Source organism: Telopea speciosissima, chromosome 11 (assembly GCF_018873765.1).
Source record: "Telopea speciosissima isolate NSW1024214 ecotype Mountain lineage chromosome 11, Tspe_v1, whole genome shotgun sequence".
Lineage (NCBI taxonomy): Eukaryota > Viridiplantae > Streptophyta > Magnoliopsida > Proteales > Proteaceae > Telopea > Telopea speciosissima.
This window is the reverse complement of record NC_057926.1, coordinates 39,880,020-39,996,265: the sequence shown is the minus strand read 5'-3', so window position 1 is coordinate 39,996,265 and position 116,246 is coordinate 39,880,020. Positions and strand designations below refer to the sequence as shown.

Here is a 116,246-nt window from a genome sequence, read left to right as displayed (position 1 = left end):
GCGATTCGAGTCCACAATGGCTAGATGACATTCTCTTCATACCAAATCATAATTAGGTAGTTACCCTTGCTGGTGAATTACACAAGATTGCCATGTCTTCTTCTATGTGGATCTTATATCTTGTGCTCTCAATTGCTATATGATAAATCATTATGGTGGATGCACCAAACTTCATTTTGTATAAATTTCTTCATTTAATGTTGTAATATTACATTTGAAATTATCTTTTTAGACTCAAAATTTCAAAAAGTGATATTAAACTTTCCCTCTAACTTTTGATTTGCATTTTTTGTGTTGCACTTTTGTGTGTAAGAAGCTATATGGAACTCAAGAATAGTCCCACATTGGTTTTGGGAGAGTAACTTGAGTAGCATATATATAGGATTTATTTCTTAAGGGTGTGAGTCCCTTGGAGAGATAGTCACCCTTCTCTTACGTGTATGGGGGTTCCCATAAAATTGAGTGGTAGTATAACTATTTGGTATCCTTCTCTAAAAGCCATTGCCCCTTGAAGGCTACAGTTAAACTAATTAAACCTCCATTAACGACTAAAACAACACAGTCCTCATTGTTAAGAACATTAAAGGGTAAATAATGGGTGACAGGAGACTAAATAACCATTTTCATACATAGTGTGGGTGCTTTAAAATAATGGTATACCTCAGAGGGTGGCGTTGATAATTTCCCTTCTTTTAAATGTATTTAAGTTAAACCATTATTCATATCTAAGCTTTCTTACATAGACATGTAAATAAATTTAGTTGAGTAACTCATTTGTCTACGCTATTAGATTCTTCATTATATTCTTAGATAATCTTAATAATAAAAAAATGTCCACCATCACCTTATTTTCTAATCCTTATGAATGGGATCATTTTTTTAATTGGTATTTTGCAAGTTAACTTATGTACAAAAAATCGAGTCATAGAAAAATCAAATGGAAGTATATATATATCTAAATCCTAAAATTGGAAAATATAAAATTCTAAAGAGTTAAACTAAAATTTTAGAATGTTTTGAGAAAATTTTGAATAAATTATTGGGGTTGCGTTCTCAGTCTGGGAGTATGGCCATTGCACCAGCGTAGGGCCAATGAGAATGCACAGGAAAGCATCAACCGGGGAGGAATTTCCACCTTTCATGAGGGGTGGGACGATCATTTCACCCCCTAATGTGTGAGGAGCAGTTGGAGCAATGATCCTGGACAAAGTCCTATTTCCTTAAATTATTTTTGGGAAAGAGATTGCTACTTAATTGGGCCTTTGGAGCCTGCACACGCGTGCTGACCAATGAGAGCGCATGTGCAAGCATCGCTTGGGGTGGGATTTCTGCCTTTCCATGGGGGTAACACAGTACTTTCGTGCACTTTTGTGTCTAGACATAGAAGGAACATGAGCCACACGACCAAATAGCATTCTTTCCCCATTATTTTTTATTAAACAGTCAAAACCAAAAATATTAGAACAGTTTCTACAAAGGTTCTAAAAGATTTAAAGTCATTCCTTAAGTTTTAAAATTTTAATTATGGATACATTAATCACATAGTTGTCCTTTGGTCTCCCTATTGGGTAACCATGACTCAAAATTATAGCCTAATTTATTATGTTAGTTGCTTATTTGCATGATAGTCAAACTATAATAGATTAAGAGAACCAACATCATCATACATTTTTAGAAGAAGACCAACTCAGATCTTAGCAAATTCCCTTGATGCCCTTGTGGATAAAAACTGAAAAAAGAAAACTCCATGCCAGTCATGGGTAGCCAAGAAATTTCACCCTCTCACAATAGCCTTATTTCATGATCTTTTAGTTTAAACCTCTCACTTTCCCTCTCTTTTCTAAGTTTCTTTGCCGAAGGAGTGGATGGGGAGAAAGAAAATAATATACCATAGATGTGGATTTTAGAGTTCCCTCACTAGTAGTAACAAAGAAAATTGGAAATTCCTTTATATTTAGTGTTTTTAGTTTATGAAATGCTAAGTTGTGGTTTTTTTTTTTTTTTTTAAGCAAGGAGATGATAATTACACCTTTTTTTTTTTCTTTGAGAAGAGAGTTTTTAAAGAAGGTGTTGAGTCAAAGGATGCCATGAGTACAAATTTGAATATTACTAATTTTCATGTTTTGGTGATATTTTTTTTGTGTATGAAAAAGCTATAATGCTTTTCCTAGTGCTTTAATGAGTATATACGGTCCAAGCATTGAGAAGTCTTTGAACCTGCGCATAAAACTGGAAAATTTTCAAACTTAGGAAACGCTATCATGGATTGGTAGAGCTCAAATTGGAAAATCAAGTCAAACCATCTATGAGAATACAAGCAACTCGAACTAGAAACAGAAGATTTATTTTAGTTTGTTTGAATGTATCATTTGTGTTTTATTTCATCTTGTAATTTCTAGATAATCCTAGGATGTAATGGATCCAAGTGCTCAAGTTCAACCAATCACCTATAGACTTGATCTATAAAACCTAAGATAGGTGGCTCATATTATACATTGACCAAGTCAAATTAGACATAAATGGTCAACATTGATTATGAATCTTAACTTGGCCCTTATTATAATCTGAATGGACCTTATTTTGATTTACTTGGCAAGGTATGAGAACCTATTGAAAAATATGTCCAAGCGATGTGCTCTAATAAATGTGAAAAATGTCATTTATTGAACTGGTGGCCAATCGATTTTGAGTAGAGAAGACGACCGGCATGCTTAAGAGCGGACGATGGGTACATGATTAGTTGTTTACTGAGACCACCCTTATGCAGACCGATGTAAGGTCGGTCGACCAGCATATCATCTGAACAATGTCCGAGAGGTATTCTTCGCAGTCTATATGGTGGCGGCCTATCAGTTCTAGAAAGTGATCGATCGAAGTTCCAAAAATAGATCCGTTTGAAATCATAATAACTAGTTTTTTACTATTGGAATATAGTTAGGGGTGTCAATGGGTCGGGTTGGGCCGGGCCTGCCTAAACCCTGACCCTGACCCTAGAGGCCTTAACCTAAACCCTGACCCTGACCCAACCATGGCAGGGCCAAGAAACCCTCAACCCTGACCCGACCCTGTCAGGGTCGGGTTGGCCCTGATTGACCCTGACCCTGACCCTGATTTTTGTGTTTTAATCCCATGAAATTAATACTTGAAGCTAGATCAAGTAATGGGTTTCTAAGTTCCAACAACAATAATCCGAAAAGAAGAATAGAAGAAAAAATAGACATGGAAAAGAATCAGAAACTCAGATAATTTAATAAATTCAGCAAACCAAATCAAATCAAAATGGTATGAAACTTCAATCAATGGGTTTGCAGAGTAGGATAAAATTTTGATAACAAAACAGTAGTTTTCTGAGAAATCCTACTGTACAAAATTGAATTAATTGACCAATAGAAAAAGAAATTTATAGAGACTCAAAATGGAATCACAAAATATAGAAGCTGTTGATATGCAAATTAAGAGATAAGAGCAGGTCTTATCAAATGCAATAGAACTTGAGTCTAAGAAAAGAGTTGAAAATTGATTAGAAGATTCATAGAGAAAAAAATAACTTTAGAGAGAAAAAAATTAGAGACTATTGAAGAAATGAGTTTAACTCTAAATAGCGAAAAGAGATAAGCTAAACAAATCTGAAAATTGAAAGAACAAGATATAGCCATAGGTAGTTGAGTTGAATTGATCTGACTTCGATTCTTTGTTAGCAATATAGGTATAAGAATAGATAGGAAAGGAGACAGATACGCAAGGGGGTTCTATAAACCGCCTTCAAAGCTGCAGATGTTCAACGAGTTCAGACTTCAGACTTCAAAGCTCCTTCAAGTTCAACGATTCTTTCCTTTTGTTTTTCGATGTGGGGATAATTTGCGAAATCGCAAAGTGGGAAGGCCGAAGGGAAAGAGAAGGGGTTTAGGCTGTTTAGGGTTCGACTCTCATTTTCATTTGGATTTGGAAAAGATTTGCAAGAAATGAAGATGAAGGGAAAGAGATGGGGTTTCGGCCTTTAGGGTTCTCTTGTTCGAGAAGGAACGAGCTTATGAGAATCGTGTTTGGAGAAGAATTGTAGCAAACAGAGCATGAAGGGAAAGAGATGGGGTTTGGAGAAGATTTGAAGCAAACGGCGGATGAAGTTAAAGAGAAGGGGTTGAGCATTTGTGAAATGTGAATCGATTTAGGGTTTTGAGTGTTTTGAGGTGTTTTGAGGTGTTTTTTTTTTATTGTCCATTTTTTAGTGTTATTATAATATAAATATCCATATATATATATATACTTATAATTAAAATACAGGGTCGGGCCGGGCCGGGCCGGACTAAGCCCGGGATCTAAACCCTGACCCGACCCGACCCTGCCAGGGCCAGGCTATAACTAAACCCAAACCCGCCCTCAGGGTTGAAAAATTAGGGTCGGGTCCGGGCCGGGCTCAGGGCGGGTTCGGGCCAGCCGGGCTTTATTGACACCCCTAAATATAGTCTATAAATAGTGGAAATGTTTTATTTTTAATAAAGACTTTGGTATGTGGAAACTCTGTCAGACCAACATCATTAAATATTCCACCACCTATGTGCTTCAACTTGCAAATCTAATGAGCTATTGAGAAAAAGAGATTGAGATTTAGAGAATGTAAACTTGCAAATCTATTCATGTGAATCATTTTTTAGTGATTTTAATGGTGAAGGGTATTGAGACCTTGAACCTTGGTTGAATGTTTTTCTACTTTACAAGGAGAGTGTACTGAGTGTTTCTCCCACTCGACAAAGAGAGTGTGGTTGATCTTAGGGAGATCTATGTGCGGGTGATTCTCATACCCTGTAAGGAGATTATGTTAATGGAATTCCAAATCAGCAGGGGTTTTGGGAGAGAACGTAGAACGGTATTGAGGCCATCCTGAACCACTACAAATCTTGTGTGTGCTATATTTTTTTCTCTTCATTTTCTTTGTTTATTTTATTTTGGTTTATTAATAACAATTGGAGGTTTGAGATACCTTGCTACAGAGGGTTTTAAAAGAAATTTTGAAGTTGGGATTTTATTTCTCACTTTTCAATTTACCCCTTTCTTGGGTTGCCTATTTGATCCTATAGAAAGATAAAAAATGCAAGTTGTTAACTACATTCGTGACCCACAAAGTGAAATATTTAGCAATAAACAATACGATGCAAAGTATCTTGCAAAATTAGCAATAATAATAGGCAAAGCCACGAGAAACATATTAATTAATCAATTTCTAGCAAACATATATAAGATAACACATTGAAAAGATTCTGAAATATACTGAAGTTCATAAAGTGAAACTATTGGATTCGAGTCGATTGAGCTAGAAAATATTTCAAATGGCTTGAAGTCTAGAAATATAGTGTAGACGCTGAAATTTATCACCTCTTGGCGATGATGACAATTGGACGTGGACAGACATCAACATCGTTCTCAAGAAGAGCTCGTCTTACCACCCTAACCATAAAAACACCCTAAACTGACCATGGGAGACTTACCACTTCATAAGAACCCTCAAATTTGGCCCCTTGGGACTCGGTGTCTACTGCAATTGTGTGTGCGACACTGCGGCTACGAACCACACACTTACGGCCTCGTGGTTGTACGTGGTACGAGGCTAGGCCATGGAGGAGAAAGTACACCTCTCCAAGGACAGAGGTGCCCCAATTTCCTTTATCAATGCTTTTGTGATTTTTGAGGTTCTCTTCGACCCATCCTAGTATTCTGCTTCTTCCCACTATAAGATTCATGTCAGAGTCCCTTTGTTTGTATTTTTTGAGTGATCTTAACCTTCCTTCGGTGTCTTAAAGCCCCTGAAGCCCTTCTAAGTTTGTTTAAAGTGGCACCCTTCAAGAGAGAGACGCTGGTCGTTCGTCCACCTCCACTTGAACCAAGAGGTATTTTACGTTCTTTCTTTGGAGATAAGGGGTTCCTCACTTTTTGTGTTCCACATCATGGATCGAGCTCACTTCACGGGTCGTAGGCCCACATCCTAAGTGGCAACTCCTTTTTATATAATATATATTCGGTTGCCAAAAAAACGGACCAGAAGAGAAGGAAAATCCCGTGACCATACCTACACATAGTAAAAAATCTACTAACTAAAAAAGATTATAAGTCAAATTATTAGATTTATTTGGACTAACAAAATTGTTAAAAGAGCATGCTAAATCTGTTTATGCATATCCATTTAATTAAGATGTAAACATCTTGTACACCTCCTGTTGTTTGTTGAACTTTCATGTAGCCTCTAGATTTTTAAAATCTTACTTACAGACGGAATATCCATTTCGTTAGAATGAACAAGTTAAGTGATGATATCAGCCGGTCATAAATTTATAAATAGTCAAAATACCCTTATCTCCGTGAAGGCAGCCATTGCCGCCATTGCCACTAGCCATTACAGGTATCTTCTGCTTCCCAGATCCCATGCCATTTCCTTTCTCAGATTTCTCTGCTTCAGGGAGATTCAGAGACGGAGAAAGAGAAAAAAATGGTTTTTTTTATTGGAAATCTCGGGTGTTCTTGTCGATGATCGTGAGCTAATGGAAGGAGGTTTGTGAGCAATAAGCCAGAAATCAGATCTGACTCTTGTACCGCCAAGCTCTGTTGCAGGTTTCCCGATTGAGATCCCAGCTTGTTGTTTGCAAGAACTACCACCTGAGTTTAATAGGGCTTGGGATTGCAACTCTGCAATTGAAACTTCAGGCCAAACTAAGGCCTGTCGTAGGAGTTCTCTTGATCTGAGTTGTACGTTCTCCTTATCGTTGGGTGTTGTTCGTGACTGAAGGTTGAAGAAGAAAGTCTCTTTTCCATGATTCTTAACCCTTTTACTTTATTCTTTAGTTTTTCCATTCTGCCCTCTCCTTCTACAGTTCTTAACCCCTTCACTTAGAAGGGCAGAATTGTCTTTTAAAATATAATCTTTGTACTTTATTAAAGATGTACAAAGACTATTTTGGTCTTTTACTTTGTTATACTAACACCTAATTAACACCGTGAGGTTTAACTTATGAGGGGTGTACAAGATGTTTACTCAATTACTTACCAAAAAAAAGATAAGTAACCAACGAATATGTAGTTATAAAGATTTTTCGGTGAATATCAAATTTATTCAACGAAGCGCAAATAGAATACAAACACCTAGAGAGAGGGAGGGAGGGCTTTACCAGGCAAGCAATAGGCCACTAGGAGGGGGGACAATAGGCCAACATTGTGGTGTTTGTGGGAGTGGTGGAGGCGACTATGACGGTGATTTAATTTCACTGGAGGTGGTGTTTTATTTTAAACATGAAATTACTGCTATGCCTACCAAATTAACCATGTAGTTGTTAAAAAACAACTCCCCCCATATTTCTCAGTTTTATTTGATGGTAACAAACAAATTTCTATTAAAACAAAGAAATAGAGAAACCAAAGTGTTATCATGCAAGGCCTTATGCCCACCTATTCGGCTCCTCTCCTTGTAGAGCATCACCCAATGAGTGTCCAATGAGGCATCCAACAATTGGGTTGTGCCACACACATTCCTACGCCATTGGATGCTTCATTAAGCACTCATTGGATGATGCCCTCCAAGGAGAGGAGCCCAATCCTAGAAAAAAAAAAGTTTAATTCATTACTGTTAGAAAAACAACGCATCTAAATGACGATTTTATAGAAGACATGAAAAGGGAAAGAGAGATCACACGCACACGCACACACACACAAAAGATTTACGTGATTCACCCCTTGAAAGAAGGCTACATCCACGGCCCCTAGAGACCCACCCGAAGAATTACCACAATATGTAGCAAAACCCTAACCTAGAAAGTACAAAACTACCTCTAGAGACCCACCCACCCGGTCTGGTCAGACCTGAACAAACATAAGGCGAAATGCATATCAAATCGACGATCTCAACGAACTCTATAGGTGGCGTTAACGCATGCACTTTTTGGCCATTCTGAGATGAAACAACCCACTGAAGAATCACCACAAAACTTACTTTTTGGACTGAGATCGGGCTCCACCAATAACAATTCCTACATGATCTTCGAATTTTTCTTAGATCAACTTTTTTTTTGGGGGGGGCGGAAAAGGGGGGGGGGGGAAGGGGGGTGAACCCGGAATACAAGAAGAAAGATCTACACAAAGAACCCCCTTTGGGAGCTAGGAGAGAGACAGAACCGGCTCCAAACCAAAAAGATCCAAAAACAAGATGAATGGAGCCGAATTTCAAGACCCCAAGCATTTACTTTCTAATTTTTCTAATTGAAAAATCAAAGTTTTACTACTACAAGTATAATTGCAGAGTTAAGAGAGGGCATGCACCAGTCTCCCGATCCCTAAAACCATGATCGGAATATTAAAAAAGGGGGGAGGGGGGCGGAATAAGGTAAATATATAAGAATCTAACCAAATACGACCAAGGATTGAAAGCTTTAAAGATCTATTTTGTAATTCAAATTAACTAAAAAAAATTAATAAAGAAGCTACAATATTGGTTCCTCAGATCATCTCCGGCCCCGGTTCTGGTTCAACGTTGAGATCCAGAGACACAGAAACCACGTGACTCTCCTCCTCCACTGCTTCACCATCTATCTTCTTCGTTTTCTTTCCCTTAACGTTAACATCCATTACTTCCTCAAAATCCTCCCACCGGAACGATGGAGTCCAACTCCCTCCTTTCTTCTTCGCTGTTTCCTCTCCTTCACTCCCTTTTCTCTTCCCACCAAAATACCTAACCACTTCATGTACTCTTCTAATTATCGTATAAAACTCCTCCACCTCCTCCTCCGTCGCCGTCTCCGTCTCGGCCTCCGTCTCCACCTCAGTTGCCACCTGCTCCTCCGCTCTCAGATCTCCTTCATGATCTTCCTTTACTTTCGTTCTCCTTCCATCGACTTCTCCGTAATCCGAACGTTTCCTCTTCTCCATTTCCATCTCCATCTCCATCTCCATCTCTCTCCTAAGAATGCGTGTTGGAATTTGGGAACTAACGAGGTTACCATGATATTCTCATATATATAATATACACTTTAGACTAGGCTGGATGGGTTTCGCCGCTGCGTGATGGTGATGACGTCATCCAAACAAATCTTGATGATGTCATCTACTGACGTTACACTCTGCCACTCTGGTCGATTGCGGTCACTGTGATTGCATCGTGGATGTTTCGTGTTGACTGACGAAGAGAACGGCGAATTCGTCAATTTTTTTAATTGGGTTTTATTTAGAGTTGAGAGTGGAGAGTTGAGAGTTGAGAGTTGAGAGTTGAATAAGTACATTTTCTTCTATTCTTTTTTACTTTGATTGTCTCACATAGATATATGATTCATGGATCATATTCCATAAAATAATATATATAAATCAATAGAAAATATAAAAAAAAAATCATATTATCTTAATGTATAAAATTATAAAAAAAAAATAATAAAATCCAATAAAGTAACTTAAAATGATAGAAGAACACAAAGATATATTTTAGATATTTTATTATCATCGAATTGCTAAACGAATCGAATAATAATCAGTCGGATAAGGGGATTATTATATTCGTATTCAATTAGTTTTGGATGGATTTGGATTCTCTTAAACAGATATGAACGTAGAACAAATACGAATTTTTGAATATTTGTTGACATCTCTAGTTTTATTGTGGGGAGAGGTCGGGGTGTCAATTGATCAGGTTCTTTAACGGTTCCTATCTTAAAGGGACAGAATCAAAACCAGACCAATCGGTTCTAAACCTAAGATCAATGACCATTAACTAATAGGTGGGCCGATTCTGGTTCCTAAACAATTCCAAGTAATCCAAATATTCAATAATATTATTATAAGATATTAATTTCATTTAAATGAAATATTTAACTCCACTATCATTTTTTTTCCCACATTACCTCTTGTTTTGTATTCAATTAATAAGTATAAACACCACTCGCATAAGTTAGGCCTCATAAGTTTTTTGTTTTTGGTAAATAGGCCTCATAAGTTAGTATTATATTAAAGTATGTTTGTAAGTTAGTATTTCGAAATGAACGTTTAAATTAACAGTCAAATCTTCAGTAAAATAACATATATGACAAGTGGTACCAATAAAGAATGAAAGACTAAAAGAATAAGGGGTTTGACCTGAGCTCTTATGGCTCTATATATTATATAATTCTTAAGACTTAGAAGGGTTTGACCTTATACCATTTTGGTTCCAACGGTTTTTAATTGGTCTATTAGTTTTAATATCGTTGGAAGATCAATAACTTAATTGGTAGATCCAGAACCTGACCAATAAGTTATTAGGTGGATCGATTTCAATTCCTAATGGTTTAGTTTCGGTCCGATTTCTGATTCCAGTCCAAAATTGACTCCCTTAGGAAGAGGTGATCCATACAAGCATAGCTTTAGGCCTTGTTGTTGCATTTGGTGGGGGAGTGAGTTTGCTAATTTTATGTTTTATGAGGGGAATATTGAATTTATGTTTTTGTAATTTTGGATTGATTTTGTGGTCCAATAGGTTGAATGCTTATTTAAGAGCCAATAATCAAAAAAGTAAAAAGAATATCTGTACGAATCGAACGAGATTTACAAAATCAGAAAAGATAGACCCCCGTACTCGATATCACGAGAATCACGTTACGAGAATTAATTTGTCCAGACGAATAAAGGAGAGAGGGAGGTGTTCCACGTGGCCACGTGGGTAGCAAACCATAGTGGCCATGTCAATGGCTTGCTATGACCAAAGGGTTTGAGTATATTAGGTTCTTTGTATGGGAATCATTCTTGTACGTAGGGATGCAAGTTTGGTTATGTCGGCCCGAACCCACCATGGCCCGTCTTTTGCCTGAATGGAGTTTGGGTTGAGATACTCTGACCCTGAGGATGGGTTAGGGCTAGAAATATTTGGCCTTGAGTTAGGGTTGGGTCGGACCAGGGTTGAGGCCTTGGGCTAAGTCCACCCCGGTCTTATTTTAAGTTATACTATAAAATATGAGAAAAATATCTGATGGTGTTTCCTACACCCTCTCACAGGGCACCGTGAGATGACGCCTCGGCCCCCTGGGTAGATTCCCCGCCCAGATGCTTGTGTAGAGATCATGCGACCAAGTAGAGATCTCTTGCCCATAAAATTGATAATTTTTTTCTTGGCCCTGTCCAACCCATGCATCTCCCTTCTTCTTTCCCATGATCAGGGCCAATTAGGGTCAGCTCGGTCCAACCCTGAAGGCGGGTCAGGGTTAGATTTTTGAGATCTTGAGTCAGGGCCGGGCTTGGGCCCAGCTAAGGTGACTCAGGAAGTGTGGCCTTGAGTCATAGGCCACACTCCTGGACAGAAAACTACTTCCCAAAAAACATATATCCACCATACGTTGTCGTGGGAAGGTGATGGTGTAATCGTAGGTGTCCACTCGAATAGGCCTAGGTGACCATCTCCATTATGGAAGCCCTCAAGAGAAGTTGCATGACATATTTAAAAATCTCTTATATAGGGTGGAGAGATAGACTCATGGGAGTGCTGGTATAGGCCACACTCTCGGACAAAATTCTTTTTCCCATTTTTTTTTCTTCTTCCATTAGACATTTTCATTTAAGAAGAAGTTTTTTTTTTGGTTGAAATTTGAGAAGCTTAATAGTTACTATTTTGTTCATAGGTAGAGGTTGGATACGTACTTGACCAAGGATTGAGCTCCTCTCCAGAGAGCCCAGCATGCCCAGGGGCATCTAGCCGTTGGGCTCTGTCGCACACATCTCTAGGCGTGCACCGAGATGTGTACGGCACAGCCCAACCCTTGGATGCCCACTGGACGTTAAGCTTCCCGGAGAGGAGTCGGATCCCTGAGTCCAACTCACATTCACATACGTGAGCGCCCGAGAACAGATCATAGCCGTCAAGATGGAATCCACCCTATGAGACCCACATGAGGATGGATTCCATCTTGACTGTTGTGAGCCTTTCTCGTACGTGAACGTGAGCCCAACTCCTTGACCAATGGATAGAGTGGGATGGGAGGGGAAGAGTGCCTCTTTTCCATTTGTTAATAGAAACAATATAGTTAATAAAAGAGTTTAGTTTCTATTTTGTTGATGAGAAAGTATTCGTAAGTTTCTAAAGTGTTTAAATTACATTTTAAGTTGATTAAAACAAAAACTAAAGTAGATGACTTGTTGGGCAATCTATTGATTCCCTTATAAGTAATGGCATAAGTCAAGGCCCATATCCAATTTATTTTTTAATAGTTAAAATCTAGAATTGGACATGAGCGCACCCAAAGTTGATTCTGGGTTTGACCCAAACCCAATTATGTGTTGGACTCGATTAGCCAAAAACACTATTTAACCTTTTGGGAGCCGTTGGACTACAGAAGATCCCTGTTAAAAAAACAAAACCCCCACAATTTATCAAATTGTTCAAGGATTTCATTAAAATCTCCAATAATGATGAAAGGACAAGAGATGAAACATAGTAGAAGTATAAAAATGGATTATCAACGATCAGTAAGGAGGGATGTAGAACGCAGAGCATAGAAACACACAAAACACCAAGATGAGAGGATAAATTTTCCAATCATATACAACGTAAAGAATTTAACGTGGTTTGACATGATGCCTATATCTACTCGAAAGAACCAAGAATTTTCCACTAAACCTGAAAAACTCTCTACATCACTCTTCACTTTACAAAGTGATCTTCCCTTTGCTTGTGTTTAGGCCACGGAAACAATACATAAGAAACCCAAAAACCCTAATCCTCACACAATTACAATTTTGCTCTGTATATATAATGGACCCAAAACCTAACTTAATTATAAATATAAGTCCAATAATAATTATGTAGGTCCACATAATACAAGATAAATCCAACCCTAATGTGAAACTCAAACCGTTTTGATATAATTATGAAGATATTATAATGAAGAATAATTTCTTCACAGCCCACTAAGGAAGGACTTTGTGTACTGCACTCCATCTGTCATGATTCATGAGGCAGGTTATATGAGATCGAACTTGAGGTCCTCTCTCCCATGTCAATTCTCAGTCCAAAGGTAGTTGGTCATGTTTTAAAATTTAGTTTCAAAATTCCAATAAATATAGCTTTTGAAAAATGATTAAAACTTGAAGAAAAAACAACACCATCCGGTCGTGCAACGCATGTTACCCCTATATTTAGACACATGGGAACATGTAATGATTGTCGCACCCTTTAAAAAGATGAAAATGACCAGAGGTGCGATAGTCATTTTACGTTCTGTGTTTGGGTAAAGGAGCAGCGTGCACTACACGATCGAGTGAAATTCTCTTTCCCAAAACATAAATACAAGAGAAAACTCTAAAATATGAACAAGTTAGACCTATGTCCTATCTTTCTATGGTTGGACTCACCCCAGTTACAGAACACACTACTTGGGTGGGGTCTACCCCCCTTTTATTAGAAGCACTTGGGAACCATACCGGGCAATGGAACCGCAGGTGATAAAAAATCCAATTAAATGGATTACTTGAAAAGGCCTTTTTTGTTTTATTTATCGGCCTTTAACTCTTCAAAGGCAAGCATAATCTAATGTGTCTTGTAATCCGCCCGTCCCCCCACCCCACTTTTCACATATACATATACTAACTATGGCCTACCTAAGTTTGGTCTTACTGCCTTACAAAGTTTTCAAAACTGGACCAGCATTGATTTGAAAAGGGCCTAATTTTGGTTCCATCCCCTTTATGATAAACCAAACATAAAAAATTAAATAAAGTTTTTAAAACTCGACCAGCATTGATTTGAAAAGGGCCTGATTTTGGTTCCATCCTCTTTATGATAAACCAAACCTAAAAAATTAAAAAGAAATCTATATCTATAAATATTTGAAAAATTATGGGGTAAGAGATCACTACTTAGTTGTTTAGCATCTGCACTAGTGCGGGGACCTATGAGAGTGCACACAGAGGAATCAAAAGGCACCCACTTACCCAGCCTGTGTCTGTCTTTCTCCCATTCATTATGGAAATGACACCCTGCTCTCCCCATCCCACCCCATCCTCCCCATTGGCACAACTGCTAGCTTACCTGGAGTTGGTGGCATATCCAACCCTCTCATAAATATATGGGAAAAAGTTAAGTACATTGTCGACATAACATAAGCTAGCACATGTTGTGCCTATCTCTCTCTTCCACCCTTGAAATGACTCTCCTACCCCTTCTACACCTCCATTGGTTCCCTCTAGCTTACAACATACCGACTCCCCTATCTAACACATCTTTTTTTAAAATGATTTCTGGTTTTTGTTTTGGTTAGTTCTATGTATTAATTGAACCAAAATGGATGGTTCTGGTCTAACTCCATTTGCCCATCCGATTCGTGGTCTAGTTTCTAAAACTATGAGCAGCACATATTGTACTTAACATTCATGGACCATTAAGAACCCACCATTCGCCTACATCTGCCCTGACTGACCCTGTGACCCATGCCCACTTAAACCAAGAACTGTGTTTAATAAAATCCAATTTCAAAATATATTCTAAATCTAGAATCTATTCCAAGAATACATAACAGACACATCCTGCTTTCCCTTCAAACAACTAAGTTCTGTCTTCTTTACATGCAAAACATAGAAGCCCTCTAAACTCAAACTCTGAACTCCGTGGATAAGAAAATCCCCAATGCTTAAACATGTCCCTTTTGTTATGTGCCTAACGGGGCTCGATCTAGTGTATGTGTGTTAGATTGGATCAGCCTAGTATGAGATAGATTAATAAACTTAATTTAACGTGTTACATCAGCTCAGGAGCTTTTGACATATCGATCTAACACATCCATATCTTTCCCTTCAAACAACTAAGTTCGGTCTTTTGTACATGCAAAACATGAAAGCCCTCTAAACTCCGAACTCTGAACTCCATGGATAAACAAATCCCCAATGCCTAAACAACATGTTTGTTCTATTATGTGTCTAACGGGGCTCGACCTAGTGTATGAGTACTAGACTGGATCAACCTAGCTATGAGATAGGTTAATGAATTTAATTTAACGCGTTCCATCAGTTCTGGAGCTTTTGATGGAACGATCAAGTACCTGGCACCTAACACCTACCCTTTAGACTCTAGCCAAGGGAATGGATAGGGTATCAAAGAGTTGCACACTTGGGCTGACTTGTGCAATTGAGCCATCCATAACTGGACTCTTTTTGACCTTTTCCTCCCACCATATGGCAAGGATAATGCTAGAAATTGTTTCTAACAGTAAAAAGATAACAAAAGTTAAGTAGTTTATTTCACTAATAGATGCAAAAAGTTTCTCAATCACCATCAATCTAGAATTATTTGTGCTTTCTTTTGTCAATAATGGCTTTTGATTTTATTTCCATTATGTGATCTTTAAGCCACAAATTGAATCATAAGCAAAAGGGTTATGTGGCAAACACTTGGATATGTATTGGAAAACAACCTAACCTATCATGCCTATAATTTCCTCCTGCAGAAAAGCTTGCAAGTCTCTGCACGAAACTGGGTTTTACTTGGGTCAATATGGGCCCAAATCCAACCCTAGACTAGGCCGTTTATGAGATTTTACCACTAAAGCTATGTTTGGATGCCAAGAAAAGAAAAGAAAATGGGATTGTTTAGTATGAGATTCTACCAATAAGGCTATGCTGGTCGGCCCCTTGATGTCAAGGGGTTCGAGTCCAAAATCATGATGGGCTGTGGGTTCCTTTAACTCAGGCCTTGTTTGCCAACAATGAAGAAAGGCCGCCAACCCATTTCCACCCCTAGTTAATTTTCCTCCCTCCTTCCTATTTTACTTTAGGCTATGTTTGGAAGCCATGAAAAGAAAAAAAGCCATCAGATTTGTTTTTTGGGTTCAAAATTTCAAATAAAAAAAAAAAATTGGTATTGAACTCCAAGATCTCCTTCTTTCTCATTTGCTCCTTCACATTGTTCCCTGCACAAAAATCCCTCATATGACCATACCAGATTCAAAGGAAAAGAAAAGGCTGGATTTACAATTCCAATGAGGAAAAAAATGAACCAATTAAGAAGAAAAGCTCTCATTCGGTCATTCCACAATTCAGGTGTAATTTATTGTTTTCTCATGTTTTATCCAACTTTTCCAATTCTCTAAATGTTAAACAAAAATAAGAATTTAATTAAGTTCCATGTTGACTCGTGTATTTATTGACATAAATTTAAAACTTTCAATTTCAAATCTGCTAGGTGCTTGTCTAAAACACTATTACCATTCGCAACTAACAGGAACAAGTAACGGAGTGAGTTTACTTGTTAATTATTTTGGAAAGTAAGAGTGGTACACGTAAATATGCAAAACTTACAAGTGTTTAAATAATTACTTGATACCTCAGGGGAGGTACGTGTAAAGTTCCCCTTTTTTTTTTTTTTTTTTCAAATTTCTTTCATATTGTGGCACATATTCAATTTTTGGAATGGTTCTACATTCCCTAAGCTTTATATGGTTCTCCTCATATCTCTCTCTTATTTTTCTATCGAATTATTTTTGATAATGCCAAAGGGAGAAAAATATATAAGTTTGAGCTAAAAAGGATTGTTTCATAAACAAAAGTATTGATTTTGAATTAAAAAAGTTTATTTTTGTAAAGAGTCTTTGAAAAATTCAGGTGCTTTCATTTTGAGATTTTTTTTATTTTTATTTTTAGTTTAAAAAAATTATATTTTAAGGGGAGAATAACTAAATTAGATCTTTTAAATATAAAGAGGGGAGAAGCAACTTTTATTCTTTACTTGGCTTATTGAGTTTTACTGGTTTGTGCTTGATATTGCTTAATTTGTTTATGCAAAGGTAAAAAAGGAATTATTTCTTTGAATCTTTAGGGGGTGACAAGTAAAAATGGTTTCTATTCTAAGGAGGTGTCGTATTATTAACACTGCTAGGTCATGGTTCTAGTGCCTAGGCACAAGAGTGTACAAAATTACCGTTTAGCCCCTAGTGAAATAAAAATTTTCATATATGCAGATGCTTTTGCGTGCATTCTCATTGGCACTCACACTAGTGTAGGAGCTACACGACTCATCAACGATCTATTGTCCTTAATATAAGTAAATAATGAGAAAAAGAACCCTGCCCTGCAATGTGGCGTTTGTGCCAGACACAAAGGGAGACGAAATGATCACCCCATCCCTTATGAATGTAAAAATTATTGTTCTTGTTGATGCGTTTGAGCATGATTCCAAAATTGATTATCGTGGTTAACATCATTGTTGGTAATGTTATTAGATGAAATCGATATGGACTTACTGTTTTCATCCGTACTATGATTGACCCTGCATTGCGACGACGGTTACAAAGAGGCTTTTTATTTGTCATACACTTGTCTATTGTGCTGATTGACACCACACTCCATCGACAACGTGAGATCAGTTCTCGTGGTTAATGTCATTGAAAGAGATCTGAATTCATATATTGTGCTGATCGATGCTACATTCCATGGATGATGTGAGATCAATTGTGGTGATTAATGTCATTGAAAGTGATTTGAACTCGTCTATTATGTTGATTGACTCCACGTTCCATGGATGATGTGAGATCAATTGTGATGGTTAACTTCATTAGAAGGAATCTATACTTGATGTTTTTTCATCGATACACTGAGTCACCGCGCGTTATGAGGCCGAGAACCCTCTACATTCACCGGACACAACGGTGGTTACAGAGAGCGGCGGGGTCGGCTATAAAACAAACTCATTAACAAAGCTGTTTCTTTTATTTGTCATACACTTGTCTACTGTGACAAGCTGACATGTCAATCGATCGTATGGAACAACCGCGAAAATAGGCGGGCTTTGGCGGGAAGACTAACGAGTGGGTTCCACGTAACTCGTAAGGCATCTTTGGCGGGAAATGAGTCGGTTGTCTCGGACCAGTTGCGACTTGCGAGTTCCATTGGTAATCCAACGTGTCAGCTTGGAAGAACACATGCGTGTTTTATATATAGGTATATATCATGTATGTGTCCATGGGGGTCATCATGTTGTAGCATGCATGGCCATGATGATAAATATCACTTGTAAAGTGCTGCTGGTACTCACCCACCCACTTGGTGAACGGATTAGTTGAGATAAGGATGAGCTTTCCCTCCAAAAGCTATGCTGGCGTGGAAGAATATGGACCGCAGGATCTTTAAGACCCCATTTATTGGAGGGGAAAATGGGGGAGAATGGGGTGGGACCTTAGTTAGTAAATACGCGTATTATATGCGTACCTGAATTTTTAAATATATAATACTCCATCCCCGTATTTTTATAAAAAAATGCATTTTTTAATCGTTCAAGTATTATACTTATATAATACGCATATTATACATTTAAAAAAAAAAAAAAATACCCAAAAGATTAGAATTTAGGGGAACGATTTCACTTTTCCTTTCGTCCCTTTCGATTTGCGTTGAACATCCAACCGCAGGCAACACTGTTGCCGCAACAGTAGCCACCCTCCATCTCCAATCATCCTCCCCATCTCCGTTCAACAAAGCGGCACTTAAGTCTTGTACTCTCCTCTTGTTTCTCTGGTCTTTGAACTTTGATGGTGGTAGTGAAGCAAATGAATCTGGTGTGATATTGGCGGGAACGGCTCAATCTCTATTCTATTTTATTCTTGTTTTTCTGTCTTTTGTAGCTAATGTGTACAGTGGAGATCCATATCTGAAACTCTCCCTCTTGTCTTATGTTGGTTAATTAGTGGGAACTCATCCCCCTTCACAAGAACACATCTGGTTAAAAATATATGGTCATCTCATTGTAGATAGAAAGAAATGTAATGTTGGAAGAATGATTTAATGATAAGATAATCAACTTGCTCATCTCATTTTCAGACAATCTACATTCATTTATTGTAGATTATTGATATTTTGGTATATTAAATGATAATCTTAGAGATGTTATATAGCATATTATATTATTGTGTTTATTTTAGTTCATAAAATCATGATATTATTTTGTTTATTAGGTGATGAATGCATGTTATATAATGAATATATGTCCATTTTTTTTAAAAGTATTATTGCCATCTATGCCGTATTATATCTGTATTAAATGCGTACCGTATTATTACAGTATGCGTTTTATGAAGTCGGATTTTTGAAAAATATTATTACCGTCTAGTCCGTTTAATTGCCGTACGTATCCGTTCCCGAACTTACTAACTAAGGGTGGGACTAGTCTTACAATGTTTTTTTTTTTTTGGGTAACTGTCTTACAATGTATTGAGTTGGGGAACATGAGTGAGATTTTTTATTTTTCCCCAGTAACTAAAGTCCCTTCACTAAAAAAAAGAAAGAAAAAAGCCTAAGTCCTTTGTTTTTTTTTTTTTTTGTATATTTTTGATTAACATAAGGGTTGAATTTTTAAGTGTTACGTCAACAAACAAAGTATTTAATGTTGCTCTACTAGTGTCTGGAGAACATATTTATGCGAGGTCCATCTAATTGCTTTCCAGTAAGAGTGTCAAAACCTAGTTCGAACCATTAAAATCGATCGAAAAACCCGAGATCGAACCGAACCGATCCTTATTGGATTGGGGTATGACGAGACCGATTGAAAATCAGAATGCACTGGACCAACCGATAAGAAACAAAAAATCGAACCGAATGAAACCGATAAAAAAATAATGAGTATCAGATTATGAATAATTGAATTGATTTTAATATTAGTGAGCAAAATAATGGTTGTAAGAGAAATTGTTACAAATCAATGAGTATGAGGTTATGAAAATAGGAAAATTGATTTGTAACAATGTTTCTTCCATTGATCTCCTTTTTAAATGTGGGACTAATGAAATATTTTATGTAGTTGAAAAGAGAGAGAAGAAAATAGGCACAAACCGAACCCAACTTGTTTTAAAAAACCTGGTACCGAACCGTATCCAAACCGCTATCAATCCGGTATCATAAATTGAAACCGACCTGAAACCAAACCGCACCGAAACCAAAATCGAGCTGAAACCAAAAAATCCTTGTTGGTTCGGTTTCGATTTCCCTAAAAATCATACTGAAACCAAAAAATTCGAACCAAACCGACCGATTGACACCCCAAGTCACCAGGATTGAACAACTAGATGGGCCTTTCTGTTTGCTGCAGTTTTCGCTACACAAGCGTAATTAGAGCCAAGGCCATCGGCAAAACAGAACAAGACACGGCCATAGTAGTCATGATTGACACCACCAATTCCTGTCGGGCTCGGATTAGCTCTATTAGCACCATCAACATTTATCTTCATCACTCCCTGAAGAGGAATCCCTTTCACCATGTCTTCTCAATTCCCGCCGGGCTCGGATTAACAGTTATATTGCATTGCCGGTTGGATTTGCAAGGAATCCTTTTCACCATGTCTTCTCAAATCTATCTACCCAATTTTATCGTGATTTATGCCACTGTTTTGTTATTCGTCATCGATTTTCTCCCTCTAGAATAGGATGTCTGCACCATTTTCCTTAACCAGAGTAACAAATAAACGACCTTGTCATTGTTTATGAGTATCGTGCATGACACCTATTTGAATGACCAGATATAGTATGCTAGATTTACAGATTATGATTACAATATGTTAATAGCACCAGTTTTTATAGCATAGCATGATTTTTATATTCATGAGCATGATATGAATTGTATTCCTTCTCATAGAGCTAGTTAGCTCACATCATAATTAAAACTATTTTTACAGAGCATGCACACATAGTGTGTCAGTGTGCAGATTGTATCCGGAGATCTAGAGGGAAGGGTGTCCGACCTTCCAAGTAGATGATGAGAGATAGATTAGAGATCATTTTTTATGTATATATATTTTGAGATGTATATATGATAGATAGTATTTTGATGTAGATACACAAATATAGATTTAGAACTGAAATGATAGGTAGATTTTTATCATATGAGATGGCTGATGTCAGCGTTTACAAATGTTTATAGTTATTCCGTTGCGATATTCTGATGTCTCTCATATTATCTGATGTATGTTCATAGATTTCACATTTAAAAGTAACTGAAAAATGAATTTAACCGATATTTAATAGTGGCCCATGAGGGTCTGCATCCATACCTTTAACCCGAATTTAGGGGCGCTACAATTAGGGTTACTTACTAAGATATGCATACATGACACTCTTCTCCAATAGGTGATCGTCAATTTCATGCACAGGATCAAGACCTCCCATCAAATAACTGCACCGCCTACAATGTCCACAAAGATGCATGCATAAAATGCATAAAAAGATACTGAGGGGGGGGGGGGGGAAGAGGGGAAGAAAGGGAACATAGAGTATCAACAAAATCAGAGCAGATGATATTCAAGAACTCCCTCCATAGGCGAGGATCAGCTCGTGAGAGGGGAATCTTCACGTGAGCGTACGTGAGCGACTCACAGCCATTTAGATGGAATCTATTTTGTGAGAATATTCCATTTGAACGGCTGTGAATCGTTCACGTACACTCACATACGTGAAGATTCACCGGACTCGATCAGCTCGCCGGAGTAGTTCGTTGTTGCAACCGAAGCCGCTTAGAACTTACGCTAGCTCAGGTTATCAGTCATACTCAAGCTATCTCTGCTAGTTTGATTCTTGATTTCTCTCTTGTCCTCTTTGATAGGGAAATTAGTGTTAAATCTAATTGCCAGTGATTTTTTGATATATTAGCCATCACCTTTTATTTTGTCTGGAACCATAGGAACTAGATATTATTTCGCTGAAGTAAACTTAATCCTTTTTATTTTATTTTATCAGAGAAAACATTTCGAAATGGGTTTGTGATCTTAAAATGTTGTCCCTCACTGATCTTCAACCCCCTTATCCTTTATCTCAAGATAATACTGTAGTGTATTCCTTGGTGCAACGATAAGGTCGTTCTATTGTGATCAAGTGGTCATGGGTTCAAGTCTGGAAACAGTTTTTCCCTGAAAGCAAGGGTAAGGCTGCCTACATTATGACTCTCTCTAGACTTGTGCCTTGAATACACCCTTTTAGTGTATTCCTTCATGTACAGATTAAAAATATTTTGGGGTTTAGGGGGGATGGCTAATACTGCATGGTTGATTGACCTTAAATTTAAGATATTATAATAGGTCTCATAAGATCATTCTTTTTGTGAACTGGATGAAACTTACTCGAACCACATCCAAGAACTTATGACAATATACAATTCTTCCAAATGGGGCCTTTTACCCTTGTATCCTTAATTATGCCATGAAGGTGTGGGGAGGGCAAGAGAGTTATTCAAAAAATTGGTTCGAGTCAATAGTCGAATCAAAATAATAATAATTGATACATATAAGATTGGGACACCAATGAATGGGTGCTATGAGGCTTATAAAAAATATTTTACTGCTTTGATTCTTTACAGAGTTAAAGGAGTTGGAGACTTATGATACATATAAGATTGGCTCACCAATGAGTAGGCATCACGTGGCAAGGACTTAAGCCCGAAGCCACTTAAGCAAGCCCACATACGATCAATTCGAGGCCATAAGAAAGCCGTTTAGACCAGATTCCTCACACCAAACTCGTGACCAAAGCTTTCAACGTGGCCAACCAACTTGGGACTCTCCAAAATGTCAGCCAGAAGAAGAGACAAATTCTGTTCAATGGTTCCCTCTCAGATCTCCCGCCCAAACTCAAAAGTACGTGTTCAGCATGAGTTCAAGACTACATGAACTCAAGACATTACTTCATCATCCTATAAATAGAAGTATAGAACTGTAATACTCGAAGTATGCAAGTGAAATCATACAATCTTATTAAGTCTACTGCTCTCTTGTTCTACTGTTGTTTCCTTGAGATATGCCTTAGGCATCAGAGAGTACCCCCGAAGCTCACTCCGATTAACTCTTTTGCCTTAATAATAGAATCAACCTGGCCTCTTATTTGGTAGCTCTTTTGCCTTAATAATAGAATCAACCTGGCCTCTTATTTGGTTCAATACTCATCAAGGACTGCACTCTTCCATTGGATAAATTTTGGGCAATTTCTGAGAACATTTTTTTTTTGTGAACCGTTTGATTCGATTCAGCAGTTTTATTTTTTTTTCTTTTAAAGTTTATTTTTTATTAGTTTGAGTTTTCCTTAAGCCACGGTAAATGGATTCTCATTCACCATAGGGTTTCAAATGCGTGCAAGAGGGTTTCGAGAGGGTATTTTGAGAAACATACTAAAACCATCTAAAAACTATGATCCAAACCTTTCTAATTCAAACCATCTAAAAACTATGATCCAAACCTTTCTAATTCATTATCTAGGGATTTTTTATAAAAAAAAAAAGAAAAAGAAATCAAACCTTTTATTGGGTAGTTCTTTTGTGTGTGTGCTTGTGTGTGGAGAGCAGCGTTTTAGTGCATGTTATTGGCATTGGTATTAATCGTTGTTGTATTGATATCAAATCGTATAAGGTCCCAATCAGACCAAAATTCAAAAAACATTTCTTTATTGAAGGATACTACCAATCCATATCGGTATTGTATCAATACCAATCATGGCCGATACGACTGATCGAACCTAAACAGGTGGTGTGGGGGTGGGGAGGAGGGGGGAAGGAGGGAGGCTAACAAAAGAAAGATATACATCGTAGTTTGGCCCTGTTGGCCCAAGCCCGCCCTGAGCCCGAATAGGGCTGGGGCTGGATTTTTCAACCCTGGGGTTGGGTTAGGGTTGAATTTTTCAGGTCCTGGGTCAGGGTCGGACTGGGCTAGGGTTGAGGCATCATATCGGGCTAAGCCCAGCCCGGCCCGATCCTGTGTCAGGTTATGCTTTACAATTTAATATTTTCATTTTGCACAATTTTTTTAGTTATCTAATTATGTATTGGTTTACCAAAAAAAATATGCTAATTTATCTATTAAACAAAAATATTTATAATTTTAATTGGACTAAATTTTTTAACCCAAAAAAGGTCTAATAGTCAATAGAGTATAAAACAAACCAATACCCAATGGCATGTGTCTCATTTTTTGAATGCGTAGGATGACGTAAACTACAAAAAAGCAGGGCAAGTCAGGGCCAACCAAGTCCTACTAAATTTCAGAGTCAGTTAGGACCAACCCGGCCCAGCCCGGCCTGATTAGGGTCAATCAGGGCTGGGCTACTAAATTTCAGAGTCAATCGGGGCCAACCCGGCTCGATCAGGGTCAATTAGGTCCAACCAGGCTCAATTAGGGTCAATTAGGGCCAGGATGGGCTAGACCGACAGGGTTGGGCCTGGGCTAAGATATCTCAGCCCAACCTAGGGCCGGGTTGGGCTTGGGTTGAGCTAAGAGGACTCAGGGTTGGGCTAGTTTTTTTAAAAACCCAGTCCAACCCGGCCCTGTTTCATCCCTATCGTCAATACAATAAACCTCTATATCTACGATATCTAGAACCTAACGAGCCTACAATTGTACTAGGGATTTTTTTTGGGTAAACAAATCTTTACTGATAAAAATGTGTAGTACGCATGGATTCCGTTTTGCATGCACCTAGAAGCCATGGAGTGGAAATAAGCCAAATAATTGTCAAGGTCAACCAAGTCCTACAAAATTTCAGAGTTAAACAGGGCCAACCCGGCCCAGCCCGGCCCGATCAAAGTCAATAAGGGCCGGGTTGGGCTGGGCTACTAAATTTCAAAGTCAATCAAGGCCAACCCGGCTCGATCAGGGTCAATTAGGGCCAGTGAGTTGGGATGAGCCCGGCAAGGTTGGGCTGGGAGATGTTATCCGGGATATAATTAAATATCATTTCTTCTCGTGACGTGTAGATACCATTGCCATGTATCTTTGGTGACTGTTCTCCATGATGGTCAAACCTAGCTACAAAATCGTTGACCACGACGGGTTTGCCTGTGGAGGAAAGATTCCTCAACCGCCGGGGAAAGTTCGTTGACGGCGACTTCGTCGATTACCCTCCAAGTACCAGCCAGGGAAGCGAGGAGTTCGGAGAGAGCATCCTGGACCGTCACCTCGATTGGATATTTCGTTCGGTGATGAGCTTAGCATTGCCGTGGCGAGAAGTTTCGGGTCATGGGTAATAAACCATGACAGGGGAAAAGTAAGTTCTAGCCTCAAGTCTTATTAATTATTCTTTCCTTGGTAACCTCGGTGCGGGTCCGGCTTGAACCGCTCGAGCTATTTCATGAGAGAAGGGAATAATTTAAGTTCGGGTCCCACGTGCCTTTAGGAAGTACATTGGGGACCTAGACCCATCTCATATGAACCCATCTAAGAATGGGCTTTTCCCTAATTAAGGTTGTGGGCAGGCCCATATAACCTATTGAACCAATGATGGGTTATTCCATCCACTTACTCGCATAGGACTAATGGGTTGACCCATTAGGCCTCATGACCATTTGACTAAGGGTACCCATAGACCCATTTATTATAAAAGAGAGGAGGAGGGGAGAGAACATTACTTCTCCTTCAACATCCTCTTCTACCCTAAATCGTGGAGGAGAGAAAGAGGAGAGAAAGAGGAGAGAAAGAGAAAGAGGAAGGAGAGAGAGGCTTGGAGGAAGGTGGAGACCCCATCTCTTGGCGAAAATCGTGGAGCTCTCATCTTGGGGGTAGGTAAACTTCTTCCTTCTTCTATTTTGGATTTCAAAAAGGGGTTGGGTAATGGGAGAGATTGACCTAGATCTCTCTTGGAACCTAGGGAGTAGATGGAGCTTTAAAGCCAAGCTATGGTGGAGTTAGTTCACTCCATTATGAGCTCTAATGTGAGGTTCTCATTGCCATTTGGGAGATTTAAGGTTGGACCCTAAGGAGGCATTCCCATCCTCACCGCCTGAGCTAACCCCGTCGCACATTTTTAGATTATGTGCGTGACGGATATCTCGCAGACTTGGAGTTCACTCGGTACGATGAGCGTGAGGAGGAACCGAGGCCGGTTGAGAACATGGCGACGGTGTCCTGGATGATTGTTACTGTCAGGAGGATATTCGGACTCGATCCTTTGATCACTTTGAGGCTAAGGCCTATGGTGAAATACTTATCGTAATACCATTTTTGATAGTTATTGATGATCATTGGAAATGTAACTAATTAGTATTTATCATCTAGCTTTGAACACTGTAACTATTCGATTTATACGCTCATACCCGATATCTCACGCGCTCGCCTAGCACCTTATATGACCCAACCTAGGGCTTGGGTTGAGCTAAGAGGACTCAAGGTTGGGCTAGGGTTTTAAAAAACCCTGCCCAACCCAGCCCTATTTCACCCCTATCGTCAATACAATAAACCTCTATATCTACGATATCTAGAACCTAATGAGCCTATATTTCTAATAGGGATTTTTTTTGGGTAAGCAAATCTTTACTGATAAAAATGTGTAGTACGCATGGATTCCAAATTGCATGCACCTAGAAACCATGGAGTGGAAATAAGCCAAATAGTCCTACACGTCAAGGATCGGACCCCCCTAGCCTCCCTTGGAATAAACACAAAAGTACATGATTCTAAATAAGATGCAAAATGTGCAATATCTAGAATAATAAAAGTCACTACAATTGGCGGGTCGGTGTGTTCGACGAAAAGTGTAGAGATCAGTACTTTGTTGTCAACACTAAGATGGTCCCAACTATCTTCAATCACCTAAAGGATCCCTAATCGAATCACCATTGCGTTTTGAGGAGCTATAGTTGTCATATATTTGTAGCATCATTACTTAACAATTCTCGTAACAACTTTGGATAAGGTTGAATTTTGCCCAATTGTTCCTAAATCGATAATGCTGCTTGATAACCAAGTGCTTGATGGTTACTATAACTCATTATATTAAGAGGTGTAACCGCTTGAAGACAATCACTACCAATAGGAGTTCTTGAAACCGAAGAGATGTGACCGCCTAACATTTGTAGTGAATGGTGAGCGTTATGTGGTGCAACGGCTTGATGGATGGATGAAACTGAAAACATTTGTTGGAGAGGGAAGTTATCTTAATTGAGGAGAATAATATGTTGTCCATTTGAAGAATTTGAGGAGTAACCGCTTGATGATTAATAAGTGTCATATGTTGTTGAAACTGAAGACATTCATTGTCACGAGGAGTCTCACTCAATATGGAGATATTATTGCTGACCACATGTAGGGGTTGAGGGGCCTTATAGAGGTGTAGCCGATTGATGATGACTATTAGCATTTAGAGCCAAATCGGTCTTAAGGAAAGATTGCCACGTGGACTATCAGAAATTGAAGACCCACCCTGTTGACGACCATCCTTTCTGACACCGATGGTTGTGGTCAACGATGGCGTAGCAGTCACATTTGAGGCTGCAGTTTGAGAGTTTTCATATAGAAGAGTAGTTGATGATTAATAAGTGTCATATATGATTGAAACTGAAGACATTCATTGTCACGAGGAGTTTCAGTCATTATGGAGATGTTACTGTTGACCACACCTAGGGGTTGAGGGGCCTTTAGAGGTGTAACCGATTGATGATGATTATTAGCTTTTAGAGCCAAAATCAATGTTAAGGAATGATTGCCACGTGGACTTTCAGATATAGAAGATCCACCCTGTTGACGACCATCCTTTCTAGCACCGATGGTTGTGGTCAACGATTGTGTAGCAGCCACATTTGAGGCTGTAGTTCGAGAGTTTCATACAGAAGAGTAGTTGATGATTAATAAGTGTCATATATGATTGAAACTGAAGACATTCATTGTCACGAGGATTTTTAGTCATTATGGAGATGTTACTGTTGACCACATGTAGGGGTTGAGGGGCCTTCAGAAGTGTAACCGATTGATGATGATTATTAGTATTTAGAGCCAAAATCAATGTTAAGGAATGATTGCCACATGGACTTTCAGAAACTGAAGACACCCTGTTGATGACCATCCTTTCTGGCACCGGTGGCTGTGGTCAATGGCGGCGCAGTAGCCACATTTTCAGTCATTATGGAGATGTTACTATTGACCACATGTAGGAGTTGAGTGGCCTTTAGAGGTGTAACCGATTGATGATGATTATTAGCATTAGAGCCAAAATCAATGTTAAGGAATGATTGCCACATGGACTTTTAGAAACTAAAGACACCCTGTTGATGACCATCCTTTCTGGCACCGGTGGTTGTGGTCAATGGTAGCAGCCACATTTGAGGTTGCAGTTCGAGAGTTTTCAGATAGAAGAATAGTTGATGATTAATAAGTGCCATATATGGTTGAAACTGAAGACATTCATTGTATGAGGAGTTTTAGTAATTATGGAGATGAACTGTTGACCACATGTAGGGGTTGAGGGGCCTTTAGAGGTGTAACCGATTGATGATGATTATTAGCATTTAGAGCCAAAATCAATCTTAAGGAAAGAATGCCACTTGGACTTTCAGAATGTGAAGACACACCTTGTTGATGATCATCCTTTTTGGCATCGATGGCTGTGGCCAATGGCCGCGTAGCAACCACATTTGAGGCTGCAATTCGAGAGTTTTCATACAGAAGAATAGTTGATGATTAATAAGTGCCATATATGGTTGAAACTGAAGGCATTCATTGTACGAGGAGTTTTAGTCATTATGGAGATGTTACTGCTAATCACATGTAGGGGTTGAGGGGCCTTCAGAGGTGTAACCGATTGATGATGATTATTAGAATTTAGAGCCAAAATCAATGTTAAAGAAAGATTGCCACGTGGACTTTTAGAAATTGAAGACACACCCTGTTGATGACCATCCTTTCTGGCAGCGGTGGTTGTGGTCAATGGCGGTGTAGTAGCCACATTGAGGCTGCAGTTAGAGAGATTTCATATAGAAGAATAGTTGATGATTAATAAGTGCCATATGAAACTAAAGACATTCTTTGTCACGAGGAGTTTCAATCATTATGGAGATGTTACTGTTGACCACATGTAGGGGTTGAGGGGCCTTTAGAGGTGTAACCGATTGATGATGATTATTAGCATTTAGAGCCAAAATCAATCTTAAGGAAAGATTTCCATGTGGACTTTCAGAAACTAAAGACACACCACACCTTGTTGATGACCATCATTTCTGGCACCGGTGGTTGTGGTCAATGGTGGTGTAGCAGCCACATTCTAGGTTGCAGTTTGAGAGTTCTTATACAGAAGAGTAGTTACATTTTCCAAACTGCAAGAATCAGGAACAAAACCATGCAGATATGAGCCATATTTACCGGTATTGGTTGATGATGATGAGATTTGGGCTTCATGGCCAAGCCGACCACACTTGCATCTGAGATACTGCATTCACATACCCTCTTGAAAATCTTGCATATGCATCACCTTGTTGGTGAGCACCACTTTGAGTGCTCAACGGATTGCAAGTTTAAGAGATAGTAACTCACTAGGAACGCTATGAAATTGTGTCCATATATCAATTATTTGAAATCCCAAACTCTAATCATCACCTGCTTCCGGCCATCTTAGAATCCTCCACCTCTCCTTGTGCATTTCATACTGAAACCACTAGAACATTATACCAAGCTACTATATTATCTACAAATTCATCCCCAACCACGATCTCGTCTTTTGAGGGATTCTTCTCGCATAAGCTCCATATTTTGACAGAAATCATATTCCTCCACTCTCTCAAGTCCATTTGAATTTGAGCTCCCTGAGCACGTCTCCATGAATGCTCACTTTGCCAGCAAAGTGGAAAATCTCTTTAACTTCTTCGGATTGGTGAAACCACTTCATTTGTTCTTTCTTCATTTCCTTCTTCATGTCACTGAGGATCGAATTATTGATCTGCCAAACTGTTTTCAATAAATCCTCCTTGAAAGAGCGGGAATATTCCTTTCTCGACTCCCTCTCATGTGATTAAAAAAACCAAAATGAATAATGGCATTTTGGTAAATATTGGAAAGTGCAAAACTAGATAAGAGAACACATTATACCAATCGCTTATTTTGATCTCATTCTTTTCTAGGGATGCCGATCTTACTCTAAAAAATCCTAGAATTAAAAAAACAAAAAACAAAATTAAAAGGAGAGGGATGGGTATGCTAGCGTTATACCATAAGCTAGCACCCTATGTATCTATCTCTCTCTTCTCCTTTTGAAATGATTTTCTTACCCCTCAAAGAGAGGAAGAGAGAGATAGACACATAGAGTGCTTAAGGTATAACGCTAGCATACCCAGACTTTTCCCTTAAAAAAAATCAATCCCGCTAAGACTAGGAAAAGCAACAAGATTACTTAGTTTTAGGTTTCAGTTTACAAAACTACCAAAAATCATATCCTTCTTTTTTTTTTTAATAATTTTTTAAGGGAAAAAGGACTCTCTCAGGGAGTGTAGCTCTTGCGTGTAGACATATGATGACACGAAATGACCTTCCCGCTCCCCCATGAAAAACAGAAATCCCACCCTAATTGATATTTTCTATCGTTTTCCCATTGGCCCTACATTAAACATTTACCTGACTTCCTCCCACCTCACCCTCCCACCTCCCCCTCTCCAATCACCTACTCCATCGTCGACGATGAAATAACATCGTCCTCTCTACCCCTAGTCCCACCCCTGGTCTAAATGTTGAGAGTTTTTGATGTGTTTTTTTTTTTGGAGAATGTTTTTTGTGCCAGGGTGCAGGCTACCCCCAGACACATGGGGGTGGGCAAAATGACCACCCTGCCCCCTGAATGACAGGTCCATGTGTCTGGGCGTAGGCTGCGCTGCGGCACAAAGAACATCAGCCCCCTTTTATTTTATTTTATTTTTTTTGTTTTCCTGGGACAAGTTTGAGAATTGTGTCATTGATAGGTAATAATAGCAAGCTCAACTGTACTTGAGAATTGGACCGGTAAAACATGAAGGAACCGTCTCATAGGGATTTGGGCTGGTTTAAAAACTACACTCTCCAGAAGCCCAGCCAATCACCTCTCTTCCTAGGAGAACAAAACTAAAACCAATGAGAACACAGTTCGGTACTTCGGTCAGACCTAATTCCTTTAGGCCACTAATAAGTAATAGGGAAGCAATTTTTTGCACAGGAGTGTGGCCTATGCTAGCACTCCCATGTGTCTATCTCTCTCCTCCTTACAACAAGGGGGCAAAGATGTCTTTTCACATGGAGAGGAGAGAGATAGACTCATGGGAGTGCTGGCATAGGCCACACTCCCGGACAGAGATCTTTTTCCCTAAGTAATAACTTGTCTTTTATTGATACAAGTTGGGCCAAGATAAGCATTGGTTTTCGGGCTAAAGCTGACTTAACACTGAACCGAATTTGGGCAATAGCCAAGCCAACACGTAACATTATTAAGGGAAAACTTCACGATTATCTAGTTTTAGATTTTAGTTTACAAAAACTATCAAACAAGTTGCGTGGAGTCTAGCACACAGGAGTGCACGAAATTACCACTTTACCCCTATGAAATAAAAAATCTTATTCATGTTGATGTTGTCCTCATTGCTCCCCTCAATGATGTAGGCCATGTAGCGAGGCAGGGATCTCTTGGTTTTTTTTACTATTTGAACTCAGGGAAAAAGATTGCTACATTGCTCTTGTATAGATTCTTTTATACCTTACTCACCTATACTAACATTTTTCTCTCTAATTTTGACTAACGGATGACTTGTTAATAGTGAAGTATTTGTTGCTGAATTACTTCCTTGGGGGTAGGAGTCTTCTATGTCTAAGTAGACCCCACCAAAAGAGGGATCAAACTCCTTTCCAACGAGCGCCATGTCCAACCGTTGGATGCCTCACTGGGCAAGGGGCTCGCTAGAGAGGAGTAGGATCCCCTAAAGAGAGTTGAACCCATGATCTTTTAATTGTGAAGTGTTGATCTTTACTCACTGAACTAACTTGGGATAAAAGTCTTCCATGTGGATAACCCTTAAAAGTCTCACCTCGGTGGCATGATTTCAAGAATTGGGATTAGGATCAGTGAATTGGTCGATTGGTATCAGAATCAGCCGATATCGATCTCGATTTTCACCGACATTAATTGTTAATGCTTGAACTAGAATCGGAATCGAAATCCGGATTATACCAATTCTTGAGCCAATTCCTGATTCCCAAATCTAAATTTTCACCTCCAAATAGTTAGAATCAATTTTAATCCGATTCGAATCAAAATCGGCTCAACCATTTTGACCATGCTTAGTTGTCAATTTCAACGAAGACTCAAGAATCAAGGTTGACTTGAAATATTTATTATTTTTTTTTAAGTAAGAGTTGCCTTGAACTTCAAGGGAAAGTAAAAAAACGTGGAGTTCACGCGCCAGCCAAATTCCTCCGCAAGAAATTACTGATTTCCACCGTGATTTTCTCTTTGAAATTGTGGAATGTTTCAAACCTTTATAACTTTTTGGGAAAATAAATAAAGGGAAATAAATTAAAAACAGTTATAATAATTCTATAAAATAGCTTTAAATCAGTGGCATTCATCGTAAATAAGCAAAGAACAAGAGTCAAAAGGAATAGCCATTGACGTTTCCTTTTCGGAAACTGTAACGAACTGTTACTACTGACTAGTGACTAGTGAGTACTGAGTACTGAGTGGTATATCATGCATGGATGAGTATGTATGGTGGAACGTCATACATCAAACATGAGATGGTCAAATTGCCATTTAACCATGCCAGCTCATCACCACTTTTTTTCCTTATTTTTTGTTTTAAATTTTATTTTCTATTTATAAGCCCTTTTAGTAAATTTGACCACTCGGGTAATGCTGAACAGCAAGAGTGACGGTCAGAGACTGTGAATCACACAGAAGAGTCGGAGAGAGAGAGAGAGTTTTAGAGAAACTGAGCCACGGAAATCCTTAAGAACATAGAGAGGGGAACAATCGAGGTAAGTAAATTTTTTAGTTTCTTTTTCTGGGTATTTTGGAAGATTTTTTTTTAATCTTCTTCTTTTGTAGTTATTTTTTATAGATTTGTTTCTGGTTTCTCTCTCTCAAGTCTTTTTCGTACTTCTGCGAAAAATCGTAAACAACTCAATACGATCTTTGTCATATTCTGAGTTATGAAATCGTAGCCATTGATTCGTAATCCTCATCTTTGTTTTTCTTTTACCTTTCTGTTCTTTTTGTCTTGTGGGTTTTCTCTTTTTATACTCGAACTGTTCTTTCTTTCAGGTTCTCTTTCTCAAATCGGAAGAGTAAAGGGAGATTTACAGAGAAAAGGTAGGTTGGAGGATTTATGTCGGCTAGTTTTGGTCTGTTGATTGGAGTTACGGAGCAGTTCTTGCTTTCATCTTCATCTTCTTCTCTATCTTCTCTGTTCTCAAGCTTTTATACATTCTTCCTCTGGAAAAAGAGGTTCCAAAAGGTTTCGATGCATTTGAGATCAAAACGGTACGTTTATACCCACTTGGGTTCTTACTGGTTTCCTTATAATGACTTTTGTTAAAAGGGTTTTAATGGGTTTTAGTATTTGTGGGTTTTGCAGGAATCGTTCAGGAATCAAATTTTTTGGGGCTTTTCATATAAAGCGTTTTATATATCTCTTCAGGGGGCTTTTAACTTGACACAGTAACTGTGAGAGTTGTGAGTGATTGAGAGATTGAGAGATTTTCTCTCTACAAAGTCTTTATTTTTTCTCTGTTTTTGTTTTGTGAGGAGAGATTTCAGAAATGCCGTTGGCCGAGAGGCGACTATTGAATCAAGTTAAGACCTTTAAGCAAGAAGGGCAGAAATCAATCCCTGCAGAGAAAACTGACACCCAGAACACAATCATGAGAAAGATCCGAATTATCTGTTCTGATCCTAATGCTACAGATTCTTCTTCTAGCGAAGATGAATTGATGATTTCTGATGGAAGGAATGGTACGACAGGACTAAAACGCCTCGTTCAAGAGATTCATCTTCCAATTTCTCCTGCATTTTCTGTTCATGAGATTGATAGCTCTTCTCAAGACAGCAACTATGACTTCAAAAACCCTAGTGCTAGAGTCACCAAAAACCCTGGGAGAAGGGTTTTAAGGAGGAACCCCAGATCCACCTCTAAGTATAAAGGGGTTCGACAGAGAAGATGGGGGAAATGGGCTGCTGAGATTCGTGATCCTATTCGAGGTGTTCGAGTCTGGTTGGGTACTTTTGAGACTGCAGAGGAAGCTGCAGAAGCTTATAAAGCTGCCTCAATGAGGTTTGAGTTACAGAGTATTAGTCTCTCGAGGAAGAACAGCAACCATGTTTCAGCTGCACAGAGGATTGAGAAGAGGGGTTCTATGTCCCAATCTCAGTCTCTATCTCAGCCCAGCATCTCAGAAGAGACTGAGAGTCTATTTTCTTATTCTTCTCCATCTTCTGTGCTTGATATATCTACTTCTGCTTCCCATGTGGTTGATTGTCCAAGCAGAACTCCTGAGCCACCACCTGTTCATCACCAACAGCAACAACAACAACAACAACAGAGACAGTTTCCTTCTCCAGATATTCTGGAGGATGAGCCATTGCCACCCATAACAGAGCAAGAGATTGACTTTGATTTTGATTCATTTATGATGGAGGGCATGGGGCAGGCAATTGGTGATTTGGATGGCTTTGATGATTTCCCATTGTTTGGGTTTGAAGATGCTCCAAAAGATTTTACAAACTTGGATTTTGATTTTGACCCTGAGATACAGGCCTGGATCGATGAATCATTGAATATAGTCTGCCCTTGAGAAATTATTATGAGTAATCCCATATAAGTTTTGCAGATATAGGACTTTTCGTAGTTTATTTATAGTTCCTGAACAAGTCACAAGGACATGAAATGAAGTTCTTGAGGTATTGATTTTGTGATTCGAGTTGTTAATTCGTTCAGAGAGAAACGAGATTTTAGGAGAAGATTGGGTAAAGATCTTGGGTTTTACTGTGCTACTGTAGCAGTCCAAGGATCAACTCTAAATAATATTGTTAATCTTATTTTTGCCTCAAATGTCTCTATTAGTTTTTAAATCTTTCTTTTTGGGTATTTCTCTGTTTTATATTTGGTCATCCTCATTTTGGATGACTTATAATCCTTACTTGTTTATGCCCGTGGCCCTGAGGGTCTGAAGCTTTAGTAACAAAGACGTGAAAAAGTTAAGGCAAGAGTTCTCTAATGGGGGAAACGTGTCTCATGCCTGTGTGGGGCCAATGGGAGCGTGCGGTGGCATCAACAGGGGGACCTTTATCTGCTCCATTTCCTCAGCAGTTCCATTTCCCAAGTTCCTCTAAGAGAGGAGTGCGAAAATGACCATCATACCTTTGCCCTAATATTCTGTCCGGGTGGGTTTCATTCCCTCTATTAGAGGAACTTGGGAAAATGGAGCGGGCAGGAAATGAAGAGGATAAAAATATGTCATTATCTCCTTTCGTAGGGGTTGGGCACCTTTCATAGGGGTAGGATTTCTTTATTTTGAAAACTGGATTTTCAGTTTGATCCGTGCCCTCTAAAGGAGGAGGTCGTCCACGTGATGAGCTTTGGTGCCGTGCCACAAGATGTGTGGCACACCCTTGCGCCGTAGAGGAGCCCAATCCGTCCATAGGGGCCGGGCTAGTAATTTGCCCCCACCTCCGTTTGTGCACACTCCCCGGACTTGGATCCTATGATGTGGCAAGGCATTTGGTGCACATTTTACGGCCTATAGCACCCCGGCACACAACCTGTGTGTTGGGATGCTGCAGGCCATGTATCACCCTACTGTGCCACAGAGGAACCCCATCCCCCACTCTCCCCCCCCCCCCCAAATTCCCTGTGGGGAGCGTGACCCTTGTCTGGGTTGAAATGATCACATAGCCGCATTAAAGATGGAAATGTCTGTCCTGTAGATGCTTTTGTGTATGTTCCCATAGGCCCTAGTCCACAGGCAAGGGTTAAGCTCTCCTGCCAGAGAACTTTGGATTAGGCTCCTCTCCTTGGAGGGATCTTGCCCAATGAGGCATCTAACAGCTGGTTGTGCTGCACACATCCTGGCACATGCCCAGTCAGCCATCGGGATGTATGCGACATAGCACAGCCTTTGGATGCCTCATTGGGCATTCATTGGGCGATGCTCTCTAAGGAGTGTAGCCCAATCCAATCTACTCCTTCACTTTATTTCCCTGTGTAGGATTTGTACTGTCCTCATAAGCTGCATTTGGTAATAATTCTACTCTCAGAAACAAATTTTTACCTGATTTTGTTCGTAGAGGGTTATTAATTATTAGGAGTGGATTGGCGTTGACAGATGCTCTAAGAAAAATGACTTTAAATATTCATCTTTATTTATTTATTAATGAAGAAAGAAAAACCAAATCTGATTCAATTACTTGCATGAACACTGTCATTGACTTCAAGCTAGCTATTGAGTGGCAACAGAATGCATAAGCCAGCCAATACAGATTTTCAAATCCACTTATGAGGCAAGAGTTAGGGGTTAAGGAATTTAAATCAAAATGAATAAAAAAAAAATCCAATTTAGTACACGAATGGATTGGAAAATTCAAGTGCAATAAGATTTCCATTCTTTATACCATCTTAGAGTGACTACAATAAAACAAAACTAGTTCAATCTAAATTCTGATGCCTCTTCCAAAGATGATCTCAAAGGTCTGGGTTATGTTATCCGCAATGATCAAGGTGTCCCCATTGCTGCAGTTTTTGCTCCGGGAGTCTTCTCCTTTGTTCTTGCAGGGGAGGCGCTCAGTGTTCGTTCTGGTTTGCTGTTGGCAATAGCGGAAGGCATTGAGAATCTGGAAGGTGAGTCAGATTGTTCAAAGCTTATCTCTCTCCTCAATGGTTCTCCTCCTCCCTTGCCCCCTATTGAGGTGGCTCCATTGGTTGAAGATATTAACAGCCTTGCCTCTTCATACTTTGCTTTTGTTACCTTTACCTTTATTCCTAGGGAGATTAACAACGTGGCTGACTCCCTGGTTCGGGTAGCCTTGTCTTGTGCGTGTGAGACATCTTGGCCTTTAACCACTCCTTGGTTATCTGAAGCTTGTAATTCAGACACCTTGCATTTTACAAGCTTTTTCAATAAATAAGTTCATACTCTACCAAAAAAAAAAGAGAGCGACTACAATAAGAAATGCCAATGCAGCACACTAACCAAGAACCACAAAGCCAATTACAAATATAGATGTTTGTTTCAAATTAGCCAAAGATATAATATAAGGAATCAACTGCATTATTACGGAATAGCTGGATTTTTACCAAGGGTATCATTAAGATTTGGATTTTTCTTTTGGTAAATATAATTTCATTCAAATAGATGCATGAGAAACACAAGGTTTGGGTACGAAGTTTCCAAAACCAAGGAATGGAATATGACCAATCTATCGTACAGGGTCCCCCAGGCTAGGGTGTAGGCAAGCCCAACAATTTCCCTAGAGAAAATGTTGTAAACACAACTTACAATACGATTCCATACATGACACATATGATGACCGACAGCCTGTCTGGCATGGTAGTCGAAACCATGTGATTAGGAATGGGCATGGTAGACAAAACCATGTGATTACCCATACTGATGATCGACAGCCTGTCTAGTCCCCACATTCTGAAATGTTGGCCTGGCAGACAAAGCCTAGCATTTTCCAACCCATTGTCGGTAGCTGTGGTGTTGGCAAGCCAGATGCGGTTGGCGGAGTCCTTGAGGAGGACCGACATGAGAGAACACGCCTCCCATCTCCGGGATCCAGTGTCGCACATCTCAATAGCGAAGGGAGCGTCCACGAGATACACATGCTACCAGTAACAAGGAAGTGAAAGCCCAACAATTTCCCTAGAGAAAAGGTTGTAAACACAACTTACAATTTGATTCCATACATGCGGCACATATCCTTGTGAGTGGGAATGGGCATGGCAAACAAAACCAAGTGATTACCCATAATGATGACCGACAACCTCCCTGGTCTCACATTCCCAAATGCTGGCCTGGCAGACAAAGCCTAGTGTTTTCCAGCCCCTTGTTGGTGATGACATTTTCCTGCCCATTGTTGGTAGCTGCGGTATTGGAGAGCTAGATGTGGTTGGCGGAGTCCTTGAGTAGGACCGACATGATCGCACACGCCTCCCATCTCCAGGATCTGGTGTCGCAAGAAAGCGTCCACGAAGATACACATGCTACCAGCAACGAGGAAGCGAAAGCCCAACAATTTCCCAAGAGAAAAGGTTGTAAACACAACTTACAATACGATTCCAAACATGGCACATATCCTTGTGATTGGGAATGGGCATGGCAGACAAAACCATGTGATTACCTATAATGATGACCGATAGCCTGTCTAGTCTCCACATTCCCAAATGTTGGCCTGGTAGACAAAGCCTAGCATTTTGCATCCCATTGTTGGTGACGACATTTTTCGGCTCATTGTCGATAGTTGTGGTATTGGTGAGCTAGATGCGGTTGGCGGAGTCCTTGAGTAGGACTGACATGAGCCCACACGTCTCCCATCTCTGGGATCCGGTGTCGCACATCTCGATAGCGAAGGGAGCCTCCAAGAAGATACACATGCTACCAGAAACAAGGAAGCGAAAGCTGAGGCAAGCGACGATGAGGTCGTGATGCACTTCCGTAAATAAAAATACGGGTACATATTCACTGTGTAACACACATTTACCATCTAATAAACAAAACAATAGCATGTAGATAATGATTTTTTCAAAAAGAAATCTCACAACTAAAATAAACACAATACAATATCCCATATTCCGATTTAACGCAGAACTTCTGGTATGCACTATGCAATACATAATATCCTCCAACCTCCTCAGATTTGAGCCTTAGATGTAGACTTGTTGGCTGTCGGTGAACTCAAATGGGAACAGAGATGGAAAAGAAGAAGAAGAATGGAGGCAGCCGCTAGGGATTTTGTGTTTTGTGAGTTGTGATCGGGAAGGGGCCCAAGGGTGAGGAATTTGGGGTTTTGTTTTGATTTTCTTTTAAATGTAACAAACCTAAGTAAAACATATAATACATGTAAAAACGTGTATAATACTGTACCCTTTAAAAAAGTGTTTTTTCTATATAAATGCATTTATAAGTTAAAATATGTTTTTCAATTAAACGTTCGGATACACAAATTATATGCGTATTTACTAACTAAGGTCGAGGGTTGTAGTGGTGCTTGCATCTAATATTGTGGGAGATGGTGGTGTCGCGAGAGAGGAGAAGAATGAGAGAATCGAGGTGAGAGAGTCAGGAGTGAGGAGGGAAAGTCATGATCATTTTTACAAAAGTGCTCACAATCGGTATGACTATGAATTTTTTGCTCTATCGAATGGGCTCATTGAGCACTTTTTAACCACAACTGCTCTTTGAGAGGATAAAAACCAGACCGACATGCCAAATGCAATTTTGCTCATAATCTGGTCCAGGTGAGCAAGAAATCAATGAAATCACTTTCGGAGAGTGCTACCAAACAAAACCTTAGTATTTATAAGAGCAAAAAGAAAAGGTTAATAATCCCATATATGATCATCTTACCTTAGCAAGGTTTTAAAATGCATAACGGGTTTCTATTCTAATCTGATTATGATCCGATTCATCTAACCAATCTTCTAATCTACTTCTTAACCATTTCATCCAACCGATCTTCTGGTATGGTTCCCAACCAATCAATGGCTTGTAAAAATTAATGGGGAGGAAACAAGTTACCTTTGAACTGCAAGCGTAGCTCCTCCATGTGATCCTAACTCTTCCACACTCGAGCAATCCAAAGAACTTGTACACGTAACCGTTTTGTTAGAGAGATCACAAATTGACAGTCTCTCATCTAGGGATTCAAAAACCATGATCCACAATCTTGAAGAACAAGAGAGAGAGAGAGAGAGAGAGAGAGAGGCTTCCCAATTAGAGTGTTTTTGGGATTCATAATCCCAACATTGCCTTATTTGATAACATACCTAATTTGAATATCTTATAATATTCATTAGTCTTATTAATGGTTATTATAACGATAAATAGATTAAATAAATTAATACCATTAACTCTCCAGAGTAGCAGATATTTGTAAATTAATTTAATCATTTGCATATTAGTCCCTCCACTAAATATTATCACATAATGGACTACAGGACGTGTAGTTATATTATTGTCAAACCCAAGTCCATCGGACATGCCTATACAAAGATTCTATGACAGTGATTGGACAAAAATATTTAATATAATAATAATACTAATAAATAATATTAGTTTTCTAAACAATTTGTGAACTCGTTATAAAACCATTATCGGATATGAATTTCTCTCAAATCATACACATTTATTATTTCTTCTCGATATTCCCCAGTAGGGTAGTGTATTCCATGTTGAGTGACTCTATCATTTACGATCAAACACACTGAATCCAGTACACAGATATATGTCAGAAAGATATCAACCATTAGTGCGCCAAAACCCATGATATATAACCGCAATGACAAGGACCTTTAAGGTCAAGGGACCAATTGAATTCTACTAACGAGAATCTCGTGTTTTATCATCTGGTAGTGACACATATAAGATTCTCGTGTGATTCTATACTATATACACACCGTATGTGCACTCACACTTGTGTCTTGGAATCGTCATTCCGAAGAAGACATGATATGACGACCATATAGATATGATCTCCAGTCCTATCCTTAGTCAAGAACAATTTTAAGTGAAAACCTTTGTTCAATCATAGCCTGTCAATCATCATGCATAATGAATTAATTTAATTATTAAATAAAAACAGGGTTTGATGGACATATTTCCAATAATAATTTCAATTCTTTTTTATGTATCCTTCTTTCAGCAACTCGTTCTTTCCAACCTATTTCTTCCCCAAGGAGATAGATACCCTATGACCTGAAACCTTAGGTACTCTACATTGGCGGCTACCAAATTTAGGGCACCCATTTGAGCTCCTTAGTAAAGGAGACAAGAGCAAAAAATACCCTCATCAGCTGAATATGAATTGTCGAGGTGGATGCCCAGCCTTGGGTCGGTAGCATAAATAGCCTCATTGAGATTGTTGAGCATCCCTCTAATGGCGAAATCCGAAGTGGAGGTCAGATCCTTCTTCGCCTTGAAATGCCATTGCTTCAACCCATCCTCCCATCCCCTCGTCTCCATCCTCTTTCTTCAAGGAAATTGAGACTAAACCAAAGCTTGAAGTTGTAGACGCATTAGAAAGAGTTGCTCTGCAGTTCAATTTCCAATTTCTACGCGAGCTGTGAAACTAAACCAAAGCCTGAAGTCGCTAAACCCTTCTCTTGTAGAAGAAATACACATAAACATAGACAAAGAGTTTCTGTAGAGGGATTTTAGTTTTGGTTTTGCACTTCGGATTGATTGGTATATAGATATATTGATTTCGTAGACAAAAAGGGAGATCTCTCTCTCTCTCTCTCTCTCTCACACACACACACACACACACACACACATATTCTGGTTTTACTCTTTCATTTGGTATGTTTCCTTAACCAATGGATAGTGAACACAAGTTATTATCTTGAGATTATTCAATATTTGTACAAGCAATATGAAGGGTGGTGGCAAAAGTGATTCGATACAACATTCATCTCAAAATTTTTATAGGCAATGATCTCAATAAACACATCTATTAAATCTATTAACAAGGATTCGTGGTTTTCTATAATTGATGGTGTGTTCCTCCTCCAAAGGAATGCAACACTCAAACACGATCTTCGTTGAATGCACCATCTCCAATGATTGCATCCCAAGTTTGAAGAAGAAGAAACTTTATTTTTTCTCTCTTCAATTCTTTTATCTAATTTGTGTTATGCAATTAGGGTTTCAGTTATAACTTCTTTTATAGACGAGCTAAGTATGGAGGTTATAATCTAACGGTTAAGATCATATCATGTAGTATGATCCTAAAGGATAGCCTTTTAGTTATCCTTAATTGCACTAAAAGACGAGACTACAAAAGGCATAACCTGTACCCCCTAGGTAATTACTTCCATTATACTTTCTCCCCCACACTACTAAAATCCACAAAATGGACTTTGCAAGCATGGAGTAAAATCACTACCATAAAACTTTATCCATTATACATCAATATAGGAGTGTCAAGACTAGTGACTAAACCCAAAAACATTTGAAACACTTTTGAAATAATATTTATTTAATATAATAATAAAATATAAAAAAAATTCAAACACTTTACAAAACAACTATCGGGCCCTTGGATGTTCTCCCTAAAATGGCAGTGGAAACCTGTAGACACTGAATTTTGTCACCCCCCCAACGATGATGACAACAAGACACGGACAGACATCGGTATCTCTCTCAAGAAAGACTCTTGTCCCTACATCTAAGCCAAATCACCCCAACATCCCTAAAATGACTTATAAGACCCTTTTACCAAATGCTGAAGGAGATACTGCTCACCTTCCCCAACAGCGATGGTGTACGGAATCACACTGCGGAGCGCTACAACGTCCGCAGGTTGACATCATCCATGGCACCGTGGATAAGTCCCCCACGGCGCCGTGGAGGACCTATCCAGCTCAGGGGGTGGGGGGACACCCCCCTATAAATAGGAGGGTCCCCCTCCCCTCATTTCAAGGATTCCAAGCCCAGGGAGACCCTCCCAGTCTGATTTTTGCCCTCTTTCAAGCCTTTGTAAGTGATTTTTGAACAATATTTTGAGTTGTGGGTAGATTCATCGATTACCCGCTTGAGAGAAGAGCGCTCACCTCCTAGTCAAGATGTTATCCGTTCGCATACGGATAACAAAAGTCTCCTTTTATAGTCATTATTCTGTCTGTATACAGAGAACAAGAATCCCTTATACAACCGTTGCTCTGCCCGAAGTCTAAGTAACGAAACCCATCTCATATAGTCCTTACTCTGTCCGACAAAAGAGAGGTAAGCCAATCGTCCATCTCCACCTGAGCCGTGGGACATCGCATATTTCGTACTTGGTACATTTTCATTTATTTCTTGTATTTCTTGACATGTATCTGTCTCTTTCCTTCTTACTATTTTTGACATAATGTAGACAATTAAAGTAACTCGCTTTAGTGTACATAGTAAATGATTTTTCTTCCTTTATCATGATTAGTGCACCATAATCTAACCTTGCATGTTAGTATGAGATGTATTAGTAAGAGAGAATATTTAAAAACAAGCATCTAGTAGAAAGATCGGTTTATCCGGACGAGGTGGGTGCCTAATACCTTCCCACTGTCGTAACCTGACTACTTACGCTGAATCTCTGACTAAACCACATGAAATCATGTAGCCATTTCCGCTAATCCCAGATGGGACTACACCCATTGGGTCCAAGGCCCTAATCCTAGGTGGCGACTCCATTTCTTTATGAAGTATGATTCCTATTCCCATGATGATATGTCGGAACGATATGCCGTTATTCATCGAAACCAATCCTTATCGCTATAAGGCTGAGGAACCCTCGTCCCGAGGACCACGGTACTTACAAAACCTTACTGAGTGTCACCCCTATTCACATTTATATCTTATGCACCGGAGTAGTCATCTTATCAATAAACATCAACCATCAAAACATTACAAATGCACAAAACATGAAGGCAACAGTAAGTGACTCTCAAATACAGGAAAAACAGTCTATCAAAAATTTTTGTTACCAAATACAACTGACAGTGAATCATTTAGGAATTTCTATGGATTAATGTTCAACACAATAATGTGCTTGTTCTGGAAACCTCTGCTACAACGAGGCACAATAAGGAGTGCTCAGCCCAGCCATGCGACCTAACGGAGATCGGGTTGGCCTGGTTTCCAATTCGGTTCGGTTCGGTTCTTGGGGTAACCTCGGCTCGGCCACGTGGCAGCTTCTGACTGGTGAGGTGATTTTATGCTGTATCAGTGCTAATATTTATATTTTCAAACCAATCCCCATTGGGGAAGTATACAATACGACAACTCTCAATAACAGAGTTGTCTAAGTCTGTCCATAGTCGAGAACAAATAACAATAATAATAAACAATTGTACATAAAAGAATAATTATAACAAGAACTGAAGAACATAGTAAAATTATAATTAATTAATTTAATCTGTTTCAATTGAATTTAATGGATTCACATAAATGTCTAAATGTTCAACACAATAGTCCGAGGATTTTCTTCATAGAAATCTATTGTGATCCATAAATGCCTCGATGTAAGACCATATGATTCAAAAAAATAAGTCTTCTATTTTTTTTATAGGTTTTAATAAATTCCAGGGTTGTTTATTGGTGCAATTTCGTGAGAAGTTTTGAGGTTTATTTTCTGTTTAAAAGAGTGCACAATTGGGCCCCTAAAATAATGAGTGACACAATCAAAGTCCAAATGTTGCTGAAGTCTAAGTGTACGTGCTTGTCATGATTGTTACTTGGGCTCTAAAATCTCTTTGCAATGTTTTTTTTGTGGGTAAATTACACATCACTCCCTAATTTTCAAACGAAACTCAGATCACCCTTGGTTTTTAAAAAAACTTGAATCACCCCCTCTACCGTAACGGTGTTAGTTATTGGTATGAAAGGACTATTTTACCTTTATACTAAAACATTAGAATTAAATTTACAATACTACCCTTTTTTTATCTTCAACATTGGTCAAGGGTAGTTTAGGGATTTAAATTTATTTAACTGACTGACATCATCACTTAACAGCATAAAACTAACGGTAGGGACTAATTTGTCATATTGGGGTCTAAATCTGGGGGTGATTTGAGTTTTTTCAAAAACTAGTGGGTGATCTGAGTTTCGTTTGAAAACCAAGGGGTGATGTGTAATTTACCCTTTTTTTGTTGTAAATTTTCGCTAAATCCCTTTGCTATGTCAATGACATGGAAATCTTTTTAACAACCACCTAAAAGGACATATGTATTTTATATGGAGAAAGAACGCTACCAGGGTGCGTGTGGTGTGCTGTTCCTACACCCAAACATAGGGGCAGGTGAAATGATCATCACGTTCCCATGAAAAAGCAGAATTTCCTGGGGCACGACAGTCATTTTGCACGCCTCTGTGTCTGGGCGCAAGGGGTAACATACCTATCGCACACCCTCGGTAGCGTTCTCTTTCCCATTTTATATTTATCAAAATCTACTTAATTTATTATTGGTGAGTTGTACCTTTTGTCCAGTAAACCAAGTGAAGTCTCGCAGTCTTATAATAAATTCAGATTAATTAAATTAAAAATGCTTTCAATGTTGGTTAATTTTCAGTTTTCTCATATGGACCATTTAGTTCTTTATATATAAATATATGGAGAGGGTTGGGTATGCCATCACAAATCACAAAGCTAGACACCGGAGAGGAAGAAGGTCTTTTCCAAAGGAAGAGGAGAGATAATGAAACATGTTGGACACCTTAGTGGCGTGCCCAGTCTTTTCCATTTATATATTTGTGCGTGCGTGGGAGCAGGTTTTATGGACCGGCTTATATCTATAGGTTGCCTATGAATGAAGCACCTATTTATACCCTAGAGCAAGTTTCACGGAATTTGGTAAGTGGTCAATCCAGACCGTTTTTAGATATCTAATTATTAGAATCATTATTTCACCAATCCACATCGCACAATTAGGTGACACATTCATAGATACTCCATGGCTCCATACCTAACAGCTTAAACAAGCGTATAGATCTTCGTTAGTAAGACTTGTCAGCTTATATTAGTTCACATTTTTGTTAAAGACAATATTTTTCATGCGCGGCCTACATGGAGTACAGTTGGATGTGCATTTAAATGATCAAAATCCCCATGCCCCCTAATAAAGATAGACTCAATGGAAGAATCTCCCGTGCACAAGTCTTATCCCCTTTTGTTAATAAGACTATCCAAAACTAAGCAAGATTGGTTCAATCATAGAATAGACCTGTCACCAATAAACTAAAGGTCTAAATGGACTGGCTCAAGTGTCTAGAAAGTTAAAATTTTTTTGGTCCATACTGTTAGTTGGCTAATTTTATTGATAGCGTTTGATATCTTTGTCACTCACAAATCGATGTGGGCAGTTCAGCTGAAATTTTGGGACAGAAGTTAGCCTTTTTATAATAATCCCTTCTATACTTCTATGGATTCCCTGCTTTGGATCGAATTTTTTTTGTATCTTCTTTTAGAAAGAGAACACCATCTGGTCGCGTAGTGCACACTACCCTTACTTCCTCACATAGAGGCACGTAAAATGACCGTTGCGCCATCCTAGAAACTTGGAAATGGTCAGGATGCGACGGTCATTTCGGACATCCCTGTGTGAGGGCACAGGGGTGACGTGCCTGGCACGACCAGCTGGTGTTCTTTCTCCCATCTTCTTATAAGTCAAGGTTTCATTAAAAGAACTATTTTGGAAACCATGAATTCTACTATTCACAAGTCTAAAACCCAAATCTCAAGGTCTGTTGTTATGATAATTAATATCTAAATCTTAATTAATACTTGAGAGGTAAAACTTGTAATTTCTCTGCTTGTCAATTAGTAAAAGGGCCATTGGACTTGGGCTTATTTTATTGTGCAACTAGGCCTCGAGGTCTGAGTCAGAGCCTACGATGTTGATCCGTTCAACTAGGTAACCACATGTCCTTTTGTTTTCATTAATACCCCTTCTCTCCTTGTAAATGGCAAAAATGGGACAGGTGGTTACCTCTCACACGTACGTGTAGAGGAATTTGGCATGAGAATGTTTTCCCATTCATAATATCTAAATCTATTTAAAACTTGAGACTTGAGAGGTAAAGCTTCTAATTTCTGTGATTGTCAATTAGACTTAGGCTTATTGAATTTTCCAAGCCCAAGCAGAGAGCTTGTTTAGGGACACCGGTCCTAGACTGATGGTTGGGACCACTAGTCGTAGTGGTGCCTAAGGTATGTTGGTCTTGAGTTCGAGACCCCTCCTCTTCTATCCGCCTATTGCAAGTCAGGTCTTTTTGGAATTAGTGTTGGTCCTTCGTGGGCCCTCCTGGCCCCTAGTGGGTCTGCTGTCCTAACTAAATTCTGGCACAAAAAAAAAGAAGCATAGAGATTGTTTAGAATTTTCTCAAACGTGTAGATAGAATTCATCCTCAAAAGCTAGTCGTTAAGGAGAGGGTGCCCAAGTACGAGTCTGGATCCTCTGTCGTACTACAAGGTGCACATTCTGCGGCGCAGTAGAGGCCACATACATTTGATGTGAGACAAAGGATGTGCACCGCACACCTTGCAGTATGACAAAGGATTTTTATTGGCCCAAGTATCTATAAATCCCCTACATTCCCCATTCATATTCGATGTGAGACTATTATTTTCGCCTTCCGCTTAGAACCAGAACATAAATTATACTTTAGATACCTAATGTTTGGAAAAAGGATACTTGAGGTACCTCAAGTTTGAAAAATGACATTTGAGGTTTCGTGTGAATTGTTTTTATTTGCAAATCAAACATATATCCAAATATACACTTCCACCTAAGGGTGTTAAACAATTCGGTTCGATTTAGTGCAAGGTTTTTTTAGGTAAAATCGAAACCATATCGTTAAATAATTGGTTTGACATGTTAAATCGAAACCATTTATAAATAGCTTTGGTTTAAACTGTTTTATGAGGCTTTTTAAATTTTTTTTTATTCAAACGGCTACTTTCCATTACAAGTCTTTTAATTTTTTATTGAAATAGGTGTATAAAATATGAATTGAATTCTTATATGATTTCTTTAAATAATTGTTTATTTATGCCATTACATATTTATTAATTATTTATTGTTACCATTAATGGTTAATTGTTGTCATTACATATTACTAGTATTTGTTTTGGTTTAAAAATTGTTTATATTTAAAAAAAAAAAAAAAAGGGAACAAAAAAAAGGCATTATTCTCATATAAATTGAGGAATTTTTATTTGAAATACATGCTTCTATTTTCTTTATCTGTGCATTGACCTTGAGTTGATATCATGAAAAATGTAGGTCTTCGAGTCATTTTTACGTCGGTGAAAGAATCAGGCCGATCAGAGTTTGGGAGAGAGAGATATGATCAGTTAAGTCCAAGGTCTTAAAAAACGTGTTTTACACATGTTTTTTTTTTTGGAAACGTTTTAAACGCATTTTTGCTAATCGTGCTCAGTACAACTCTTCTAGGATCGTTCATCTGGCTCTCTTCCGATGAAACCACATCTGTACTTTGACACTCATCTCCTCACACCCTATTCCATATATCTAAAGACAGAGAGAAAAAAAAAAAAAAATCAGTTTTACACTTATACCAAACATAAAACAATGATACATCAACACAGATCTTCTACGGCGCGCTGCCCTGTCTTGCCTGTGCTGCGCAGACACAAGGCGATGCGCATTGACCGTCTTACCCCCACTCGGGCAAGGTGCTCAGATAGGGGTAAGGCGGTCAATGCGTGCCATCTTGTGTCTGCGCAGCATGGCAGGACGGGCAGCCTGCGTCGTAGAAGATCTGGATCCATGATACATCAGGTAAAATCCAAAGAGAATAGCTCATGACAACTCACCTTCTCACTCAGATCGATCATCTTTGTCACCTCACCCAAAAAAACCTAAAATAAGCCCGCTAAAGCTTGGTTGAACAGAGGAAAGTGGGGTGGGGTTGCCGGACAGAGTGATGGTAAAGTTGAAAATACGTTTGATTTGTGAGAAAAACAATTCACAAATACCTCAAATGTCAACTTTGAAACTTGAGATACCCAAGTGTTGTGTAGAGGGGGTTGGAGCGGAGGGGTGGACTAGGGTGTCAACTGGTCGAGCTTAACCAATCTCAAGCCTTGCACTGTGACCGTTCGTTTAGTTAATTGGGTCAGGTCTAGATGGGTTCGGTCGGTCTCGGTTTATAATCGGGCTATTAGAATCAGGTCTTAACCAGGTTATGGGTTTATTTAACTCTAAACAGTATTTATCAGGCTGCAAACAGTGCAACCCTAAAATTGGTCCCTAAAAATGATCTGGAGAAAAAAATAAAAAATGATTGCCCATAAATTCACATTTCGTAACACTCATGGGTTTTAAACAGACTACCCATGCCCTCACCACTTACTGTTGGATAATCTTTTAGATTTGTGTAAAAAACAAGGATGAACCGTGGAGTTTTTTATTTCTATTTTTTTTATTAGGGGGGAGGGGATGCTGCTAGTCCCATGCAACAAATGCATGCTTGCTAATTTCTTCTGGAATGAGATTTTATTTCTGCATCAAAATAATTATTTTCGAATAAATTCAATAATAATTGATTGTATTCTCATTGAGCTTAATTGCTTATGTGCAAGGTGTGTGAGTGCGTGCACCCTTGACTTTCTTAAAAAAAAATCATTTTGTTGGTTGGTTGTCTTGGCTTTAGAAGGAATGAGTTAGATTCACTTGTACCTGGTATAATGAATGCTTGTTAGAGCTATAGTCTACTATGCATAGAACTATACAAGTAATTAATAGGAGAATCGGTCGTGCTCGTAATCGGTTGGTCCAGTCAGGACATTTGGCGGGCTGGAACCCCACACCAAGAATGACCAATTATAAATGTGTTAGATTTAAGTCCGACATGTTTAATAATCGAATTAGACGGACTCGAAGGCAGGCCTAATCTAGAATTGAAAATGCGTTTGATTTGTGAAATAAAAACAAAACAAAACAGTGCATAATATAACCTAAATTGCCACTTTTGAAACTTGAGGTGTACCCAAGTGTCCTTTTGATGAATGAAGCATGTTTTTTTTATTTTTTATTTTTGATGAAAATAGAAAACCATATTAACTAAGCAAACGGGTACATTTGGGAGACGTTAGACCATTCAACGTCTGTACAGTAGTGAAAAGTAATATTGTTAAAATTATCAGTTTCTTTAGCTAAAACAAAAAAATTTTGTATAAGATTCCAAGGTATAGGGCGAGTGTTGGTATAACTGAAAAACAGATAGAGTATTTTGTTGTATCGCCAAATGTGTTTGATAGATATTTTTTCTTTTCTGACTCTTTCCCATCCTTGTAGAGTTCCAAAAAGCTCAGCTTCCTTCGAGTCCTAAGTTGTGACGTTACCTGCATCTGTTAGAAAACTTTGTCCATCTATCAAAATGTTAATAGTCCACTTTACTAATTTAAGAGCGAGTTCAAATAATCCTGCGATCATTAAACCAGGCAGTTTCATTTTAGGGTTAGTAGGAAAAACTAAAAATGATGTAAAAGATCCACAATATGGTGAGTCCATCACGGATGGGTCCATTGTAGGTGGTGTGATATTTAGGTCAGTGGACCATTTTAATACATTCCTAATGACCAACATAAGGTCAACCTTAGAACCACACATAATAACATTATTTTTTACATTTCAAACAAAATAACATGTTATAATAAATATAGAGAAAAACCAGATTAGAGATTGTTTATCAATATCAATAGATCCATGTAAAGATGCACAAAGATGAATGAAAGATGAGTCAGATAGATGTTCAGTTCTCAGTCTACGAGGATTAGAAACCCAGATAAACATAATCTAATCACATGACAAGAAAATATGCCAAATTGATTCGTCACTAACAACCATTTGGCAAAACAAAACCAACAAAAGATGTCCTTTTGATAAATATTTGGTATTTGGGTACTCCAGATGTAATTTAACCTAACAATAGCGGCAGGAAGCAGACCAACCCCAAGGGCTGTTCGCAATTATTTTCCTTTCTGGTTTTGTGCTTCTTTCTCATTTCCTCTGATTTTCTGTGTTTTGAGTAACGACGATGGAGAGGTCACCGACAACTTCAGGTCGCAGCAAACGTGAAAGCCCTTCACTTGTAGAACAGACCCATCGTAGGAAGAGGCGAAGAATAGTCACTGTAGAATCTGAAATCCATGTTCATGAGAATAGATATGAAATCTCAAGTTCAAGCAGCAGACGTTGGGGTTCCTCGTCTCACTGTAACGATGAGAGGCAGAGGAGGAGAAGTAAAACGGAATTTGTAGACAGTTATCGCAAATGGGTTTTCTCTCCACATGATTGCTCCCGTTACAAAGGTAATTACGTGGTTCTTCTATTCTTCCTTCTTGTTTGCAATAGCTTCAATGAAGTGCAATGACCAATAATGGAGAACTAGTTACAACTTACAAGTTATCCTTCGGAAGTCTAAATTTTTTCTTATAAACTTGTCATTTATTACTGTTGCAGTGTTTATACATTGAATTATCAATGGCGAATGCACTTTAGCCTATGGTCTTTTGTAAATTAGAAGTTACTTTGCCTTTGGGTTTCAAATTTCAATGGCTTATTGCAGTTCCCCCCCCCCCCCCAAAAGACGGGGTGAGAAATTTTCTGTTTGTTTAATTGCATCATGGGATTTTTGATGAATCTGTGTAAATTATCTGATAAATAGTTTAATATGGATCTTCCTCTAATTTGCAACTGAAGAGAGATGACGGAATTAAGTTGAGTTTCTAGACTGTAGCTTGCACAATGCAGACTATACTAACGAAACGATGTCATAAGACTACTTTATGCATTTGGGTTTCTTGACTAAAGACCAAAATCTGTCTAACCTTTTGTTCTAACTTGAAATTTTCTTTCACAGACAGGGTTGTCATTGTCTCGTATAATATCTTAGGTGTTGAAAATGCATTGAAGCATCCGTATTTATATCATCAAGTCCGACCCCAATTTTTAAATTGGGACTGGAGGAAAAAGCTCATCCGCAAGGAGCTTAATCATTACAAACCTGACATTTTATGTTTTCAGGCAAGTTCAATAGGAATTATTAGGCTTTCATGTACTTTATTTGTTTGTAAATATGTTAGGTGCTTTATTTGTTCATAACTATGTTAGAGCATAGGTAGGATTAGGTTTTTTGGCATTTGAGCGTCAATGTTGGAAGACAAGTTTGGAGATATTTCAGCTGGTTCTTCAATGTGAAAATGTTTATATTGAAATCAAATAAAAAAACTATAAACTTTTGTTGGTTTTAGATGTTATCAGATCAAACGTGCTTGTCTTGTAGTATATTCGACTATGATCCTCTTTAACAGTCAATCCTTTTTCTTCAATGGTCAGTTTAAGTTCTCTTCATGTGCATACTATTCTCTACGTTTTTGTCTTGCTGTTAATAACTATTTTTCCTCAATCAGTTTTCAGTTTCAGGTCTGGATTTTTTTTTACTAACTGTGCCCTTTTATCTTCCATCGATTTCCTTTTACTTGATAGTAAAATTTTGACATAGTTTGAGCCTTGCGGCAGCACCATACCTTGCCTTGTTTCTGGGGGTTCTATTTTGCACAGCACTTGCTAATATGTTTCCACTACTTTCTAATTCTTTTCCTTAATTTATATTTTCCAGTTGCTAATCTTTTATTTGCTGCTGCTCGCTAGTTTCTAATTCTGATTTGGTAGTTTCTATTTTCCATATTCACTTTCCATGTTGGTCTCTATTTACTGAATTCATTCAGTCACTTTCTATTTTACTTTATAGTTGCTGTTTTCCTGATATTTCTAAACATGATTCATGTTTCCAGCAAGTTTCTAATTTAGTTATTCTCTCACGACTCCAAATCTGACCCTTGGATTGGCCTTCAATTTGGCTGAGACATTCCTAGCCATACCTGGTCCAATCAACCAGACTTTGGTCTTCATCGGATTACCCCTAACCAGGTTTCTGAAACATCTCTTTATTTGAGTTAATCTTGACCTATGGTTCTAGATCACTACTAGTTTTCTATGCCCAGCCTTGGGTAATTAGATAGTCGCATGATGTGCATCCTCCTCGTGTTGTGCGATGTGTGACTTCCTCTCCCTCTCACACTGCAGCATACTGACTACAAGCAATGAGAGAGAGAGAGAGAGAGAGAGAGATTTCTTCTAGGCACTCTTTTGTAAGGTCTTGTTCTGCTTTCAGTAGGGTTCCCTTTCTCACCCTTCAATAAAATCTCTTTCTTATATAGAGAAAAAAAAAAGTGACTTAATTTTCTTTTGAGATTGACATTATGTTTTCTAGATTTTTTAGAATGATGCATATTTTCTGCCAGAGGTATTACATTGCATTTGCAGTCTCATCATCAACTAATATGTCCGCAGGAGGTCGACCATTTTAGTGATTTAGCTGATCTTCTACAAAAGGATGGTTTCAAAGGTGTTTATAAGGTATTTGTAGAATCTTTTATTTCAGCACTTGAGTTAATAGCTGTATTCTAGATTAATTATGTTATGTAAAGTATAAATCAAATCAGTAAGAGCCATTTTTCCTAGGTTCGCACAGGAAAAGCAAATGATGGGTGTGCTGTATTCTGGAAAGAAGAACTGTAAGCTTTCTTGTCTCCTCACAGATTCTTTTTGTCAACTTGGATTTTGTCACTGCTATTGTTTTTATGGTTGACATGGTTTAGTCTGTAATTTGGTTCTTGTTTTCATTTTGAAATGGTTTGAAGATCCATATTCATCTCAATAATTAAATAGCCCTGCTAGGAATGGAATGGTAGATCCACTAGTAAACGAAAGAAATATTGCCTAAAAGATATAAATGGAATTTGGTGGATATTTGGGGTTGGTTTGACCATATAATGACTTGGTAACTATACTATGTTGGATTCAGAAACATCTGGAGCTTATTCTTTCTAATCAGTTGAACTTTGATTCTTTGTCTACTTGCTTGATTTGGAGCATGGGATTGTTAATAATATCTCAATTACAGATTTACACTTCTGCATCAAGAGAGCATAGAATTCCAGAAGTTTAGCCTTAGTGACAATGTTGCCCAGCTTTGTGTTTTAAAGGTATGTTGGATGGTTGATTTAGGATGACTCTTTTGTTGTGATTTTGTGCTAAAGTGCATCGAATATATGAAAAAAACTTAAAATTTTCGATTGTGTTGAATTCAAATTCACGAGAAAAATGCTTTTGGTAATCCTTTGGTTACCTAAGTCAATCACCACGTAGTAATAAGACCGGAATCTATCAAATCACAAATGGAAAATGAAAGATTAACCTAAAAAACAAGATTGGTCATAGGTGCATACTGATTGCCAACCTTTTAAAACCTATCTCACTTCTCTATAGTATTTAAAATTTTTAATCGTAACTAAATAAAATCCTAAAACGGATAATACCTTTTTTAGGAAATACAACTGATAGACTGTCTTCTCTGCATGTAATGCAATTTCGCTACCATATCAGGCACTAAAGCACTTAGATGATAAGTTTTACATCAAGCTTACTATTCTACCATGTAAAACTCCAGATGTAATGAATATCATTCCACCATTTAAAACACCATGTAATCATGTTATGCCATTTAGGGATGCAAAAGATCATCAACCTCTAGTTATCCAGCTTCACACGAAGGTTATGAGTCACAAAATGTGCACCTGAACCTAAGATGAACAAACCAACCAAGAAGGTAGCTACTAAGAAATTTAGTTTTGCTACTGGTCTTTTCTTCCACTTAGATGTGGTCCTAAGAACACCATCTGTGGGTGTACAAAGTGTACACAAATGGGGTACTTGGTTTAAGTTTGGACCTCACCATTCGTGTTAATTTGTGAAAGTTTTGAGTATTCTATTTGGTTGATTAATGTAGGATATCTCTTTATTGCAAACCTTCATTAATTCATTGGAAGTTTTACTTTCCTGGCATGGAACTAAAACTCGCGAGATCTCGGTTTTTCCCAGGGTCGAGACGAGATGGTATACGAAACAAAAAAGTGCAATAACTCGAGCGAGATCTCGAGTTCTCGGTGGGAAATCTTGGTATACAGACACTTACATATGCCAGAAACCAGGACAGACATTTATTTATGCCTAATATCATTTAAGTAAATGTTTTTGTATTTGTAAATACAAATATTAATAAGCAAATAATAATAGTTAAGATAATATTCATAAATAAGCAAATACCCCCCTATTTGAATCCAATAAAAATAGTTAAAAAATCAAATTCCAAAAGGAAAAAAAGTCAATCCCCCAGTTCAAGAACAAAAACTGGATTTTTGGCGGTAGGTGTAATTTTCAACTTTCTAATGCTGGGGTTTTTCTCAAATCTAAAAGTTCCATAAATCTTAATATGGTAAAACATTGCTAAAAACCAAAAGTGCGGTAAAATGTTCATTTGTTTTGATGTCCAAAAAAATATTTTCATTAAGAGTGATTTTGACAGCATTCGCACACTCCAAATTAAGTTTGATCAGTACATAACTCCTTCAATATAAATCAGATTTAAACAATTTTGGACTTGTTGGAAAGCAAGTTCAAATTAAGTTTTTCCCAAGGTCGAAACCTGGTCGGGTTCTGAGTTTTAGTTCCTTGTTCCTTGGTATCCCAGAATCTCACCTGCACATACATAGGGTTTTGCATGAGTGCTTAAGCTTTGGCAGATTATACGAAAGTCAGACTTCTTAGAAGTGATTTAAATGATTTTTGGATTCTTGGTCACACCCAAAGAGTCTTGTTTCTCTTTTGACATTTAGACATATGAAGTTGTACGGCTTGATGTCATCATTGTGGCTCTTGCATATGATGTACCTTGGTACACCCAATGTTTGCATTGCTTGTCAACAGTAGTCATTAAAGTTGTTTATTTGCAGTTCTGTAAAGTGTAATGATACTGTAATTTATCAGGCAGCCAATAGCTTTCTTCGTCTCATTTTTCAGCAGAAATCATTTGGTGCTACTCATTCTATTGCTTAGAGTTTTTTTTTATTGTTCTATTACTGACTGAGGACATAAATTTTTTATTGTTTTATCTCTTGGGTGTCTCAACATCATGAGAAGGTAAAAAAAAATTGCCTGCTTGGGGCATTTCTGTAGCTGGTTTAGTATTTGCTAGTCCTGGCAGAAATTTCTACTATGAAACTCATCTGTTAGTATTTTAATCCTTGGATAGAATCATGATCCTTTTTTATTCTGAACTGCATATGGGCATCTCAATTCCTTGATTGGACGACGGATGGGCATAAAATTTTTTCTTCAAGCTATATGGCAATCATCATCATCATCATTTCATAGTTTTATGATTATTATGTGTTGTTTATCTCAGGACAGGGTGATAAAACATTCTCCATTACATGAGGTTCTCAACAAATTTTTTTTCTTGTTTTGGCTCCAGATGGTTAACAGTCATTCAGATTCAAATCGATGTGCTAATTCTCAAATTCCACAGTGAGTTTACTCGACTGTATGAATATTCCAAAGTACATTATTGCGAATATAGATTATCGAGAAAATATTCATACTTCTCACAATTGAAAGAATAATTAAGTTAAAAAAACTTTTAGTGATTTCCCTGCTTTTTAGGTGTATGGATCAAAGATGTGTGGACATGCATGCATTGTCTCTTGGACTATAAAATCTGAAATACAGATAGTCTTAGGATAATTTAAGGGAAGGCAGTTTTCTGGGTTTTTTTCCCCTTGTTTTTAATTGTTGGAATCATTTGTTCATTTCTTCTCTATTCATTTATTGACAAATTCTGAACTATCATAGGAGTACACCTTCTCGGAGTATACTTGTTGTAAATATACATGTACTATACAATCCAAAGCGTGGAGATATCAAGCTGGGCCAGGTACAAAGTTTTCTTACCAGTTACGCCTCGAAAACTGAAGTTTTTGTTGTGATTCTGTGTCCAATGACTTGGGCCACGATATGGAATTTTACTGAATTGGTGAGTGATGAAGCTGTTCCTTGCACTTTTGGTTTGGGAGCTAAAGCATTAGTGCTTAAGGCAAAGATTCATTTATAGATTGTTTTTGAGTGGTACCAGTCAGATCCAGAATGGATTGGCCGATCCAGTCTGCAACTGATATTGCGTGTGTACAATTCAGATTGGGATAAGCTGATCCTTGAACCCTTGGTTGAAGGATGCTTAAAGTCTTTAAATCCTTGTGTCTGTCAAAAGATTCAAAATCATTGCTTGTGCTACTTCACCATAAATGTGGCACATTAGTGTTGCTTTCAGAGTAATACTAGAACCTGTATAGTTATTTGCACGTATGTGTGTATCGACTCGTTATAGTTTATTGATTTCATATATGATGGTTGCATGCCTGGACCATACTGCAAATAACTATACAGGTTCCGATACACACATACGTGCAAATAACTATACAGGTTCCAGTATTACTCTGAAAGCAACACTAATGCACAAGCATTGATTTTGATTTCATATATGATGGTTGCATGCCTGGACCATACTGCAAATGATTCCATAAAATAGTCACCTTTCAATTTGTTAGAATGTATGGGCCAGAATACCGTGGAGGTATTCGTATGTCGGCTATGTAATATTGTTTCTCTTTATTATAAATAAAGAGCTTGAAGGATCACATCGATTCACTCAAGCATTATTCCCCAAACTGTTTTGTTAACATGGCATCAGAGCAAACTCTGATCTAGGTTTTCAAAACCCCCCACCCTCCCATCGAATTTTTTTTTTTACTCTCCTTCCATCGTTTTTTCTCCCCACTTTCTCTTTGGTTCCCATCCTTCCCTAGGGGCAGCACTACAGAGGTGATCATGTGATCTAGTTGCTGCCCTTCTCCCTACCTCTTTCCCCTTTTTTTCATGAATTCAGACTTGCTCGATAGCTGCTGGACCTCCCTTTGCCGTATTGAAGCTTTCCAAATTTTTTTGGAGATCGGCCCCTACCATTGTTGAAGGCTGTTTTCCCTTATTGGAGCTTCATCAGCACTCTTCACAGCATCTATCCAGCCTTTCACACTCCCTACTCCCAATCGATCTCCTTCCCAGCAATTTGCCCTTTTTTCTTTCGGATCAACATCAAAATAGCTGGACATGAAGATAGTTGTACAAATTGAGAAGGAAAGGAAGAAAAGAGAGGGAGGGAGTAGGGAAGATCTCTTCAATGAAATTGTATTCCCACGCAGGTACCCACAATGGTTGCCATTTCCCTATTTTAGCAGAACCATCCAGCCAAAAGTCTCACGCACCTTACTCCAGATCTAACCAACCCCCTCCCCACCCCACCACCACCCCCGTCCCAAAAAAAAAAAAAAAACAAAAAAAAAACACATTCATGATCACTGGAGCAGGTTGTAACCCCTTCGCTTTCTGTGCATGGGTAATCACAGTCTTGTCTCGTTTTCTGTTTCCTTTGACCTGGAATTGTCAAAAATCAAAGGTGAGGAAGCTGTAGTAACATCTTCAGAGTTCAATTCAGGAATAGCATGTAATCCACAACTTCTTCCTGATTTGCAATCTGTTTGTCTGTCGGTCCGACCTCTACTAAAACTGAAAGGTTGAATCTCTGCTCCTGGGAGGACCACACCTGGCTTGGTTTCTTGACAACTTAGAATCCAAATTCATCGATGTGACTAGCAACATAAAGTTATCAGCCAGAAAAAACCTTTTCCTACTTGCTACCAATAGATTGTATTCCTCCAAACGCTATGAATTATATGATAGATTGTATGGTTGATAGTATGCTGCATGATTTTGTTAGTAAATGATATTATGAATATGTAGTATGGAATGCTAAGAGTCGCTCCTGTATTACTTTGATTGCTTTTATTATTGATACAGGTGTTACCTATTAACAGAGGATTCAAATTGGAATGTTAAAACTGCTTAAGTCATTGGGTGGGATTCGGTTTAAGCATTAAATCTTACTCTCACTGCTCAACCTTGTATTTTACCAAATAATCTGCACTCTGAATTCCACTCCAAACCCATAACCTTTCCCCCAAGTGAGGATTAAAACAAGTTGGCTTTGGGTTGAGCATTTTTCTTATTCCCCATTCTTAACCCAATCCATTGCCAGTCTTTAATTAATTCCTTCCTGTTCCTTATCCTCTCCCTTCAGTTGTTGACCCTGTTAGCATGTTCTTCACAATTTTGTAGTAATGGATGTCTCAGTCACTTACTATAGTTTCTTTTATAGTTTTTTTTTTTCAGTGCCTTTGGTTTCTTTACCCCTATGTTGTCTGAGTGTAGGGGGGGAATCATTGAGCTTACTATGTGTTAATATAGCTTGTTCCCGACGATGTTTGTAGGTGAGGTTGCTACTTGAGAGAGCACATGCTATATCACAAGAATGGGGCAACATCCCTGTTGTTATTGCCGGGGATCTAAATAGTATGCCACAGGTGGTATTTTGCAATGTTTTGATCCATAGAAAAGTTTCAGATTGAGCAATTAACTGTAAAATGTGTAATAACTTTTCAGAATTTCAGTGCCAATTAATAATTGAATTTATTCTTCCATTTGTCAGAGTCCGATATATCAGTTTCTTGCTTCATCTTCGGTGAGTTCTGGTTGTTGTATTATGTCAAACCTGTAGTTATCATCTCATCAATGTTTCCTAGGAGATACTCAGAAGTTTTCTCCTTAACGTTACCTTTGGAATTCAAAATTGAAATATAAAATGTATTATTTCTTGCAGTTGGATATCCTACTACATGACCGCCGAAAAATTTCTGGCCAGATTGAACACGAAAGAGGATCAAGACCTTTAACAGCTCAGCTTGAGGATGCACACAGGTCTGCATTATTGTTTTCTTGCACTCTTCCAGCCCATATGTTTTCTAATTAAATGGATCCATGGAGGACAAACGCAGGTCAAAAGTTGTTAATTTTCAAACATATTGTGATATTTTGTTGTATGTTGGTTCAGTGATCAAGTGCCCATCTCAAAGCTGTTGGCGTATAGATGGAGTGAAGAAGAATTACGGCTTGCTGCTGGCTGTGATGGAGTTACTCAACTTCAACACCATTTAAAACTTAGCAGTGCATATACAGGAATTCCTGTGAGATTTCTATAAGAATCTATGTATATTGCATCTTCCTTTTTATCTGCCTCTGTTCACAGACCACCAGATGGCATGCCCATGAAGTTGATTCTGAGATCTAACTGTTGTCATCTTAGCTTATAGAACCTGCCCAGTTCCATTTTTTTTTATTTTTGTCAACATCTGTCACTACATCCTATATATATTCTTTGGACAGGGAAGCTATCACACTAGGGATAATTGTGGAGAACCTTTAGCAACATCATATCACTCCAAGTTTATGGGAACTGTGGATTATATTTGGTGATCTCATAGAACCATTGAAAGCTCAACTATGATTGGTGGCATTTAGAATTACTTTATCACTGACTTTATGATCCATTCAGGCATTCTCAGGGACTTCTTCCTGTAGGAGTTGTGGAAACCTTACCAGTTAATATTTTGAGAGAAACAAGAGGCCTTCCAAGCGAGGTACTTTTCTTTCCTTAAATACAGATGCTTTGTTGAGCATTATTTTCAGTGATTAAGTGATGACTTTTCCTTGAAGGTGCATGCATCCTGCTACATAATCTAAATTCTTCTACTTGTCTATAAGCATCTTCCCAGATATACTTCAATAGTTTAATAAACTAGTTGCTGCAAAAAAAAAAGAATGATCCTAATTTATAGTTGGATCACCCAGCATTCCTCTAATAGTTTTGTAGTTGAACTTTCCTTTTCAAGCTTATATAAAAATAAAAAAGAGAGAAAGAAAGGGTTAGCAGTTGAAGTCCAGATGGCAAGCTGCACTTGATTACAACATCAGAAGTCACAGCTTATACTCAAAAAAACCAAGATTTCTTTCCTTACATGATGCCAAGCATATAGCACATGGTGGAATCTCCGACTGAGTCCTGTTCATTTTGGCCCTGAACTGGTGTCTCCCGCTTAATGAAAGATTTTACAACTGTAAAGAGAATACCTAGTTGCGACTTGCGATCATATAGATTTAGCAATTGAACCAGACCATTCTTGAGAACGGGGATGGGTGAGGATGTGATGGATCGACCCAGACTCCTATCTTCAAAGCTCTGTTGCCAAAGCAACGACTTTGCAGAAACTCAGCTAGTTACTCTACCCACATTCAGCTATAACTCTAGTTTGAAACGAGACACACCTATTGAATGCCTGTCCAAATTGTTCCTCCATAACCAGAGCTGACCTCTTTATTGTTTTACCATATGGTTGGTCATTTTTTGGCAGTCAAGATTGGACTGTCATCCAACCACGATTGATCTCTCCACCTTTCTTTTTGAAGAACATTGGTGACAGCTTCAGATGACACTTGCATATTTTACTTTTGGAAATTAGTCAGTGCTTCCTAACAAACCACCTACGTAACCTTGAGCAAATGGATACCTTGTCTTGGTGAGTGATTTGATAAATATTTTGCTACTCTTTCCCTGCATCTCTATTCTGTTAGTCCATCTAAAGTGGGCTGTATCATTGCTATAAAAAAATATTTGGGTTGAAGCTTCAAATTGCCCAGAAAACTCTAATTATTTTAAGTTGAGGATCTAACCATGGCGTATGAATATTGGAGCTTGTAATCCATTTGTCTGATGTGTGTGACTACTTTCTCTGTTTAAAAAGATAAAGATTGTCCTCTTTGAAAAAACCTAGAATTTTAGGGACTGTTATTAGTGCATTAACCTCTTGCTTGTCCAAATCCATGTCCAAAATATAGTCCACATGTAATTATGAAATACACGCAAGGTTGGTGAAAGAAGAATATTGGAGGGCAAGGATCCATGTAGCTGAACCCATTTAGCTGTGACTCTTTGACTTGCTGGGCTGTGCCTCTTTCCTCTTACTTTCCTCTTTTTTTTTTTTGGGTCATTTTTCGATGTTTCATTTCTCTTCTCATTTCCCATCCTCTTCTCCCACCTCTGCATTCCCTCTTTTTGTTTTGTTTGGATCCATATAGCTGACCCCATTAAGTTGGGATAAGGCCATGGTTCAAAATCTCGCGATATTTCGCGAAATATCGCAATTTCGTATATCTCGAGCTTACCGAGATGCGAAATCAGGTCGAAATGAAAAAATACCATATTTCGTCGATATCTCGTGAGATATCGTGAGATATCGACGATATCTCGTGAGATATCGACAAATATGGTATTTTGGCTTAAAGTGTCACGTGAAGGGGGCTTTAATACAATATTTCACAAATTTCGGTCCATATTTCGACCGAGAGCTGCATTTGCTAAGGAATTTCAGTCTTTTGCCTATTCTTCCACTCTTCCAAGCTCTCATCCAACACTCTAGCCATTGTTCAAGCACATTGTTGTCGGATTTTCGCCGGTAAACTCATCGGAGGGTCATCTAAGCTCATCATCCAAGCTTTTTTCCACTATTTAAGGTAAATTCTATTCCTCTAAAACTATTTTTTGAAAAGACTATGTACAAATTTTGTTGGATGGTGATGATATTAATATATGTTAGACACGGAGGCCGATCTATAGCCTCACAAAGGTGTCGAAATTTTTTTCCATATGTATTTTTTTTTTTTTTTCTGGTTTTAAAAATTCATTTTCCTACAATTAAAATAGGAAATAATTAGGGTAATATGACTTAGATGGTAATGAATTAAATATATGTTAGACACCAATGGCCGATCTACGGCTTCACGGTGTCGGATTTATTTTTCTGCTCTTAAATAATTATTTTAATTTTCGCACATACCACTCCATTGGCATCGGATTATGGTGCATCACAACCTTACGATGGATATAGATATGGATCATCATCATATGGGCGGTTTAGTGGGGTAGGGGACTATGACTACAGTCCAGTCCCGAGGGACATACTCGGATCATCTTTTGTAAATAACATCTTTGCATACCCTAGCGGACCTAACTACCAACCTCACCACCATACATGACCAATGCCATCGCCTCTTGCGCCGGCGCCAACATCATATCACAGTGGATCATCTTCTTCACGGATCGGATCGATTGGTAACCCTAGTTTATATCCTAGGATAGGTTACCTACAAGTATGTTGATGATTCCATTTACGTGACACTTGTGGATGACTACACTCGTTTCTTCTCCGATTCTATACCGTGGTCCACATATGTCCTTCAAGCAGAGAGCAATGGACGTCGACTCAAATGAGGCATGAGTGGGATTGATCCAGGAGGCACAAGAACTACTATTAGCGTTTAGCACTTGTAATTTGTAACTTAAGTTGTGATTTCATTGATCTATGAACTTGTGAGTTGTGACTTGCGAGTTGCGAGTCTTGTGACTTACTAACTTTGACACTTAGTGTATTGCCTTTAAGGCTTTAAGCGAGTTATTGAATATTATGGAGTTTATGAGAATCATGGCACTCATCAATGTGTATTGGCTTTAACTTGATATGTGATGAAGTTAAATACTATTATTAAATATTAACTGCCTAATCTATGTGTATTTAACTATTTATACATTAGGGTCGCGACCGTATGTCAATCAAGGGTGCAAGCCCAAAACACCAATTTGAATTCACATTTTTACAATTTTATGGTTTAAATGTGTTTATTAAGCTTAAATAAGGCTGTCCATGAAGTTTCGAGCCTAGATATGGCCAAAAACCCCCGAGATGGACCCCAAATATTGCAGAAAAATGCAATATTTCGGTCATATTCGCGATATCTCGGATATTTGGATATCTCGGTAGGCCGAGATACCGATATATCGCGAGATATAGTACTATGGATAAGGCTGAGTTTGTTATTGTTGGTGGTGGTGGTGAAAGAAGAATAAATAATACTTTGAATTAACAGTGTGACAAGGTTTTGAAAAAATCCATGACTTTGTTTCTATGATGGACATACATTATGGACAGTGCAATGAAGAAGCCAATCTTCGTTGGGTGGAGGGAATATGAGCTAATCTAGTCATACACATTATTGATTCACAGTTGGTTTATGGTTGAGTTTTTTTTTTTCCAATTGAAAATTTCTTATTCTTGATGTAAAGCTTTGACAATATTCCTCTGCAGAAGTGGGGCAGCGATCATCTTGCTCTGGTATGTGAACTGGCTTTTGTGGACGACAGCAGAGTGACTTGACTTGCAACTCTATGCAAGTCACCTACAGGCACGGACACATCTAACAATTTTGGGCAGCTTGGAGCTCCCAATGGTCCCGCAACAACATGTAGATGAATGTAAAATTCCATGTGTCTCGTGGTTTAGGCATGTCTGGACAACAAATTTCAGTGCTCACATCTGTCAATTGAAGTATCAGAGCCAAATTCACTGTCTTAAGAGTCTAGACTCTCTACTCCTTGGTAGATATTCAGCTACAAAGTCTCAGGACCCGGCAATTACTTTGCCAGCTGAACAAAGTTCACTGAAGTTTTGAACTTGTATTCTGGAGCCACATTTTTGTTAGACCAATTTTTTATCTGATGCACTTACCAAAATTTTTTTTTTTTTATCTGATGCCTTTCTGAGACACATGAAGGTCACATTCGACCATTGTATAATAACACTATATCAAATTCATGCCCTTGAGTTGTATGTACAGTGGACCAGAAGAGAGGAATCAAAGGTATCAAAGGATTATAATGTTTGCCAATTACCATTGAATAGATGCTTAATAATTAGCAAATCTCCTTGTTTGTTAGTTTAATATTTGGATGGATTTATTCTCTCCTCTGGATTCCAGAATTTACTGAACTTTTGGCTATTATTTGGGAGTATATTAGGTGGTAGTAGCATGTAAAGGATGTTCTCTGTTGCTTGTCCATTGCCTCAGAACCCAATGATTCATATTGGCTGATGACAATGCAGACAGATACAGCAAGTGAAACAGGGGAAGAGCATTTGCCAATCTATAATTAGCAAATGGAGTGGTTTTATTAATTTTTACTAATTAGTTATTTTGGAAATCAGGGGAGGTATGCATAAATATCCAAAACTCATGGGTGGATCTATAATTAGGTCTTAACTCGGGGACGGTATTTGTAAATTTTCCAAAAATTTATGCTTGAGAAAGAGAAAGAAGTTCTGATCTATTTATGAATTTTTATTACTCTTGATTTCTATGTTTTTAAAAATAAAGATAAAAAAGTATACCGAACAATCACAGAAACAAAAATAATTCCAAAAGAAATAGAAATGATGGCCCCCTGCGCAAAAAAATGCAATCATGTACATAACGAGACACATGTCCCTCCGCATTTTTTGTGTAGACTAATTGTGCAAGAGAATGCTAATCGGTCGTGTAGTCCTTGCACTAGCGCGGGGCCAATAAGTGCTCACAAATGCATTTTTTGGATGGGGATTTCGATTTCACTGAGGTTGAATGGTTTTTTTCACGTGCTCCTGTGTCTAGGCATAGGAACCATGTAACCGGTTAGCGTTCTTTTTCCCACACTAATTATGCCATGAACTTAGATTATAATAAACAAAAAGATAAGGGTTTTCTAAGCTGCCAGGGTACACTATGTCCTCATATGAAATTGTTCATTCATTTTGTCACTCTCCTCATAAAATTGAATAAAGGGAGAGGGTTTTTGAACAAACGGCGTAGATTAGTGCATCAATGAGATGCGGCAAAACAAAATCTAACATTGGAGGGCAGCAATGTCGTTTCATGTGTGTGTGTGTGTGTGTGTGTGTGTGTGAGAGAGAGAGAGAGAGAGAGAGAGAGAGAGAGAGATGCTTGTGTATCCTAGCCCAGCGGCTCGGAGGATTTTTCTCTTAAAAATCTTCCTTGTGAGGGGGTTGGGGGTTGGGGGGAGGGGCTTAGAGTTTCCCATGACACCAGGATACTTTTTCTTATCTTACCAAAAAAAGATACTCCCTTTGAATTCTGATGCGCGTGGTAATTTTTATTGGCCAAATGTTCTCTGTGCCGGGGGTGCAAGATGCGCCCAGACACATTGGGGTGGGAAAATGACTACCCCGCCCCTCTAAATGGCTGTTCCATGTGTTTGGGCACAACCTATGCTCCCAGGCAGAAAACAATCGCTCTTTCTTATTATTATACATTAGATATCCTATGTTACATTCATCTTATCTTAATATTTTTGGAAAAATGTTTTCAATGGAGGAACATGACACGTGCATCTGGACACATGGGAAGTGAAATGACCAACTTGCCCCCTGTGAAATGCGAAATGACACTCTTATTGATGCTTTCGTGCGTTTCCATTCATAGGGCCATGCTCCCCCCACAAGAAACACTATCCCCCTCTTCCCTTTTTTTTTTTTTTTTTTTTTTTTTTGGCCAAACCATTCTTCTTATCTTAATTTGTTTTTTATTTGTTTTATATTTAATGACTATAAAGTACAAGTAAACAAGTCTCTAAGACTCTAACCCACTTAGTAGCATGTGATGTGTGGAAGCCAATTGCTATAAAGACCTGTTGAGTTCAAGCTTCTTGGATCTTGGTTCACACTTCAGACCTCCCTCCGCACCCGGTTGTGCGTTTAGACGTTGATGAAATGACCGCCCTACCCCCATGAAAAGGTAAATAAATAAAAATAAAAAATAAGTATAAAACGATTGGAAAAGAATAAAAACATTGTCCGAAGCCACTGTTGGACATCTGGGAGAAAGGATTAAATAGAAGAACTCTGAAGTCTGAGGGATAATAAGAAATTAAGAATGCATTCGTTCGGGCATCGTTTCAACACTCTCATCATGTTCTCTGGTTTCTTACTGGTTCTGCTATGGTCTCTGGCTTCTGTCACTGATATCTTCAACGTCCCCTCCGTGCATGGCCGTGCCGAGGTGAAGCTGAAGCGTTTTCCTTTTCTCATTTATCTTTGTTTTTCGTTTTATGGTCTTTGAAATTCTTTCCTGGGTGGTTTCTGATTCTAATTGTGTCTTTTTCTGGTTCCAATTCTTGATCTTAATATACATTGTTCGCTTTCTGATTTAATTCGTTACAATTCATGAACGAAATGGAATTTTTGGGGCTGTAGTTCTTATATGGATGCTGATTAGGGCTGTGCATTGGGGGTGGGGGGGGGGGGGAGGGGTTAATTATGATATGTGCTTCGTTATATTCTTATAGACTATCTAAAATTCCTCGTAGTGGAGTCACCGTGGAGAAATTTCTGTAGACTCTGATGTACATTGTTATCTGTGATTGTTGGGTACAGAGTTATATTCTTTACTTTATCACATACTTTTTGGACTAAGAAAGATAAAGTGTGACTTTTTTTTTTACCATTTTTTCAACTTGACGGAAAGGGCTATCGGAATAATTTGGGAAATTACATATTATTAATTTGACTTACTATTGGAAGTAATCGAAGTAAAGTTATGTTTTAGAATATATATATTTGGAGAAAGTTTTCTGAATGAGGTGGTGAAAATTGATGAGTGGGAGATTCCGCAAAATGATTATTTTAGTTATCTAGGCTCAATCATATATTAAGAAGGTGATATGGGGGATGATGTTTCACAAAGAATTAAAATAGGATGGATGAAGTGGAGAGGTGCATCTGGCGTGTTGCGTGATCGGTGTATTCCTTTAAAACTTAAAGGAAAATTGCTATGATGTATGGTGCGGAATGTTGGACAGTTAGGAAGCTTAGCATATTTAAACTCAGTGTAGTGGAGATGAGGATGTTGAGATGGATGAGTGGCAAAACTAGGAAGGATAAAATAAGGAATGATCATATTAGAGCTGATTTGGGAGTAGCTCCGATACATTATGAGCTACGAGAAAGTTGTTTAAGGTGGCATGGCCATGTTCAACAGAGGCCTTTGGATACTCCTGTACAGAGGAGTGATTTGATTCAGATTGAAGGAACTAAAATTTCCAGGGGCAAACCTAAAAGGACCTTAGTAGAAGTGGTGAGGAAAGACATGCATAGCTTAGGCATTATATCAAGTATGACTTCGAATAGAGCTGTTTGGAGGGTAAGGATCCATGTAGCTGACTCCATTTAGTTGGGATAAGGCTGAGTTGTTGTTGTTGTTTCAAAATAGGTTTTAAAAAACAATCTAAATGTATTGGGAAGTACCTTGAAACATGCTGCGTGCTGATTTCAAAGTCATAAGGATCTCTGAAAAAAGGAAAAAGAGGGATTAGTGCAAATTTTCAATAGCCTTGTTGATTATTTAAATGTGAGAGATCATCCTTTATCAGATGTGAATTCTCCTGGTCAAACATGAGAGATGCTCTAGTGGGATGCAGATGGACCAGATTCTTGTTTACGATGTAGTGGAGAGAACATTTTAGTTGAGATTGGCAAATGCTCTTCCCCGGAGTACATCTGAGTCAGTATCCTTTCTATGAGAGTGAATAGAGTAACTGGACAGTTTTTATCAGGAAATATGTGATTATCAGACCAAAATTTCGTGAAGTAGCTAGTAAGAGACATTCAGGGGGGGGGGGGGTCAATGAACATGGTTAGGAAGTTTATGAATTCATGTGAAGGTTGGCATCTTGTGGTTTGGGCGGAGTTCCCTCTATTAGAATTCTGTAGCTGTTGTACAGGATTACTACAGGAAGTAATATGATTGACATAGTTCCAGGCTGCAGATCAAAATGTTTTGATACTTCATATTTACTCTCAGACCTTTTTAGTATTTTGATAAAGCCACCTTCATAATTGAAGTTCTCTATTTTAAGTTCTGGAGAATGAGGGACAGGGTTACCATAATGTGTAACATGATTGACTTTGTTTCTGGCTGTACGGTGAAATTTTGTAATATTTCATATTTACTTTCTGAACCCTTTTTGTCATTTGATTAATCCCGTGCTTTATTTATCACTATTTTCTGTGCTTGATTTAAAAGTATGACATGTTTGGTAGATGGTAAACTTTTTTCCCCCCACCTTAAAGATTACAACAGAATGTATTGCCAAAAAAAGTAGCTAAAGTACCAAATATATAGTACAATAACAACAAAGAGGCAAGGCCTAATCCACAAGAAAGGACTTCAATACTTCATTATCTAGTAAGGTCGCAGATGCAAAATTTTCTATTCACACCCCCTAAGCCAACTCATCTGCTATTGAGTTAGTAGATCCATCCTCCAGGACAATGAGAACTCCCTTGGGCACAAATGCTCTAGCTTTCCTAATAAAGAAAAGATACTGCCAGGTCCCCCTACTTGATCTTGAAGCCACTGTATCACCATCAAAGAGTCTCCTTCGGCAAGCATGTCCATCCAACCATTGGCTGAAGAGATGTCCAGCCCTTGAATAATTGCTTTCAACTTCACTGTAGCCTTGTCAAAAGTACCAATAGGACCCAAAAACACTAACAATACCATACCCTTATGATTGCTAGACACAACCCCTGTTGGATATGTGTGTTCATCAAACCCAATTTAATGTATGTTAAAAAAAATTATTTTGCATTATCATTTTGTGGGATGTGTTCTCTTTATTTATTGAACAAAAAATTGGTGGAAAGTCATTAACAAATTGATATTGTGAATGAGGGCTCATACTTAAATTGTTTTCTGTTTCTTCAGGTCCTGAAAATAAATCGGTTTCGGAAGCAGCTGAATGGAAATGATGAGGTTAAGCAGTTCTGCTTGATCTTCATCTTAAGTTTCTAGAAGCTATTCAAGGCATGACTAGGACATCTTTCCACTGTATATGATTGATCATATTTTGAATCGAAGTACATTCTTTCAATTCACAAGGTTTAGCTTTTGACCAAAGTGGTATAAAAATTAGTAGTCAAGTATATTCTACTTAATTAGAGCTGTGCTCCTGGACTGCCCACCGATGAAGGGCTCCCTACATGGCCCAAGTATCAGGCAAGTGGCATCTTGGGTGGAGCCCAAATTTTGTGGAGAGGTAGACAAGGCCCTGTATGTCAAATTCCAGCCAAACAGGATTGGGCACATGGCAAACAAGGCCTTGAAAAACTGGGACTACCAAGAGGGTTCACACTGATGTATGGTACCAAGAGGTGAACGTCAACACAAGGATGCAAGCCAATACATGGGGAAGGTAAATAATTGAATTAGGCTCTGGCATTCAACATGTGGTTGATTCAGACCGTGCCCTATCTATTCAATGGATGGAACTGCCAATCATCCTTCCATGTGGCATAACTAGTTGGGGTACCTCGGAACCTCTTGGGTTGTGCACAGAATCTTTTGCCTTCTCATTAACATCTAACCTTATTCAGGCACCTGAGGATTGATTATTTTAATGAAGTTTTATTCAACAGAATATTTCCTGGGAAAGAAGTTGAAATGTACATAACAAATGTTGATGCTTCCATGAAGGTTTATAATTTCTTTAAGTTCTGAACCAAGAAAATACTTTTCTTTTGTTTTGCTTATCTGGGTCCTTACTCCTTACACTACTAGATGTGCCACCAGATAGAAGTTGCACATTCTTTATCTGCCGGTGATGTTCAGTCGTTCTACTCATTGGCAGTTTTTATCACCTTTTCTCCATCTTCTTGACATCTAAGACAGCTAGAAGTGAATTTGGACCCTTTTTTCTTGAAAAGTATTTCTGAATTCATACTGCACACATTTCTTTTCATGTCCCTATCATACTGACAATGCAATAATTTTGTTATTTATGGACAGAATTTGATATTTATACTTGTTGTTTTCACAGGTCACCTTGACCTTGAACATGTCCATGGATTTATGTTCAACTTTCACATGGAACACCAAGCAGGTATAATGCAACTTTTATTTCTAGTATTCAATTTTTTTTATGTCATAAATCCCTTGATGAATATAATCCTTTTAACACATCTCATGTTTCTACTTTCAATAATGATAATAGCACAAGTAGGGCCAAGAGCTGTTTCCTTCTGTTTACTTGTCTAGCTATGATTCTCAAATGATGGGCCCCCAAAAGTGTAGTTAATAATTAATCTTCCGATTACTAGAGAAGGGACTCTTTCTCTTTCCTCTCTTTGTCTCTGTGGTTTTGGGGTGGAGGTACTGTTCCTAATGTTGAAAGAGATGTGGAAGTGCTTCATTTTGTGAGAAGAACATCTTTCTCATTGGCACTTGTCAGCATGTTAAAATATCTTTGAAAATTTTTGTAGGTTATTATCTTTTAGTAGGGGTGTCAAAGGGCTGGGCTGGGCTTGCCCTAAACCTAGCCCAACTCTAGGAGCCTTAACCTAAACCCAAGCCCAGCTCGGCCCTGCCAGGGCCAAGCATACCCTCAACCCAGCCTGGCCCGGCCCTGAATGACCCTGAATATCTTGGCCCATTGAGTTGTGGTATTAACAAAGCCCAATCACAACCCACTTAACATAGCCCAGGCTATAAAAAAAGGGCGTTTTTTGCAAAAAGGCTGTTTCAAGATTCGATCCCTTGACCACTTGGTCACTGTTAAATTGTATGTAATAAGACGTGGGGGGCATATATGGGTTTTTACCCCTCCACCGACTCTAACTAGTAGAGTCGGCTAGTGAAGGGGCAGATATGTAATTTTTCCTCTGAGATTTTATTATAAATGAAGCTCTTGGGCTGATCTTATTGATCACTTAAACATTACAACATCAGAATCTGTTCTGCTAACTTGGTATCAGAGCCATAAATCTGATCTAGGTTACAGAATAGCCCCCCTCCCCATCGTTTCTCTTTCTTCTCTTCTTTTCTCGATCTTCTTCCCTCTTCTTCTTCTTGGTTCTAATCATCCTTAAAGGGCAGCACTAATGAGGTGTCAATTGATCTAGTTGCTGCCTTGCTCTTCACCTCAATCAATCAGTCAATGATGTAGAAACGAAATCTGGATCGATAGCTGCTGCCCTCCTTCCTGCGATTTGGAGTCTTCTTTTTTATGGAGATCGAGTCTTCTCAGCACTGGAGATCGAGTATACCTCTATTAGAGATCCACATCTCCCATTCTGGACAGCATCTATTCACATCCATCTTCAGATTACAGAAGTTATTTGATCCTATCGATCTCAATTTTTCGGGTTTCCAAAACCTGCATTCTCGAGTTTGGGGCTGCCTCTTCCGGATGCTGCTGCTTTTTTTAGGGAAGGCTTGTATACCCTAAAGGTGCACTCGACCCAATACTTGGCTCTTTCTACTGGCTAAAATTGAAGATATTGAGTTTCCCCTTTTTCAGAATTGATTTATATTTCCAGAAATCGATCTGAGTTTTTGGGGTAATTTTGGCTCATCGATTTGCACATCTTACTTGTTGCTGGTTATTGATTGATGGGCACTGATTCAGACATCAGTACAGCCACATCGAGAATGGAAGGACAGACTCGTAATGAGTACCTTCCCTATGCTGCCGCAATAAAGCTTGATGGTACCAACTACCTAATGTGGTCTAGGTCTATCTACTTGACTATTGCTAGTTGCGGCCTTACAGGACACATTACTGGGACTAATTTGAAGCCATCTGAAGAAGGGGCTCCTCTAGATCGATGGATCTCCAATGATTCCTTGGTAATGTCCTTTCTTTTGAATTCTATGCAATTTGATCTTGCTAGTGGATACTTGCTATTTGATACTGCCACTCAAATCTGGACAGCTGCAAAAGAGACCTATGGACATGTGGGAAATGATGCTCAAGTGTATGAACTCCGGAAAAAGGTTCATGACACCACCCAGAAAGAACTGTCCACCTCTCAGTACTATGCTGTTCTTTGTAGCCTGTGGCAACAGTTGGATCATTACAGTGATTACCAGCCTACTAATGCACTTGATATTGCCGCTTATTGCAAGCATGTAGATAAAATCAGAGTGTATGATTTCTTGGCTGTGCCGAATGTTGAATACGATCATATTCGTGTTCAAGTTCTTAGTAGAATACCTTTTCCCACCCTGGAGTAGGTCTATGCATTGGTACATACTGAAGAGACTCGTCAGGCCGCCATGCTGCAAGTACCCACTATTGCTCGATCTGCATTACAGACTACTTCCAGCCCTACTTTTGTTACCGATGGATCATCTCGCACTAATACCTCCTCTAAGGAGCCAGTTAAGTGTGAGCATTGCAATAAACCGTATCATACCAAGGTTACATGTTGGAAACTCCATGGGAAACCTGCGGATTTTGAGGCCAAACGTGCTGCCCGTGGTAAGTCCAAGACAAAGGCCAATCACATTGAGACAGTTACCGCAACACCCACTATTGAAACTGGTCTCTCCAAGGAAGAACTTCAAGCCTTCCGTCGAATGTTGAAGGGTTCATCTTCTACCGCTGCTTCTTCCACTCCTGCTGCAACAACTCCTACATTAGGTTCCCATTTTTCTCACTAAGGTATTCCTTTCGGTGGTCACTGTGCATCGGTTGTATCCAGCCCTTGGATTATCAATTCTGGTGCCATTGATCATATGACAGGATCATCCAGTATTTTTTATAAATGCTCTCCTTCTTCAGGCAAGGACAAAGTTCGAGTAGCAGATGGTTCTCTTTCTTCCGTATCTGGATAGGGTTCCATATGCTGGTCTCCATCCCTTACCCTATCTTCTGTTTTACACATTCCTAATTTTACTACTAATCTTCTCTCAATTAGTAGCTTAACTAGAGATATAAATTGCAAAGTAGCCTTCTTTTCGTTCCATTGTATTTTTCAAGATCTGGTAACAGGGAAGACGATTGGATGTGGTAAGGTGCATGGTGGTCTCTATTTGCTCGAAGATGGTTCTCCTACTCCACCAACATTACCCTCTCCATTATATCAGCTCCGTTCGGCTACTTTTGATCTCCATCACTGTCATTGCCGCCTTGGTCATCCACCTTTGGGAACTTTGTCCTGTGTTTTTCCTAAGTTAGTTCAGCATTGTAATAAAGACGAGTTTTTTTTTGTGAGGCATGTAGTTTGGCTAAACAGACTCGGTCTACTTATTTACCAGTTAATGAAAGAAGTATTTCTGTTTTTCATTTGGTGCATATTGATGTATGGGGTCCTTCTCGCCAAGCATCCATTTCTGGTCATCGGTGGTTTGTAATCTTTATTGACTGTCACTCTCGTACTACATGGGTCTACGTGATGCACATAAGAGTGAAGTGTTCCAGTGCTTTCAGCTATTCCATAAGATGGTTCAGACCCAGTATCAAGCTATCGTTAAAATTCTTCGGAGTGATAACGACAAGGAATACACTGACGGTCAGTTCCAGAAGTATCTTGCTGATCATGGGATAATTTACCAAACAAGTTGTGTCGATACCCCTGCTCAAAATGGAGTGGCTGAACAGAAGAACCGCCATTTGTTGGAAGTTGCTCGTGCGCTCATGTTTGCACATCATGTTCCTTCTCAGTATTGGAGCGATGTTGTCCTTACTGCTGCATAGCTCATAAATCATATGCCTTCTCGCATTTTGGATGCCCATGCTCCTATTGAAGTCTTACAGGGGTCCTCATCTTTTGTTTTTCCTCCAAATTTTTTGGCTGTGTTTGCTATGTTCGGGACACCCATTCTCTTGGAAAACTGGAACCTCATGGTTTGCCCTGCATTTTCTTGGGCTATTCTCGTACCCAGAAAGGATACAAGTGCTATTATCCTCCTACTCGCCGTACTATAGTGAGTATGGATGTTGTATTTCATGAGGCTGTATCCTACTATTCACCTCCACCTCTTTAGGGGGGAGAGTAGTAGTTAAGATGTGTTGGTTCTTGAAGACTCTGTTCCATCTCTTGATAGTGCTGCTGTTTCTGTTCCTGATAATAACCGTGTTTCTCAAAGGGAGAGTGGTGAAGATATTGCAATTTCAATTCAGGGGGAGCATACTCCACGTGTTCAGAAGAAAATTGATGATCCAAATCTTCAAACCTATCAGAGGAGTCGCGCCAGAAACAAGCAAGTTGAAACCACCACCACTCCAGCACATGTACCTAGCCAATTGGAGTCTCTTGAACAAGATCCTATTTCTCCTGGTAATATTTCTTCTCCTGAGTTACCTATTGCTCTTCGTAAAGGTACCAGAACATCCCATCTCTAATGTTGTTTCTTATGATTCATTATCTCCTTCCTATCGTACCTTTGTTTCCTCTCTTTCCTCTGGTTGCATGCCACAAAATTAGCAGGAAGCTATTGCAGATACAAAGTGGAAAGCAGCTATGGTGGAAGAAATGAAGGCCTTGAAAAAAAATAATACATGGGAGCTTGTGGCTCTTCCTCCAAGGAAGAAACCGGTTGGTTGTAAGTGGGTCTTTATGGTTAAGCAGAAGGTTGATGGTAGTGTGGACAGGTATAAGGCGAGGCTGGCTGCTAAAGGGTTCACACAGACATATGGAATCGACTACCAGGAGACTTTTGCTCTAGTAGCAAAGCTTAATACTGTTGTCATGTGCTGTAAATCTGGGATGGGATCTTCAACAACTTGATGTGAAAAATGCTTTCCTCCATGGAGAGCTTGATGAGGAGGTGTACATGGATGTTCCCCTTGGTTTCTCAACTAATGCAACTAGTGGCAAAGTTTGCAAGCTGAAGCGGGCATTATATGGACTGAAACAGTTCCGTTGAAACAGTCCTGTCGGGCTTGGTTTGGCAGATTTCACAAGGCCATGACCTCTGTTGGTTTCAAACAGAGCAATGCTGATTACACCTTGTTCATCAAGAGGACTGGTAACAAGGTTACTATTCTCATTGTATATGTTGACAACATTGTGGTTACTGGGAATGACAACGGTGAGATTATTCGTCTCAAAGATTTTTTGGGAAGAGAGTTTGAAATAAAAGAGTTAGGAAAGCTAAGGCATTTTCTTGGGATTGAGGTTGCCTGATCATTTAAAGGCATCTTTCTTTCCCAAAGAAAATACATCCTAGATCTTCTATTAGAAACAAGATTATTGGGCTGTCATCTTAGTGACACACCTTTGGAGGCTAATACCCAGCTTAAGGAATGTGATGGTGAACCGGTTGACAAGGGCCGTTATCAACGGTTAGTAGGAAAACTGATTTATCTCTCATACACGACCTGACATTACCTTTGCAGTAAGCTTGGTAAGCCAGTTTATGCATGATTCTTATTCCACTCATATGGATGTTGTCCTTTGGATTCTCCGCTACTTGAAGTCAGCATCAGGAAAGGGAATACTTTTATCTCCTCATGATAATTTTCGGGTTGAAGCCTTCACCGATGTTGATTGGGCTGGTTCCCCGGACCGGAAGTCTATTGCTGGGTATTGCACTTTCGTTGGTGGCAATCTAGTCACATGGCGCAGCAAGAAGCAAAATGTTGTGGCTAGATTGAGTACAGAGGCAGAATTTCGTGTAATAGCCCAAGGAATTTATGAGCTGTTATGGCTTCGAAGTTTACTACAAGGCCTTGGTGTTCCTACTCTTCTTCCAATGATGTTATACTGTGACAACAAAGCTGCAATCAACATTGCTCATAACCCAGTGTAGCATGATCGCACCAAGCACATGGAGATTGACCGACACTTCATCAAAGAAAAGCTTGAAAGTGGATTGGTTTGTGTACCCTTTGTGAAGTCTGGTGATCAACTGGCTAATGTGTTCACTAAGGGATTATGAGGGAAAATTTTTATCCTTTTTTTGTCCAAGTTGGGCATGTTTGATATCTATGCTCCAACTTGAGGGGGAGTGTTAAATTATATATAATAAACCGTGGGGGGCATATTTAGGTTTTTACCCCTCCACCGACTCTAAGTAGTAGAGTCGTATAGTGATGGAGCAGATATGTAATTTTTCCTCAGAGATTTTATTATAAATGAAGCTCTTGGGCTGATCTTATTGATCACTCAAGCATTATAACATTAGAATCTGTTTTGCTAACAGTCACAATAGAGCAACCTTGACCTTTGTACCAAAGCACGCCCTCTGTATATTGTATAAACATATATATTATATAATACAGGGTCGGGTGGCCCTGCCAGGGTTGAGGCCTCAACTCAGGCCCTACCTGACCCTGCTAGGGCCATGTAAATATCAACCCTAGCCCGACCCTTGCTTATCCTCAGGCCTTGCCCAGCCCTGTCCGGGCTCAGGGCAGGTTTGGGCGGTCTCGGGCTGGTCGGGTTTTTTTGACACCCCTATCTTTTAGGGTTGATGTTCTCTGTGGGGGAGCATGGCCCCTGTGCGCACGCGGGGGCCAATGAGAGCACACACATTGGCATCATTGGGGTGGAATTCCGCCTTTCATAGGGGGTAGGGCGGTCATTTCACCCCCCTTTGTGTCTGGGTGTGGGCGGTACACTCCCCCACAAAGAACTTTTCTCCTATCTTTTAATCTTTAAGTAGTATCAAGTGTCATTGACAGCATCATGTAAGCATAAAAAATACCTCCTTCAATTCCGAAGTCAACAATTTTGTAGATTATATCTTTAGGTCTTTAATTTGAATGAGTGCCTCTTTTATAATGGTGGTGATGGTTTCGGTGGCGGAGGTGATGGCGGAGGTGGAGGTGGTGGTGGCAGTGGCGGCGGCGGTGGAGGTGGAGGTGGAGGTAGTGGCGGTGGTGGTGGTGGTGACAGTGGTGGAGGTAGACGTGGTGGTGGTAGGGGTAGTGACGGCGTTGATGGTGGTGGTGGTGGTGGTTGAAGTTGCATTGGAGGTGGTGTTTTATTTTGAACGTGAAATTATTGCTTTGCCCATCAAATTAAGCACGTGCTCATTGAAGAGCAACTCTCCCCTTATTTTTTCCTTTTATTTCTGGGACAGAGAAGCTTCAAATTGGAGTTTTTTTTATTTTTTATTTCTCAACAACTTTTTTTTGTCCCGGTTCATTCCTAGGAACAAAAAATTGAACCGGTGTTAACAAATGGATTTGTCTTATTTTTTTGTTCCTAGGAACAGAGAAATAGAGAAACAGAAGTGTTATCATGCAGGCCCCGAGTCTCATTGTTTCAAACCACACCGACTACCAAAGAATTTGATATCAGATCTTTTAATTGGGATATCGTGGGCCAGTGTTTCACGACACTCAGTTCGCTTTCTTCAAAGCCATTTTTCCAAATATATAATCAAGATTCAAGAACATTCAGCTTTTCTTGATTATGGGCCTTGTCCATGTTCTCTTTGGTCCAAATAGTTATGCCTTGTAATTCATAAAAAATTTCTGAACTATAAGCCATGCGCCTTAGAATTGTTGTCCATCTGCAGAAGTGATGTGTGATAGAAATACTGTGAATTCTAAAACTTCCTTGACATTGAAGCTAGAAATTTGTAGGCAGACTGATGCAGGATAGGTTTAGAAAAGCTCTAGAATCTACAGATAATGACCCTTTTCATAGTAGGAAGCTTAGAATAGACAAGAAGAGAGAATTAAGAAATAACAGAAATATATAGCTGTAGCTATAATTATAGTAGCCAGAAAACAATGCTGAAGCTAATAACCCAACTTAGTTGTGGCCTAGGTATCCGTAATTCAATTCTACTTAATTCTTTTGAATGTCCAAATTGATACACTAATTTTAAAGCTCAGACCTGTATATAGACCTCAGCTCCAGTCCAACCCTCCTGTTACCATGTGAAAATGGCCCCTTTGAGTGTTCAACCCCTTTCCTAGACAAATAAAATATCAGCTTAAGAGATAGACACTAGCTGTTAGCTCAAACAGAAGTTCTGTAAATAACTCTTAAAATGATTTAGAATTCAAAAAGAAAATCAAACATGTTGTTCCATCGATGCATGATCTTCTTCGAGTTGAATGTGGACTTTATGAAGAAAAAACATCACTGTTGAAGCTTGAAACACTCCTGCATTGAGGACAAGGTTCTAAAACTCGGGTTTCGACCAGCCAGAAATCGAGTTCGTCTCGGTTTCGACCATATCTCGGTCGAAACCTGAGATTTTTCCCATTGATGGAGAAACCAAGGTTTCGACCCCAAAACATGTTGTTCCATCGATGCATGATCTTCTTCGAGTTGAATGTGGACTTTATGAAGAAAAAACATCACTGTTGAAGCTTGAAACACTCCTGCATTGAGGACAAGGTTCTAAAACTCGGGTTTCGACAAGGTTTCGACCAGCCAGAAATCGAGTTCGTTTTGGTTTCGACCATATCTCGGTCGAAACCTGAGATTTTTCCCATTGATGGAGAAACCAAGGTTTCGACCCCAAAACAAGGTTTTTTAGGTCTGATTTTTTGCAGGTTGCCTATTTTTCACATTTTAAACACAATACATGAATTACATTCACAAAAAACAATCACTGAAAATAGTACTTGTGGTTATTGACCCAAGTTTACTAACGTACGCGCTGATACAATACAGACACTAAAATGATATTATAAATTTATAATTAGTTCACATAATTATAAAGTACTTGAACCATGAATAATACATTGAATCCAAATAAAACATTAAGATGCTCCTCTTCAATTCCATGCGGAGTTTCTTGGTGGGTCTAATCCACGAGCAGCGTATCACTGAAGATTGCGAAGCCGTTCCTCCGAATGCACAACATACGTATCCCATGACATGTTATAGGACCAATTGGTCTGATAGTCCAGTACCGATTGGAAAAAGAAAAGCACAGGGTTGGAATTTAATGTCAAACTCTTTATTGATCTTCCCAGCCCACCTGAGAAACTTTTTGTCGTACAAGGAGATGCCTCCATAAAAATTGCTCTCCTCCTTGAAATGATCCTCTTTTCAAGATCTATGAACCCCCAAAAAAAAAGCAAAATCAACAAACAACACATCATACAATTTGAACAATTACTGTGGAATAGAATATAATAGAACAAAAGGAATACCAAGAACAACTTCATTTCTCCCAAATATTTCTTCATCAGATCCTTTTCTCCATTTTGAACAAAAAATCTTTGGAAGGATGGACGATTTTGACCCAGAATGGAATTTTAACTAAAGAAAGAAATAAATAAGGAGAAGAAGATGCAAAAATAAAGAATAGGAGAAGAAGATAGGAATAGAAGATAAGGCTGTCAGGTAGGAGTAGAAGATAAGGCTGTGTAGTATGGTTATGCACCTAAAAGTAAAGATGTTTGGTCTGTGAATTATTGGCATCATGTTCAGTTCAGCTAAAACCAAGGAAAAAGCATGCTGTAAGATGTTTGGTCTGTGAATTATTGACATCATGTTCAGTTCAGCTAAAACCAAGGAAAAAGCATGCTGTTTGGTCATGGTTTCGACCATTTCGACCTGCTTTTGATCGAAACCGTCGAAACTAGACCGAAACGCTCGAAACCAGGCCGAGTTAAGGGATTTTTAAAAGTTTCAGTCCAACTCGTCTCGGAACCTGTCAAAACCGAGACAACTCGACGGTTTTGACAGATTTCGGTCGAGTTCTTGATCACTGATTGAGGACATTCGGAATGTGCTAGTAAATTGAGATTGCTTGAGCTTTTCTAGACCTTATTTTCGTGGGGAATGATCTTGCTGAAGAGTTTTAACAACATTTTCAGGAAGTCCACCTTTGTTAGCACTATTTGTGCTTATGAGGAAGAAATCAGGCTTCCTCATATCATGAAAGTGCTAATCCATTCTTGGTTTGCGATCTTATTGTGTCATGGAAAGCACACTCAGTTTTCTTGTTGTTAATGCTGCTATCTGAACATACCATTTCTTTGGAGCCCAAGGGAGAATCGGCCTTCCTAGTGGGGTTTATATGGAGAAACCTCTCTACTGAGCAAGTCATTAGAACATTGTTTCTTCCCTGCCACATAAACTAGAATAAGCTTATGGTTCCCTGTTAGAACCTACATTTCAAGCCTTTGAACCAGCTTTCTGACCTTTTTATTTTGAGTTTCAGAAATTGATCTAAACAATTGGCAATGGCTTGGCTTGGTGTGGATATAGATTTAGATCAAACTTGTGTATGAGATGTGGGAATTTCTTGGTATTATGGGACTCCACTGCAAATGTGAGGATTCCTGAAAAAAGAAATAAAAAAGATCTCAAAAGTTATAATCACAACTATGTTACAAGGTTGCTGCAGTATTTGCAGTTTCATCTTACTTTCAATGGAGCCTTCTGTGTATCCTGATACAAAAGTCATTTCATTTTTCATATCTTCCTTGTTTACTACACTGTATGGCAACCAAAACATATTCGTCATGCTGATATATGTCATCTCCATTGTACCTTGATTTGATATTGCAGGTCTTTGTATTTTTAGCAGCTGAGTATGAAACTCCAAAGAATTCTTTGAATCAGGTTTGCCTTCATCCCCACCTTCCCCCCCTCCCACCCCCCTCTAAAAAAAAAATCCTTACAGAAGCCATTTTCACAACTATACCCCAATATTTGGATAGTTATGTTTGTATTTTGATTAGCTATATAGATTTAAGTCATGGTTTCAAGTAATGCTACCTCAGTGGTAAACTTCTCCGTAATGGATGAATTTGTGACCTGGGACATTTGGAAATCTTTTCCTTGGGCCCAAACCTCCATCGAAGAAGGTACACAATTGAATTCATGAATTGAATTGTATAGATATCCTAGGAAGAGTTTAGGTTCTCTAATGCAAATCTGATGTATTTTGAAATTTAATTGATGCAGGACAAACCCTAGAAACTAAGGTATCCTGCAGTAGGGCAGGATCACAGGTTGTAACATCCTAATATGGATGTGAAACAAGGGCTGGAATTTGCACAACGTTGCATTCAGCATTAGAAATAAATAACAGAATTTTCCAATAGCAAGATATCACCATAAATCAAATGAATAAACACCTTAAGCTTAGGAAACAATGCTAGCAACAAGTATGGTTAGTTCTACAAAGCTAGGTAAGAAGATTTAGGGCATTGCATTCAAAGAATCATTAAGCATGCATGACAGTCCACAACTAGAAGCACTAGGAATATATTTAATATCAAAATAATGTAACCAATTCAGAATAGTTACTGTTTCGGGGCTGAAAAGGATGGGAATACCATGCAAACATAAATATAAAATTCTGTTTCAAGGTTAAGAAGAAGGGATAGGTTGTAGGGGTTGAGTTAGGGTTAGGGTTTTCAAGATAAACCAGGGAATGGGGCTGGGATGGCTAGTGATAGGGTTAGGATGGGGAAGAAAGGGTTTCAGTTGGGAGAGATGGAGAGGACTGGCGGTAATGGGGCTGGGGGTTTTCGGCTACAAGGGATGAGAGGGGAAGGGGTTTCGGTAGTAGGGAATGGGAAGGGTATTCACGTCAGCAGGGGGGAAAGGGAGAAGAGAAAGGAGAGCTGAGGGGGAGGGGAAGAGAAAGAAAGAGAGATAAGAGAGAGAGAGTCGTACCTTGAGAGGGAGGGGGAGACTCGTAGAAAGGGGGAGGGAGAAAGCCTTACGCAGCAATTTTTGTCTTCATTCTTCATCCCTCAATAAAGTGGCTGATTACAACTTAAATAAAAGACAATAAATGAATATCCCTAAAATACCCTTAACCTAATTAAAACAAAAGAAACTAACAAAATGCTCTCACTTAAGTTATAAGGGCTGAAACAAAACTGCAGAATTAAATAAATAAAAGTACTAAATGCCCTTCACTTATTTAACATAAATACTAAAATAAAAATGACGAAAAATAACCCTAGGTGTCTAAACAGCCTCGTGCTGGCCTGTAGTCTTAGAAATCATCATTGAACCATAGTAACTGGCTCTGTGGAAGTAGTCTCCTGCGCCTCTAGTAGTGGTGCACAAAGGGGGTGTTAGAGAGTATAAATGAAGAAAACCGGAACCGAGAATGGAGGAAGAAGAGAGAAAGAGAAGAAGATGAGGAAGAGGAGAGAACTGTTAAACTTATCAGTCTCCCTCATAATGCTTGTATTTATAATCTCAAATAACAATAGAAAGGGGAACTCCTAATCAGATTAGGAATTCCTAATCATGATAGGATTCCAAGTTACAATAGGAAAAGAACTAGAACTAACAACTCAAACTGAAACTAAGACTAACAACTCACAGTAGAATTAGGACTTGACATAATTAGAAACTAGGACTCCAACTAGGACTAGGAAAATAGAAGATACACATATCAACCAAATCACTGTTCACGTGAACAGTGTCGCGTGAATAGTACTTCAACACTCCCCCTCAAGCTGGATTATACAAATAAGTAAAGAAAGAAGATCCAGCTTGAACTAAAAGGAAAAAAAAGAACTCTATAATAATGCAAACACTCCCCCTCAAGTTGGCGCATACAAGGTATTAATGCCCAACTTGAACAAAATGAGAAGAAACTAAGTTGCAGCAGAATCCAGCTTGACAGATGAATGTAGCTCCCAAATAAACCTTCAAGAACTTGAAATAATTGATCTTCAAAACCTGGACAGACATGATCAGCAAACCGGGACTAGAATTTCTTCCAAAAAAAGGCAGCTTTTAACGATCTTCAATAGCTAACCAGTGATGAATCTCAGATTGTCATAATGACATAAAATCTTGAAGTTAAATAACTAGAGCAGCAAGTAGCGGAAACGAGCTGAATTAGGCAGCGGAAAAACACTGTATCAACGCAACTGAAAGTCCTCAAATAGGCAACAACCAAATACCTTCAATACTCTTCAATACTTCAATCTCCCCCTTACGGCAAACTCAACCCAATAACGAAGGATATCCAATGGCAATGGTAGAGAAAACTGATCTTCTATGTTTTGCACCAATGTTCCTGCAAGTTTTGCATTCTGTAATGTCTGCAGGTGTATTGTACATAATCCCCCCCTCACGTGTAGTAGTACACGTGGACAAATAACGGAGATTATGTCGGAGATAGTGCAAAAGTATAAACTTTCAGAATTCTCCAAAGGTGCTATGGGTATGAAAAAAGGAAGGAATGACAAAATTGTAATTTACTAGAAGTTTCCAAAGGTGTTATGGGTAAATACCAAAGGTATGGGATATGAAGGGAATTAGAATTATTGAAAGAGAACGGTGTTGAAAAAAAAAGGATGGCATGGCTGTAAGTTGGTGGAAATCCACTTTTAAATACAATCCAAGCCAAAGGGCAAACTAGTAATAAACCAGAATTTTAAGGGTCAATTGGGTAGTCAAATAGGGGAATGTATGAAAAAGTAATGGCAGTTTGGTAACTAACCAGAATTTTGCAAGGGGCCCTTGGTAAATAAGAAAATAATGGGTCAAGTAGGGAATTAGATTTATAGATGAGGGACATACTTGGAAGGAGCAAACTCTTAATGGCAAGATGTAAATAATCATAAGAAGGATGGGTACTAATAAAGGTAGGGTAGTAGGCTAGTAGCATTAAATACCTAATAAGTTAAAACTTAAAAGGAAAAGGAAAAGGAAACGTGAGGAAGAGGGAGTCAACAAGAGGTAACGTGATATGGGTAGTGACATAAGATGGGGTTAATATGGGAAAATTAGGTTAAAATAAAATAAAAGGAATCATGAAGAAGGATGTTAACTTCTTCCTTACGACTCAACAGAACCAGCAAATCCAGCGGAAACCCAACATGATTTAGTTAATAGATCTCTCTCTTGCAAGCTTGGTTCAACCTGAAATTTAAGATGTTGTAACGTAATACCAGGGCCTATTGATTCCCACAATATTGAGTCCAGAGAGTAACGATAGAGTTGAAGTGGTGATTCTGAAATCAGCCGTGGTGGTAGTTGCAGCTCAGATCGAAACCAGGGAGAAACCATAAACCAGCAAGTGATCGATGCAGCCAGTTAAAGAAGAACCAGAAAAAAATAGTTCGATATTTGGAGAAATAGATTCAAGAGAGTGAAAACCTTTGATAGATGCTGTCCATGGCTGCTGGAATGAATCTCCAATAAGAACAACCAATCTCCAAGGCAAAAAAAGAGACTTGGTCTTTAAGGGAATAGAGACTCCCAAAAACGCAGGTGAAGAGGGGCAGTAGCTATCGCAGGAAAAAGATCTTCTTCAAACCATTCATTGATGAAGTTGAGTGTCTCTCTTGATGGTAGAAACTCCTCCAAAAAATTACTGCAGCAGCAAGCAAAGCAGAAAATCGATTCTCGGAGACAGCATAAACTCCATCGACCAAACCTTCGAACCAACAAATATCAGAAACCATAACAGGGACCGCAATAATCGAAGAACCAATGAACCCCTCAACATCAAACAGAAGGGGTTTCAACAATATCAAAACGCCATCAACAATCGACTACCATATTCAGCGATTTCTGAACCCCAAAATCGATAGCAGAAACCAGACAATCCATGCGGCAGAATAAACACCATGACCAGCAAACCTTCGAATCAAATATGTATGATTCATCATACGAAACCCTAGTTCTTCTTTTTTTATGAACTAAGGTTTCCTTCTTCAAACCAAAAACTTAAAACGACACTCAAAACGACTATTATGGAGAGAATTAGTAGTGGTTACAATAGCTCTGATACCATGTTAGAGAGCATAGATGAAGAAAACCAGAACCGAGAACGGAGGAAGAAGAGAGAAAGAGAAGAAGATGAGGAAGAGGAGAGAACTGTTAAACTTATCAGTCTCCCTCATAATGCTTGTATTTATAATCTCAAATTACAATAGAAAGGGGAACTCCTAATCAGATTAGGAATTCTTAATCATGATAGGATTCCAAGTTACAATAGGAAAAGAATTAGAACTTACAACTCAAACTGAAACCAAGACTAACAACTCACAGTAGAATTAGGACTTGACATAATTAGAAACTAGGACTCCAACTAGGACTAGGAAAATAGAAGATACACATATCAATCAAATCATTGTTCACATGTACAGTGTCACGTGAACAGTACTTCAACAGGGGGGCATGATGACCCCATCATTGATTTTTTCTAAAATTAGTCTACAATTTTGCACATTGTTGTGTAGAATGATTGAATATACATATAGCATTGATCGGACCTAGTTGATTGACAACTTAGAATATCAATTGCAATGCTATTTGTTGTACTCTTTAGGCTTAACCACTTTGGCATTAGGACTTTCTTTCAACATTTTCTGTCCCCTGATTAACTTTGTGAATCTGATTTGTTGCTAAATTTTTTCAACAATGTTGTGCTGCAAATTGTTGCATGGAATGATTGGCTGCAAATTGTTGGATGGAATGATTGAAAATACATGTAGCTTTGATAGGACCTAGTTGATTTACAATTTGGAATATCAATTGCAATTCTATTTGTTGTATTCTTTAGCCCAACCGCTTTTAGCATTAGGACTTTATTTCAACTTTTTCTCTCCCCTGATTAACTAACTTCCACAACTTTATTTTCCTTTAATCCCTACCCTGCGGACTGTTTTATCAATATGTTTCTTTGTATTTTGATTGGTGGTTAAAATATGGGTGGCTGTCTGTCATCACTCATCACTATACTTCAATATTGAAGCTTTGTGAGTGTAGAAACAGATTAAACGTGGACTCAATTCCTTCTTCTTTCTTTTAATTGATCTAACCATTAAAAGACAAACTCATCACTATACTTATATTTTGCCACTTTGTGTCTGTCATCACTCATCACTATACTTTTAATTGATGTAACCATTAAAAGACAAACTACAACAGTTACTGGACTCAATTCCTTCTTCTTTCTTTTGTTGTCCCTCACTCATATCTCAAGTTTCAGCCCAGATGGAGTTGGCCAAGTGGCAAAATAAAGCTTTGAAATTCAGAATAAATTGTTATCCCTTCCCCCTGCCCCTCCCCACAAAAAAAAAAAAAAAAATCCAATGAAAAAATGATACTTCTGAACAATTATTGAAGAGAAAAGTGAAAAAGAGGTCAATGCATGGAAAGAATGAAAGATATATGATTGAATTTGAGCTTGAAATTTGATACATGGCCAGTCCAGACAATTCCAAGGGCTCAAAAAATGATGCAAGTGCCCCTACAACTAGACACAATAGAGTTCTGCATTTCCTGCACAGTGAAAGGAACTGACGAAGTGCATTCAAGAAGCTTTATATTTTTAAGACACCAAATTACCTTTTAAAGGCCTACTTGATTTAGTAAGTTTCCTTGGCTTCCTGCTCCGCGTCAGTACCTGAGTTTCAACCTTTGTAAAAAATAACAAATTGATCTGTTGGTCTGACTATGTGATCTCTGTGTAGCTGGACAACACTACACAAAATGCCATGTTTGAACTTTCCTCACTTTATAGCATTTCCGTTACATTCTAGAGATGTGGGAATCACAAAACCATGCTCTCTTTTCTTGTCGATTCTTTGATCCTGTTCATATTGAGTAATATCAGTAATGCTTCTGACAAGTCATTTTTCCACGAGTTTATCATTTGGTTTGGATTTCTTGGCATTTTCTTTTTAAAATAAAAAAGAGCGACCCAGTGCACAAGGCTCCTGCTAGTGCAGGGTCTGGGAGGGGCAAATGTACACAGCCTTACCCCCGTTTCACGGAGAGGCTGTTTCCATGTTTCCAACCCGCAACTTGATGGTTGCGATAGCGCAACCTGATGGCATTTTCTTTTCAGAATCTGGATCCAAATTCCTTGAGTTTCTATGTTGTCTCTTAATATACTTAGCTCCTCTGCATTCAAGTATTCAAGAATGGCAAAGTTGTCTTTCATCCAAATGAATCTTGTGAGAGATGTACATGCATGTGATGGTAAATCTTTAGAAGTTCTCTACTCGGCTAAGTTGAGCTGTAGGAGCTGGCCCCTAGTATTTAGTCACAAGTAGCTTAATAAATGATGATTTACTGTAATCATAGTTTGTTTTTATTTTCTCATCCTTTTATGGTTTTGTTTTTAGTTTGCTCAATCATTTGCCATGGAACCTGATGGTTTGAACTTGTAAAAACACTTATGTTGTTTGACAACTGTGCAAAATCATGCTTGACACGATAGAGATACTCTATTATGGTGTAGTTCAATATTACAACATGAATGATGGACATTTTTTATATCCTGTAGGACTTCTTTCGTCTCTTCAGCGTTGTATTTTGGGTTGAAGCAAGGATCTGCCAAAGTATACTGCTGCAGAAGCTATTTTATAGACTTATAAAAAATTTCTTTTTTTGTCTCCAGATCTCACTTTGGGACCATATAATCCTCAACAAAGACCAGGCAAAGTTTGAGACTCGGATCGTTTGCAAATACCCCTTAATTGATCAGGTAGTATTTTCCTGTTATTCTGTATCTACATCCACTATACCGTTAACCTGTCATTGTCATAGTTTGAGTATTGATTATTTATTTATTTATTTTTGGATCCAGGGAAGTAATCTTCGTGGTAAGAAGATCAAACTTGTTCTCCACTGGTATGTTATGCCCAAGACAGGTAGAACCATAGCAGACATGATGGTAATGTCTGATATCTGTGTACCTCAGACATACACATAGATCATCTATTTCATCATGTCATGTCAGCCATCTAAAAAGTTTAGTTGTGAAAAATGACATTAGACTGACATTGTTTACTAGAATTTCTAGTTTTCTTCTCTTCTGGATCTTGAGCCCATACTTGTATGTGATGGCAAATCATGTTAGGCCTCACATATACTTGTAATGAAATTTTGCTCTGGCTCTACAACTAAACACTTTATATTTTTTTGTTTTGTTCAAAGAACTTATCTTACTCTCTCTCTCTACAACTGCTAGAGAAACTCAATTCTCTCTATGTAGAGAGTACAACACCAATTATCGAAGAAAATTTCGGACTGATGTGTGTTGAAGTATCTAGCTGTGAGAATCTCGATTAGACTATTCATAGTTCTAATCAAGATTCCTTACTTTGGTTTCCTTGTACTTAGATTAGGTTTCTAAGTAAATAGCGGCCTGATTATCACAAAACATCTTCATAGGTTGAGTGATAGGAAACCCCAACTCCTGAAACAATGATTTAATCCACATTAACTCAACTTTAGTATGTGCCATCACCATGGTACTAAATCTCGTTTCGTTTCGGTGTTTCGGTCTGACCGATATTTCCGAGATATATCGAAATTTCGTCAAAATATGGTATTTTTCTGTGGGTGTAAAATGCCAAAAATGACCGAGATTTTCGAAATTTTCGAAACGAGATTACCGAAATTATCGAGATTTCCGAAATTTCCAAAACGAGATGATCGAAATTTTCGAAATATTGCATTTTTTCATATCGGACTTGTGTTTCGTTTCGGACGGGTCGAGATACTCGAAAAATTCGATATCTCGACCGAAATTTCGCAAGTTTTAGTACTATGGCCATCACCCGATACTTAGCTTCAGCACTAGACCGGGCAATAGTAGTTTGTTTCTTGCTTTTCCAGGTAACTAAATTACCACCCACAAAAGTACAATAACCAGTAGTTGACCGCCTATCATCATCAGTACCGACCCAATCAGCATCAGAACACCCAACCAGATTAGCATTCCAATTAGGTCGATAAATAAGACCATTGTTAGGAGCACTCTTTAAATATCGCAACACACGACAAGTAGCATCCTAGTGAATTTTCTTTGGATGTTGCATAAACTGACTAATAACTCCAACGGCAAAGGATATATCTTGGCGGGTGACGGTAAGATAAATGAGTTTCCCAACTAGTCTTCTATACCGATGAACATCTGTCAAATACTCACTCTCAATGGACCCAAGCTTTTGACGGGGATCCATTAAGATAGGTTTGGAGGTGAGCATTCTGGTGTCAGTTAGTAGGTCAAGGACATATTTCCGTTGGGATAAGCTAACACCTTTATTGCTTTACAACATTTCAATACCAAGAAAATACTTGAGAACACGCAAGTCTTTCATTTGAAAATGCTGATGAAGATATGACTTAACTTGAGTAATACAAGAAGTATTATTGTTATCCACATAAACTACCATCACCACCATTTTTGAGCCTTGAAGCCACACAAAAACAAAATGATCAGAATAAACACTGTGAGAACCCAACCTTAGTGACAATGGAGCTGAACTTGTCAAACCGTTCCCGTGGGGATTGTTTCAACCCATAAATTGCCTTACGAAGCTTGCAAACTTTGTTAGAATTCTTCCCCTGAGCAATATACCCTGGAGGTTGCTCCATATAAACATTCTCTTGAAGATTACCATAGAGAAAGGCATTTTTGATATGTATCTGATATAAGGGCCAATCAAAATTAACAACCAGAGAAATAAGAATACTAACGAAATTCAAGCGGGCCACAGGCGAGAAAGTCTCGAAGTAATCAACACCATATGTCTAAGTATAGCCCTTAGCAACCAATCGGGCCTTAAGCTGCTCAACAGAACCATCAGGATTATTTGATAGTATAAACCCAACGACATTTGACAAGATCCTTGCCAAGAGGTAAAGAAACCAGAGTCCAAGTCTGTCGAGATAACAATCCATCCATTTATGTGTTCATTGCTGCCTTCCAGCCAAGGTGAGGTAACGCCTCACGGTGGGTTTGAGGAACAAAGTTAGTAGATAAAGTAGAAGCAAGAGGGTGATAGTGTGATGGAAGATGAAAATTAGAGACATATTTTTCAATGGGATAAACAGTAAAAGACTAGTGGGATTTTTGAGTACACGTGCGAGTACCTTTACAAACAACAAATGATAAGTCAATAGAGACCTCAACATCGGAATCAGATGGAGGGGCTGGAGGAACGGCATCGGCATTAGTGGATGGCAGCTCCAGAGCATGGGAATCAAAAGGTAATGGATCAGGTACGGTGGTGGCCGGTTCAGCAGTAGGAGGGGATGGTAAGGCAGGGGGTTGGTGGCGGCGACGATGATAGATGTGTGCAGGTGGAGATGATGAGATGGGAATGGGTATAGGGATAGGTGGACCTAAAAGGTCGTCAGGGGTCACAGTAGATGGCATATGAGGAGAGAATTAAGAAGTATTTTCAAAAAATGTGACTTCAGCACTGACATATTGTTTATTACTAGCCGGATCAAAACATTTGTATCCTTTCTGGGTTCTACAGTAACCTAGAAAAATACACTTGATAGAGCGAGGAGATAATTTATCAACCATAGGGTGAAGAATGTGAACAAAACACACATAGCCAAACACACGTGGTAGGGAATGAAACAAAGAACTATCAGTAAGTGCCTATTAAAAAGAGACACATGGATTTTATTGTTTAAAATAGATGATTTGGGAACATTCATGTGATAATGGACCGGACCACTTCCAGTAGGTGCCTATTTTTGCATTCGGCCACTTCATTTTGTTGTGGGGTGTATGAGCAACTAGTTTGGTGGATAATACCATGAGTAAGATAGAAATAAGAAATCTCAGATTGGGTGTTTTCAAGAGCATTATCAGAACAAAAAATTTTAATGGACTTATCAAACTGAGTTTTTATTTCCTGATAAAAGTTTTTGAATATAGTAATAAATTAATTCCAATCTTTCAACAGGTAAACCTAAGTGGAACGGGAATAATCGTCCACAAAACTAACAAAATAAGAAAATCCTAGTCTATTACGAACACGGCACGGACCCCAAATGTCAGAATGCACCAAAGAAAACAAAGAACTTTTAGGTTTAATATAAGCAAGAAAGGAGGCACGATGATGTTTACCCACTTCACAGACATCACATTCAAGATGGGATGCAGACTTTCAACTAGGAACCATTAACTGAAGTTTTGGTAGAGAAGGGTGACCAAGGCGTAAATGCCATTGCATAGGAGAAGGGATAGTAGTAGAAGAAATTGCAATAGAAGGTCATGAGCCATCTAGGTAATACAGACCATCACACTCAAGCCCGCCACCAATCGCCTTCCTTGTCTGAAGGTCTTGAAAAACACAATACGAAGGATAAAATGTTACAGACCAATTAAGAGATTTAGTAAGTTGACTAACAGATACAAGGCTTAGAGGTAATTTAGGAACATGAAGAACATGCGAGAGGGTTATGGAGGATGTAGGAGAAACATCTTTTGACCAGTTACTTGAGTTGAGGACCCATCAACAAGGATAACATTAGAAGAGGTTTGATTCATTGAAGAAAACAGGTGTGACTTACCATTCATATGGCAGGAGACACCGAAATCAATTAAGCCAAGAGGCAGAAGAAGGGTAAAAGACTGAGTTACCTTTATATGCTACGGTGGTGGTAGAGGTGGAGGCATAATTAGCTTCAAGTTGTTGGAGGCATTTAACTAGCTGGTTGTAATCATCATGGGACACAGTGGATGAGGTACCTGATTTAGAACTCCGAGTCATATCACTGGTAGGTTTCTCAGTAGAAGTTTCAGTCATGGCAGCATTGGCGAGTTCATTTTCCCATTCAGGTTTACGATGTTTGGCCCAACAGGTATCCACAGTATGATTTTGTTTCCCACAATAAGTGCATTAGCGGGAAGACTTGTCAAAAGACGGATAACTAGTACCTCTTCCACCAGTACCTCGGCCACGGTCCCTGGTTTGGCCACGACCATGTCTGTGATCATGATTAGCAACAAAAGCTGAATTTTCTTTGGGAGGAGGATCAGACTTAAATGGATTAGCCAAACGATTGATACGAGAAAAAACTGCATTTAGAGAAGGAATCTTCTCCCCTGTGAGGAGTTGACCTTTTACAGACTAATAGTCAGGATGCAATCCAGCCAAAAATTTTGCAACATGAAATTCTGCCCATTGTTTTAACTGATCCGAATCAGTGGTGAGTGGCTGATGTATATGGAGTTCTTCAATCATTCCCTTATAGCTGGCAAAGTATTCATTCAAAAATTTATCTCCCTGTTGGAAAGTGAAAAGCTTCTCATAAAGATCATACATGTGAGAGATATTCTTTTCTTGAGAAAAACTTCCACGTAGATCATTTCAAACATCCTTAGCAAGAGTGTGAAACATCACATTCGAAGCAATAGCAGGTTCAACACTGTTCCATAACCATATTTTAACAACTGAGTCCTCACGCATCCACTCATCATGAACTTTGATCCATAACCATATTTTAACAACTGAGTCCTCACACATCCACTCATCGTGAACTTTGACTGTAGAAGGGTCCTTTGGATCAACAATAGGTGGATCACCTGTAATGTACTTTATTTTTCCTTTGGCATGAATATATGCTTGCACTGCCTGTGCACATAAAAGATAGTTTGAAACTCCAGATAACTTGATGGTAGTAATTTGAACTTGGACAGTGTCCGTTTGTGTTTTAGGATCAGCCATAAGTGAAACTTAGCAAGTCCTTGGAGAAGCAGCAGTAGTAGAGTAATCAGTTCTTGACTAGAACCTGATTAGGGTTAAGAAACCAAAAAAGAAACAGTAGCAGTAGCTATTGGCAGCAACAGTAGCAGCAATAATGATAGAACTGGCTCTTGAATAGAACCAGATTAGGGTAGATAAAAACCAAATATCCAGCAGAATTAGGGTTGAAAACCCAAAATTATCATTACCAGATCAATCGGCAGTAGGAGTTGTAAAAACCCAGAAGTAGCAGCAGAAAAAAAATCTCAGCAGCAGGGGTAAAAACCCAAATCGCAAAACCAAGCGTAGTGAGTAGAAGTTGAGTGCTGTACCTGAAGTAGGAAACCAGTAATGTATTTGATCGATTGGAGAAGGCAGCTTGATAATGATCCCTCTCTAGGGTATCGCAGTAACTAATGAAAAATTGCTTCGAAGAGCAATATAGATCCTCTGATTGGATCAGAAATAGAGGTTGAACAGCAGCATCAACTTGAAAAACTCCAATCGATTCTTCACTTCAGGGCAGTAGTAGTAAAACCCTAGTTTTCAATTGAAAACTTCATCTAGGGTTTAATCCTCAACCATATGCAGCATAGGGAGCTGCACCCTTTCATAGTACTAAAACTCGCGAGATCTCGGTTTATCCTAGGGTCAATACGAGATGGCATACGAAACGAGAAAGTGCAATATCTCGTCGAGATCTCTATCCAAACTCCTTTATATGAGTGCCAAATCTCGAGATCTCAGTGGGAAATCTCGAGATCTTGACCCAAACTCCTTTATATGAGTGCCAAATCTTGAGATCTCAGTGGGAAATCTTGTTATACGCCACCTATCTATGCAAACCTTGGGATACAGACACTTATTTATGCCAGAAACCAGGACAAACACTTATTATTGCCTAATATCATTTAAGTAAATTTTTTTTGTATTTGTCCAAGATTGCTGAAACCTGATTTATATTGAAGGAGTTATGTACCGGTCAAACTTAATTTGGTGTGCGCGAATGTTGTCAAAATCGCTCTAAATGAAAATATTTTTTTGGACATCAAAACAAATGAATATTTTACCGCACTTTTGGTTGTTAGATGTTTTACCATATTAAGATTTATGGAATTTTTAGATTTGAGAAAAACCCCAACATTAGAAAGTTGAAAATTGCATCTACTACCGAAAATCCAATTTTTGTTCTTGAACTGGGGGGTTGACTTTTTTTCCTTTTGGAATTTGATTTTTTTAAACTATTTTTATTGGATTCAAATAGATGGGTATTTTTTTATTTATGAATAATATCTTAAGTAAATGAAATACAAATACAAAAACATTTACTTAAATGGTATTAGGCATAAATAAGTGTTTGTCCTGTGTCTGTCTTGGTTTCCCACTAAGTGAAACTCCTATTTGGACTTTGTTTTTGCAAAATCTGATAGTGTCATTGTGTTTAAATGACCTAAAATAGGCTGAGTACCAAGTTTCAGACCCAAACTAGTTTTAAAACCCACCGAAACCAGGTTTCGAGTTGAAAAAAAAAAATGCACCAACTCGACTAAGATCTCAAGATATCTCGAGTCAACTCGGTTTTTCCTAGGGTCGAAACCTGGTCGAGTTCCAAGTTTTAGTTCTATGCACCCTTTAAGGAGAAATTAAACTGTAGAAGACTCTCAAACCAGAGTTGCAGATCAGAAACAACCTAATGGTTGTGCTCTGATACCATGTAGCAGGGCAGAGCCCTAGAATACCAGGACTGAGAGAGTGAAGAGAGAGGTGATGGAGAAGAAGAATGGAGAAGAGGGACAGGAGAGAAAACTAATCATTGAATTAATCAGCCTCCTGTCCCATAGCTTTATTTATAGGTTTAACTTACAACCAGTAAATCCAATTACAACTAGGAATCATAATGTAACTAGAACTAAAATCTAGGACTAAGACTTAGAAACCTAATCTAAGTACAAGGACACCAAAGTAAGGAATCTCGATTAGAACTAGGAATAGTCTAATCGAGATTCTCACAGCTCGAAACTTTAACAATGTGAATCACAGGAATCCTTTCTCTTGGAAGCTTTTGATGCAGTCGTCAAACATTTCGGGGATGGTTTTGAAGGTGGGAAGCCCCAACTTATTAATCTTGCTTGTGTCCATGCTGTGTGGGTTGTCATCTCCTTTCTGGTCACTGCACCTACAAGACATTATAATCTGTTTCAGCTAAAATGGCCAAAATATGGGTCATGCACCCTAAAACTTGAACATCCATCAGTAGATGGCTGTTTAAGGGTGATCAAACATAGAAACATCCTCAAAGGTAAAGTAGTAAGACTTCATTCCCTCACTTGTTTTCAAATGGGTATGATGGATATTTGCTCTTTAGCATCTCAATGATCTCTGAAAAGTGAGCAACTGTGCTCGAACATATAAGCCTGCCTGATGCTTTAATCTCTTCCATGGCTAATATGTGTGTAGTTACCACATCTTCAATGTGTACGAACCCAATTGTTGTATTTGGGTACTTTCCTGTCAAACCTAATCAAAATATTATGAAAGAAGTAAATATGTAGCCTATCATTACAGACTGAATCTTGTTGTATGAAACATCAGTAACACAAACCGCTGCACTAGGTCAACCAGGATTGTCCTGCAAAAGCACAGAGTTCCATTTGTTTGGGTCATATTAAATAGAGGGAAGATATTGAATTGAACCTTTTGTAATTTCCAGTATCAGGAGTAGTGTACTGGTTGGTTGTGGTGCAATCAGGGGACCCACCACGAAGGATGGGTTCACCACCACGAGATCAATCCCACTCTCCTTTGCTTGTTGCCAGGCTTTTTTCTCCGCTAATGTCTTTGCATATGCGTACCACAACTGCATGCAAGAACTTTCTCAACAACATTAGTTACTCATCCATGATAATTTGACAAACTAATGATGTGTCAGTGTGTATTATGATGCAATGGCTTTTAGGACACTAATGTCAGGAGGTATTGCTACATTGAAGCGTTTGCAGTACTCAGGATCGCTCCAATGCGATTCATTGAGAGGGGAGTTTTGTTGGACGTCTTCTTGGTATCTTATGGCAGAGCAAGAAGAGGTGAGCACAACCCGCTTTACTGCACTTGCTTTGGCGCAGGACTTCATGACATTCAGTGTGCCCTTTATTGCTGGATCGATCAAAGTTGCCTGCAATATACCAAGTGCTTTCAGGTTAAATCCACAGGTTTCATATTGAATGATTGAACAACAATTGGTACTCTACAGGAAATCATGAATCTGAACATGATTTAGCTTGATACTTGGTTTGAACCTGATCCCAGGTTGACAGGTCCTTATAAGTTAGAGAATTGGTCCTTGATTCTACTAAAGCAGCTTGGGTATTCTAGGTACATGGAATGGTATAGTTGTGTGTATGTTGACACTCATAGCCTGCCTGTCTGTAAGTGTTTTCTTATGGTTTATCTGGTAAGCTGTCATCTTAGGGGTGGCAATAGATTAGGTCAGTTTCTAATGGAATTAAACTGATAAAAGTTAGGAATTTAGACTGGATTGAGAGACTTGACATCAGTTAACTGGTTTTTATACTGGTCGACTCAAGAACTGCACACCCCTTAACATCTTTTCCAGGTCCATATCATAGTTAGATCACTTCCCAGGGGACTAGACAATAGCATAATGGATTCTCCACTCATACCTCATGGGCACAATACATGGTTATATGTCCAGTATTATAGACCTCGTGGAGAAAAAAAAATGGATTTCAGTACATTCGCTGTACTAACAGAAGGCTCAAAATTAGGCCATGGGGGAAATGACTGTAATTCATGTGTATTCAATCAGATTTGAGTTATGGTATTCCTGTAAAGCAAGAGGTGCAAGTGTTTCAAGCTGTTGATGTTTCTACTTTACATACCTGAATGTTTTTATCATACCCAACGAGAACTGGAGATGCTGTGTGGAAGACACCATCAACACCCTCCACTGCTTCATCGAAGCTTCCTTCAACCATTATATCAGCTTTCAAGAGCCTTAGCCTCTGCTTGGCCCCATTCATCTCCCAAAGGAAACCAACCTTCTCTTCACTATCTAATAAATAGGCAAAAAAAAAAAAGAGTCAAAAAAAGGGAGGGTCTTTTGTTCCTGTTAGGTAAATTTGGATTATTTTGTGATCATTAATATAATGATCTCATAGGCGATAGTTTCCTTTCAGCATAGTCGTCAGAATTATTTTGGTGGTTAGAAAGTATGAGAGTCTGCCCCATTGTTGGACTTCAGTTACAGCATTCTCCCTACAAACTATTTGGGATTCGTATAGTTAATGTGCCAATGAGTCACAGAAATAGGATTAGGTGCTCACAAGAAACTCTGGGTTTTGGCTCAGAAGTCCAAACAGGATGCTCAGGGATTGGATTTCCCAGAGTGACAGTCAATCCTCACTGAGCACCTTGTGTCATTCATCCATAGTTATCAGTCTCTAGACGACCCAAGGTGTTGGAGGGGGTCCGGGGGTCCAAACATAAAGCAACATCAACAAGACTACCAAGGCATCCAAGGCAACCAAAGCACCTCGACGTATAGGCATCACAGTGATAACTATATTCCATCCACTACTTGGTGTCAAGTGATCACTGAGGAGGAAGAAGGGAGAAAAATAAAGAGAATGACAAAAATAAAGTCAGTGGAAGCAAGGACCTGGATCCCGTACTGTGGCGCGGACAGTATGACCCTTTTCCAGCAACGCCTTGACCAGGTACGACGCAATGAATCCCGTCCCTCCTGTTACACAGTATTCTGGCATCTCTCTCTCTCTCTCACACACACACACAGGCACTTTCACACACACACACAAACTCACACAGAGGCACTCACAAATGGAGGACAAAGAATCGTATGAAGATCGACCAGCACCATGTAGCTCTATATTTATATGAGTTTTGGAAGAATTTAGTTCCATTTCTACTTGAGGAGTTGGCAAGAAAGAATTTTGTATTCTAAATGCCAGTGTCGTTTGCATGTTCTTCCCTCATTGTATATTTTGAAAGCTGCTCCACCAATTTGGCGTGTCATGAATCATGTGCAAGGTGCTTCTTTCTCCTCTTTCTTTTTTCCTCTAATTATTTTCTTATCATACTTAAATATTGTATTGGGTAAAAGCAGAAAGATAATAATGGGTGTTTAGTTGGTTGGTTGGTGAGAATGTTAGATAATTCATACTTGAAGGGGGGTTATCTATTTTAAGTGGATGGGTGGACGCCCAGTGTCTTAAAGTTCTCGTAAGTTTGAGGTTCTGAACAATTATATGGGTGGGAAGTAGAGTCCATCGAGGAATGAGGAAGGGGAAAATGCGGGTAGTAGGAAGAGATGGGTGTTTAGTTGGTTGGTTGGTTGGTAAATGAAAATGTTAGATAATTCATACTTGAAGCGGGGTTATCTATTTTAAGTGGATAGGTTTCAGTGTGGCTTTGAATCATTGTATGGCTGGAATATGAAGTTTTAGTTTTAGCTATAATGGTTAGTTGACTAGAATCAAAGGTTTCATGCCAGATCGTGCATATGAACTGCTCCATGTGGGGGGGGGGGGGGGGGATGGAAAGCCCAATCTGATCTGACCTCTGGCACAGTGTTTTACATCTTAAGCTGGGAACATGATACCATTAAAAAGGTTGCCTTTTTTTGGTTGGGCTGGGGAGGGGGTGGTGGGTTTTGGTGGAGGGTGGGTTGCAGGGTTGGTGTGATGAGCTTCAAGTCATCCCAGCAATAATAGTTGTAAATTTGCTACAAGACTCAGAATAAGAGGACTACATGGAGCTGGACCTATTGTTGCATGGCCTACATTATGTGTGGGATTGACAGCTAATTGAAAGCTTGATCTCACATATACTCAAACCAGTATGTAAGGGGACCTATCCTACATTAACTCCCAAGGATATTTGTATTCGGTTCTCCTCCAGCCGTGCTGGGAGCTGGAGAATCCAGCCCTGCAAAAACGAATCGTTATCCCCTCCAATTTGCAGCCCCTTCCAATTCTTCCAATTCCTCACAAGAGGCAGAAATGACCATCCTACCCCCTGCCTGAAAACACTGCCCAAGGTGGGGTCTATTCCCCCCTATTACAGGAATTGGATGTGCCAGCAAATTGGAGGTGATAATTATTTTGCAAAAACAGGGGCGTTTGGGTCATTGTTGGTGAAGCAACCTTATCAATTATGAACAGTTGGGATTATTAATATGTGTATGCATATGAAAGGTCTAAACAATCTTACAATTTTAAAAATGAATCAAAGATATTTATCATCAAGTGAGCAAGCATGAGCAAGCATCGATTGAAAGGTAAAGTCAAGGAAGTCTTCAAGACCAAATGGGAAAAGCTTCTGCAAGACCCAAGCAACAAAGGTTGAACTAAGTAACTAAATGAAAAATTCGCCCAAGATTTTAAAAGTAATTTGTGAAATCTTGTAATCTTGTATATAAAGGTCTCTCTTCTCCCCCCAAAAAAAAAAAAAGGGGTTAAATATGCATACCCCCTGAAATTCATGCATTATTCTTCATGCCTTCCTAAGGTTCTCACAAGCCCACACACAACCCCTGAAAATTCCACGTACCACCCCTACTTTTCCGTCTAAAGTCATTTAAGTCCACACCAGTCATTAAATATTAAAAAATGATCAAACTATCCTTCCTTCTATCTTTTTTAAAATTTGAAAAGACCTAATTCCTCTGACTTATTTGCTAAAAGTAAGATCAAAATGTCCTCATCTTTCCGAAATCATCATTTCTTTTACAATGTAGATACCCAATACTACCACCACCACCACCACCACCACTGTGAAGTTCTACCTCCAGCACCACCTCCACCCACCATTAACCGATATACCATTTCAATCCCGGATTGTATTCCTGAGAAATTCCTTGTCCTTAGTTCAAAGTACGTCCACATGATTAAAGAGACGTTTGCAGCCTTAGACATCCACACTCTTGTGCAGACATCTGAATAGTCTATATCCATCAAAAGTTTAAAATGTTCAGTTTAGAAGAAGTTCTAAAAAATTGAAGCAGGATCTCAAAATTCTCAAAATCTAGCTGGGTTGGGGGGGAAGAGATTATTGAGGATCCTAGACCTATTTATCTGCCTCATACCCTGACACCAATACTGACATTACCAGGGATAATATCCTCTCTCCCAATTGGAACCCATTTCATGGGAACACAGCAAGGGAGAGATTACTATGGTTACCCTGATGGTAGGTTAGGCATCTGAACACTGAGATAGGTTTCACCTATCCCAAAAGAAAAAAGGAAAAAAAGAAGAAAAGAACAAAAGAGATAGGTAGTGTAGTGGGGGTATGCATAACTTGAAGACTCGACCTTGAGGCTCGATTTGCTGCTATTATAGGAGTTAGAAAGCAGAGGTGGAGATGAAGGAAGATGAGGAAGTAATGGGTTTGAATCGACTGCAGATCGCCTTCTATTAGCATCCCAAGAGAATGAAAACGAAGAACCAAATCCATATTTCTCTTGGGCTATCAGCTGCGGCAGTTGAAGCAGGATTTCAGCGGCTTCAAATTAGTCATCATCGAAGAAGCTGCTGTTGCTAAAGCTCCCACTGCTGCAAATCTGATACAACTGTGCGTCAGATTTGCAACTCCATTGTTACCACCAGGTACAGATTCAGATGTAGGTACTCTAGACTTGCGATTTAGGTGAGTTAATACCTGGACTACAGAGGCGTTAGATTTAGGCATCGAGTTCCAAAATCCCCTGTTGATTGGATTCGTATGAGGGGTTAAGAAGAAGAAGAAGAGGAAGAAGAAGAAGGGTACTTTGGTCATTTTAATTTTACTGTTTTCTATTAAATAGGTGATAAGGGTACAATAGACATTTTCATTTAAACACTAACAGCAGACTAACACCATCAGGTTTCGGGGGTGTTAAGTAATTGTTTCAAATGTTGGTAATCGTAAGCAAAATGATCATAGTACAGGGGTGTCTAAATAATTTTCCCTTGTTAATACTCAAAAGTCAAAACCAAGAAAATACCCTAAATAGAAAACAAGCTTCACCGAGGATCACCAACTAAACAATGTAGGATTATTAAAAGAATAAAAAACAATTCATATAGAAGGCCTTAAATGAATAAATAAATAATACATAGTTCAAAGAGTATGGAGTCTAATAAGTCTAAAACAATGTAGTTAATGTCATTTTTATCCTGATAAAGTCTGTCGGAGTTGAAGAAGTTTACATACACTCTTTTGAGGATGTTCATCTTCGTCACGTTCTGGCTCCAGTACCGTCCCAAGTGAAGATGTCAAAGGGAAGTCCGCTATTTCTTCTTCTTCGAAGCCGTTAAAGCAGCGATCCAAGACCTTGCACTCAGTGAAGCAAAAACCACCCCAATACCTGGTCGCTCCAATTTTTGGATGCGTAATAGGGAACTTTTCCCCGGCTGAAGAGCTCCTGGGTAATTTCTTAGTCTCAAAGTGGGGGAAATTTGGGGCTAAAGCCATTTGGACTGAAGACCATGGTCATTTCACGGTGGAATTTCGCTCTTCCTCCTCTGCTAGGGATCGTGTTGTCCAAGCTTCCCCTTGGTGGTTTGACGGGCACCTCCTTCATATTCTCACAGTTAAGCCAAATTCCCCTCTGTTCTCTGTGCAATTCGAGCATCTTACACTCTGGGTACAGGTACTTCGTATTCCACCTCCGTGTTTTGAAAAGGAATTAATCTTTGGTGCTATCAAGATGATTGGAACTCCTCAGGATATCGACCTTGATTGGGAGACCAATCTCCTTCCCTCTTTTACTGCTAGAGTGAAAATTTCTTTTCCCAAGCGTCAACCCTGTTATGTCTGAGATTACCATCTTTGATTCTACTAGTAAAGGGTTTCAAGTTAATCTCTCTTTTGAAGCCTTCTTTTTATGTTCTTGGTGTGGCCGCTTGGCCCATAAAAGGGTTGCTTGTTATGGTTGGAAATCATCGAAAAACTCACCTCCCTCCAAGGAAGATAAGAGAATTCTGGAATTATTTCCCTCTAATCTTGCTTCGTCTGTATGCAACATTCTCACGAAGCCACTCAAACTTAATTATATACTTACTTCCTTCTACTTCTTCGGGATCTACTACCAGTTGCAGGAAGAAGTATAAGGGGACATCTAAAGATTATGACAAGGCCAATGGGAAACAGAAGGCTAGTACCAGCAGCACACATGGCAAAAGAAAACGAAAGCCAAATAGCACTGATTTTGTTGGATCTGAGGACCAAGCAGAACTTGACATTATTAAGAATTTTTCTGAGGATATTATGAAGATGGTGGTGTTAGAACTAAATCATTATCATGATCCTCATGCTTCACACGGTTAGAATACAATCAAGAATATAATAATAACATGAGATGGAATAATATACATACCTCTCCAATCGTTTGATGTAGATCCAAGCTCTAACTTGTGATTAGCAGCCACACGCTCTAATCCGTCCTAAGGTTTCTCCCGTTTTTTCCAATCAATAATATCCTCTGTAACTCCGTGAGTAAAGTCACACAATTGACATTGGGAGACGGCAGGGACCTAGGGTTCCTATAAATAAACCCCAGACCTAATCCATCCCCACAATAGACGGTCTGGATTAAATCCCCTTTAAGTGATTAATATGGGCCCAATAAATCAAGTCATAATAATTGGGCCCAAAACCCAACAATCTCCCACTTGGGCCAAATTATTATAACTATCTTTTTATTGGTATAGGCCATAATAAATCCCCATATTGTTCCATCACTTGTAACATCTTTGATATGGCTAATAAGTTGCTTACATCGAATATCAGCAGAAAATATGCCTCAATAAACGGCATACCACTATCTGACTATCATGAACGCAACCAACTCATCAATACAAATCACCTTGGGATATAGGCAAGGTAATTAACACAATTTGTGATCACATACAGTGTCTTTTCCTTGCAGGTCCATTCCTGATCGGAGATCAGACTATCTTGAAAACCTCACAGATAGTGAACTTTGATATTAACCATTACTTTGGCAAACCGCCCATGACTTTGGTTAATACCAGACTTTGGCATACCGTTCATGGCTAACCGCCATAAATTTTGGCATAAATACTACCTATGAGCTTTGGCTAAATATCGCCATAAACCATGACATGTCAGAAACAAACAATTCACTCAAAGACCAACAATCATATAAATAATCAATTGAATAGCCAATACAGAGTGAAAATAAAATAGCTCAAACTGAGTCACAAATAAAGCTCAAACTATGGGTATAAAACTCCCACTAAAAAGGCATATGGGTACAAAACTCCCACTAACCAAATACATCAAAAGAGTCTACAACACCCATGCTAGACACTTGTCTCTTGAAGATTCCCACAGCAAGAGCCTTGGTGAGTGGATCAGCCACCATCTTTTCCATCGAGATATGCTCAACCTCAACTTCTTTGCTGCAGACTTTCTCCTTGACCAGAAGATACTTGATCTCAATATGCTTTGAGCTACTTGTCTTCTTGTTGTTCTTGGAGAAGCAAACCGCCGAGGTGTTATCACACCACACTCTCAAAGGCCTGAAAATCGAATCAACAACCTTCAGCTCAGAAATGAAATTCCTCAACCACACAGCTTGCTTTGTTGTTTCAAAAATGCTACAAACTCAGCCTGCATGGTGGATGAAGCAATGATGGTCTGCTTGACACTCTTCCAAGAAATAGCTCCACCTCCCATAAAAAAGATGTAGCCAGAAGTGGACTTCATGTCATCGGTGCATCCACTGTAATCTGAATCAGAATAGCCAACCACCTTGAGACTCTCGCTCCTGCTAAAAACCAGCTTGAAGTCCTTTGTCCTCTGCAAGTAACGCATCACTTTCTCGACAGCGGTCCAGTGTGTCAATCCTGCATTTGACTGGAACCTCCCAAGAACACCAACTGCGAAAGCAATATCTGGACGAGTGCAGACCTGTGCATATATCAAACTCCCAATAGCAGAAGCATAAGGCTTATCCTTCATGGAGTTCCTCTCAACATCATTCCTCGGACACTGTCCCTTATTCAACTTGACCCTTTTACTAATGGATGCATCACTCCCTGAACACTGGGACATGTTGCATTTCTTCACAACTCTATCAATGTATGCCCGCTGGGACAGACCAAGAAGTCCTCTCCATCTGTCGCGATAAATCTCAATCCCAAGAACATAAGTACTCTCACCCATGTCCTTCATCTCAAAATTTTCTGAGAGAAAACGCTTAGTCTCTAAGAGCAGTGTCATATCACTATTTGCCAGTAGAATGTCATCAACATATAGCACTAGGAAGATGAACCTACTCCCACTGACCTTCAGATAGATTCAGTTATCAATGACATTTTCAACAAAACCAAAAAATAAAAGATATGACCTCATCGAACTTCAAGTACCATTGCCTGGAAGCTTGTTTCAATCCGTAGAGAGACTTCTTCAGTCTACACACCATGTGTTCCTTCCCCTCTTCTTCAAAGCCTTCTGTCTACCTCATATAGACTTCCTCAGTCAGATCCCCATTCAAAAAAATAGTCTTTGCATCCATCTGATGTAACTCAAGGTCAAAGTGAGCTACAATGGCCATGATGATTTTGAATGAATCCTTCGAAGAAACAGGAGAAAAGGTTTCCTTGTAGTCAATGCCTTCTCTCTGAGTGAAACCTTTCGCTACTAGTCTAGCTTTGTAGCGTTTCACCTTCCCCTGAGAGTCAATCTTGGTCTTAAAAATTCACTTTGGTGCAACAGCCTTGCATCCTTGAGGAATCTCAACCAATTCCCAAACACCATTTCTCTGTATGGACAACAACTCATCCTTCATAGCTTCCAACCATTTGTCAGAGTGTCTATGGTTGGTTGCCTGAAGAAAAGTAACTAGGTCTTCCTCTTGTCCAATATCATAATCGCACTCATTCAGATAACTGACATAATCTGAATGCATGGTAGACTTGCGTGCTCTGGTAGATCTCCTCAAAGGCTCAGTATCAGTAGCGAAATCATTAGGAATAGGTGCCTCAGCCTCTGAATCTACAAAAAGACAGCTACAGCTGACCGTCCTAAGGTCCAATACCTTTTCATGTGGGTTAAATAACCTCGCTTCAGCCTACAACCTTTGACATGCATGTCATTGAGACTAGGCTTTATACCAATCCATAGTTCAAAAGGTGTCTTTGGAACTGATTTACTGGGCACTCTGTTCAGAATATATGCAACTGACTTGATTACTTCCCCCAAAGGGACTCTGGAAGACTTGTGTTACTAAGTATGCTTCTCATCATGTCTTTTAGAGTACGATTTCTTCTTTGTGCAACTCCATTCTGTTACGGTGTGCCTGACATAGAATGCTGGGCAATTATGCCTTGCTCCCGTAAATACTTGGCAAGGGACCAAGTAGTTGGGTAAAATCTCCATACCTGCCTTAATACTCTCCTCCCCTATAAATCCTCACTATCTTAATTCTCCTTGAAGGAAAGTCTTCCACTTCAGCTTTGTAGATCATGAAGGCATCCAAAGAATTTGACTTCTCAGAAATGAGATAGAGGTACCCATCACGTTGATAGCTGCCTTCATCCTCCTTGTTTTAGTCATCTTCCCCTTGATAGCTATTTCATGTTCCTATAAGACCTTGGCACAAGTCCCAAGGTGTTGACTAGCATCACCACTTTTCCACAAAACTCTCTACCCCTATCAGATCTAACAAATTGATCTTTCTAAAAATAGTCATCTTCCCCTTGATGTAGTCAACACATGTGCCCATGTCCTTAGAGTCAAGGTTATACAGTATTCCTTCTTCCACTAGCCTGTCCTATCCTCTGTCTGGCTATATTATCTAGCCACTCAAGTCAAAGTACAGACCACTACTAATTAAACTATGAGTATTACACCCCAACAATTATATTCATAGAAGAGGATAAATAGCATCTATCATCAAACACATAACCAAAACCAAAACAATAGAATTAATCAATGGAAGAAGTCATCTTTATTAAAATAACCTGAATACTTGTCCAAAGTTAATCTGAAAACTTAAAACAATTCCTTCTAAATTTGTATAAAACTACATACTTTAGATAAAAATAAATAAAAAAATAATTGAAACAAAATAGTCTAATGGTTCTTATGGCTTCACAGTCACCCCTTGATCAAAATCTAGTGCTCTTCTCCCAAGTACAACTGCGAATAGTTAGGTGATCTGGGAGTGTAGAACGGTGATTCTGGTTTGTCCACCTCCTCAGAGAAAGTTTTCACAATTTGGCCGCACTGAGGTGGCCAATCCCTTATTACCGGTGGTCTTGGCATTTTGGACCTTTTAAAAGCCGCTATACGGGTTGTTAGGATAGCTCTATAGGCTCGTGCATGCAAATGCATCTTCTTCTCACCTATTTTGAGACTGGTTCCTAAGGCACATGTATTACAGGTTTTAGTCTTGAAACTATCGCTTATAAAAGACTTTTCCTTCGTGGATAACAGCCTGTTTGATAGAATATCTAATCAATAACTAGTATTTATCAAACCAAAAGGATGATAATAACTTAGGCATTAAACCAATGCAAAATACTATGCTAATTATAACAAAACAAACTAGCTAAAACAAGAGTTACAACCATATCCACATTTCTAACATTTGGGTCTTATGTTGTGATCTTCTCAATACTTTGATGACATCACCTTTGGGTGATCAGCCACCTACTTTGCAAATCCTGCTTGATAGCTTTGATGACATCACCTTTGGGTGATCAGTCATCTACTTTGCAAATCGTGCTTGATAGCTTTGATGACATCACCTTTGGGTGATCAGTCATCTACTTTGCAAATCGTGCTTGATAACTTTGATGACATCACCTTTGGGTGATCAGTCATCTACTTTGCAAAACTACTGGACAACTCTAACCTTAAGAGGGACCACCACCTCTGGGTGACTAGTCACTTTTAAGATTAGGGTTTTCCTTACCTTATATGCATTTTAATTTACTTTGATGACATCACTTTTAGGTGATCAACCATCTACTGTGCTGCCCTTACTTTAAACTTTGAATCATATGTGCTACAGTCGAATTGGACCTTACCACTTTGGTGGGTTCAGTCATATTCAACCATAACCCAATATGACCCCATAAACTACAGCTAAATGGGGAATTTGCATTCATTATAAAAGCATTTATAATTTTAACCATGCATACATTTAGTTTTGTACTCTACACTACGTGTCATATCAGCCTAGCTACTGTTCCATGCTCATTAATGTTAATGAAATAACCCGAAATAAGCATTAAAGTACTAGAAATGACACAAACCATCGACATAAGCAAAACTAGAATAAAAACGATGCATTTGTAGTCCCAAAATAGTTCTAAAATGTTTTTGTGTTTTGGAAACATAAATCTGTTTTGAAACAGAGACAGAAACAGAAATTTGAAACAGAAACAACAGAAACAGAAATTTAGAACAGAAACACCAAAATACCGAATCTGTTTCTGTTTTGAGACAGAAACAGAAACACTGAAATACCGAATCTGTTTCTGTTTCCCTCTTCGTCCCTTTTTTTATTATTATTATTATTTTTTAAATCTTTGGTCATTGCCGGTCAACTGCCGGTGTTTCAACCGCCGGCAGAATATTCCGATGGATCTCCGACAAACCCGCTGGAGCTATTTCCGGGTTGACCCGAGATGGACAAACGGATCAGGAATTTGGGTTATCGGGTAACCCGAGATGGACAAGCCAGTGGGTCATGGGTCGGGCTGGTTCAAGCAAACCGAGTTGGACTGAATTAATTGGGTTCAGTTTACATTCATGGGCTTTAAAATAGATTGTTTTACTTTAAATTAGAGATGGGCTTTTAAAACCAATGAAACCCATTTCCAAGTTTTAATTGAAACTTTGAAATGGTCCAACCCAGTACTATTTCCTTTAAAAACAGTAAAACAAGTCTAATGGACCCATCGGTCCAAAACAAATTAAACAAAGACAGACATATCCCTGTCTTCAACCTTCGCACAACAACACGACTAGAATGTGCCCAAAAATCTGCCGTTAACCACGGCTTCACCCAAGCCCTTCTCCAGAAAACACGGTCCGGTTTTCAATTAGTGGGTGGTGCACGGAAACAAATCCCAATATAAAATTCCAAATTTGAAAATCTGAAATTCAAATTCTGAAAATCTGAAAAATACAAAAAGCCCATGGCTTAATGGCATAAATTAAATACCGTTTCAGCCCCTCTTTATGTGGAAAGGTAACGCCCCATTACAAATCCCACTTGAGTTACTCTTTCAAAGAGTAAATAGCCCTTAAAATTTTCCAAAAATACAGGGAGAGCCCCTGGCTTCATTCCTATCATGTTAAGATACACTGATCGTATCCACAACGGCTAAGTGTTTATGCGCAAGATCACTAAATGAATTTACTGTTAAGTTACAGCACAAAAGAGAGCTATAGCCTATAGGATTAACCTTAAGAAATATCAGGTTTTACTGAATTGCAGGAGGGAGAAAACACCCTGCGGCTGTTAGAACGGAAACCTTAAAGTGGTTCTCATCCATTGCCAAAGCTAGCATAGCCGGCGGCTGTGAAGTCAACGGCCATGTGATCTGGAATCCCCTTTGGGGATGTTCCCAAAATTAATTCACAGGCTACCCGCTTTATAAATCTGTTCCTTTGAAACAGTGATCGATAGAGGACTAAGACACGGGTATATATTACTATGATGCCCAAACAATAAAATCAATAATTTTATTCCATTGCTAAGATCGATCCCAGTCATGTGAAGAACCTGGCTGTGATACCACTGTTTGAACTAAATCATTATCATGATCCTCATGCTTCACACGGCTAGAATACAATCAAGAAAATAATAATAACATGAGATGGAATAATATACATACCTCTCCAATCGTTTGATGTAGATCCAAGCTCTACTTTGTGATTAACAGTCACACGTTTTAATTCGCCCCAAGGTTTCTCCCGTTTTTTCCAATCAATAATATCCTCTGTAACTCTGTGAGTAAAGTCACACAATTGAAATTGGGAGACGGCAGGGACCCAGGGTTGCTATAAATAAACCCCAAACCTAATCCATCCCCACAATGGACGGTCTGGATTAAATCCCCTTTAAGTGATTAATATGGGCCCAATAAATCAAATCATAATAATTGGGCCCAAAACCCAACAGGTGGACTCCCCAGAAGATCTTTCCAAGAAACTGAGAAGTTGGCTTTGTGAGTTAAAATCGGACAAGGAGTTTCATGCCTCTACACAGAAGAAGAGGTCTATTCTAATCTCTGAAACATCGGAAGGGCGCCAGACAACGTATAGCCAGTCCCGTGGTGATACGGATATTCCTTCTTCCCCGGTATTATTCTTAAACCCTTCTAAAGCTCTTTCAAATTTCCTAACTGTTTTTACTACCATATTACTGTGTTGCTGTTTTTTCTTGGATTTTTGGAATGCTAAGGTTGTAAATCTGGGTGTACATAATGAAGATCTGTAGTTGGAATATTAGGGGATTGAAGGGTAAATCCAAACCTACTTTTTTAAAGCATTTTTATTCAAAATTTAAACCTGATATTTTATTTTTGTGTGAAACTAAATTACTCTCACCTGATATTCAGTATCTTCCACGGCCTCTCAATTCTTTTAGAACTTTGGGGTTCCAAAGTAGTTCTGGGTTAAGGGGCCGTGGGGGGGGGGGGGGGGGGGTTGTGGATCCTGGGCAACCATAATATTACTGTCACTAACATTGTAGTTTTTGATTGTTTCATAGCTCTTTTTATTCATGATTCAAATGTTGGTCTGCCTTGGTGTTTAATCTGTCTCTATGCCCCCCTCAATCCATCAACAAAATTCCTTTTTGGTCCTCCCTCCACTCCTTTTTGCTTACTCTCTCCTGTCCTTTCCTTTTAATGGGTGATTTTAATGAGATCCTTTGCAGTGAGGATAAAATTGGGGGGGGGGGGGGGTGTCAGTGTTTTTCTCTAAATCTGCTTCGGCTGAGGCACTCACTAACATCCTCTTTGACTTTTGTTTGGATGAGTTACGGCCAGTGCTTAACTGGTTTACTTGGAGAAATAACCGGAAACCACCTAATAGTATCCGAGAACATCTAGACAGGTGCATCTCCAATAAATCTTGGACTATTCTTTGGCCTTTTGCTACCTTGTATATCTTACCTGCTCTTGGATCAGATCATAATCCTCTGTGTTTAGACACTACTCCACCCATCTCGTCCTTTAGAAAATTGTTTCATTTCCAGGCTGCTTGGACTGCCCATCCTGATTTCAATTGTTTTGTCTCTTCGGCTTGGGAAAAAGCACCCTCTGCCAATCTTATGGTCAAAATTAATGGATTCACTCATTTGTTAAAAGGGTGGAACACTAATGTGTTTGCAAAATTGACAAAATTAAATCTGAGCTTACTTCTACTATTGCTTCCCTTGAGGCTGATCCTACCTCTGAGGAAAACTTTTGATTGCTCAGTGATTCGTATTCCAAATTGACCTGGGTACTAAATGCTGAAGAACTTTTCTGGTTCCAAAAATCCAGAGAGAAGTATGTTGCTTCAGGTGATCGAAACACGAAGTTTTTCTATGCCTTGGCTACCCACCATCTCAGATCAAACCGTGTTGTTGCACTTAAGGATTTTGAAGGAAAGTTAATTTCTAATCCCTCTGAAATGGCCCACCTTTTTGCAGTTCATGTCCAGTCAATCATGACCTCCTCAGAACCCCTTGACCTGACCTTTGTGGAATGTCTTTTCCACCCTATTTCCACTAGCACTTCTTTCTCCTCTCTTGTTTCAGTCCCCGATCTGGATGAGGTTAGAACTGCTGTTTTCAACATCAGAGCTTTTAAATCACCTAGGATTGATGGTCTGTCGGCTTGCTTCTATCACTCTTGTTGGGAGCTCATTAAAAATGATGTTCTTTTTGTTCAAGATTTCTTTTGTACTGCTACCCTTCCAGCAGGGGTTAACCATACATTGATTGCTTTGATCCTGAAAAAAACTTCGTCCTGCACAGTTGATGATTTTAGACCTATTAGTCTCTGTAATGTTTCCTACAAGATTATTACCAAAATCCTAGTCTCAAGATTAAAAAGTTTTCTTCCTCTTTTTATATCTCCCACACAATCTGCTTTCATTGCGGGTCGACATATTACCGACAATATCATCATTGCTCAAGAAGTTTTCCATTATTTGAAGAAGAAACGAACAGGCAAAACTGGTTACTTGGCTCTTAAACTTGACATGTCCAAAGCTTATGACAGAGTTGAGTGGAGTTTTCTCTTTAACCTGTTCCTGTTCCTTGGTTTTGATGAGCAATGGATAGGACTCCTCTCTGCCCTATTACGTTGCTCCTTCTCAATTAAATTACATTGTAGTTCGTTTGATTTTTTCAGACCTTCTAGGGGGCTTCGACAAGGGTGTCCTCTCAGCCCCTATCTTTTCTTGTTAGCTATGGAATGCTTGTCTCGTTTGCTTCACACTTATAGGAAAATGAATCTTTTTAAGGGTGTCAAGATTTCAAGAGCTGGCCCCGAACTAACCCATCTTCTCTTTGCTGATGATACCCTGTTATTCTGTCGGGCTAGTTTAGAAGATGTACATACCCTGAAAGCCGTTCTAAATCTTTTTGAATCCCTCTCTGGACAGCAGCTTAATCTAGCCAAGAGCAGCATTTTCTTTAGTCGTAACACACCTAAGGATCTCCAATCAAAGATTTGTAAGGCTTTGGATATGCAGTTGATGAGGGAAGATTGTAAATACCTGGGCACGTCTTTGTTTCATGCCCGATCCAAAAAACAATGTCTTGCACCTATTCTGAACCGTATTAATAACAAATTGGCTGATTGGAAGACCAAATTTCTCTCACAAGCAAGCCGACTAACTCTAATAAAATCTGTCCTACATTCCATTCCTACCTTTTATGTGTCTTGTTTTCTCTTTCCAAAGACCATCTGTACCAAGCTTGACTCCATCAGCTCGGCTTTTTGGGATGGGAAAACACAGCCAGGCCATCAATTGTCTCTAATCTCTTGGACTTCAATTTGCAAACATAAAAATCTGGGGGACCTTGGGGTGCACACACATTGGGTACATAATCGTGCTTTGATTATGAAATTAGCCTGGAGACTTCTGAAAGACCCTCAATCACTTTGGGCCAAGGTGCTGAAAGGCAAATAGTTCCCAACTTCCTCACTTCTCAATCCCCAGTCCCAGCTAAGATCTGGTTCTTGGACGTGGAATAGTATTAAACAGGTTTTACCCCGTTTGCGGGGAATGGTTCGATGACAGATTGGTGATGGAACTTCTATCAATATCTGGGATGACCCATGGTTACCCTCCCCTTTTAGTACTACTCTTAATCAAGACATTGAAAGGAATCCCATGGTAAACAATGTTAGTGATCTCCTTAGTAATAGGGCGTGGAATTTACCACTGATCAATTCTCTATTCCCTCAAAATATGTGTCAGATCATCCAATCTTTACCTTTATCGGTCCAGCCTTTCCCTGATCATCTATTCTCTCCTCTGTCCAAATCTGGTAAACTTACAACAAAGAAGATAGCCTCTTTTCTAAGCTGCACTACTTCTTCTTCAACTCCCACTCCACCACCTTTTTGGAAGGAACTTTGGAAACTCAAGCTACCACCTAAATTTCCACTTTTCTTATGGAGATTACTACATGGTGGGGTTCCCACAAAATCTAAACTGTTTTGGTTGCATACAGATTCCAGGTGGACTACCCTCTGCCCTTTCTGTAGCTCCAAAACTGAAACTCCTGACCACCTCTTTCTTTTCTGTAATTTCACTAAAAGGATTTGGGCTGCTACTCCCTTGGGTCTACGAACCGAATACCTCACTGGGGTATCCTTTCTGGACTTGATTACCCCTATTTTGTCTAGTAGTGAAACATCCATTGCTCATGGCCGTTTTATCTTGAGTATTATTTTCATCACTTTAGATTTCAAAATCATCCAGTCAATCCCCATGCTGTTTTGAAAAATGTTTTTCGGTGGATAACGGACTTAAATCTGTCCCCACCTGTGCTCTATGATGAACACAACACAATCATATAGTTCCCAATCTTCTACCCCTATGTCTCTCTCGAGTTTCATGCTTTTGAGTATGGAGGACAATTGTCTCATTGTTTCGGATGGAAGTTACAGCCCTTCTACATCTCAAGGAGGTTGGGGTTATCTGATAATACATAACCATATGTTACTTGCTTCTTCTATGAACTTTGGCCATGCGGAGTCAGCACAGGAAGCCGAATTGCGAGGAGTCCAAGACGGCCTCCAAAAAGCACTTTCATTGGACTGTAAACAAGTGACGGTGTGGACTGATTTTGAGGAGATCAAGAACTGGCTAACAAATCCGGAGGATCATCCATGGCCCTACAATGTTATAACCTGGCTCTATGATATTTCCCATCTTCTTTCATCCCTTGGGTCTGTAAAGATTTTAAAACAATCTAGACCTTATATTGCACCGGTGGATAGGATTGCGAGGTTTGCTAGGATTAACTCCTTATCATCAGACTGCTTAGATGAACTTGTAACAATTATGTTTGATTAGTAAGTTTTTATTTTCATACCAAAAAAAAAAAAATTTCGATTCCCATTAGGAAAGCTCAGGGGTAAATTGGTAATTACTCCATCATTTAGTGCTAGAGTTTTACATTATATATAGAACTAACTATGAAAAACCCTCTTTTTTTGTTCATTGGAGTGAAATGTCGATCTATATTTTCAACCGTTAAAGAGGCTACCAAAAGTTTGTGCTCTTCGATCAACAGTCATCCGCACATGAAATTTAAGCTTATTTCGGGCTGATCTGTGTAGAATCACTTGATGCCTGTATATGTGGGACTTTGGACCTTAGAAAGAATCTTGACCTTAACCTGCATATCTTTTAATCTCGAGCTTTAGTGCTTTTGAGAATCAATATCTTGTGCTTTTAACTTACATACTCTACCTTTTAGAGGTTTCATCTTTAAGCTTTTATTTATGTATTTTTTTTTTCTTATAAAGATTTTATATCTTGAGTGGATATACTCATAAACTCTTAAAAAAATTAGAGTGGGAGATTGGTGAATTTTCATTGTTGTAATGTTTGGTGTCAAACTATTTGAAAAACACAGGGTTTATGGTGATCCCATGAAAACAGAAGGCTTAATCAATGCCCTTTAGAAAATGATCACGTAGTAGAAAATCTATAAGTGTGTGATTATCACTTGGTAGTAGATGTAGGCAAGGTTTCCAGACTACTCTAAATCTTATTATCTTTATCTTTTTCTCTTTCCCTACTTCCCACTTTTCTTTCATGTTTCTGCTTACAACTTCATTCTTCCTCATGTTTTGGGTAATAATTTTTAATTTTGAAGATTATACTACATAACCCAATTCACCCCTTTTTAGGTTACCTTCTAGTCCTACAAATGGTACCAAAAAGGGTTCTCTTCATGAAGAGTTTAATTATTCGAAGAACAATGACAGCTTCAACAAGATTCGGGGGTCTGATGAATGTCTCACTCTCAATATCCTTGAGGACGCTTACACTTTGGATAGTGAAGAAGCATGTTTGCCCTAATTTTCCGAATACTTTTAATCAGGGAATCCTTTCGAAGGCCTTTTTTTGAAAACCTAATTCGATAGGGCCACACAGTTCTGTTTGCCCTTGCTTAAATCACATCGTCATCACCACACGGTACAGAGGGGGAGGTCATAAGCGTCTATAGGGCTTAGTTGAATAATAGTGTGCTTAATTGGAACTATCAGTTGAGACTTGAGAGTAGTCACGTACTTCTAAAAATACCTTGGTCTAGGTTTGAGGTTCATCTCGAAAGGGCCAAAAATTCTCATTTCTATTTTTCCGTCTGATCTTCAAACTATCGCATGCACTCAGTTAATTACTATATCAAAGAGAGAAAGGTCTAGTGCAGGGGATAAACATGATGATCTCTTGTTTTTGGATAGACTAGATCCGTTGGCTTGAAAGAAATCTAAAATGGAGCTCTTGCTTGCTCTAACCTTCCCCTCGCACAGTAAAGTGGAAAGGAAGGGCTAGGGTGGGGTAGGTTTAGACTGTTTAGTGTAAGCAAAATCAAGCTTGCCAACCGGGATTCCCGATCTTGTAGTTTCTAAATCAGTATTGCTATTGAAATTTGAAAGTTGACAGACCCAGGGGTGGAGGAAGTGTGACCACAAGTCCCGCCTCCAGAGCTTCACGATAAAGGAGTGAAGGCCAAGAAATCATGATTGATCTCAAAATTGGTCCAAAGTCAAGAGAATAATTAACGGTTCGCTCATGTTCCACCGATTGGGTCTTTCTCATCTAATTCCTTGATTTTGGATGTCTAGCTTGATGAAGAATCGAAAAAGTAGGGATTCCCGAGCAATTTGAATATTCCTCTGACAAGGCTCGAAGTAAGTTGATATGATTCAACCAGAGAACGTATAATTTATAGACTATACAATAAAGATTCCAACAATTAGGTGTTTTTTCAACATACCTTTCTTTCATAGGAAACAACCTCACTTGAGAAGCAGAGGGGCTGAGCACATGTGCCCCTCCCAGACCCTGCAGTTGTGGGAGCCTCGTGCACTGGAATACTCTTTCCTCTCTTCGGCTCACCCTTTTCAGAGGGATACAATTCTCACCTTTCTTCTTTTTTTTTTTTTTTAAGTTTGAGAGAAAAACTAGATAAACCAAAGGCTAAGGTACTAGCTAATCAAAGTTGGCAAACAGAAAGACCATGTATCTTGTCAAGTGGAGCCATGGTGCAACCACCTGATCTTTGACCACCCTCGTCAATGGGTCCTATCCGTGAGAATGATGATCAAGTGGTCGAGGTGTTGGATGTCAACCCACGCATCTTAACCATGGATTAAAGGTAAAACATCAATAAAATATTTTTTTAATATAATCATTTAGATAATAATATATATTTTAAAAAAAATCAATTTGTAAACACTTAACAATTCCACCACCGAGTCTTGGAAATTTGTCCAATCACAGTTGTCGGATTTCCACTTGATATTTTCTTTGTTTGGGAAGTGGATTCCATATTGAGAATCTCTCTCATTCACATATGCGTAGCGATAATTACCAAGTATTGACATTAACCTTTGATGCACAAAAATACATAACACCCACCTGCAACGATGAGGACCTTTCAGGTCTAGAAACTAGAGTACCAATGATGAGACTTTTGTGCAAATATAAAATAGACGCTCTACCGTGCAAGACTGTCATAATGATTGGATTCGATACACACAGCATATGAGTAATCACACTCATATTCCTAGAATCGCATTCACATGACAATATACAGTGTGGCAACCATGTAAACTAATTGCCTAGACCAGTCCTTAGTTGCAAACAATTTAAAGGTCTTATCCGTAAGGCACATACGGAAAATTGTTCTTTCAGGTTCCCTACCCGGTACAGTTCCCAAGTGCCTAGAGGGGGTGGACCCCACCAGCGCAGTTTCGGGTAGAGGATAAGATGGTCATTTCTGTCTCCTATGAGAAGAACCATACGAACTATACCGGATAGGAAACTTGAGAGGATAAAGATCCAAGCACATATTATCACACATGACACATACATATATAAAAATTAATATTAATTTAAACTATTTAAATTAGTATTTAATTGACACATATCCAATATAAGAACAGAACTCAAACCGTTCCTTTTATTATTTTTTAAAATCTTTTTAGGCGTTTTAGCCTTTCCTCTCCTCTTGAGAACAAACCTATATATATCCGAAGGCCCCCATTAGAGTAGCTTCAACTTAGGCCCACTAGACCTTCCCCACTGGGCCTTCCCATAAGAAAAGGAAAACAAAGTTTTGCTACGTTGCAC

The 116,246-nt window shown here is 38.9% G+C and overlaps 4 protein-coding genes across 6 annotated transcripts; 2 read left to right on the top strand and 2 right to left on the bottom strand.

Moving 5' to 3' along the window:
• Window positions 1–8,475: 8,475 nt before the first annotated feature.
• On the bottom strand, window positions 8,476–8,928 carry LOC122645092 (protein NEGATIVE REGULATOR OF RESISTANCE). The gene has a single exon (XM_043838437.1). The coding sequence runs from the start codon at window positions 8,926–8,928 to the stop codon at window positions 8,476–8,478; it is 453 nt and encodes a 150-aa protein (XP_043694372.1).
• A 41,474-nt stretch (window positions 8,929–50,402) lies between these two features.
• On the top strand, window positions 50,403–63,891 carry LOC122646639 (carbon catabolite repressor protein 4 homolog 5). 3 transcript variants are annotated; one of them, XR_006330663.1, is made up of 15 exons: window positions 50,403–50,748; window positions 51,300–51,463; window positions 52,793–52,858; window positions 52,964–53,016; window positions 53,406–53,487; window positions 55,815–55,867; window positions 56,192–56,273; window positions 58,720–58,812; window positions 58,938–58,970; window positions 59,109–59,206; window positions 59,376–59,472; window positions 59,672–59,757; window positions 59,841–59,925; window positions 63,484–63,636; window positions 63,674–63,891. XR_006330663.1 is itself a non-coding variant. In XM_043840230.1 (15 exons), exons 1-14 carry the CDS (start codon window positions 50,475–50,477, stop codon window positions 63,550–63,552), a joined length of 1,371 nt encoding a protein of 456 aa, XP_043696165.1. In that variant the 5' UTR covers window positions 50,403–50,474; the 3' UTR covers window positions 63,553–63,598; window positions 63,696–63,891. The 3 variants fall into 3 exon arrangements, 1 of the variants encoding a protein (XP_043696165.1); XR_006330662.1 differs by having other exon boundaries at window positions 59,361–59,472; XM_043840230.1 differs by having other exon boundaries at window positions 59,340–59,472; window positions 63,484–63,598; window positions 63,696–63,891.
• Window positions 63,892–66,051: 2,160 nt separating this feature from the next.
• Window positions 66,052–87,613, top strand: LOC122645581 (signal peptidase complex subunit 3A-like). The gene is made up of 6 exons (XM_043838886.1): window positions 66,052–66,226; window positions 68,933–68,980; window positions 70,044–70,106; window positions 80,440–80,493; window positions 87,266–87,352; window positions 87,455–87,613. The coding sequence occupies exons 1-6, from the start codon at window positions 66,101–66,103 to the stop codon at window positions 87,578–87,580; spliced, it is 504 nt and encodes a 167-aa protein (XP_043694821.1). The 5' UTR covers window positions 66,052–66,100; the 3' UTR covers window positions 87,581–87,613.
• Window positions 87,614–87,811: 198 nt separating this feature from the next.
• On the bottom strand, window positions 87,812–97,179 carry LOC122645583 (tetraketide alpha-pyrone reductase 2-like). Its single transcript, XM_043838887.1, has 7 exons — window positions 97,042–97,179; window positions 96,263–96,435; window positions 95,347–95,535; window positions 95,058–95,220; window positions 94,691–94,880; window positions 94,390–94,539; window positions 87,812–87,905 (listed from the first exon to the last, which is right to left on the bottom strand). The coding sequence occupies exons 1-6, from the start codon at window positions 97,145–97,147 to the stop codon at window positions 94,398–94,400; spliced, it is 963 nt and encodes a 320-aa protein (XP_043694822.1). The 5' UTR covers window positions 97,148–97,179; the 3' UTR covers window positions 87,812–87,905; window positions 94,390–94,397.
• Between the last annotated feature and the right edge of the window lie 19,067 nt (window positions 97,180–116,246).

What these genes read in the sequence shown, in the direction of transcription:
- LOC122646639 (XM_043840230.1), top strand. Translation starts at nt 50,475, where the DNA reads ATGGAGAGGTCACCGACAACTTCAGGTCGCAGCAAACGTGAAAGCCCT. An exon ending in GTTTCAAAGGTGTTTATAAG is followed by an intron (nt 52,859 to 52,963) that starts GTATTTGTAGAA and finishes CATTTTTCCTAG; the next exon opens with GTTCGCACAGGAAAAGCAAA. An exon ending in GGAACTGTGGATTATATTTG is followed by an intron (nt 59,758 to 59,840) that starts GTGATCTCATAG and finishes TGATCCATTCAG; the next exon opens with GCATTCTCAGGGACTTCTTC.
- LOC122645092 (XM_043838437.1), bottom strand. Translation starts at nt 8,928, where the DNA reads ATGGAGATGGAGATGGAGATGGAAATGGAGAAGAGGAAACGTTCGGAT.
- LOC122645583 (XM_043838887.1), bottom strand. Translation starts at nt 97,147, where the DNA reads ATGCCAGAATACTGTGTAACAGGAGGGACGGGATTCATTGCGTCGTAC. An exon ending in AGTACTGCAAACGCTTCAAT is followed by an intron (nt 95,221 to 95,346) that starts GTAGCAATACCT and finishes TCTTGCATGCAG; the next exon opens with TTGTGGTACGCATATGCAAA. An exon ending in GATACTGGAAATTACAAAAG is followed by an intron (nt 94,881 to 95,057) that starts GTTCAATTCAAT and finishes TATTTTGATTAG; the next exon opens with GTTTGACAGGAAAGTACCCA.
- LOC122645581 (XM_043838886.1), top strand. Translation starts at nt 66,101, where the DNA reads ATGCATTCGTTCGGGCATCGTTTCAACACTCTCATCATGTTCTCTGGT. An exon ending in AGCTGAATGGAAATGATGAG is followed by an intron (nt 68,981 to 70,043) that starts GTTAAGCAGTTC and finishes TTGTTTTCACAG; the next exon opens with GTCACCTTGACCTTGAACAT. An exon ending in AATACCCCTTAATTGATCAG is followed by an intron (nt 87,353 to 87,454) that starts GTAGTATTTTCC and finishes TTTTGGATCCAG; the next exon opens with GGAAGTAATCTTCGTGGTAA.